Here is a 131,498-nt window from a genome sequence, read left to right on the forward strand (position 1 = left end):
TTTATATAGTTCATTAACTAGCAAAAGTAAGCAATCAATTATGTGTGTGAATGTCTGTCAGTGCTTGTGAGAAAAGTGTATTTTTAAAAATTTAAAGATAATGGCTACCTCTAGTGGGCAAACAGGGATATGGGACAAGGGAGGTAATGATAGGTATTGGTAATGGTCTAGTTCTTGTTTTGTTTTATAGCACAAGGGTTCATTAATATGATTTTTATAACAAATATATTATCAAAAAAGAGAGAAGCTCTAGTTAAACAAAATCAATGAGATAGAGACATAACTGTAAATATGTTGGAGGTCTTAAAAAGAGAAAATAACATTTGTGCCAATAAATTTGAAATCTCAGACAAAATGAAGAATTGCCTAGAAAATAAGAATTATCAAAACTAATTCAAAAAGAAATAGAAAATTTTTAGGAATTTAATGACTATTAAAGAAATGGAATAAGAATAAGTAGTCCTAATCCCATCTGCTCACTCTCCCAAAAGCAATAGGTCTTTATTGTTTGAAGTAAATTGAAATCCTTTTAAACAATAATTTTTGTCTTACACAAATTTATGCAGAAGATAGAGAGAAAAACATTCTTAATTCTTATATGTATATATATTTGTTTGTTTGTTTGTTTTGTTTTTCAGGTACTGAGAATTGAACTCAGGGGCACTTAACCACTGAGTCACATCTTCAACCCTTTTTTGTACTTTATTTAGAGACAGAGTCTCAGTTTCTTAGGTCCTCACTAAGTAGCTGTGGCTGGCTTTGAACTCATGATCCTCCTGCATCAGCTTCCCGAGCCGCTGGGATTACAGACATGCAGCACTGTGCCTGGCTTCCTTATATGAATATTGATACCAAAACAGGACAGGAGGAGTACAAAAAGCAAAAATAAATAGATAAATTTTTTAAAAATTCCAGATACAGCAACATTTAAAGTACACACATATTATAACCAGTTGGGCTTGTCTGACAAAATTTTAAATGTTTAATATTTCAGATATGTTAATATAATTAAATACATAATAGTTTTAAGGAGGAAAACCACATTACAATCTAAAAAATGCAAAAAAATGATAACATTCAACACCTACTCAGGATAAAGAAGAGATTACTAACTATACTATAAAAGAAGTCCTTTAAGTTGCTTATGATTCTTTTTTTTATTTTTTATTTTTTTGGTACTGGGAATTCAACCTAAGGGTGCTTAACCACTAAGCCATATCCCTAGAACTTTTTATTTTTTATTTTGAGACAGGGTCTTGCTAAGTTGCTTAGGGCCTCGCTAAATTGCTGATGCTGGCTTTGAATTTTCAATCCTCCTGCCTCAAGCCTCCCCAGCCCCTGGTATTACAGGTGTGCTCAGATTTCATTCTTTTTTTTTTTTTATTGTAAACAAATGGGATACATGTTTCTGTTTGTACATGGAGTAACAGCATGCCATTTGCATAATCATACATTTACATAGGGTAATGAGGTTTGATTCATTCTGTTATTTTTTTCTCCCCTCCCTCCCACCCCTCTTTTCCCTCTATACAGTCCCTCCTTCCTCCGTTCTTGCCCCCCTTACCCCCATTATGTGTCATCATCCGCTTATCAGTGAGATCATTCATCTTTTGGATTTTTGAGATTGGCTTATCTCACTTAGCATAGTATTCTCCAATTTCATCCATTTGCCTGCAAATGCCATAATTTTATTATTCTTTATGGCTGAGTAATATTCCATTGTATATATATACCACAGTTTCTTTATCCATTCATCAATTGAAGGACATTTAGGTTGGTTCCACAGTCTGGCTATTGTGAATTGAGCAGCTATGAACATTGATGTGGCTGTATCTCTGTAGTATGCTGATTTTAAGTCCTTTGGGTATAGGCCGAGGAGTGGGATAGCTGGGTCCATTCCAAGTTTTCTAAGGAATCTCCACACTGCTTTCAAGGGTGGCTGCACTAATTTGCAGCCCCACCAGCAATGTATGAGTGTACCTTTTTCCCCACATCCTCTCCAACACCTGTTGTTGCTTGTGTTCTTGATAATCGCCATTCTAATTGGGGTGAGATGGAGTCCTAGTGTAGTTTTGATTTGCATTTCTCTTATTACTGAGATGTTGAACATTTTTTCATATGTTTGTTGATTGCTTGTAGATCTTCTGTGAAGCGTATGTTCATATCCTTAGCCCATTTGTTGATTGGATTATTCGTATTCTTGGTGTAGAGTTTTTTGAGTTCTTTATATATTCTGGAAATTAGTGCTCTATCTGAAGTATGATTGGCAAAGATATTCTCCCACTCTGTAGGCTCTCTCTTCACATTGCTGATAGTTTCCTTTGCTGAGAGTCATATTTCATTCTTAAAGAACATTTTTACCTGTAATTCTACCTTTTTATTACTTTAAAAAGATAACCACTGCTACTATTTTTGTTGTTGTCTTCTACCATTTTTATTCAAACATATTTTATATAATTGAAATGAAAATTGCGATGCAGAAAAAAAGGGGGGGAAGGAAATCATGTCACATGCTGCAACATGAATACACCCGGATTATAGGTATGCACCACCTCGCCCGGTTACAGATTTATTATACAATGTGAATGCAGTTAAGACTACTGAATTGTACATGTAAAAACAGTTAAGAGAGTACAAAGAAAGAAAATTAAAACCACTATTGTACAGGACTAGGTTAATGGTACAGCACAAAAATCTCCCAAACGAAACCAATGCAGAAAGGATAAATGATTTAATAAAAAGCACAGAGACCACTGCCTTTTCATATAGGGGGAAATGGAAAAAAGATTAAATCTCTATCACATTCCATACACAGAATTTTTCTCAAGTTGAGTCAAAGACCTAAAATTGAAAAGAAATACACTAAATTTCTTTGAAGACCATTATGAGATGTTGAAGAATATCTTTATGACTTTGGGGTATAAAATTTTTTTTAATAATTTTAAGTATGTTTTTACATCTATAGCAAACACTATGGGTTAAAAGCAAACTTAAAAAGCAATTTGAACCAAGCACCATGGTGCACACCTGTGATCCCAGCATCTGAGGAGGCTGAGGCAGGAAGCAAGGTGTTAAGCAACTCAGTGAGACCCTGTCTCTAAATAAAATACAAAATAGGGCTGGGGATGTGGCTCAGTGGTCCAATGCCCCTAAGTTCAATCCCTAGTAACCCCCGGCCCCCCGCAAAAAAGCAATTTGAATTAAATTCATAAACAAGATAAGACTCACCAATGATGCTTCTAATCAATGTTTTACCAGAATGGCTAGTTATGTAAAAGCAAAGTGAGATTAAAAAAATAAAATAAGAAAAAGAAATAAGAGATGAAAGTATAGGAAAGGATAAGGGTGCAATGATGCATGCCTATAACCCTAGCAACTCAAAAGACTGAGGCAAGGCCAACCTCAGTTCAAGGCCAGTCCAAGGCAACCTCCTAAGAACCTGTCTCAAAATAAAAAGTTAAAAAAGACTTGGGATGTAGCTTAGTGGTAGAGTGCTTACCTAGAATGAGAAAAACCCTGGGTTCATTTTCCAATAATGAAAAAAAAAAAAGGAAAGAAAGAGTCACAACATAAATGTCTACATTTTTTTACATATACATTAAAAAAAGCATCTATAGACAATAAGTAGTGATCAGAAAGGTTATTAGATATTAAGTCAATATAAAACTTAGCTTCCCACATTACCAATCACTACTAAAAACAAACAACAACAACAAAAAATGTTTCAAACACAGAAGATCTTTGTGAAGATTATTAAAGAGCATTATAAGAAGACCTAAGCCAGGAGGGATGGCACAGTCCTGGGACTGAGGCAGGAGGATCACAGGTTCAAAGTCAGCCTCAGCAGCTTAGTGAGGCTGTAAGCAACTTAGTGAGACCCTGTCTAGATTTGTGGCTCACTGGTTAGGTGCCCCTCGGTTCAGTCCTGTTACCAAAAAAAAAGAAATGAACTAAGGAACCAAACACTCCAGGAACAATGTTTACAGACCCCAGGCACACACTTGGAGAAGATACATTTTCTTTGACTATAATTGACAGAGGATTAGCATTTGTTACATAAGAACTGCCTAGAAAATAATCAATAAAATAATTCTAATTGATAAAATAATTCTAAAAACTCAGTAGGAAATGGGCAAAAATACATGAAAATTAATTCATAGGAAGAGGATAACAAAAAAATTTTTAAGAAACTTAACATAAGACCTGACCCCAATAAGAATGGATATTATTAAAAAGACCAAAGATAATGAGTGCCAGCAAGAATGTGGAGAAACAGGAACCCTAGCACATTATTGGTATGAAAGTAAGTTAGTACAGTCATTATGGAAATAGTATGGAGGTTCCTCAAAACACTAAAAAAATAACTGCTATATGACTCAGTCATCCAAAGGAAATGAAATCAGTATGTTGATGAGACATCTGCATTCCCATGTTCACTGCGGCATTATTCACAACCAAGAAGTGGAAACAACCACAGTGTCCATCAACTGATGAATGGATAAAGAAAATGTAGGACATTCACACAACAGAATATTATTCATCCATAAAAAGAAAGAAATCTCATTATTTGAAAAAACACAGTGGGAACTAGAAATTGTTAGGATGGGTGAAATAAGCCAGACACAGAAAGACAGGTACTGCATGATTTGATTCATATTAGGAATCTAACACAGTTGATCTCATAGAAGTTGAGGGCAGAATGCTAGTTACCAAAGGATGGTCAGAGTAGGTGGGAGGTAGGAATGGAGAATTTCTCCCTACTGTACAACAGCACACCAGAATTTCTCACTCTATCAATGGGTACGAAGTTAACATTAGATAGACTGAGAAATTCCAGTGTGCTGTTGTACAGTAGGGAGACTATGGATAATGATAATGTGCTGTGTATTTCAAAAAAGTAGAAGGAAAAAGTTTTGAATGTTTTCACCATAAAGAAATGATAGATGTTTGAGAAGATATATAAATGTTTAACCTGATGTAAACCTATATAAAAAAATCACAATACCCATTAATATGTACAATTCTTGTGTTTTATTTATCAGTTAAAAACTTTAAAAATCTAGCATAAAAATATATTTCAGATGACTGGGAGTATTCTTTTCTTGTGGAAGGAATTTAGGAATTTCTCTGTGAGGTCCCCTCTCCTCTAAGTACATTATCTTCTTCCTGTACTGTCCCTTTTCTCCTCTCTGCTTCCCTTCTCTATACCAATTCTTCCAACCCCTTCCCCTTACCTCTTTTTTTAATACACTTTTTTAGTTGTAGATGGACACAATACCTTTATCTTTTTTATTTGTATGTGGTGCTGAGGACTGAACCCAGTGCCTCACATGTGCTAAGCAAGCACTCTGCCACTGAGCCACAAACCCAGCCTCCCCTTACCTCTCTTCTCTCTCCCATTCTTTTTCCTCTTCCCTACCCTCCCTTCCTCATCTCCCACTTTCTTCCTATTTTCCTCCTTTCCCTAAACCTATTCTGATTGAGTGATGTGAAACTCTTTTACTTACCTGAAGAAATAACACAGTTCTTTCAGAGAGGAGATGACAAGCTAATGCTCACTAGTCAAATTCTGTCTGAGGTTTTTTTTTTTTTAATTGCCCTAGAACTAAGAGTGTTTTGTTGTTGTTTTTACAGTTTTACACGGATTGTTTAAAAAAATAGAATATTCAACAGAGACCATTTTTGGTCCTAAAGTCTTAAAGATTTACTGTCTGACCCTTTACAGAAAAGGTTTGTCCATCTCTGTCCTAGAAGATTAGTACTTAAAAAGACATAAACACACAAACACGGTGTATGACTTACATCATGTATAATACCTTATGTATTGCGTGTTTTTAAAAAATTTTTTTAGATATTGATAGACCTTTATTTTATTCATGTATTTATATGTGGTGCTGAGAATCAAACCTAGTGCCTCACACATGCTAGGCAAGTGCTTTATCACTGAGCCACAATCCCAGCCCCATGTATTGTGTTTTAACTTAAAAACATATATGAACACCTTTAATATTAAACCTTGTCTTTCTCCTTAAGTGGAGAGGGGGGAACTTTCTTTTCTTTTGTTTCTTTTTTTTCTTTTTGGTACTAAGGATTGAACCCAGGGGTGCTTAACCACTGAGCCATATCCCCAACCCTTTTTACTTTTTATTTTGAGACAGGGTCTCACTAAGTTACTTAAGACCTGGCTAAATTGCTAAGACTGGCTTTGAAATTGCGATCCTCCTGTCAAAGCCTCCTAACCCACTGGAATTACCCACTGGCAAGAAGGGGCTTTCTAGTTAGACTTCCATATGTCTTTCTCCAATAAACCACACCATGGTATTCCCTTCTAGTTTGCCTTTTAAGCAGAGCAAAATTTTAAAGACATTTGTTAATTAATCTAAGTAGAGTCCCAGATTTCACACTTCTTTTTCTAAATTAAAATTCTTTCCTACATAGGGTAAGGATGTCTGTCTCAATCCACCATTTTTCATACTCCCCTCCCTCTCATTTCCTAGACATCATTATCCTATGTGCATGTATGATTACACGAATGGTATGAATCTACATTGTGTACAACCATAGAAACAAAACAGTGTACCCTATTTGTGTACAATGAATCAAAATGCAGTTTGTAAAAAATTAAAAGCTAAACAAAAAAATACTTAAAAAAATTCTTTCCTATAATTCATTTAACAGCAATTGTTTTAGCAACTCAACTTTACCCAGCATTAACTTGTTTTCATAAATACAACTTTTTTTCACTTGTGTCATCCAGTTTACACAATAAGAATCACTGAAATGAAGAGATTTAGGAACAAACACTCTAAACCTCTGTGGGCTAATAACTCAAACACTGAGAGCAGAAAAATGAAGAAACATCAGAGATAACCACCTAAGGCAACCCACAAGAAAGAAGCAGGGGGAAAAATATCTTTATATTCCCACCTGTTTAAATTTCCTTTTGATGCCACTGGACAAAGCCAACTAGAAGCCTCAAATAAGAGAACCTATTATTGTAACCAATATAGATTTGCTCAGAGCAGGGTCAAGAAAAGAGCAGATCTGGAAGGAGGAAAATAATAGTTATCCAGCAATATCCAACAAGTATTCATGAATCATATCTAATCAGAAAAATAAAAATGCACTCATTAACTCCAGAGGAAATGGGCTAGGTACAGTGGTGCATGCCTGTAATCCCAGTTATTTGGGAGGCTAAGGCAAAAGAATAACAAGTTTGAGACCAGCCTGGAAAACTTAGTGAAACACTGCCTCAAAATAAAAAATAAAAAAGGGTTGGGAATGTAGCTCAGTGGTATAGAATTTGCCCAGGATGAGTGAAACCCTGGAGTTCAACCAAAAGAAAAGAAAGAAGGGAAGAAAGAAAGAAAGAAAGAAAGAAAGAAAGAAAGAAAGAAAGAAAGAAAGAAAGAAAGAAAGAAAGAAAGAAAGAAAGAAACAGAGAGAGACTTTATCTGAAGTGAATGTATATATTAGGGTTATTTCTCAATTTAAAAAACTTCAATTAGAAAATATGTAAAAGAGATGAAGGAAACATAGATGGCAAACAAGGAGAGGAAAAGATGTTCATTATCACTAGTCATCAGTAAAATGCAAATTAAGACAAGATGAGATACCAATACATTTAACAATTAAAAATAGCCAAAGTACTATATGTTGGTGAGAATGCAGAGAAACTAGAATTCTCATTCATTGCTGTTGGGAATGTAATGGAACAACCACTCTGGAAAATAATTTGGTGTTTTCTTTTAAAACTAAACATACGTGTGCTGTTGTGCCCCTGGGCATTTATCCCAGAGAGAGGAAAGCAGATTCACACAAAATCTGTACTGGTAGTTCATTTGTGGTAATGGAACAGTTCAGTGTTTCAGTTGCAGTGCTTGTTACACAAACCTACAATTGTCACAAAAGGACATTGAGCTAGGAACACACAAGTGTGCTAATGTACTAATGTACTAATGCCAATTTCCTGGTAAGCAGCAAGCCTTTCAATAATTGCTTCCTTTGGTGTTGAAAGTTAAGTTTTAAAGTTATATTAATAAAAATGCAAATATCTAGAGCATGAAGAGGTCATCATCTGTATATTTAAAATGTTCCTATTTTTTATTTTATTTCTATTCATTATATTTTATTTTACTTTTTATTTTTATTGGTTCTTTTGAATTATACATAACAAGAGTCCATTTTGATATAATTATACAAGCATTATATATTCTAGTTGGAGTTCCCATTCTTATGGATGTACATGGTGGTGAGAATTGCTGTGTTGTTTTCATATATGCACATGGGAAAATTAGGTCAGATTCATTCCACTGTCTTTCCTTTGCTTATCCCCTTCCCTTTCCTTCATTCCCCACTGTCTAATCTACTGCACTTCTATTCTTCTCTCCATCCCCTTCACCCTTTATTGTGGGTTAGTTTTCACCTATAAAAGAAAACATTCGACCTTTGGGGCTTTTTTGTTTGTTTGTTTGTTTGTTTTGTTGTTGGGTTTTGGTTGTTTTCTTTTTGTTTTTTTTTTTTTTTTTTTGGTTTTTTTTTGTGTTTTTTGATAGTGGCTTACTTCACTTAGCATGATAGTCTCCAGATCTGTTTGCTGGCAAATGTCATAAAGTCATTCTTCTTTATGGCTGAGTAATATTCCATTGTGTATGTATACCACATTTTCTTTATCCATTCATCTGTTGAAGGGCACCTAGGTTGGTTCCATAGCTTAGCTTTTGTGAATTGAGCTGCTATAAACATTGATGCAGGTGCATCACTGTAGTGTGCTGATTTTAACTCCTTTGAATATATACTGAAGAGTAGGATAGCTAGGTCAAATGGTGGTTCCATTCCAAGTTTTTTTTTTTTTTTCCCTTTTTTTTTTATTTTTTATTATTGTATACAAATGGAATACATGTTGTTTCTCTATTTGTACATAGAGTCAAGGCATACCATTTGTGTAATCATACGTTTACATAGGGCAATGATGTTTGATTATTTTTTTCCCTTCCCCCCCCACCCCTCCATTCCAAGTTTTTTGAGGAATCTCATACTGCTTTCCAGAGTGGTTGCACCAATTTGCAGTCCTACCAGCAATGTGTAAGTGCACTTTTTTCCCCTCATCCTCTCTGACATTTATTGTACTTGTATTCTTTTATTTAAATAATAAAATACTATTATAAAATCAAAATGGGAACAAAAGAGCAAGGATATCAATATCATACAAATAAACATAAAAAAATGAGTCTCTAAGAAAATAAAATATTATTTTAGGCAGTAAACTATTCCTATGTTTACTAGTTGGTTTTAATAGATTGTATACGTGTACGGATATATATGTATGGGGGGATTTTAAAAGAACAATTCTTTGAGGTGCTTTGGATTAGACAGAGGGGAGTGAAGGGGTATAGGGGTGGCAAAGACAGTAGAATGAACCCGACATTATTACCCTATGTATGTATATGATTACATGACCAGTGTAATTCTATATCATGTACAACCAGAAGAATGAGAAGTTCTCCATTTATGTACGATATGTCAAAATGTATTCTACTGTCATGTGTAACTAATTAGAACAAATTTTTAAAAATACCTTACAGTTCCACTAGCAGTTGAGAATATGGCAACAATATTGCCATTTTCAGTGAGAATATTTAAAACTTTTGAATAATTTAATAGTTATAAATTATTATCTCAAGGTTGGCTTTACACTTTTATTAATAGTGAAACTGAATGTTTTTTATATATTTATTAGGACCTTCTTTGTGTGCTATCCATTACCTATTTTATCTATTAGTGTCTTGAGATATTGTCTTATATACCAAAAATTTGCTGAAATAGTTTCTGAATTTGCTTTTTCTTTTTAACCTAAATTCTATTTTTAGTGCAAAAGAATTTTATATTTAGATTGTTTCAAATAGAGGAAGTGATCATTTCTTGAAAGACATGATAAATAAAACTGATTTTTTTCCATTTTCCTACATTAAATTATAATAATTCTTTGATTATATAGTTGATTTTGAAGACTTGGGACTCATATGCATACTCCAAATTGGCAACTTTAATGAAATAATACACTTTTTGATTTCTCTGTGCAAACATGGGGAAAGATGAAATTGATAAACAAACATGAAAAAAATTCCAAAGGCAGAGAGTTATTACACACCGAACAATGAGTAACTCTTTCTAATTTTTTCATGTGGCCATATTGAGAAACCGATGAACATTTGAAAAATCATATTCCATGAAAGTGTTGCCTATTTTTCTATTTTCTGGAAGATTTTGTAAAATTTAGCAATTATGTTTCTTGGGAACTTGGTGAAAATCATTTTCAGTATTACCTAAGCCTGTTGCCTTTTGTTGATGTTATTTGTTTATGTTCATAAAAATGATAGAACTGTTCTATATCTTCTCAAAAACAAACAAACAAAAAACAAGGTTAGTTTACCTCCATCCAACTAACCAATAAAATAATTTCTAGTTTAAAATAGTACCAATTACAAAAAGAAACATAGTATTTATTTTTCTTTTATATATATATATATATATATATTTTTTTTTTTTTAGTTGTAGGGTGGACACAATACCTTTTTTTAATTTTATGTGGTGCTAAGGATCAAACTCAGCTTCATGCGTGCTAGGCGAGTGCTCTACCACTGAGCCACAACCCCAGTCCAGTATTTATTTTTCAAGCACTTGCTTAGCACATACAAGGCCTGGATTCAATCCTTAACATTCAAGGAGGTAGCATTGGGGTGGTGGTGGGGCAGGGGATGAAGAAAAGAAAAAGAAAATGAAGGGAATTTAATCACAGGGAATTTGCTACACAGGTGACCAAACGGTGAAAAAACTAATCAGGGAATGCTAGTGACCCCAAATTAGCAACATCAGGAAGTCATTATCATAGTCAAAATGGAAGGACAAACAAAAGAGGCAGTGACACCAGAGCATAAAGGCTTCTGTTGCTCCATGGAAAACGGAGTCAATGTAGAAATGTGACTAATGAGAAAGATACTACTGCATGGTGAGGGGATTGCAGAAATATCCTTATTTATTTCTTCTCCCATCACTGATCTCCTGCTACTGCCTCACATTGTAAGAACCCTCAATCAGAAGACAGCTGACACAGGACCTGGACAAAGCAGCATAGAGCAGTCAGTGATGCACACTCCTCCTGTACCACCTCCACCTATAATACAGAAAAGGAAAAGGACAAGGACCTGAGGATCCTATTGAAATAAAGATTCTGATTTATTCAGGTATATCAGTCAGGGTTCTCTAGAGAAACAGAACCAACAAAGTAGCCTAACTAGCAAGGTGTAGTGGTATATCCCTGTAATCCCTGCTCTTTAGGAGGTTGAGGCAAGAAGATCTCAAGTTCAAGGCCTGCCTGGGCAATTTAGCAAGACCCTGTCTCAAAAAAAAAAATGTAGCCTAACACTACATCACAATGCTTACATCATTCACTTCCCTGCATCTCGTCACATAGGTATTGTGTCTTCATCATATAATCACAAGAAAACTGAGTTCAGTACAATAGATTTTTTTTTTTTTTTTTTTTTGAGGTGCTGGGGATTGAACCCAGGGCCTTGAACATGCAAGGTAAGCACTCTACAGCTGAGGTATATCCCCAGACCCCTAATAAGATATTTTGAAAGATTACATTCACACGATTTTATTGTACTAGACTGTTCAAATTATTCTAATTTATTAGTTATTATTGTCAATATCTATTGTGCCCAGATTATAAATTAAACTTTACCAAAGGTACACCTATATAAGGGAAAAATACTAATTATAGAGTTTGGTACTATCCATGGTTTCGGGTATCCACTAGGGTCTTGGAATATGTCCCCTGAGAATAATGAGGGACTACTGTACAGAAAATCCTCAGTAGCTTTGAGGAATGAATCTAGAATACCCCCATGGATGCCAAAATCTGTAGATGCTTGCGTCCACCACTAAAATGGTGTAGTATTTGTTTGTTTGTTTGTTTGTTTTTTGCGGTGCTGGGGATCGAACCCAGGGCCTTGTGCTTGCAAGGCAAGCACTCTACCGACTGAGCTATCTCCCCAGCCCTAAAATGATGTAGTATTTGCATTCAGCCTACCCACATTCTTCCATATACTTTGAATCACTTCTAGATTATATAAAATATCTAATACAATGTAAGTGTCATATAAATAGGTGTTATAATGTATTGATTAGGGAATAATGACAAGAAAAAATGCTGCACATGTTCATTACAGACACAATAATTGTAGGCCTAACTACATAGTATGCAAGCTATGATTGGTTGAATCTGCAGACGTGAAACCCATAGAATGGAAGGCTGACTCTTATTTGTATAGACCTACCCATTTGTATCTATAGCAAGACTGTTTTTTAAGGAGTTGGCTCATGTAATCATGAGACTTGATAAGTACAACATTTATAAGGAAGACCAAGGAGAGAGCTACAATTTGAGTCCTCCAAGTGGTCAGTTTTTGTTCTATCAAGGCCTTTATCTGTTTGGAGGAGATCTTCCCACATTATGAGTTTACTCAAAACCTATTAATTCGAATTTTCTTTTGAAAATTCCTTTATGGAAACAGCCATAATAACATTTGACCAAATGTATTGGTAAGGTAGTTCAGGCAAGATGACACATAAAATTAACCATCACAAGACAAGGTCTCCCCTTATCAACTTGGCTCCCATACTCATTGGTCTAGGCAAAACTTAAAATCTGAATAAAGAATATAACAAAGTAATACTGTCACTTAACATGATAAATTGATTCTGTGTTTAACTGAAAATGCATCAATCCTTTCCTCAGAAGAGGATGCAAAGTTCTTGAGTGACTTTTGCTCTTCTTGATATCTTGTCATTTAAATACCATGATGTAAACTTAACAAAACTTAAATACTATAAAATAAAGTCAATGTAGTAGTTTTTGCAAAAGGGAATAAGAGATGGAAGAAAACAAAGATATTTGCATGACACAGACACCATAAACATTCATAACACAATAGGGAAGAAATACTCATTATAATCCAAATGTGTATAACTGGTCATATGGTCATAGCTGGTATTCATAACTACCTTCTTTCACTACACATTTCATGTTCCCTTTGCCCTGAGAAATCACCTCAGTTTGTTGTAGTTTTTTCCTGGCAGTGTGACCCAAACCTTTATTTCTGAATGGTCAGGGTCATTAGTAGTCCTGCCTGAATTGGGTTGATGTAGTTTTCCTTTAATCTTAATCACAAGACAAAGTAACACTAAAAGGTACCCCAAGAGATCACCTGAATTCCAGACATACTCTTCCTTATCTCCTCTGGAATAGTAGTCTAAGTTCTCATTGGTATTCAGGAGTCTGCACAGTAAGTACCCACTTTGCTTATTGATTCAGAGGTATGAGAAGCCCACAGTGGCTGATCAGTAGTCTTAACTTCCAGTTAAATGGCATCATTATGGTGTCTCCTGGGGGAAGCAAAATTCCTCTGGAACCAGGACCTCTAGGTCAGCAGAGCATACGGTCTCAGGAACAAATAGTCAAAAAAATTTTAGTGGGGCTGGGGTTGTGGCTCAGTGGTAGAGCGCTTGCCTAGCATGTGTGAGGCACTGGGTTTGATTCTCAGCACTGCATAAAAATAAATCAATAAATAAAAAAATTTTAGTGGATCACTAGGGGTAATAACAAATTTCATTTCTGCCCCTTGATTCCTGAACCTGTGAATTGGGGCTATAGGAGAAATAACACCATATATTGGATGTTAACTCAGGACATATACAACCCCCTGGAGAATCTTGCCTATTGGGTGGCATTGTAGCTAATACTTTGAAAGGCCATTCCACTGTTCAAGTCAACTGTTTCAGGAAGGTTGGGAACATGGTAAGATCACTGAATTCCATGAGCAGGAGCACATTGTCACACTTCTTTGATGGAAAGGGAGTTTTTTGATCAGAAGAAATGTGTGAAATACCATGATGGTGAATAAGAGATTTTATAGTTTTGGCAGAAGCACTTCATGCAGAGAAAGTAGATCCATATCTTGAGTAAGTACCTATTTCAATAAGAACAAAACACTGATGCTTTTCTAATGGAAGAAATCCAATTTTGTACCTGGCTGATCACCCTGGGGAATGGCACCACACTGGGGGCGCAATACTTGTCTTTGCTGCTGGCAGATTGAGCGCTACTCAGTGGTGGACAGGACAGCCTTGGAGAGTGTAAGACCACAATGCTGAGCTCTTGTGTAATCTCCATCCCTATCACCAAAGATATGAGCACAATGGGCACTAACGGCAGCGACTTGGGAGAGAGACTAACTGGTGTCCACAGAATGGACCATTCTATCCACTTGATTCTAAAAATCCTCCTCTGCTAAGGTTACCTTTTGCTAACAATTCACATATTACACAAATAACTTTACATTCCCATTCAGAGTTCTATCCACATACATTTTTCCTCAGTTTCCATGTGTGATTGGTTCCAGAATCCCCTGAGCATATAAAAACCCTGGATGCCCAGGTCCTTTCTATAAAATGGCATGATGTTTGCACAGAACCTTAGCACATCCTCCTATAAACTTAATCATCTCTAGATGACTTATAATACAATAAAAATAGTTGTTATACTATATTATTTAGAAATAATGACAAGAAAAATAGTCTATACATGTTTAGTATAAACACAGTTTTAAAAATATTTTTTTAACCCTTTGTTGTTTGAATCCACAGATACAGAGGACAGGACTTCTTTCCCCAGACTTCCCAACTTCCCAATTATGTTCCTGCCAAGATCCTGACTGTCCAGCAAAATCATTGGCTGCAACCTATGAATTGGTATATAATTGCACAACCGGTCATTTCTCCTTCTAAGCAAAATGAACAGCCCAATTTACTGCTTAAAGTTCTGTCCACTAGGAGTTCTGCCCACTGGTAGTTCCCACTGTCCTTTAGGGATGTCTCAGAAAGGCACTGTAATGCTGCAGCTGTCTGCTTTTTGGTATTGTCAGCATATTGTGCAGAAGCAGTTGCAAACCAGACCTGAGGCATCTCTATTATAGGAAACTCTCCATTAGGCCATATGTGCAGGCTGAGAGAGAGAAGGTAGTAGGAGGAGGAGTGGATATCATGAGCATCTGGGCTAGGTCTGCATGTAACTTTCTGGTGATCCAGGGTCAACTCAGATGCTATCTAGTATTTCCATATGATGATGGACTCTGCTGTTTATACACAACTTCATGGCTTAGTGGTTCAATAAACATGGTTCAGGATGGGAAACTCAGGTTATAAGGTAACTTGGTAGCCCATGGTTAAGCATTCATTCTCAATTAAAACCCAATAGCAAGACAAAAATCGTTTAGCAAAAGGAGAGTACTTATCTACACAGAAAGTCAGGACTTTGCTTTCAAACACTCCAAGTGCACTCTGTAATTCATATATAGGCATCTGACAAAAGCTCCAAACAACATCCCCATCCACCACTGACACTTCAAATACCGTTGGATCTATTGACTCATATAACCTGGTGGCAAAACTTTTGGCACAGTAACCTGGACCTGTTGGAGAGTCTTCCCTTGCTCTAGTTTCCACTCAAAATTAGAATATTTTTGGTTCACGTGGAAAATGAGCTGGAGTGGCACACCCAAATGAGGAAGGTGCTGCCTCCAACCTCCAGAGATCCACTTGGTGTTGTGTCTCTTTTTTGGTTATAAGAGGGACCAGGTGCAACAACTTACCCTTCACCTTAGAAGAGATATTTCTACATCCTCCACACTACTGGAGTCTGAGGTAAAAGGCCACTGAGTTTTTGTCAGATTTATTTCCCACTTCCTAACATATAAGTGTCTTATCAATAAATCTGAAATAGTTGTTACTTTTACTCCCTAGGTCCAATCAGCATAATATCACTAATGTAATAGGCCAATGTGATATCTTATAGTAAGGAAAGGTAACCAAGGTCTCTGTGAACTAACTTATAGGGTTGAAGAGGGAGTATGCCTCTGAGGTAGAATAGTGAAGCTCTATTGCTGGCCTTCCCATCTGGAATAACACTGCTTCTGATGTGCCTTATAAATAGATATGAAGAAAAAAGACATTTTCCAGATCAATAACTGAATGCTTGGTACCAGTTGTGTTTATTTTATAAAGCAATGAAACCACATCAAATACAGCAGGTGCAATTAGGGTCACCACCTGTTCAATAACCCATGGTAATTGTCTAAGATCTGTCTGTCTTCAGCACAGGTCATAGGGGTAAGGTGAATGGGGATGTGATGGGAATCACCACCCCGACATCTTTCAAGGCCTTGATGATGACACTAATTTCTGAAATCCCTCCAGGAATGTGGTATTGTTTTTGGTTTATGATTTCTCTAGGTCAAAGCAGATCTTATGGCTTTTACTCAGCTTTTCCCACCATAATAACCCTAACTCCACAGATCAGGGAACCAATCTGGGAATTCACTTGATAAATATGTTTATTTGATAATGCATTCTGGAACAGAGGAAATTACCACAGAATGGGTTTGGGCCCACTGTGAGATAGAACTGAGCTAAAGCTCCACTGATCATCTGACCTCCAAAAGTTCCTACTCTGACTGGTGGACCACAGTAACAATTTGGGTGTCTTTTGGAATTAGAATCAATAGAGAGGCAGTGTTCAGTAATCCCCTCAAATTCTGACTATTTTTTTTCTCCAAAATACAGTTACTCTGGTAAAAGGATAATGGTCCCGTAGGGGAAGGCTGGAAGAAAGTTTAACAACTGTATTAAATTTTGCCAGTGTGCCATGGATCTTCCTTGAGGGGACCTGGCCTTCCTTTCATTCATTGCATTCTGATCCATAAACTGACCAAGCCTGGGAATTGATTGAGGGTGCCCTGATTCTGTTTTTATGATTTGAGTTTGAATTTGTTCATTTGACTTAGAACTTTTCTGCCTATACAGATCAAGTTAGATTTTAGTAGGTTTCCTATCTATTTCACCTGTAGGAGTACTGTGATTAGCCAGTCAACACCATGGGTCTCCCCAAATCATACCATTCTGGTTGTTATTTTGACTCTGATATCCATTTTGATAACTATAGCTACCTTGCCTCTATACCCCAGGAGCCAGTATTCATATTGCACTTAGGTTTTCCAATTCTGTGGTAGTAATTTCCCTCTGTAATTTCCATCCAGTACAGAAGAACAATCACAGAGGCTTTCCTTACAAAGTTATTCTCAGAATCATGATGAAAGGCATGCCCTCTGGACCCTTCAGGGGTGAGTGAGCAATTCTTAAGTGACAAATCCACTCTAACATTTCAGTCTTCCTTAATCTTTGCATCTCTTCAGTCAGCGAAGGCCAATCTGGTATTTCAAGTTCTTTACTGTTGGCCACCACTGGGTCCCATGTTTTACCCAATCAATCAAACTGTTAAAGAGTTCTTTCTAATTCTTAGAGCTATAACATTTCATGTATAACCTCTGCTTAGTGGTTTCATACCAATAAATGTGGCCTCATAACAACTTTATGTTCCTTCCATCCTTAGTCCACACCCTGATTCTCATGGAATACATCCACAAGCTGAAGCAGATAAGGCTGGGAGGAAGGCCTTGGTGAACCAGACTGAAGTTGACAGGTGTAAGACCAAGGAAGCCAAGCATAGGAAGAGTACCTCCAGGCCCAAAAGGTAGAGGTCAACAAGACAATATCCAAGGAAGAAGAGGCCAAGAAATAGTTTCTCCTTTTGTGTCTGGATATAGTGGTCTTATGATTATATAGATCAATTACTGAAATAAAACAAGCCTTTATCAAAAAGAAGCAGTACAAGTAGCAGCAGCAGAAATTCAAACTGTGGTGTTAATTACTTTAAAATCTTTCCAGTGATTAGATAAGATCTGCCACTAGAATTCAATGATAATATTTTTTTGGTTTCAATTAAATGTTGGTATTAAAAATACAACCCAGAACTCATGGTTCAGTATGAGTTGTGATACATAGAATCATCTTAAAGTGATGGGATATTGATAACTGAAAAGGCTTCTATCTTCAGAAAAATGATACATTGGGTTTAAGATACATCTTACTGTGTTTGGATCATGCTTGTTCAATTGTCATATTGGCATATCCCACATCTGTACACAGAGTAATTTTCTTGATGATAAGAGAAAGAGATAAATAATCTATCACACCAAGAATAACAAATGGCAAAAAGTGGCAAAAATAAGTGAATGTGATATATGTTCTAAAATAAGCTCTTTAACAGCAAAAAAGGAGAGAATACAAGAAAGAGAAGAAAGATACAATGTAGCAAGAGAATATTTCTGTAGTGGCCCACAGCTGTAATCCCAGCAACAGGAGAGGCTGAGGGAGGAGGATTGCAAGTTTGAGGCTGGCTTCAGCAATTTAGAGAGACCCTATCTCAATTTAAAATAAAAACTGGCTTCAGCAATTTAGAGAGACCCTATCCCAAATTAAAATAAAAAGAGGTAGGGAGTATCTCAGTGGTAGAGTGTCCCAGGTCCTATCCTCAGTACTGGAAAAAAAAAAAAAAGCTAAACAGAGTCCAAGACAGTTCATTTTTTGTCCCAACTTGACTGGGCTCAAGACTACCCGAATAGCTGACAAAACATTGTTTCTTGCCATATGTGGTGATTCATGCCTATAATTCCAAAGACTTGGGAGTCTGAGGCAGGAGGATCTCTCATGTTTGAGGGCAGCCTCTGCAACTTAACAAGATCCTCAGCAATTTAGTGAGACCCTGTTTCAAAATTTAAAATGGGAGCTGAGGTTGTAGCTCAGTGGTAGACAGCTTGCCTCACCTGCGTGAGGCACTGGGTTCAATCCTCAGCACCACATGAATAAATAAAATAAAGGTATTGTGTCCATCTACAACTACAAATAAAAAAAAAATTAAATGGACTGGAGTAGATGTAGCTCAATGGTAAAGTACCCCTAATTTGATCCCCAGTACAAAACAAACAAACAAACATTATTTCCTCATATGTCTGTGAGGGCATTTCTAGATAGATTAGCATTTGAGTTAGCAAACTAAGTAAAAAAGGTTCATCTTCAACAGTATGGGTAAATATTATTTAACCTATTGAGAGCTTGAACACAATAAAAAGATAGAGGAAGGATGAATTCACTCACCCTCTTCTGAATCTGGGACATCTATCTTTTCCTGCCCAAGTACATCAGAGTGCCTGGCCTTTGGGCCTTCACATTCTGGGAAATACACTAGTGGCAACATAGGTTCTTAGGCCTTCAGTCTCAGACTGAGAGATGCACCTTGATTCTTAGGCCTTTCAGACTCATCTGAATTACATTATCACCTTTCCTGTTTCTCCAACTTGGAGTGGTATATTTCGTGACTTTTTACCCTGCATAATTGCATGAGCCAATTCCCATAATAAATCCCCTCTCTTCTACTTTTTTTTTTTTTTTTTTTTGCAGTGCTGGGATTGAACTCAGGGCCTTGTGCTTGCAGGTAAACACTCTACCAACTGAGCTACATCCCCAGCCCCCCTCTCATCTACTTATCTATTATAAATTATTATAAATTAGATAGAGCAATAGATTCAATTGGTTCTTTTGTTCTGGAGAACCCTGACCTAATACAGAATTCTTTGGGCTGAAAAAAAAAGTATCCAGAAATTAACTCAAATCCGTAAGAAGAAATAAAGACCATCAGTAAAGAAAGTTACATAAGTAAATATAAAAGTCATTATAATTAAATTTGTAGTGTGTAATGCCTCTTTGATTTCTTATATTATTTAAAGGTGAAAAGCATAAAAATAAATAGAAATCTGTCATTGGGCACACAATATATAAAGATTTAATTTGTGATGATAACAATATAAAATAGAGTGAACCAGGCATGGTGGTGCATGCCTATAATTCCAGAGACTAGGGAGGCTGAGGCAGGAGGATTGCAAGTTTGAGATCAGCCTCAGCAATGTTGCAAGAGCCAAAGCAACTTAGCAAGACTCTGTCTCAAAATAAAAACATAAAAAGGGCTGGGGATGTTGCTCAGTGGTTAATTGTCCCAGACTCATATATATATATATATATATATATATATATATGAACACACTGTATAGGAACAGAATTTTTGTACATTATTGAATCTAAGTTGGTATTAATTCAAGCTATATCGTTATAAATTAAGGCATTAATTATAATCCCCAGAATAACACTGGAAAATAAAATAAAATATACAGAAAGATAGATGAAAAGATAACAAAATAGTATACTAGAAAATATCAATTAAACACAAAAATGAGACAGTAATAAGGAAACTGAGGGACAAAAATATGTCATATAGAAAAAAATAAAATTGCATAAGTTTATCTTTCCTTATCATAATTATTACAAATGTAAATGGTTTAAACTTTCTAGTTAAAAAGCTGAGATTGGCAAAATGTATTTTTAAAAAACATATACTGCCTATGAGACACTAATTTTAGCTCCAAAGACACAAATGAGTCAAAGGTGAATATATTGAAGAAGATATTCTATGTGATAGAAACCAAAAGAGAACTTGGGTAACTTTCCTCATTATAATTTAATTGTCTCACATATTTGTTACAGAAAACTGACTAACAGAAAATTGATATCAAGAAGAAGGGTTGTTGCTGAGATGATGTGGAGTATCCTTTGGAATTAGTTTACAGGAGAAATTTGGAAATTTTTGGAGAAGACTAGATAAAACCTAGTTTGGTGTAAGTGGAACTCAATAGGTGATTCAAGTGAATTCTTAAAAGACCAGAAAGGTGATAGAAATGCACACAATACAGGTGTTGCTAATGAAATTTGAGATGAAAACAAGTATTCTATTAGAAGTTGGACTAGAGGCCACACATGTTACATTTTGATGAATAACTTAAACTTACTGAGTCCATGTCCTGAGGTCTTATGGGAAAAACGTCAGAGCTGAAAAGTGACAGATGAGTTTATCTGGTGGAGGAAATTTCAAGGCAGCACAACATGGGTATTACTGACTGCTTTGAGCCCAATTTATAGTGAGAATTAGGAGCAAGGAGGAACAGAACAGAAAGATTATAAAACTTATATTTTGTCCAGAAAATAAGCATATGCAAAGTTCTGGCCAAGGAGGATGCTGTTTTGGTAGCTAGTACCATTAAAAAGAAGCCAAGGCCAGGCTCAGTGGTGTGCACTTACAGTAAACAGATACTCAGGAAGCTGAGGCAGGAGGATCATTTGATAGGCTACCCCCTCCCTGCAGTGCTAGGGATTGAACCCAGGGCCTATGTGCTTACAAGGCAAGAACTCTACCAACTGAGCTAAATCTCCAGCCCCAGAAGGATCATTTGAGTCAAGAAGTTTAAGACCAGTCAAGGCAACATAGTGAGACCCCCACCTCAAAACAACAACAGTTGAAAAAGAAGATGTTGTCAAGCATTTTGCACTGTAGCAATATGAAAGACACATGACTGTAGCCGTGATAGGCTCAAATGCAAATTTTCTTGTTTCCAAGGCAGATTTTTGAGATGAGAGCCCCAGGGCACCCTGTTTTGTTTTAGGGCACCTAGAGATTTTGTTTCCCATTGTTTCCAGTGATCATAGACACAGTTCACACTGAAGGCAGACCTTGACATGGTTTATGTGATATTGTTTTATGCAGAATTCAAGAGTTATGGGGTCACATAAGCTTCTATCAGTGTTTCAAAGGAAAGCCTCAGAGGCCAGGGAATTTGTAGCTACATGAGATTCCCTGCAGGCATCCCCTGATTCGGCAATGTATAGGGAAACTGAGAGTGAAGCCAAAGCTGCAGTGGAGACCTCAGAAAGTCAAAGAGGTCAGAAACACAGAACTCCTGCTGAGGGAAGCTGTAGGCAGTGAACAGAGCCAGCCCAAGAGAGTGTCTATTTAGTGATCAGGCTTCCCAAGCCTTTGGTAGTCCATATCTCACTAGTCTGCCCTGAATGCCATACAAGGAGAATTAGGAGTTAATATTTTCCCAAATGGGTTTCAGTCTTTTTTTTTTTAATATATTTTTAGTTGGCAATGGACCTTTATTTAATTTATTTCTTTGCAGTGCTGAGAATTAAACCCAATGTTTTGAACATGCTAGGCAAGAACTCTGCCACTGAACCACAGCCTCAGCCTGGCTGGTTTCAGTCTTAATTTGATCTCATTGCTCTTTATTATTTCTATAGTCCTTCCTTTCAGAATAGGAATGTTTACCCTGTGCCATTGTATCTTGAAAGTATGTAGTTTGTTTGTTTGTTTGGTTTGCAGTACTGGAGATTGAACCCAAGGCCTAGTACCTGCAAGGCAAGTCAAGTGCTCTACCACTGAGCTACATTCCCTGCCTTTTTTATTTTATTTTGAGACAGGGTCTTGCTAAATTGTCCTGGCTGACCTTGAACTTGTGATCCTCCTCCCTCATCATCCTGAGTAACTGAAATTAAAGGTGTGTGTCATCACATCTGGCTTTTTTTTTTTTTTTTTTTTTTTTCCCTTACAGAGGTCACAGTTGAGTTTACCTTGATTCTTAGAGGTGATGGTGAATTTGTACTACTTAGCAATACTTAAACAGTTAAAATTTTAGGGACCCTTAGAGATGGACTAAATGCATTTTGCATCTTGAGGCAGTCATGAGCTTGTGGGTTCCAGGGCCAACATGCTATGGTTTGAGTAAGTGTCCCCCAGAGGGTTGTGGCTTTATGCCCAGTCCATGTTGCTGTTGAGAGGTGGTAGAACCTTTAAGAGGTAAGACCTAGTAGGAGGTCTTCTGGTCACAGGGGAATGCCCTTGAAGTGATTTGTGCGACCCCAGCTCCTTTCTCTTCCATTTCTTCACATCCTGTCCATGAGGTAAACAGAATTCCTCTGCCATGTGTTCCCACCATGATGTACTGCCTTATGACAAGCCCAAAAGCACCAGGACTGAAATTTCCAAAATCTTCACCAAAAAACAAAAAACAACTACAACAAAAACCTGTCCCTTCATAAGTTGACTTTTTCAGATTTTTGTTACAGTAACAGAAAGCTCACATATATTTAATGATGTAGGCCCACAAAAGCAAAAATCAACTGAAATGAATGGAGAAATAGAATTCTACAATAACAATTGGAGACAACAATTCATCACTTTAATTAATATAGAGAATAATTACATAAGGAATTAATAAAGAAATAGAGGGCTTGAATAATACTATAAACCAAGGAGATCTAACAGATATACATAAAGCACTCTACAGGTAAGTATAAAGCACTGTACTCATATATAAAGCACTCTACAATAGCAGAATATATATTCTTCTCAAGTGCATATGAAACATTCTCCAGGATAGACCACGTTGTAGATTGCAAAACCAATCTCAATAAATCTGAGGGGTAAAAATCATAAAATTTTTTTTTCTCTGACAAGATGGATGAAACTAAAAATCAGTAACAGAGGGAAAAGCAGAAACTTCACAAGTCTTTGAAAATTAAACCTCACACTCAAACAACCAGTGAGTCAAAGAAGAAATCACAGGGAAAGAGGAAAAACTTTGAGATGCATGGAAATGAAATGATTAGACTTGTTAGATTTTTATCATCTTTTCACCGTATTCTTTTCTATTTCACATATTTCTTCTCCTAGTCTTATTTTTTCTTTTCTACTACCTAATTTGAAAATAATTTGATAATCTAGTTCTTTCTTATACAAATACTTTAAGTTATAAGTGTTCATCTAAGTACTATTTTGTCCCAAAGATTTTGATATTTTAAGCTTTTATTATCCCTAAGTTCAGAGCACTTTTTACTTAGTTTTCTTGTGCTTTCTTCTATGATCTGTGAGATATTTATTCATAATTGTGCCATTTAATTTTGAAGAAGTTGAGACTTTGGAGAGGGGTTCTATATACCTTAAGGTGAATGATTTCTAATGTAATAAATCATGCAGGAAACACAGTCTGCATGATTTCCCATTTTAAAAAATTCTCAAAGTTTATTTTATGACAATATAGTCTATCCTTATTAATTTTCTACTTGTCATTTTTGTGTATAGTTCTCTATAAATAACAAGTAGGTCAAGGTGACTCATAATGTTGTTAAGCCTTCTATATCATTACTCCTTCCCACAAAGTAAGGGAGCTTAAAATCTCCAAATATGATTGTGAATTTGTCTTTTATTAAGTTTTAAAATTTGGTTCTGGTTTTATTAAGTTTTTAAAATTTATTTTAAAAAATTTTAGTAGTAGATGGACACAATATCCTTATTTATGTATTTATTTTTATGTGGTGCTGAAGGTTGAACCCAGTGCCTTGCATATGCTAGGCAAGTGCTCTGCCACTGAGCTACAGTCCCAGCCCTATTTGCTGATTGTTGAGTTTTCCAGTCTTTGTATATTTTGTAAAAAGCACATGTATTACAAATGTTTTCTCATGGGCTATAGATTGCTCCTTTATAAGTGATTTGTTGATTGAAATTTTTTTAATCATTTTTTAAAATGATTTTAAAAATTGAAAGTTTAGTTTCCAAGTTATATTTGCACACCCATGTTCATAGAAGCATATTAGTGATAGTCAAAAGGTAGAAGCAACTCAAATACCCACTGACAGATGAATGGAAAAATAAAATGTGATATAGACATACAATGGTATATTATTCAGCATTAGAATATAAGATATTCTGACCTGGACTACGACATGAATAAATCTTTAAACATTATGCTAAGTGAAATAAACCAGTCACAAAAAGACAAATACTGCACAATTTCACTTAAGTGAAGTACCTAGAGTAGTCAAAAACAGAGACAGAAAGTAGAATGGTAGTTAACAAAGTCTAGGAGAAGGGAGAGAATGAGAAGTTCTTAGTTAATTCAATTTTGCTAAGTGAAAAGAGTTCTGGAGATTGCATATGACTGTGAATGTATTTAACACTACTTAACTGTCTTTTAAAATTTGGGTAAAATGATAAATTTTATATTATGTATATTTTACCAGATTAAATAGTTAAAAATGAGAAACCTCCTAAAATGGAAAAGTTCAGGACCAGATGGCTTCTGATATGGGCTAAATTATGTACCCTCAAAATTCATAGGTTGTAGCCCTAACTCCTGACACCTCAAAATGTGACTGGTTTTGGAGTTAGGATTTTAAAGAGGTTATTAAGTTGAAATGAGATCAGTAGAGTGAGCTATATGACTTACCATATGACTGGTGTCCTTATAAGAAGAGTTTAGGACTCAGGCATACACAGAGAAAAGACATGAAGACACAAGGAGAGTAACCATCTCCAAGTCAAGAAGAAAGGCCTCAGAAGGAACCAACCGTGCCCACAGCTTGATCTTATACTTTCATCTTCCACAATTGTGAAAATATATTTTTTTGTTGTTTCAGTTCCCAGTCTATGATTCTTTATTATTGCAGCACTAGCAAACTAAACAGCTTCACTATGGATTTTACCAAATATTTAAAGAATTAGAACCAATTCTTCTCAAACTCTTCCCAAACAATTAAGGAAAAGTGAATAGTTACTACCTTTTCTATAAGGCCAGTGTTATTCTAGTACCAATGCCAGTCAAAGACATCACAAGAAAAAAACTACAGGCTAAAATATCCTATGAATATAGGGACAAAAATTTCTCGAAAATGCATTGGCAAACATGCCACATATGCACAGTGGTACACACCTGTAATTCCAGTTAGTTAGGAGACCAAGAAAGGAGGTTTGCAAGTTCAAGGCCAGCCTGGCAAATTATTGAAATCCTTCCTCAAAATTTAAAAGGAGAAAAAAATGGGTATGGAGTGGGGTGCTGAGAAGAAGCTCAGTGATAGAGCTCTTGCCTAGCATGTACAAAGCCTTGGATTCAGTTCCAAATATATTCCTGTGCTGAGATATATATATGGTGGGAGGGGAGAAGAGAGAGAGAAATGGAATCCAGTAGTATATAGAAATGATTATGTATCAGGGCCAAATGAGATTTATTTCAGGAAGACCAAGATGGCTCCTCAATATACAAAAAGAAAATTTTTTTAATTTTTTTAATTAATTTTTTATGTGTTCTAATTGGTAAACTTTTTTTTTAAATCATTCAATGTAATACCCATATAATAGGATGAAAAGGGGGAAAGCAATATAATAATCATCATAAGTGATATTCAAAAACCATTTGGAAAAAATCAATGAAAAGTCTACAATTAACATCATACTCAGTGATGAAAGACTGAGAGATGTTCCCCCCACCCAATCAGGAAGAAGATAAGGATGTCTGCTCTTGATTTGAGAAATAGAAAAACCCATTCTAAAACAGTGTGGCTGAAAAATATAAAGATTGAATTAACATTTGACCCTATCATTCCCTCATGGTAATATATCTAAAATAATTGAAAACAGGTATTCAAACAAACACTTGCACATGAATTTTCATAATAGTACTGTTCACAAATAAAAGATGGAAACAATAAACTGTCCATTGACAGATGAATGAATAAACAAAATGTGACATAGTTACACAGTGGAAAATTGAAGTAGTGATACATGCCACAACTTAAATGAACCTTGAAAACATTACACTAAGTAAAAGAAGTTACAAAAGGTCACTTTTTGTAAGATTTCACCCATAGAAATGTTCAGAATAGGGCAATTTATAGGGCAGAAAGTACATGAGTGGTTGCCAAGGGTTGAGGGGAAAGAGAAACAGGTGTAAGTGCTAACAGGTACAGGGTTTCCTTTGTGAAGGATGAAAATATCTTGGAACTAGATACAAGTGATGCTCTTACACCACTGAGAATGTATTAAATGCCACCAAGTGGGGCTGGGGGTGTAGTTTAGTGGTAGAGCACTGGCCCAGCATGCCTGGGTACAATCCTCAGCACTCCAAAAAAAAGAGTGAACAAAACCTCTACATGCTAATGAACTATACACTTTAAAATGATTAAAATGATGAACTTTATTTTAATAAACGTAACAATTAAAGATCACTAATGCATATTGCCTACTTTCCCCCAATAATTGCATTTTGTAAACGTATAACATAATGTCACAATGAAAATATTGGCATACAATGACTTTTTTAAAGGTGGTTTAAAATTAACATATTTTTTCGTTAACAGTCCTTCAACTCTCTGGAATCTGGACTGTATTAATATGTTTTGTTGGAATCAGAACATCAGTTCTTGGAAGTACTTTAGCAATCACCTTTTGTAAATAGAGAAAATAGATGTTGTATATTGCCAAGTAAGTGTATGAGGATTTCAAATCCAGGTCTTTCTCAGAAGTGGTGGTTCACACCTATAATCCCAGTGACTCAGGAGGCTGAGGCAAGAAGGTAATAAGTTCAAGGCCAGTCTCAGCAACTTAATGAGACCCTATGTCAAAATAAAAAAATAAAAAGGGCTGGAATATAGCTTGGGAGTAAAACTCCCCCAATTCAATCCCCAGTACCAAAACAAAAACAAAAACCATCAAACCCACGTCTCTACTGCTCTTCCCTGTACTCAAATAATACCTCCTACTCAAAAACAGTAGACACAGTGCAGCTAAAAGTCCACAACAGTGTCCTTCTGATCACAGTCCAGTTGTGCGGATACATGAAATAAAGTACAAATTGCTCTGTAGTAAATTTGATGTGCTTAATGAGTGATAGACATTAATTGCTCAACAACATGCAGTGGAAATAGAGATTATTTTATTTTGAATAACATTTTTTCAAACTTGTTTTTTAAAAATAGCTTTCCATATGTAAATTTTAGTATTTTGTATCAGGCAGTGTTTTTCAGAATGGGTACCTAAAGTGGATATATTCTTGGATCTTCAAATCTGGCCCAACCTGCTTTTCTAGCCTCAATTTCTAGTCACGACTGACCCTGAGTTTTAGTCACATGAAATCACTTACTTTCTATCTCTGAACCTATGCTCCTGTTACTCTTTGTCTAACAAAGAGTTCTCTCTCTTGCAGGTTTACAAGTCCTTCATCCATAGTTCCCTCATGTCATCTCTTCTCAGGTTCTACAACCTCCCTGTCTTGGTCCATTTTCTCTTGCTATAACAAGATACCTGCAGCTGAGTATGGTGCCAGCATCTGCTTGACTCTAGAGAGGGCCTCATGAAAGATGGCATTACAATGGCAGGAGCATGTGTGAGTGGCCAGTAATGCATGCAGAACAGGGAAGTGCCAGGCTCTTTGATGACAACCCATTCTCTTGGGAACTAGTCCAGTCCCACAAGACCTACATTAATCCTTTCTAAGGATGGAACCCACATGACCTAATTACTTCACATTAAGGTCCTAACTCTTCAAGGTTCTACCACCTTGACACTGCCACCATGGGGACCAAGCCTCTAGCACATGAAACTTCAGGGGACATGTTCAAACCATATCAATCTCCTTAGCAAAATGAATAAATGTTCCTATAATGCTTCCATAACCCTTAGGTTATGTGATTTATTTATTTTATGTGTTATTTTTGGTGATATTATTTTCTACAATTTGAACTCATTTATATAAAAGGGGAAATGTGTGTGTGTGTGTATAGAAAGAAAGAGAGAGAGATCCAGAGTTGTTTATCAGAATGTTGATAATGTTCATATCTGATTGGATGAATGACAGCTAATTTCTAAAAACTATTTATTTTTTTTAATTTATTTTTATTGTAAACAAATGGGATACATGTTGTTTCTGTTTGTACATGGAGTAACAGCATCCATTTGCATATTCATACATTTACATAGAGTAATGATGTTTGATTCATTCCGTTATTGTTTTCCTTCCCCCCCACCCCTCCCACCTCTCTTTTCACTCTACACAGTCCCTCCTTCCTCCATTCTTGCCCCCCTCCCACCCCCCATTATGTGTCATCATCCGCTTATCAGTGAGATCATTCGTCTTTTGGATTTTTGAGATTGGCTTATCTCACTTAGCATGATATTCTCCAATTTCATCCTTTTGCCTGCAAATGCCATAATTTTATTATTCTTTATAGCTGAGTAATATTCCATTGTATATGTATACCACAGTTTCTTTATCCATTCATCAATTGAAGGGCATCTAGGTTGGTTCCATAGTCTGGCTATTGTGAATTGAGCAGCTATGAACATTGATGTGGCTGTATCTCTGTAGTATGCTGATTTTAAGTCCTTTGGGTATAGGCCGAGGAGAGGGATAGCTGGGTCAAATGGTAGGTCCATTCCAAGTTTTCTAAGGAATCTCCACACTGCTTTCCAGAGTGGTTGCACTAATTTGCAGTCCCACCAACAATGTATGAGTGTACCTTTTTCTCCACATCCTCTCCAACACCTGTTGTTGCTTGTATTCTTGATAATCACCATTCTAATTGGGGTGAGATGGAATCCTAGGGTAGTTTTGATTTGCATTTCTCTTATTACTAAAGATGGTGAACATTTTTTCATATGTTTGTTGATTGCTTGTAGATCTTCTTCTGTGAAGTGTCTGTTCATATCCTTAGCCAATTTGTTGATTGGGTTATTTGTATTCTTGGTGTAGAGTTTTTTGAGTTCTTTATACATTCTGGAAATTAGTGCTCTATCTGAAGTATGATTGGCAAAGATATTCTCCCACTCTGTAGGCTCTCTCTTCGCATTGCTGATAGTTTTCTTTGCTGAGAGAAAACTATTTAGTTTGAATCTATTCCAGTTATTGATTCTTGCTTTTATTGCTTGTGCTATGGGAGTCCTGTTAAGGAAGTCTGATCCTAAGCCAACAAGGTGAAGATTTGGACCTACTTTTTCTTTTATAAGATGCAGGGTCTCTGGTCTGATTTCAAGGTCCTTGATCCATTGTGAGTTGATTTTTGTGCAGGGTGAGAAATAGAGGTTTAATTTCATCTGTTGCATATGGATTTCCAGTTTTCCCAGCACCATTTGTTGAAGAGGCTATCTTTTCTCCATTGCATAGTTTTGGCATCTTTGTCTAGTATGAGAAAATTGTATTTATTTGGGTTTGTGTCCGTGTCCTCTATTCTGTACCATTGATCTACCTGTCTATTTTGGTGCCAATACCATGCTGTTTTTGTTACTATTGCTTTGTAGTATAGTTGAAGTTCTGGTATTGCGATACCCCCTGTTTCATTCTTCCTGCTAAGGATTGCTTTAGCTATTCTGGGTTTCTTATTCTTCCAGATGAATTTCATGATTGTTTGCTCTATTTCTATAAGGTACGTCATTGGGATTTTAATTGGAATTGCATTGAATTTGTATAGCACTTTTGGTAGTATGGCCATTTTGACAATATTAATTCTTCCTATCCAAGAACATGGGAGATCTTTCCATCTTCTAAGGTCTTCCTCAATTTCTTTCTTCAATGTTTTGTAGTTTTCATTGTAGACATCTTTTACCTCTTTGGTTAGATTGATGCCCAAATTTTTTTTTTTTTTTTTGAGGCTATTGCAAATGGAGTTGTTTTCCTCATTTCCCTTTCAGCTGTTTCATCACTTGCGTATAAAAATGCTTTAGATTTATGCGTGTTGATTTTATAACCTGCTATTTTGCTGAATTCATTGATGAGGTCTAGAAGTTTTCTGGAGGAGGTTTTTGGATCCTCTAAATAGAGAATCATGTCATCCGCAAATAGTGACAGCTTCAGTTTCTCTTTTCCTATTCGTATCCCTTTAATTTCTTTGGTCTGCCTAATTGCTCTGGCAAGAGTTTCGAGGACAGTGTTGAATAGAAGTGGTGAAAGAGGACATCCCTGTCTTATTCCCGTTTTTAAAGGGAATGGTTTCAGTTTTTCTCCATTCAGAATGATGTTGGCCATGGGCTTAGCATAAATAACCTTTACAATGTTCAGGTATGTTCCTACTATCCCTATTTTTTCTAGTGTTTTGAGCATGAAGGGGTGTTGTATTTTGGTGAACGCTTTTTCTGCATCAATTGAAATAACCATATGATTCTTATCCTTAAGTCTATTGACATGATGGATTACGTTGATTGATTTACAAATGTTGAACCATCCTTGCATTCCAGGGATGAACCCCACTTGATCGTGGTGCACAATTTTCTTACTATGTTTTTGGATACAGTTTGCCAATATTTTGTTAAGGATCTTTGCATCTATATTCATCAAGGATATTGGTCTAAAATTTTCTTTCCTTGATGTGTCTTTACCTGGTTTGGGTATGAGGGTGATATTAGCTTCACAGAATGAGTTTGGCAGAGTACCCTCCTTTTCTATTTCCTGGAATACTTTGAGAAGTATTGGAATGAGTTCTTTGAAGGTCTTGTAGAACTTGGCTGAGAATCTGTCTGGTCCTGGGTTTTTCTTGGATGGTAGATTTTTAATTGCTACTTCTATTTCATTGCTTGATATTTATCTGTTTAAATCATGTATGTCCTCCTGGTTCAGTTTGGGAGGAGCATATGTCTCTAGAAATTTGTCAATGTCTTCGGTAGTTTCTATTTTGTTGGAATACAGATTTTTATTTATTTATTTATTTATTTATTTATTTATTTATTTATTTTGGTGCCGGGGATTGAACCCAGGGGTACTTAACCACTGAGCCACATTTACAGTCCTTTTAATTTTTTTATTTAGAGGCAGGGTCTCGCTAAGTCACTTAGGCCTCACTAAATTGCTGAGGCTAGCTTTGAACTTTCAATCCTCCCACCACAGTCTCCCGAGCCACAGGGATTAAATGTGTGTGCTACTATGTGTGTCTGGCTCTAAAAAAATATTATAAAAATATAATATATATATGTATATCTATATATCTATATATATATATATATATATATATATATATATATATATATTTTAGTTGTAGGTGGAACCAATACCTTTTTTTTTTTTAATGTGATGCTGAGGATTGTATCCAGGGCCTCATGTGTGTTAGGCGAGTACACTACCACTGAGTCACAACCCCAGCCCTAAAACAATAATATTTTTAAAGGAATCACTGTTATTAAAAAAAAAAAACTACTAGAAAAAAATAATAAAAGTAGCAACCAGAGAATAAATTCATTAGGGACAAAATACACAGAGAAGAACAATTTCTAAATGATTTTGCAGTTAACAGATTTAATTGGTAAAAATTTGATTAAAAAAAAAAAGTTAAGCATATTGGTAGATGCCATAAAGATTCACCAGTCCTAAACTATTTCTCAGTGTCTGTCTGATGCAGGGTAGTAGAACTGGCCAAGGGGTGATTTCCCCATGGATTCCAATAAAACATCAAAATAAATCACTGGTATAGATTTGATATTGACTTGGCAGCAATGTCATAAAGTTGATTCAAATAAAATATGTTGAACTAAACAAATCCATCTCTGAGATAAACTCTTTAGTTCTATAAATCTAATCTATAATGCTCAAATATGAGTTGTGAGAATCATGTATAAATCAGCCTCTTCTATGTTGTGAGTACCCAGTGATCTCTTAAACATGTGTTCTTCTCCATAGCCTATGAGTTCTTCTCTAGGCTTCCAGAACACAGAATGATTTCCCCAATAGGTAAGTCTCATTCAGACAGAGACAAAAGCTCCTGTGGCACTAAAAATTCAAACCCCCAAGGAACCTTACCAAACATTATTCTTTTTTTGTTTTCAGTTGTAGTAAATATATAAAGGGGACTTGGGAGAAGTATATACAAAGCATAAAATTTGCAACTGGAAACTTCTTTCTTTTTTGGTTCATTTTATTGAACCCAGGATCTCATGCATGCAAAGTACACACTCTTACCACTAAGCCACACTCCCAGTCCCTAGAACCTTTTTAAATTGTTCTTTCGGATCTTTATTTTATTATATTTAATTTTTTTAACCGTAGTAATAAGCATACACTACAGAATTTCCTATTTTAACCATTTTAACTGTACAGCTCAGTAGCATTAACTTTATTTACCTTATTTTAAAACAGATCTCTATAACTTTTTTAAAGTCTAGGCAAGCACTTTACCACTGAACCACAACCCCAGCCCGATCTCTAACTTTTTTATTTTATAAAACTATTCCCATTAAACAAAAACTTCTCATTCCCTCTTTGTCTCCACCATCCTATTTTCTATCTCTATGAATTGAACTCCTCTAGACACTTCATATCAGTGATATCTTGTGAATTTGTCTTTTTGTGACTGACTTATTTAACCTATCATAATGTTTTTAAGGTTGATTCATGTTGGAGCATGTTTTTAGTGCTTCTTTCCTTTTATGCCTGAATTAAATTCCATTGCATGTATATATCATATTTTGTATATCTATTCTATTGATGGATACTTTTTTTTTCTACCTTTTGGCTATTTTGAAAAATCTGCTATGAACATGAATGTATCTTTGAATTCTTGCTTTCCATTCATTTGAAGTAGAATTGCTGAATCATAAGGTATTTTATGGATTGAAAGTTTCTATTGTTCTGCCTTGAAATTTATATATTGAAACTCTAGCCCCCTGTATGATGGTAGTTGAAGGTGGAGCCTTTGAGAGTAATTAGGTTTAAATTAGGTCATGAAGGAGGGATCCTCATGATAGCATTGTAAGAAGAGAAAGATTTTTTTCTCTCTCTCACCATGTATGCACACACCAAGGAAAGACCATGTGAAGATGTAATGAGAAGATATGTGCCTGCAAACCAAACCTGATTTGTCTATTTTCTTTTGTTGCCTGTGCCTCTGATGCCACATACCGCTCCAATGTAATAAAACTTTTACCACTTTACCAGGGGCACTTTACCACTGAGCTACACTCCCAGTCCTTTTTATTTTTATTTTGAGACAGGGTCTCACTAAGTTGCTGAGGCTGGTCTCAAACTTGGAATCCTCCTGCGTCAGTCTCCTGAGTCACTGGGATTACAGGCATGCACCACTGCAAGAAGTTTTACAGTTGTAGATCTTACATTTAGGTCTTTAATTCATTTTTTTCTTTCATTCATTTTAATTTTATATGGTATGATGTAAGGATTCAGTTGTATTCTTTAACATGTAAATATCAAGTTTTCTCAACAGTTTCTGTTGTTCCCCATTTAGCCCTTTCCCTCCCAAATGGTCTTGGCACCTTTGTTGAACATTGTTTCACCATATATACACAAGTTTATTTCTGGGATCTCTATTCTATTCCACTGGTCTACATGTCTGTCTTTATGCCAGTACCAAACTATTTTGCATACTGAAGTTTGGAATAAATTTTCAAATCAGCAATTGTGAGACCTCATATTTTTTTCGAGATTTGTGTGTATGTGTGTGACTATTTAGAGTCCATTGACATCCTGTATGAAAAAATTTTCTATTTCTACAAAAACATCATAGGTTTTATTAGGGATTGCATGAAATCTGTAGGTCACTTTGGGTTGTTTTGATATCTTAAAATTCTAAGTTCTCCAATCTATGAATATGGGCTGTGATGTCTTTCCTTTAATTTGTGTTTCTTCTTTAAACTGTTTACCATGTGCCATAAGTTTTGGTATGTTATGCATTTTTTTTTTTTGTATCAAGGACTGAACCCAGAGTGTTTAACCACTGAGCCACATCCCCAGCCCTTATTATTTTTTATTTTTGAGACAGGGCCTCACTAAATTGCTAAGGCTGGTCTCAAATGTGTGATCCTTCTATCTCAATCTTGTGTCACTGGGATTGTAGGCATGTGCCACCAGGATAGGTGGTATATTGTACTTTCATTTCATTTGTGTCAGTATATTTTCTAATATCACTTGTGCTTTCTTCCTTGACTCATGGACCAAAAGTGTGTTATTTAATTCCACATATCTGTGGCATTTCCAATTTTCCTGTTTATTTTTCCATTTCACTGTGATTGGAAAAATACTCTGTATGATTTCAGTCTTTTAAAACATATTGACTTGTGTTTTGAACTAACTTATCTTTTTGGAGAATTTTCCATGTGCCCTTGAGAAAAATGTGTATTCTGTGTTAGATTCAATTGTTCTGTAGCATTGTTCCAGTCTTCTATCTACATTAAAAGTGGAGTGTTGACATTTTCTACTATTATTGAAGAGTTATTTCTCTCTTCAGATCTGTCAAATATACTGTTCAGTGGGTATAGAATTCTTATAATTTCACTAATGAATTGACCATTTATACTGTCAAAGTGTGTGTATAGATAGTTCTTACACCTATACGATCATTATATACATACATAATATTTATTTAGTTACATATAATATCTTTATTTTTTGTGTCTTTTTCTCTACCTTAAGTTTATTTTGTTTGGTATTAGTATAGCCACCCTGGTCTCCTTTGATTATTATTTACATGACTTATCTTTTTCCATCCTTTCATTTTCATCCTATGAAGTCTCAAGAATATATTTGTATCCTTTCAGAAAAAAAAAAAAAACCATTCAGTCATTGATTGGGGACTTAAGTACATTTACTTTTAAATAATCATTGCCATTTTGTTATTTTCAATATATCTTGTATCTTTGTTTTGTCACTCGTTTCTTCCCACTCTTCCTTCCTTTGTGTTTAGTTAATTTTTTCCCTATTTGCTACTCCCCTAACTCCAGGTAACTACCATTTTACTTTCTGTGTCTATAAAGATGACAACTCTGAGTCTCTCATAAGGATGAAATAATACAATATTTGTCCTATCATGTATTTTACTTAATGTAAACATGGTTTACTTAATGAAAACATGGTTTCATCCATGTTGTAACATGGATCAAAATTCCCTTCCCTTTTAAGGGCAAATAACCCTCTATTGCATATACTTACCATATTTTGTTTATTGGCCTATTCACCAATGGATACTTGGGTTGCTTCTGCATTTTAGTTATTGTGAATAACAATGCTACAATAAATGTGAGTGTAAAAATATCTCTTTGTGTCTCTGCTTTTACTTCCCAGAAGTGGAATCGTTGAATCATATGGTAATTTTACTTTTTTATGTGCTGAGGAACAACCATACTGTTTTCCATAGCTGCTGCACCATTTTACATTCTTGTCATCAGTGAATAAGAGTTCCAATTTCTCTATATCTACACCAACACTTGCTATTTTCTGATATATTTATATAAAACAACGTTTTGGTCAATAACAGACTGCATATATAAGGGAGGTCTTCTACAAACATAATGAAACTGAATTTTTTTTTCTGTCAGTGACATCGTAGCTGTCATACATCATAGCACAATGTATTATTCATGGTTTTTTTTTTTTTTTTTTTTTGGGTGCTAGGTATCGAACTCAGGGCCTTGTGCTTACAAGGCAAGCACTCTACCAACTGAGCTATCTCCCCAGCCCCTATTCGTGTATTTTTGATGAGCTGATATAAACAAACCTACTGTGCTGCCAGTCATATAAAAGCCTAATACAAACAATTATGTACAGTACATAACACTTGATAATGGTAATAAATGACTATGTTACTGGTACATGTATTTATTATACCATACTTTTTATTGTTATATTTTCTACTTATAAAAACTTTGCTATAAAATATGTGCCAGGACTAGGGAGATAGCTCAGTTGGTAGAGCGCTTGCCTCGCAAGCACAAGGTCCTGGGTTCAATCCCCAGCACCGCAAAAAAATAAAATAAAATATGTGTCAAATTACACTATCAGCAACCTCATAATCTTGCATTTACTGCATTTCTTGATTACAGCAAGAGTTCACTTTAGTGCTAAGATGTAGCTCATTGGGGAGCACTTGCCTCACATTTGTGAGGCCTTGGGTTCAATCCCCAGCAAAACACACACACACACACACACACACACACACACACACACAAAGTTCACAACAAGTGATTGAACTACACTGTGTAGTATACTCTATGCTTTCCACAATGACAGTATCACCTAAGCATTTTTCAGAATGTATCCCCCATCATTAAACAATGCATATGTATTTTTTCATTTAACATATATAATATTCCACTTAAATATATATTTTTTCATTTAAAATAGTATATTTTCCATTTAAAATTATGTGTGTGTGTGTGTGTGTGTTTAATATCCATCCTAATGAGTGTGAAGTGTATTCCATTGTGGTTTTAATTTGCAACAATCTATTTTATATTGATTGATTGATTGTACCAGGGATTAAACCCAGGGGCATTCAATCACTGAGCCACATCCCTAGCCCATTTTATTTCTTATTTTGAGGCAAGGTTTCACTAAGTTGTTTAGATACTCTCTAAGTTGCTGAGGTTGGCTTTGAACTTACAATCCTCCTGCCTCAGCTTCCCAAGCTGCTGGGATTACAGGTGGAGACCTCCATTATGGGTCCACCTCCCCCAGTTTTATATGAGTAAATTTCAAAATTATGTTGTATATATTGTATATCATTTAGAATAGATTTATAATTATTTTATGCTTTTGTCTTTTAAATACTATAAAAGAATTTAAAATGGAATTGAGTTGTGGACCAAAATTATAATACAAGTTTTTGTATTTGTCCATATTTTTTTTCCAAAGAACTTTATATTTTCATGTCTCTTCGCATTACTTTCTAATGCCTTTTATTTTTAAAATGAGTTCACTATTTTTTTTGTTTTGTTTTGTTTTTGGTACTGGGATTGAACAAGGGGCCTCACACATGCTAGACAAACACCAAGCTAGCCCTTTTTATTTTTATTTTAGACAGGGTCTTCCTACATTGCTTGGGTTGGCCTTGAACTTGTGAACCTCCTGCCTCAACCTTCAAAGTAGCTGGAATTTCAGGTGTGTGTCACCACATCCAGCTAAAACAAATTTTTAATGAGAAAAAAAAGGATAATGGAGCCAGCTTTTAATGACTCTCCCAACTGTAGTAGGCTGAATAATAGCCCCAAAGATATTAGGTCCTAATCCTTAGAATCTATCAATATTTCTTTACAAGGCAAAGATTTGCAATTGTGATTAAATTAAGGATCCTGAGTTAGAGTATAGGATCATCAGAGGGACCTTAAAGGAAATAACATGTGTCCATAAAAGAAAGTAATGTAACTGAAAGTAAGAATCCAGAAATAGATGCAAACCCAGAAGCCAAAAGAGAAAGGAATGGATTTGCCACTACAGCCTCCAGAGGGAGCTCTGTCTTTTAACGTCTTGATTTCAAGTTGGAGAAACTTGTTTTGGATATCTGACCTCCACAGCTGTGAAAAAAAAAAAATTTCCTGTGTGTGTGTGTGTATGTGTGTGTGTGTGTATGTGTGTGTATGTGTGTGTGTGTTAATGCAATTTTCATTTCCTAATTTATTTTTCTTGAGGTTGAGTTACAGAACCAGCTTCTTGCAGGCTATCTAAGATAAGCTGCTAGAAAATTCTGCCCTCAGTTCCTTGCCTCTAGGGCTTCCTTAAAATGCCTGCTTACTTCATCCAGCAGTTAAATCTCTCTCCAGTCCAAGAGGGAGCCTTATGTAATGCTGCCTAATCAAGGGTAACATCCCATTCCCTTTTTCACATGCCACTGGTAAGAATCAAGTCACATGTCCCGCTTCATAGAAGGTCTGTAAGTATTTAATAAATGAATGACTGATTTATGAGGCCATTCAATCTAGCTCGTGAAGAGGAAGAAGATCTTTTAGAGGGCAACTGAACTTCAAAGCTGAAAAAACCCTTAAGTGTCAACTAGTCCCACCCACTCTCTGTTTTCCTACTGAGGTTGATAGATGGGAACCATGATCCTGGAGGCCTTTAGTCATTTCCTATGGCACTCAATGCAAAGGTGAATTGTAACAACCAGGTCTGGCTTTTATTGAGCCCAAACAGGGTGCCAGGCACTGGGCAGTGTGGGGGAGACCCAAATGAGTAAAACGTGTTCTCAGTCATATCTTTCTCTGATAGCAAAAGAACTCAGGGCCCCTCTGTGCCTGGGATAGAAAGGATGACTCAGGCAGAAAGAAGTCTCTGAAGTTATGATCTTAAATTGGAGAGGGCAAGAATTACCAGAGGAACATGTCTAAAACCAGTTCTGTCTGCAAAACCCCTGGTCTGAGTTCTTTAAAACTGTCAGTATCACATAAGACAGAAAGACTGAAAGGCCTTCTAGATCAAAGGCTGAAGAGATATGATTGGTACAAGCACAATTTTGTTCCTGGACAAGATCCTGGATGGAGGATGAGGAAGTGCCAAAATGGAAAATATGGGGACCACTGAAAAAGATTTAACACTAGATACTGTAAAATTTTATACTTGTTTTGTAATTGTGAGAGGGAATGTCCTTTAAAACATGCTGAAAGATTTGAAGGTAAAGAGACATTATGTCTGTAACTATCTCCCATCATTCTGTTTTTGTTTATTTGTTTTTTTTTTTTTTTTTGGGGGGGGGGTTGTGATTTTTTTGTACCAGGGATTGAACCCTGGGGCACTTAACCACTGAGCCACATCCCAGCCCTTTTTATTTTTTATTTTGAGACAGGGTGTTATTAAGTTTCTTAGAGCCTCACTAAGTTACTCAGGCTGGTCTTAAACTTGTGATCCTCCTGCCTCAGCCTCCTGAATCACTGGGATCACAGGTGTGTATCAAAGTGCTGGGTCTTTGTACTAAACTGTAAGTTTGAAATTACTTCAAAATAAAAATGTTATCTTTAAAAAAATCTGGGTGTGTTATTTTCCTGGAGATTGAATTTTGACTAGTTCTTTAATTTCTTTCATAGTTTAAGATATTCATAGTTCCCATTTCTTCTTGGGTTGATTTTGGTAATTATTCTTTCTCTCAGCAAATGTTATTTTGCCTAAGTTTTGAAATTTGTTAACATAAAATTGTTCATAGAGTTTTCTTTATAAAAATCTCTGCTGAAAAAAAAAAAAAAATCTCTGCTGAGCTGGGCACTGTGACACATGCCTGTAATCCCAATGGTTAAAGAGACTAAAGCAGGAGGATTGCAAGTTCAAAGTCAGTCTCAGCAACTTAGTGAGGCTCTAAGTAACTTAGCGAGACCCTGTCTCTAAATAAAATACAAAAAAGGGCTGGGGTTGTGGCTCAATGGTTAAGCGCCCGTGAGTTCAATCCCCAGTACCAAAACAACAACAACAACAACAAAATCTCTGTTGGAACTGATGTTATAGTTTATAGTGCTTAGCATGTGCCAGGCCCTGAGTTCAACCCCCAGTACCAGAAAAAAAAAAAAAAGTATCATGTAGTCTCTATGGTGCTATGACCAATATTGACAGTGACTTGTCTATGTATTAAACTTTTCAAATAATATTTATCATCTCTATATTAAACTTTGAATATATTAATAATCACTCTAAGTTTTTCCTGATTCTTTCAATCTACATTGTCCTTTTTCCAACTGAGTCCAATATTATAACTCATTGATTTTCAGTTTTACATTTCATCCAGAAAAGTGATAGTGTAACACATTTTTTAATATTGATTGCTTTAGCTGCATGCCACAATTTTTCAAATACATTTCTTTGTTTTTGTTCTTTTAAATTTTTATGATTTTCATTATAATTTCTTCTTTGACCATGAATTGTTTTCAAGTTCACTTTACAATTCAAAAACACATGAGAACATTTAAAATGCTCTACACATACTCATTTTTAAAATTCTCCAAATATTACTCCCCGATTATTCATTATTGGCTTTTTAAAAATGTGTGTGTGTGTGTGTGTGTGTGTGTGTGTGTGTGTGCATGTGCGCATTGTAGTCAGGGAATGCAGTCTGTATAATATGCATTCTTTAATATTTGCTGAGAAATCCCTTATTATCCAGTTGGTGGTCAGTTTTTATAAATGTTTCACAGGTTATTGAAAAAAATAGTCATCTTCTTATTACTAGGTACAGATAAAACTTTTATTTTTTTCAATTTTTTAATTTATTCTTTTTAGATATACACAACTATAGGGTGTATTTTGACATATTATAGATACATGGAGTATAACTTATTCTAATTAGGATCCCATTCTTGTGGTTGTACATGATATGGAGTTTCACTGGTTGTATGTTCATTTATGAGCATAGGAAAGTTATGTAGAACTCATTCTACCGTCTTCCTTACTCCCATTCCCCTCCCTTCCCTTCCTTCCCCTTTGTCTAATCCAATGAATTTCTATTCTTCCCTCCCACCCCTCATTGTTTGTTAGTATCAGAACATTCAAACTTGGTTTTAGGCAAATGACTTATTTCACTTGGCATGATTGTTTCTAGTTCCATCCATTTACTGGAAAATGTCATAATTTCATTCTTTATGGCTGAGTAATATTCCATTGTGTAAATATTCCACATTTTCTTTATCCATTCATCTGTTGAAGGGCACTTAGGTTGATTCCATAGCTTAGTTAGCTATTGTGAGTTGAGCTGCTATGAACATTGATGTGGCTGCATCACTGTAGTATGCTGATTTTAAGTCCTTTGTGTTTAAACCAAGGAGTAGGATAACTGGGTCAAATGATGATTCCATTCCAAGTTTTCTGAGGAATATCTATACTGCTTTCCAGAGTGGTTGCACCAATTTGCAGTCCCACCAGCAATATATGAGTGTACCCTTTTCCCCTCATGGTCACCAACATTTATTGTTACTTGTATTCTTAATAATTGCCATTCTGTCTGGAGTGAGATGGAATTTCAGTGTAGTTTTAATTTGCATTTCGCTAATTGCTAGAGATGTTGAACATTTTTTTAATATATTTTTTAGCATTTCATATTTCTTCTGTGAAATGTTTGTTCAGTTCCTTTGCCCATTTATTGATAGGGTTATTTGACTTTTTTGGTGTTAATTTTTTTGAGTTCTTTTTATATCGTGGAGGTTAATGCTCTAACTGAGGTGCAGGTGGCAAAGATTTTCTCCCATTCTATAGGCTCTCTCTTCACATTCTTGATTACTTCCTTTGCTGTGAAGAAGTTTTTTAGTTTGAATCCGTCCTACTTATTGATTTTCATTGTACTTCTTGCACTTTAGGAGTTTTGTTGAGGAAGTCGGCTCCTAATCTGACATGATGGAGAGTAGGGCCGACATTTTCTTCTAGATCAACCTTTTAAATTTGGAACAAATTGAAATCATAAATGTGCTAAACAATTTTTTCTGCTTTATTTTATGAAAGTATGGCATACTTAAAAGTATTTCTCAGTTTTTCCATACAGTTGTGAAATATTTTATATGTAAGAGTCATACAATTTCAGAACTTGGAATTTCTGGTTAATAGTTCCTTTTATCAATAAGTAATGTTCTTGCCTCCTAATATACTTTACAATAATGTCTATTATTATTGTTCCTTCACTAACTTTTGCTTGATATTTGTCTAGTATATACATTTTTTATATCTGTATTTTTATATTATTATACCTTGGCAAAATAAACAACATACTGCTGCCATTTAAAATTTTTCCATTTTTGTTTGTTTGTTTGTTTTTGCAGTGTCGGAAATTGAATCCAGGGTCTCTTGTATGGTCGGCAAATGCTCTACCACTGAGTTATACTCCCAGCCCTAATAATCCAGTCTAAGTATTTCTCTTCCAATAGGCTATCATAATGTCTATTCATATTAAAAATCATTCATATTATGATAAACATTTTGTTTTGTATTTGTTATTTTTTTTCTTTGCTTACATTTTTTCTTCTGTTTGCCTATGACAATTTCAACTTATATCCATAAATCCTAATTCCTGGTATGTAATTCCCCTGTCCTTTATGCAGAATGCAATTAGTGACTTGCTTCTGATCACTGAAAAAATTAACAATGGCAGTCTGTAGCTTTGGAGACAGCTAGTAACAAACTGAAGATTCATGCTAATAGGCACAACAGTGGACTTCTTGGTAGATCCTCGGGCCTTGTCAGATCTTCACATGACTGCAGCACTGGTTTACATGTGGATTACGACCTCATGAGAGATGCTGCATCAGAGACTGGAGTTGAGCTCAGTTGTAGAGTAGTTGCCTAGCATGCTCATGGCACTGGGTTAGATCCGCAGTACTTAAAAACAAACAAAAGAGAGAGATTATGTCAGGTCCACTCAGCTGAAATTCTTCCAAATTTCTGACCTACAGTAACTGAAAAATAATAAACAATTGTTATTTTAAGTCACTAATTTTTTTTCCTACTAGAGATTAAACTCAGGGGCACTTTATCTCTGAGCTACATTCCTACTCCTTTTTATTTTTTTATTTTGAGACAGGGTCTCACTAAGTTGCCAAGTCTGGCCTCAAACTTGTGATCTTCTTCCTGCTGAAACCAGAATTGGGGACAGGCAGTTAGTGTAGAAATAGGAGATTGAGTCAAATCAAGGAAATGGAGGCCATGAAAGCCATCTGCCTCTGGAAGTTGGAGACTGCCCCTGGGAGAATGGAAAGTCCAGGATCTCCAGAGCCCATTGATAACCAAATTTACCTGCCCTTATCAAGGACTGCAGGCAAGGAGCTGCTAATTAATGCCCCCTGGGTCCTTACCTGGCTGAATCACTTTGGCCCTCCCCCTGCCCATTCACTTCTCACTTTATGCATCTCACCAGGCAGGAAGGAGAGATAAGTGGGGAGAGAACTGGAGAACAAAAGAGACCTTGACATATAAAAGATGTAGGGTGTGCTCACTTCTTGGATTCTAGAACATAAGTCATGGCCCCCTTCTCCCTCCCAGGTGAAGTCTGTAATATTACTACCTTTTAATAAAACCTGCTTAATATGCTTGCCTTGGTGTGCTTCGCTAGTGTTCAAACTTCAACATTAGAGGAAGCAGAACTCAACACTGGTCAATAGCAGTATCACTGCCTCAAACCTCCCCAGACTCTGGGAGTATAGGCATGTGCCCCAGTACCTGGCTTAAGTTCCTAAGTTTTGAGGTAATTTACTAGTTAGTAATTTAGTACAACTATTGTACTGCCTTCCATGTTTAAGTTTTCCTTATTCCACTACCTATTTTTGTATTTTTTAGTAGTTATACTTACATTTTTTAACATAAATACTTAATTTAAAAACATCTCAGGCTGGGGAGATAGCTCAGTCAGTAAAGTGCTTGCCTTGCAATCACAAGGCCCTCGGTTGATTCCCAGCACCACAAAAAAAAAAAAAAAAAAAAAAAAAAAAATTCTCAATAAGTTGTATACATGCACTCCTTTTGAAAAACACAAAAACTTCAGAATATCTTAACTCTGATCCTTTTTCCTATATTGCATGTTAATATTTTATGTATTTAGATAATAAAATTAAACTTTAAAAAGCAATCCCTAACAAAAAGAAACTAAAATTAAAAATGAAACGCATGTATTCAGTTGGCAGCACAACCATCTAGCAAGAGATACTATTTGGCTTTATATACAGTAAATTACTGCACATGCTAAGTTGAAATTTCACTAAGAAAAAAGTTACTTTACATTAATTTTAAATTATTTTTACTCTATTCTGTGACTGGTATTATGGTATTGTTATTATGAGATAGTTGCGTCTACGTGTAATATTAGTCAAGTAAGAATTGTTTATATCTTTCAGAACCGGTACTTTTGGAAATACAAATGGAGGATCAATGATTTTAAGTAAAAGTCATCAAATACCCAGCACGGTGGCGCACACCTGTAATCACTACGGCTTGGGAGGCTGAGGCAGGAGCATCAGAGTTCAAAGTCAGCCTCAGCAAAAGCAAAGCGCTAAGCAAGTCAGTGAGACCCTATTTCTAAATAAAACTCAAAATAGGGCTGGGGGTGTGGCTCAGTGATCGAGTGCCCCTGAGTTCAATCCCTGGTAACCACCCACCCCCCAAAAAAAAGTCATCATGTGATTCACCATGAACTCACATTTATATTACTAACATATTTAACATGTTATTACTAACATATTTCTAGCTCTCCTAGTGCCTTGATTATGGCTCCTAACTACTATCTCCCGCTTAAGAAAAAGAAGGAGGAGATCAAACAACATTACCCTAGGTAAATTTATAATTACACAAATGGTATGCCTTTATGCCATGTACAAACAGAGAAACAACATGTATCCCATTTGTTTACAATAAAAATAAATAAATAAATAAAAATATTTTGCATTGGCTTGATATAATTGAGGAGTCAGCATTGATAACAATATTTTTAAATAAAGTTCACAGTGCACATAAACAAAAAAAGAGGAGGAGGAGGAGGAGGCGAGGAGGCAGAGGAGGAGGAGGAGGAGGAGGAGGAAGGAAAAAAGGAAGAAAAGAAAGGGCAAGAAATGTAACGATGATCAAGAAATACGAGAGTGGAGCCCAGCGCGGAGCCGTAGGAACCAGCGCCCGGAGGAACTACTGCAGCTAAACCAGCCCGGGCCGCCGCGCTCTCAGGAGCCGAGAACTACAGCTCGCGGCTGCTGTGAACTGCTTGGCCCAGGCGCCGAGGCGCCGAGGCGCCGAGGCGGGGTCCGCGCTCCTCCCGCCCACCCCGCTTGCCGCACCTGCCCTGGGCACGGAGCAGGGACGCGAGCCAAGGAGATCTGGAGAAGTTGACCCTGGGCATCACCCGCATCCTAGAATCTTCCCCAGGTGTGACAAAAGTGACCATCATAGAAAAGGTACCTGCTGAACGTCATATGATTTCTTCATGGGAACAAAAAAATAATTGTGATGCCTGAGGATCTGAAGAACTTTTACTTGATGACTAATGGCTTCCATATGACATGGAGTGTGAAGCTGGATAAGCACGTCATTCCATTGGGTAGCATGACAACAGTATCTCAAAATTGACTCAGCTCAATTAGTCTTCCATGTGTTCACTTCCTAACACACCAACTCTGGCAGACCTGGAAGATGATATGGGAAGCCAGCGAGGACCATCCAGAGAAGCCTCACTCTGACTCTCGCAGTGATATTTGAGCTGGATTCGTTTAATGGGAACAGAAGGTTTGCCTTGCCTGCAAAAGTGGGAAGCCAGCATCAGCCCAAGACACAGATCTGGTTCCTGGACAGAGCATTATACTGGTTTTCTCGCAGATACCTTTACCACCTATTATCTGTAGCCTTTCATCACCCACCTGGCCTGCCCCAGTGACAGTATGCCTTCACCAGGTTTGGCATTAGCCCACAAACTAAGCAATAGTTCTGCATGTATAAACCTATCACCTACAACACAGTCCTGCTCACGGAAGAAACCGTCTCTTTTATGAACAAACTGGATCCTAGCAAAGTGTTTAAGAACAAGAACAAGCCCTTGATCCCAAAAAGAAAGGGGCTGTGCAGCCTGCAGGTGGCCAGATAGGGCACTCAGGTCCTTCTACCTCTAAACCCTCCTCTGAACCTGGAAACCCTGTCCCCAGTGAGCACTCCCACCCACCGGCTCTCAGCCAGCCCCACAGCAGTGATTTCGATGCACAGATGGCCCCAACCTCAAATTTTGCAGTAACTGTAGGCATCTTCCCAAGTGACCAAAATCCCAGCCACTTTACTCCCACTAATATTAGCCAGGGGTTGGAAGGGCATCCTGAATTTTTTACCCCAAGAGTTCTTCACAGTGGGTTTTGCCAGCCCCTCCCTCCAAAAACTGAATTTCAGATTTTTAAGGGACCAGAGAAATCTATTGAGAGCTTTCCTTTCTTTCTGTACACTACCCTCAACCCCTTAGCTAGAAAAGTTCTCTAAAGAATTCCCTGGTTTTAACCCTTGAAGCATTAGACTGCACTGTTCAATCAGTAGCTACTAGTCACTATGAAAACTTAAATTATAAGAAAAATTCATATCCTCAGTTGCATTAGCCTTATTTCAAGTATTCACATGGCTACTAGATTCAATAATGGACAGTAGGGAGATATGGAACATTGTCTTTGCAGAAAGTTCCTTTGTACAACACTGCAGTAGAATATTTTCATACTCAGATTAGTTCATTTCTATTATTGATACATAAAGCTGATGGGTTGCAATGTTTTATAAAAACTGTTGATACAATCGTATGTTCTTTATGAACACATTTCACTCTGTTCATTTTCCTTTAGTTTCTTAAAGTTTTTGCTTTCCATTTTGTGATGTTTATACATTTGCCAAAATTTGGGAAGAGGGATGTACTCCTGTACTTTAACCTTTTAAAAGCAAAAACTCCAAGGTATCATGTTGGAAAATTCTTCATAGAGTTGTTTTTTGTTTGTTTGTTTGTTTGTTTGTTTTTTAATTCTTTTTAGCTGGATGAACACAATATCTTTATTTATTTTTTTTATATGGTGTTAAGAATAGAACCCAGTGCCTCACACATGCTAGGCAAGTGCTCTAACACTGAGCCACAACCCCAGCCCTTCATAGAGTTTTAATGAAACTAGTTTAATATAAACAGCAGCTTTCTACCTGATGCAACTTGTCTAGTCCCACCCTGGTTGGTCCCTGGTCCCATGAAGACGGGAAGCCCTTTAGAATATGGTGGGGTACCAAGAGTTCCCTTGCAAGTTTCCTCTAATTCATAAATCATTTTCCCATAGACACATAGGGGTATTATACCTCTAGTCAGCTTACATGTGTCTAATTTTTGATACAAGATAAACCTGAATTTACCTTCTATATACATCTAATGGAATTTCTACAGAGTCGTTCAGGTTTTCAATTAAGAACGTTTCCTTGAATCAAACACCATTACCCTATGTAAATGTATGATTACACAAATGGTATGCCTCTACTTCATGTACAAACAGAGAAACAAGTAGTACCCCATTTGTTTACAATAAAAAAATTTTTTTTAAAAAAAGAACGTTTCCTCACTTTGCACTTTGACAGTGGACACAAGTAAACCTTCACTCTACTTCCCAACAGGGAAATCCAGGAGTCACCTACCACCCACCCAGCCTCAGGGTCCATGAGTGACTGCAGTTTTTGCCTTGAAATCCCAGAGGTTGGAGAGTGACGATTCTGAGGAGTGAGGGGCAGACCCTCTACCATCTATAAATTTCAGTCCTTACTGGTGCACTCATTCTTTCCTGACTTTTCTTCGGCAGTGATTGTCTAGACTCCCTTCCTTTGCAAACCTCAACCTGCTAATCAATCCAGGACTTTTCTCTCCCATGGCCCATCAGGGAACTAAAAGAAGTTCCCACAATTAACCACCTGCACTTCTGTTCTGACACCACTTTGAGTATTTATGAAGTTTTTGTATTTTTGTTTTGATTGCTGATTATAGTGATAGACATGAAAAAGAGGTTTTCAGTCCCCATCCATCTACTACTTTGCAGAGCTTGCTGGGAAAACAAGGTGAAGAGTTGGCCTTCAAGCATCATGGCAAACTGGGTGCTTCACCATTTTTGTAATGGTTCAAAGTTTTGAAATACTGGTATTCAGAAGTCTTTGGGAGGTCTAGGGATATGGCTTAGTGGCAGAGCACTTGCATAGCATGCACAGGCCCTAGGTTTCATCCCCAACACTGCCTCCCAAAAAGAAAACAATGTGTTTGGGAGTATACACTGAGCTTCATATTAACAGTATATTCAGTTGCTTTAAATATGCCAGTATGAGAGCTATACTGGTTCACTTCTAATGGAAAATGTTTAAAATAGCAGGACCTCTAGCCTTTGCAGTTCCATAGCTAACCATTTATAATTCATCTGGTCATTTAAATGTTTTTGTGTGTTTTTTAACACTGACATGCCAGTGTAAAATTTTCCCTAATTTAAATGTTTTGCCTCTTTTAAATTAATTAAGTTATTACATTTTGAGCATTTGTAAATGTGCCACAATTCAAGGGAGATCTGATAGCACTAGTCCAGCATTTGATTGTTTCTCCAAGACAAGTCAAGGATAAAAGGGAATTGAGAAGGCATGTCATCCTCCATTGCCACAGATGTCCTTCTTTTTTTTTTTATATGTATATATTTTTTAGTTGTTGATGGACTTTTTTTTTTTTAATTTATTTATACGTGGTGCTCAGAATGAAACCCAGAGCCTCACGCATGCTAGGCAAGTGCTCTACCACTGAGCCACAACCCCAGCCTAAGATGTCCTTCTTATAGTACCTGTGGAGTCCACTGGAGGACCAGTTCAGTTTTGGTCCACTTCTAGATTCCATAAGTGAAGCAACAGAGGAATCAGGAGAGCAATAGTGCTCTTCAAACCAGTGGCAATCAATGGAAATCCTGTAAATACTGTAGAAGGAAGGCAGTTATGATAAAGAAAGGCTCAAGACCTGCCTGAGAAGGAAGAGTGATGAAAAAGCAGGACTGGTTACATAATATGCAGGACCCAGTATAAAATGAAGATGTGGACCTCTTGTTGAAATGTGCTTTTCCTTTCTTCCATGGTCTACAACTTGTTATGATGTTTTCTATTTGCTACTTAATTCTTTTATAAGGAAAATTAAAAATTTTAAATTAGCATGCAAAAATAAGAAATATGAAAAATGACTCCAATCATATCAAAAGGATTGAGGAGCAAACTTAAGACAAGATATTCTGATAATTGATAAGACAATGAGTAGAGTACATTAAAATCTATCATTTATGTTTCAATACTGCACTTATCTGAATAAAATAATTCCTTTGAAAGATAGTTGTGAAACAACTCATTATCATCAAATCTGGTAAATAAAGAGAAATAATCAAGATTTTCATTTTTTTTGTTTTGTTTTGTTTTGTTTTTCTGTATTGGGGATTGAACCACTGAGTTCTACCACTGAGTCACATTCCTGGCTCTTTTATTTTTTTTTCTTTTGAGATAGGGTCTAAGTTACAGGGACTGGCCTAAAATTTGCAATCCTCCTGCTCAGCCTCCCGAGTAGCTGTCAAGATTTGTTCTTCTGTAGAAACTTCATCTTTTGCTGGGCACAGTGGCACAAGCCTGTAATCCCAGAGGCTAGGGAGGGTGAGGCAGGAAGATCGCAAGTTCAAAGCCAGTATCAGCAATTTAGTGAGGCTTGAAGCAGCTTAGCAAGACCCTGTCTCTAAATTTCTAAATAAAATTAAAAAAGGTCTGGGGGTATGACTCAGTGGTTGAGTGCCCCTAGATTGGATCCCCAGTACCAAAAAAAAAAGAAAGAAAGAAAGAAAAAATAAACTCTATTTCAGAAAAACCAAATTACTGATATTATTTTTACATAAATTCCTCTATATAAATATTTTAGCTGGGCTGGAGTTGTGGCTCAGTGGTAGAGCACTTGACTGGCATGTGTGAGGCCCTGGGTTCAGTATTCAACACCACATATAAATTAAAAAAAAAAAAAAGATTCATTGACAACTAAAAATTTTTTTAAATAAAAATAAAAAATTTCAGCTAATAAATTATTATTAAATAAACTATTACAAGTGATAGTGGAGAATTAAACTTACCCAAAGAGAGGTCTGGTCTGCCCTGGAAGATGATCTCTCTCTCTCTCTCTCTCTCTCTCTCTCTCTCTCTCTCTCTCTCTCTTCAGTTCTTTTCAGTACTGGAATTGAGTTCAGGAATATTCTACCACTGAGCTATATTCCCAGCTCTTTTTATTTTTATTTTTTTAATATTTAAAAAAAAATTTTAGTTGTTGTTGGACCTTTATTTTATTCATTTATTTATATGTGGTGCTGAGACTTGAACCCAGTGCCTTAACACATATGAGGCAAGTGCTCTACCACTGAGCCACAACCCCAGCCCTCTTTTATTTGAGACTGTCTCACTAAATTGCTGAGGTTAACCTAGAACTTGCAATCCTCCTGCCTCAGCCTATCCAGTTACTGGGATTACAGGCAGGTGTGGTAGTGCCTGGCTAGAAGAAGATTTCTGAATCTATCAGATACTGAATCTTTGCTTGCCTGAGGCTTTGGTCACAGGAAAGTCTAAAAATAAAATTTGTGATGGGGCTTAGACCTTACCATATCAATTCTAACCTCTGGGAAAATGCAAAATGAAGGTGTTAGCTCCACCTCCACAAATGGCAGTATGTAATTGATCACCAATAACAACTCTGAACACCAAAAGTTTGATGAGTTCTCCTGGTTGGCAACACTTTGGGACATACTGCCATATATTCTGACTAGGATAGAATAGGTAATGCCACCGAGGTCCCTACAGGGAGAGGATACCAGCATCACTACATTTGAACCCTTTCCAAACTTCACAACATGAATCTCTTCCCTTGGTTAATTTTAACCTGTATCCTCTCTCTGTAATAAACCATAAGTATAACTGCTTACAGTGAGTTCTGTGCCTCCTTCAGTAAATTACTGAACCCAAGGGGATTTAAGGGAACCCCAAATTTGCAGTAGGGGTCCGGGTGAAGAAAATTCTTGTGGGGAGTTTCAATTTGACTTACTCCTTGCAAAAGTGTATTTGAGTAATAAGATACCAGCTAGTGAGAGACTGGCTAGTAAGAAGTGCAGACAGCTCTAAAAATTTCAGATGCTTCTTTTATGATGGGATTACATCCCAATAAACCCACTGTAAGAGGAAAATGCATTGAATACACCTAACCTCCTAAACGTCCTGGCTTAGCCACACAGCATACTACACAGTGTTGGTTGTTTTGCCCTCAGATCACAGGGCTGACTGGGAGCTATAGATCATGTCATTGCCTAGCATAAAGAGAAGATCATAATACATATTGCTAGTCAGTGTTACTCACCATCACTGTGACAAAATACCCAAGATAAATAAACTTAAAGGAGAAAAGGTTAATTTTGCTCAGTTTCAGAGGTTGCAGTCCATGGACTATTGGTCCTATTGCTTTGGGTCTGTGGTAACAGTACATCATGGCAGAAGCACATGGCAGAGGAGGTCTGTTTACTCTGTGGTGGTCAAGAGGCAAAGATAGAAAGAAAAGGGACCGGGGTCCAATAGCTTTTTCAAGGGCACACTCCCAATGACCTAACTTCTTCCCACTAGGCCCCACCACATAAAGGTTCCACCATCTCCTCAAAACTCTACAGCCTGGGGATCAAGTCTTCAATACAAAGACCTTTGGGGGACATTCAAGATCCAAATTATAGCACTGGGGAAACATCAAAATTCAAAGTATAGGACTGGACTTGTGGCTCAGTGGTAGAGCACTTGCCTGGCATGTGTGAGACCCTGGGATCAATACTCAGCACCACATTTAAGTAAGTAAAATAAAAGATCCATTGGCAAATAAAAAAAATTTTTTTAAACAAAAATAAAAGTTCAAAGTGTAATTTCTATGGATGTGTATCATTTTCACACCATTGTAAAGCTGAAAAACAGGAAAGCAAAACATCTTAAGTTGGGGATAATTTGTATAGGAATAATAGATATTAAGAGCGGATACTCTTTTTCTTTTCTTTCTCTTTTGGTACCAGGGATTAAACCCAGGGGTGTTTAACCACTGTGCAATATCCCCAGACCTTTTTTATGTTTTATTGAGACAGGGTCTTGCTAAGTTGCTGAAATTGACTTTAAACTTGTGGTCCTTCTGCCTCAGCCTCCTGAATTGCTGGGATTACAGGCCTACATCACCATGCCCAGTCAAAAGTGGACACTTTTTATGAGGACTGAGGTAGAGTGTCCAAGGAAGGCAACCCACTGACAGGTAAAAGAGTCAACTCTTGTTGGATAGGGCATGGTGATAACTCACAGAGTGGCAGAGAACTAATTGTGGTGCTGCAAGAGTAAAACCTTCCAAAAATCCACCCACAGGCCTTACAAGAAACCTTGTGTTGTGCCAGTGGGACTTCCGAAAACCCAGCATCAGGAACTTCTTGGATATTCACTTTGTAGTATGCCTGGGAAAGTTAATGGGGAAGAATCTCACAAGAAGCATTCTATTACAAAATTGCTTGAAGGGATGGATTCTGAAGGAAGCTACTGGCTGCCTGATACTACTGGCTAACCCTCATCGGCAGAAGCTTGCTCCTATACAAACTACAAGCACTGATGGGGGCTCGTAAACAAGCAACTGCACCAGGAAGCAAAACCTTGTTTCAATCTTTTCCTTTTGTGTGTGTGTGTGTGATTCTGGGGATTGAACCCAGGACTTTGTGCAAGAGAGGCAAGCACTGTACCAACTGTGCTATATCCCCATCCCAAAACTTTGCTTTTTGAAATTTTTTTCCCTCTCTTTCTTCCCTTTCCCCCTCTGGACAAAAAACATTGCACAGCAAAGGGAAATATCACTTTCACACAATTGACTAAAAGGGTGAATTTGGAGCCAAGAGGCAATAAATTGATACCAACACAAGTGGTATCAACCCTGTCCATCCTTTATAAACCTTTCCATCAACTTTTTTTTTTTTTTTTTTTTTTTTGCAGTGCTCGGGATCAAACCCAGGGCCTTGAGCACTCTACTGATTGAGCAATCTCCCCAGCCCTCTCCATCAACATTTTAACTAGTGGTTTTAGCACTTATTGATGCTAACCTGCCCATGTCATTGCCAGGATCCTTTATTTATTTATTTATTTATTTATTTTTGCGGTACTGGGGATCGAACTCAGGGCCTTGTGCTTTCGAGGCAAGCACTCTACCAACTGAGCTGTCTCCCCAGCCCAGGATCCTTTATTTTGATAGGGGTTACCATAATTTTAACTTTCCTCAAATTAACTGACTTTTATTGTGCTTTATTTATATAGACATGATGATTTAGATGATCCAATATGTATACTAATGTTTTTATTTACCATGGCTTCCTGAATTCTTACTCTTTGTTCTTCTTAAAAATTCCTAAGTATTAAAATACAGTCTCCTTAGTTCCATATCCATGGATTCAACCAACCCAGGCAGAAAATGTTCAGGGAAAAAAATGGCATCTGTACTAAATTTGTACAGACATTTGTTATATCATTATTTGCTATAATAACACAGTATATGACTATAGTATTTACATTGTATCAAGTGTTATAAGTCATCTATAGAAGATTTAAAGTATATGAGAGGATGTGGAAAATTCAAATACTATGCCACTTTATATAAGGGACTTGAGCATCTGTGAATTTTGATACCCAAAGAGGGTCCTGGAATCATAGATACCAGGGGACAAATGAATCTCATTTCTTTCAGTGAGGGCCTTTGAAAGAGGTAAATCCCTCAGATCTGCTTGTCATAAAAAGTGTTTACTTGCTTCCCCTCTTGAAAGTGTCACTTAACTATGAATAAAATTCAAAGTCAACCATTATTTTCCTTCTGCATATTAAACACACTACTGAATTATATCCAGCTATGTATTGTATCTGGTAATTTTATACCTAATTTAACTTTTTTTGTATAAACACTTAAATTTTCTCTTTAAAAATTTTGCTCTTTAAAATTTTTTCTCAGACTGGGGATGAGAGCCCTGGTCTAGCATATTTGAAGACCTGGGCTTGATCCCCAGCACTGAAAAAAATTATTTGACTTAGATATTCTTCTATTTGGCCATGATTGTTTAAGTGAGGATTTGTTTTTAATTACTCTGTTCAGACCTAAATGTGATTATTTATTTTGGTGATGCATTTCTCTTTTTAAACTGAGGAAAAATTTTTACTATCCTTTTCAATTTGCCTAACTCCAATTCTAATTTTTCCTTCTGGAACTCTTTCTTTGAAATTTGTTCTAATTAGTTATACCTGACAGTAGAATGCATTTGAAATTTGTACATAAATGAAGTATAACTTCTCATTCTTCTGGTTGTACATGATGTAGCATCACACTGGCCATGTAGTCATGTATGCATATAGGGTAATAATGTCCAATTCATTCCACTATCTTTCCTACCCCCATGTTCCCTCCCCTCCCTTCACTTCCCTCTGCCTAATCCAGAGTACCTCTATTCCTCCCTAGCCCCCTGCCCCTTATCGTGAATTAACATCAGGATATCAGAGGAAACGTTCAGCGTTTGGTTTTGGGATTGACTTATTTCACTTAGCGTGATATTCTCTGGCTCCATCCATTTACTGGCACATATCATAAAATCATTGTGTATATATACCACATTTTGTTTTCTTTTCTATTTGTTTTAATTGGTTGTACATGACAGTGGAATGCATTTTGACACATTGTACAAAAATGGAGCATAACTTCTCATTCCTCTGACTGTACATGGTGCTGAGTCGCACCAGTAGTGTAATCATACATGTTTATAGGGTAATAATGTCTGTGTCATTCCACTGTCCTTCCCATTCTCACTTCCCCATCCCTCCTCTTACTCCCCTTTGCATAATCCAAAATTCCTTCATTCTTTCCTACCCACCCACCACTATGCATCAGCATCCTCTTATCAGAAAATGCCTTTGGGTTTTTTGAGATTGGTTTATTTCACTTAGCATGATATTCTCCAGCTCCATTTATTTACCTGCAAATGCCATAATTTCACTCTTCTTTAGGGCCAAGTAATATTCCACTGTGTATATGTACCACATTTTCTTTATCCCTTCAACTGTTGAAGGGCAGTTCCATAGTTTAGCTATTGTGAGTTAAGTTACTATAAACATTGATGTGGCTGTGTCACTCTAGTATGCTGATTTTAAGTCCTTTGGGTATAGGCCAAGGAGTGAGATAACTGGGTCAAATGATGATTCCATTCCATGTTTTCTGAGGAGTCTCCATACTGCTTTCCATAGTGGTTGCACCAATTTGCAGTCCCACCAACTATGTATAAAAGTACCTTTCTCCCCACTTCCTCACCAACATTATGGTTGCTTGTATTCTTGATCCTTGCCATTGAGACTGGAGTGAGATGAAATCTTAAGAGTAGTTTTGATTTGCATTTCTCTAATTGCTAGAGATGTTGAACATTTTTTCATGTTTGTTGATTGATTGTATTTCTTCTTCTGTGAAATGTCTATTCAGTTCCTTAGCCCATTTATCGATTGGTTTGTTTGTTTGTTTTTTTTTTTTGGTGGTAAGTTTTTTAAGTTCTTTATATATTCTGGAGATTAATGCTCTATCTGAGGTGGTAGGCTCTCTTCACATTATTGATTATTTCCTTTGCTGAGAAGAAGCTTTTTAGTTTGAGTTCATCCCATTTATTGATTTTTGATTTTGCTTCTTGTGCTTTAGGAGTCTTGTTAAGGAAATCAGTTCCTAAGTCGACATGGTGAATATTTGGGCCTACTTTTTCTACTATTAGGCACAGGATCTCTGTTCTAGTGCCTACGTCTTTGATCCACTTTGAGTTTTGTGCAGGGTCAGAGGAGGGGGGTTTAATTTCACCTTCTGGAACTTTTAATACACATATCTTTTTTTTTCCTCCAGTACTAAAAATTGAATGCAGGGGTCTTCTATCACTGGGCTCCATTTCCAGCCCTTTTTTTTTTTAGTTGTAGTTGGACACAATAGCTTTATTTTATTTATTTTTATGTAGTGCTGAGGATTAAACCCAGTACCTCATACAGGCTAGGCAAGTGCTCTACCACTGAGCCTCAACCCCAACCCCATTTTCACCCCTTTTGTAAATTTTATTTTGAGACAGGTTTTCACTAAGTTGCCCAGGCTGGTTTGAACTTGCCATCTTCTGCCTCAACTTCCTGAGTCACTGGGATTACAGATACGTGCCACTCTATCTGACTAAATAGATATATCTTTAAATGCTCCATCTGTCTTAACCATCTTTGAAATTTTTAAATTTTGGCCTGGATATGTAACTCTGTGGTAGAGTATGTAATTAACACGCATGAGGCCTTGCGTTTGATTGCCAGCACCACAAAAAAAATTTTAATCTTTATTGTAATATTTTAATATTATATCATGGAAGTTTTAATCACAGAGGCACAGAGATTAGTGTAATGAATCTCTCTACTTGCTACCCTGATTCTAAATTTATCACAATTTGTCTAGTCTTGCTGTATCCATAACTTATTTTTTTTCCTTTTTATCTCTGAAGAATTTTAAAATAAATCTGATTTTAGTATCTGAAATAGAGATATATCAGAATGTATCTCTAAAAAATAATAACTTTTTCTTACACATCTATATTAGTCTCACACAGAATAAAATTAAAAAATAATTCCTTCATATTATGAAATACCCCCATGCTGGTTTTTTTTTTTTTTTTTTTTTTTTCATTTGCTTTGTGGGATCTATAAGGGTCACAGTCTGGTCATTGTATACCTAAGTTCTTTTTAGTCCAGTTCCTATTTAATATCTGTGTATATATATATATATATATATATATATGTATATGTATATGTCTCACTCATTTCTCTTGTGGGTGAGAGAAAGGGTTCCTGTTGGAGAGATGGACTGACTGAGAAATAAAAGCTATGAAATTTATATAACAGAAAATAAGGCAAAAAGGCAAGAATATCTTTAAAGCAGGGGCATCCAGAGGTTGAGGCATCCAGAAGGGTCTGGCTCTAACAAAGGAAGGAGCCGTGCTTGCTTTATTTATAGCAGTACAGATCAAAAGGGATCCGTAGAAGCTTCTTTGAGAAAAACAGGATAGGGTGGGAGTAAGCAGGTTGTTTGACCCTAGGGGATCCCTCCCATTTCCAGTGCTTATGCTTGAACCTTGAGTGGTGAGCTAGAACAGGGTACCATGTGACTCAGGCATTCTGGAACAGTGAATATCTCTGACTGTGAGCTCCTAAGACCAGGTTTCCCTGTCTCATGACTTTAACTTTGCCCGGTTCTTACACCATTCATGGATGGCTTCCTACATAAAAAGATTTTTTTTTTTTTTGGTTCTGGGGATTGAATGAGCCTAGAGGCACTTTACCACTGAGCCACATCCCAGCCCTTTTTAAAATTTTGAGGCAGGGTTTCACTAAGTTTCTGAGGGCCTGGCTAAATTGCTGAGGCTGGCATTGAACTTTCTATCCTCTTGCTTCAGCCTCCAAATTGCTTAGATTACAGGCATGTGCCAACATACCTGGAGAAAGCGTTTATTTAGCTCATGGTTTTGGAGATTCAAAGTGTCAGATTGAGGGTAGACATTGTTTTTACCTCTGGTGAGGTTGTTGAGCGGTGGCACATGGTGGTGGAAGCACGTGAAGGAATAAGCAGTCACACCCCAAACAGGCGCAGAGAAAAAAGGGCAGACAGGGGCAAGGCTTCTCCTTTCATAACAACCCTCTCCCCAAAACTATTTTTTGGGCAATGACCTAAGGAGCTTGCATAAGGAGCTTGCATTAGGACCTGCCTTCCAAAGGTTCTGCCATTTCCAATAGTGTCACCCTCCAATCAAAATGTGCCTTTGGGGAACACTAACCATAGCAACCCATAACAGTCACCACTGGAAATAATTGAGGCAACAACTCCTGACCCTAAAAATTGGCAAGAAAAATTAATTTATCTTGCCAGGTATACTGGTACATGCCTGTAATTCAAGGTACTCAGGAGAATCCCAAGTTCAAGGTCAGCCTAAGCAACATAGACTCTGTCACAAAAATAAAATATAAAGGGCCAGAGATGTAGCTCAGTGGTAAAGTGCTCATCTAGCACATGTGAGGTCCTGGGTTCAGTCCCTATTACCATTAAAAGAAAACTGAATTTATCTTTCTATTTTTAATTAATTATGTTTAAGAGTAACCAAATAACCCTCCCTAGCTAATAATATGGGTACGAAAGTGTGTATTTTTTTATTTGTTAATTATGTAATTATTTACACATCTGAAAAACTCAATTGTTACTCAGATTTTGCCTCATCTTGGTTTTTAAACTACTTAATCTATAAGGAGAGTGTGTTAAAATCTTCAAACAAAACTGTTGGGTGGGCTGGGTATGGTGGTGCGTGCTCGTAATCCCAGCAGTTCAGGAGGTTGAGGCAGGAAGATCGCAGGTTCAAATCCAGCCTTAGCAATTTAGCAAGGCCCTAAGCAACTTGGCGAGAACCTGTCTCAAAATAAATAAATAAATAAACAAACAAATAAATAAATAAATAAAAAGGGCTGAGGATGTGCCTCAGGGATTCAATTCATGGTTAAAAAACAAAAACAATAACAACAACAAGGGCTGGGGATGTAGCTCAGTTGGTAGAGTGCTTGCCTTGCAAGCACAAGGCCCTGGGTTCAATCCCCAGCACCACAAAAAATAAATAAATAACAACAACAAAAACCTGTTGGTTGATTTACCTAGTGTTTTTACTTTCTTTCTTTTGCTGTATAGTTCTACAATAATGTTGTGTGAGTTTTCTAGAGTTGCTGTAGAAAACTATAACAGACTTGGTGGCTTACGTTTATTCTCTCATAATTCTGGAAGCCAGAATCAAGTAATCAACAGGGCCACGCTCCTTCCAGAGGCTCTAGGTGAAAATCATTTCTTGTGTCTTCCAACTTCTGGTGGCTTCAGACATTCCTTGACTTGTGGCAGCATCTTTCTACTCTGCTTTTGTCTTCACACGGCCTTCTCCTTTGTGTTTTCTCTTACGAGGACATTTGTCTTAAGATCCACCCTAATACAAGATGACCTCATCTCAAGATCCTTAATTATATCTGCAAACACTTTCCCCCCCCCCCCCCGCAAAAGATCTCTTTCATTTTTGAGGAGGGCACCCTTCAACTCAGTGTAAGAGGCATATGTTAGGTACATATATGTGATGAGAATCTAATCTTCTTGCTAGTTGATTGTAATATGCCCTTCACAGTCCTTTATTTTATACGTACATATTACCATATATAAATATATGTATGTCTATAAGCATAGGTGTGCACATATGTATATAAATATGTAATGCCAAGGGCAGAGGATGTGGAAGTTGTTAACTAGGAGTTGCATTGTTTGTGGGGAATTTAAAGACCGATAAAATATACTAAGAGTTTGTGAACTTTAATTATCATTGTTAGAAAAATTTTAAACAATGTCAGTGATAAAATATGTGTCCCTTCCACCAAATACCTTTGTTTGTTCTAGGTTCTAGACAATTTTTGCAGCTATTATTGAGTTTTTAAAAAAATTTTTTAGTTGTAGATGAGCACAATACCTTTATTGATTGATTGATTGATTGATATGGTGCCAAGGATCCAACCTAGTGCCTCACACATGGTAAGCAAGTGCTCTACCACTGAGCCACAATCCCAGCACCATATTATCAAGTTTTAATAATAACCTTGTTAGAAGCCTTGAACCATTAAATTTGGAAGGCTCAGAAAGATCACCTAGTACACCCCATGGGGTTATAGAGTTGGAGACAGAGGGCCATAGAAGGGAAAATTATACAGCAGGTTGGGGCAAAACCAGGCATTTCACTGCCAATACCAGGGTAAGGGAGTCCTATTAAACATGGATCATCATCTTACATCTGGCTCCCTAACCAGCAATCACCCTTGGGGGCCACCAAGAGGGAAGAACACTTCTCCTTGAGTCTATTCCTTAGGATGACAACTCGCCTCCCACACAATTTGGACCCAATTCAAGCATGTAGGGGCTCACTTTGGGAAAAGCTACAGAGCATCACCTCTTTCTGATGCTACCCCAAAGGACTGGGGACTGCTAATTACCTCTGTGCCCTCTAGGGGTCTTAGCCCAGGGCTCACACTTTGCAATCCAGATAAACACTAAATAAAGCAATATGTATTTGCCAAATAACAACAATAATAATCTTGTTAACTTCAAATTAACATGGTTTATTATTTATCATTTAATAAACATTATATTTTTCATAGAAATTAATTTGGGAAACTCCCTAGCTGGTAATAAAGTGAAGGTGCAGACCACCTGACTCCAAAGATTGTGGGCTATTGATCACAGTGCTACTCTGCTTCACATTAGCTGGAGTCCTTTTTTTTTTTTTTTTTTTTTTTTAATTAATGTTGGTTTATTTCACTTAGAGTGGTATTCTCCATTTCCATCCATTTATCTGCAAATGCCATAATATTACTCTTTATGGCTGAATAATATTCCATTGTGTATATATACCAGTTTCTTTATCCATTCATCTGTGGTGGAGTCCTTAATTATCAAAAGATTCATAACAAATAATGTTGTGCTATTGTTATTTAACACTGACACAAATATTTCCACAACTTTCCAACATTCTGTATTATTCTATTATAAAATAGAAAGTGAGACTGAGAGACAATAGGAGACTACAGCAGATTGACAACACAGATCAAATAGAATGTAATGCAAACCTTCTCTGGAAAGCAAAATGTAGTTCAAATATATATTGTTTCTTATAAATCTTTTTTTTTTTAAATTTTTTTAGTTGTAGGTGGACACATTTTTATGTGGTGCCAAGGATCAAACCCAGCACCTCACACACGCTAGGTGAACACTCTATGCTGAGCCATAACCCCAGTTCTCTACATATGGTTTCTTTAGTTTGCTCTTATGGTCAGTTCAGGTGCCAGGGTAGAAAATAGTTTTATATGATATTAAATTTATTTATTTAACTTTTGTGGTACTGGGGATGGAACCCAGGGGTACTCTACCACTGAGCTACATCCCCAATTCTTTATATTTTGAGAAAGGATCTCACTAAGTTGCCCAGGCTGGCCTTGAACTTGCAATCCTCCTGCCTCAGTCTCCCAAATCACTGGGATTACAGGCATGGGCCACCATGTCCAGCTGATGTGTGCTCTTGTTCTTGCCCGTTCTCCAGTAGCTGTGACACAGTCACAAAACTCTCACCAGATGTAGCAGTTGGATCTTGGACTTAAGAGCCTCCAAAACTATTACCCAGATAAACTTCTATAGTTTATAACTCACCATCTGAATCTGTGGTATTCTGTTATACCAGCAAAAAAACTAAGGCAACTCCCTGAAAGGGCAGTATGCTGAGGTGACAGTTGTCATTGAGAAATGACAACTCTCATTATCAGAGAAATCAAATATTATCAATTTTTAATCTTTGAACACAGAACTGAGACAAAAATAGGACTTCAGAAAATACATAATTTGTGGCTACTAAGCCTAAGATTATCTCTGGCACACTTCATGGAGTTTTTCTCTGTAAACTCATTGTGCATCTGGCTTTGTACTTACAATTGCTTAATAGAAAAGGATGGTTATAATCTACAGCACTCATTAATATGTTGCCATTACCTTTAATACGCATGTTTAGTACATTCTTTAAACCATTAATTGAAGACAAAAAAATGTTGACATTCTCCCAAGAACGTCCATGAAATACAGCATCAAGCAGTATACGAAGGCTTACCCAGCACCCTTGTTCATTAATCCATGAACAAGCATGTCTTAGATGGTTTGTGTCTGATTGTCATTGAATAAATCTAAGTCTTTATCACACCTTAGAAGAGAAAATAAGAGGGGAAACAATGTGGTTTTTAAAAAAAATTACATTTCCAGACATTACACAGTAACTTGGTGTTTCACCAAATTCAATCCAACCTAACACCATCAGTCGTAGTCCCACCAAGAACCGCTGGGGCGAAAATCATCACTTTCATCTTTACGTGGAGTCTTGGAAATCAACAATATGACATGCATCGAAGAAGTCAGGAGTAGACAAGGAACATTAAACCCTAGTGGACCCGGCCCCTGGGTCCCTCCGCAGGGGTCTCAGCGGGCGGAGAAGCGATGGAGAGGGTGGTTGAGTACGGCTTCCAACAATCCTTGAGGATCAGGAGATCGTGGAGGTGGGGGAGGGTCAACGCACCGGCGGCTGCGCCGGCGGCGGTGATGCAGAAAGACGCCCCAGGACAGCTTGGTCCTTCTGGTGGGCAGAAGCCCCGCTCCAGGGAGCCCTCCATCTTGGCTGATGGAACTGGGCAGCAGCATCTGGCTCTCCCCCTGGTCACGCTGCCCCCCACTGCCCCGCGGACTCCCACTACGAAAGCAGGAGTCGTTTCCTCTGCCGAACCAGAGCCCAGTCGGGGCTGCTCGGGGACAAGTTTCCCAGTCCCATGGGGTTTGGTTCTGAATGGTTCCCAAGTTCCCCCAGCAGTTCCAACAAAATGGAGGACGTCCTCTCCTCCTGCTGCAGCCATGACGGGAGGTGGGGGGACTGTTCCCCACCGGGGCGAAGCGAGGGTGGAGGCGCCTCCACAGCCCTCAGAGGGCCCAGGTACCCACTTCGGCCGCGGCCCCGAACGCCCCTCATTCTCGCTTTAGTCCTCCCCGGCCTGTCCCCTCGCGGGGGCCTTCCAGAGACTGGACAGGGTGGACGTTGGGGCATCCAGGCCGCGTGTCTCCTCGGGCGGAGTTGCTGAGAGCCGAGGCGACGGCCCGGGTTTGGCGGGCAAGACGACTCGGGCTCCTGATCCCAGCGGGCCGGGGGCGGGGCGGGGCGGGGCGGAGTTGGGGGTGGAGGGCTGGAGCAGCTAAGAGAAGCAACACCCCGGCAGCCGCGGAAGACCAGCAGTGAGGGAGTGGAACTGAGGGCAGGGGTGTGGCCCGTGACTGACGGACAGCCGTTCGGAACTCCCTACGAGGGAGGGGCCTGAAAGAAGGCCAACGTAGCCAATGAACGGGCCCGAGGCGCCCCGGCCCGTTCTGGCCCGCCTCTGACCACAGCCAATGAGAGTGCGGAGGGCGGGTCCTTTGGGGGTTCTGTCGCATCGCGGTCTCCACCTTCTCCTTACCAGCAATAAAGCCGGGACTGGACTCCGCGAAGTAGGTGTTGCCTAAGGACGTGGGCCCGGGGAGGGGAGATTTCGTTCCTCAGAGCCGCATCCAGAACCGAGTGAGGCTTATCCCCGCTTTGAGGGCCGCAGAGAGCGGGGGTGGCTAGGAGCAGCGCAGCCTCCTGAGGAAGAGGCGGAGGCAACTGGGGAGGCGGGGATGGGTGAGGGCAGCCTCCAGAGCGTCCCTCGGATTCGGGCTTGATACCCTATGGTGCGACCGCCTTAGACGCTGCGGCGTCGGGGCCTCGGTGGCTGTTTGGGGCTGCGCTTATGTCACAGGCGCCTTCATGTGCTCCCCGAGGGCTGCGAGAGTGCGGGCACAGCGGGGCGAGCCGGGTGAGGCTGCAACCAGGGGCTGGGGTCGCAGGGGGCGGCCGGGAAGTTGCAGGATAATTTTCTTTATTTTCTGCGAGGGCACCCCGGCCGGCTCTCCTGCTCTCGAGGCTGCGCTCCCACTCTGTTGTTGGGAGCCTACGTCCCCAGGTTTTTCGGGACTAGGATTGTTGCTTGTGCCCCACCGGTTCCCTTCCTTAGCTTCTCTCTTTGCCGGCGCTGCGAGGCTTCTAGTTTCACTTGGGCAGTTCCTAATGGCGGACCTGGAGCCAGTCGCCAACCGCCCGCAGACAAACCTCAGGTCCAGGGCCACTACTTGCCACAAATACTGCTCAACGGTGTCGTGAACCTTACCCCACATATTGGTTCGAGTGGCTGGGATGAAGCTGGGTGGGCAAATTTTGGAGGGAATCCGACTCCTTTGCTGGAGCTGAAGCAACCTTTGCCCTGCCCCCTTCCTTCCTAGGAGGAGACCTGGTGCCTTGCTCGGCTCACCCTACCCCACCCCGAGTTCTGTAATTTGAAGAAACAGCTTTGTCTTAATATTGTGGTTTCTGTAGTTTGGGTTGTTTGAGTTTTTTATACCGTGCGGGGCGGGTAGAACAGCGCAGTAACTTCATGACCGATATATCTCATTACTTCCTCTGGTGTTGAGTTGGTGTTGCCATACAGTTTGGTTGTAAATTTTTTTTTTTTTTTTTTTTTTTTTTTTTTTTTTTTTTTTTTTTTTTTTTTTAATCTCCTCTTATAGGGCCAGGAATCACCTTCAGGGCAGTCTGGTGAAGCTTTGGCAGAAATTAATACGGAAAATATCTTCATTGTGAGTCATTTTATCCCATTTTCCTGTTTAATATATTTAGTGCAGTAGTAGGGTGTTCTTCCTGTGAGATTTGCCTCTCTGTTATCTTGAAGGCAAAGAGTAATTACTTGAGTGGCTCTGTCCCCAGAGCCAAGCCAGGATAATCCCCAGGAAAGCACTGGAGTGGGTGCTGGTATTTGCACAACTGCTTCTCTCTCAGAGAGTTCCAAAATAGGACTGTTTGTTCCATTTTATAAAATGCTTTGCATTTAACATTTTTGTCTTCCTCTCCAACAGATAGGTTTTTTTCCTTATGGATATTTCTTTTTTGGGGGCGGGGGCGGGGTACGGGAATTGAACTCGGGAACATTCAACCACTGAGCCACATCCCCAGCCCCATTTTGTATTTTATGTAGAGACAGGGTCTCACTAAATTGCTTAGGGCTTCGCCATCCTCCTGCCTCAGCCTCCCAAACTGCTGGGATTACAGGCCTGCACCACTGTGACTGGCTTATTCTGGATTTTTAAAAAATTATTTAAAATAAAATAATTTAAAAATAAAACATAAAAAAAACTAAATAATCTCTTGTCTTAAGGTTGTGGAAGAAGGGGAATTTTTTGTGTGTGTCTGCTTGCATTATATTTGAGGAATACTGATTTGTGTACTTTTTTTTTCTTTTTCTGGTATGGGCCATTGAACTCATGGGCATTTAATCATTGAACCACATCCACAGCCCTTTTTTGTATTTTTTCATTTAGAGACAGGCTCACTAAGTTGCTGAGGTTGGCTTTGAACTTGGAATCCTTCTGCCTCAGCCTCCCACGCTACTGGGATTATAGGCCTTGACCACTGCACCCGGCTGATTTATATACTCTTGACAATACTCCAGCTGCATCACATCAGGAGATACATAATCTAGTTGTAGTAGTACTCCTCATTCTAACATTGACTACTGAATTGGTAGTGACTGATCCCTTCATTATGGTTAATGAGCTTTTTCTTTGCTATCAGAAAGTATTATGTGTTCCTTGTGGTCCCGTGCAGTTACCAGTTCTCCATCTATTCAGCTAATGATTTTAACACCAATGATAATTAGAAAAAAATCCAGCTTCTACTTTTATTATGGGGGATTCTGTTGTGTCTTAGGTCTGCCCTATTTTATCCTTTCAACATTGATCGGTTTTCTGTTGTTAATCAAAAAAAAGTTTGTGCCAGGCAAGGTGGTACACACCTGTAATTCCAGCAGCTGCAGAGGCTGAGGCAGAGGATCAAGAGTTCAAAACCAACCTTAGCAACTTAGCGAGGCACTTAGCAACTCATGGAGACTCTGTCTCTAAATAATATACAAGAAAGGCCTGGGGATGTGACTCAGTGGTCAAGCACCCCAGGGTTCAATCCCGGGTAAAACCCCTGCCCCCAAAAATAAAAAGAAGTTTGTGATTGACTTATTCCCCATGCTTCCATAGTAGTATTACAGCCTTCCCTTTGCCTGAGTTGCTCCCTGCAAATAAAAATTTTTTTAGTACTGGAGATTTAACCCAGGGGCACTTTACCACTGAGCTACATCCCCAGTCCTTTTGTTTTTTACTTTGAGACAGCATCTCGTTGAGTTGGTTAGGGCCTTGCTAAGTTGTTGAGGTTGGCTTTGAACTTGCAGTCCTCCTGTCTCAGGCTCTCAAGCAGTTGGAGTTGCAGGCATTGCCCCTGGACTCAGCTGCAAATTTAAGCTTAATTGTACTTATTTTATTCTTTCTTTTTATTTCCTTTCATGAAAATTGAGCCCAAGGCTGACCTATACTCACAGCCCTACATTTAACTTCTTATACAATACTTTTAAGCCACACCCCTTTAATCTAAGGATAAAATGACAGAATATAGAGTTGTGTGTCTAGCTCTAAGGATAGAAATTACTTCAATTGGATAATTTTCACAGGATGTCTAGAATAGTAACATTGCACATTCCATAGAAGTTTAGTGAGATGATGGGATGTGGGTGTGGTTCTAGAGCTATGATGGATCTTTTGTAGGAGAAGGCATTTAATGAGAACCAAAAATAAAAAGATTATACAGGTAATATGTCACTGACTTAATTATTACTTACTGTTTTCCTCAACAAAAGTCATGAGGTATTTATACCATACTGTTGTGCAGAGGATTTGCTTTTGGTGCCAGCTATAATAAGGTTCAAATCTCTGCTCTTTTGTTTAGTGTGGCAAGTCACTTATTCTGTGAGACTTTGTTATGTGACATTCTACAAATGAATAAAATAAGTCTGTCTTCCCAAGATTGTTATGAGGATTGTAAATTCCTGGGCCATAAATTATGGAACACATGTAAACACACATGTATTTAGTTAATGGTAATTAATGATATATATTATGTATATATGTATGTGTGTGTGTGTATATATATATATATATATTTTTTTTTTTTTTTTTTTTTTTTGGTTCTAGAGATTGAACCCAGGGTCTTAATATATGCTAGGCAAGCACACTATCATCTAGCTGCATCCCCAGCCCTCTTTATTTATTTATTTATTTTTTAATTTTGACACAGGGTTTTATTAGTTGCCGAGGCTGTCCTTGAACTTGTGCTCTTCATGCCTTAGCCTTAGTACTTGGGATTACAAGCATATACTTGGGGTTACAAGCCTATAACTCTGTGTGCCTGCATGTGTGGGTGGGTGCTAAGCATGTGCTATACTACTGAGCTACTTCCCAACCCTATAAGTATATAGAATTCTTGTCTTCTTTTTTTCTTTATATCCTGAGATTTCCTCAATTTCATCTTTCAATCCTTTTATTGAGTGTTTATTTCCATTACTGTTCAATTTCTACCACCTCTTTTTTGAATTAGAAATGGTAAAAATTTTAATGATTACTCATCCCTTATCCATCTAGAGTTATGTGATTTTTTATTTTATCTTTTTTCTGCATTATCTCATGTTTGTGTTTTTCCTCCTTATTTTTCATGTTAGAGGCTTTCCCCAAATACTTCTAATTCATTTTTTTGGTTCATTTCTGTTTACTTGTTCTTTTTAGTTATACATGACAGTAGAATATATTTTGACATATTATACATACATGAAGTATAACTTCCCATTCGTATGGTTGTACATGATGCAGAGTTATACTAGTTGTATGTTCATATATGAACATAGGAAAATTATGTCTGACTCATTCTACTGGCTTTCCTATTCCCTTCTCTCCATTCATTTTCCTTCGTCTAATCCAATGAACTTTATTCGTCCCTCTCACCCCCTTATCGTGTGTTAGTATCTGCATATCAGAGAGAATATTTGGCCTTTGGTTTTTTGGGGTTGGCTTATTTCACTTCCCATGATAGTCTCCAGTGTCATCCATTTACTGGCAAATGCCATAATTTCATTCTTTATGACTGAAGTACTTCTAATTCTTGACTGGCCTAGTTATGAATAAGAAGTGTGAACTACAAGATGGACATGGTGGTGCATACTTGTAATCCCAGCAACTTGAGATGCTGAAGCAGGAGGATTACAAGTTCAAAGCCAGCCTCAGCAATTTATCAAGGCCCTAAGCAACTTAGCAAGACCCTATCTCAAAAAAAAAAAAAAAAAAAAAAAGGAGGTGGAGATGGGGCTCAGTGGTTAAATGCCCCTGGGTTCAATCCCTGTTTAAAAAAAAAAAAAATTGTGATCTACAAAACAGATTGGAACAATGAGAGATGTGAGCAGGACTTTAAGTTTAGAGTTTTGATATAGAGTGAAATTTTTGCCAGTTGATGGGGAACTCCATGGATCATTATCTTTAGATCTTTCCTTTTTGCTGTTCTTAATTCTGCAGGGAAGTCTGAGAAGTCTTCCAGAGAAGAGCCTACTTCCTGGAATATAGAGGTCTGGATGCAAGTTCTCTCGGAATCAGATGGGAGAGGGAGTATTTCATATGCATTCATTGTGCTTGGTGCACCTTGAATATCTTATGTTCTATCCTCACCAAAGAATTGAATTTGAGAACTGTGATAAGATGGGAAAAAGACCTGTAACTATCAACGTAATAGGAGGGAAGGATCTAGGACTATCTCCCAACTTCCTTATTTTAGCCTTCTACCCACACTTTTCCAGGGAAATCTGATACAACAGGTTTCTAGGACTTTTGATAACTATAATATAAATCAGGATGAATCTTAGCTTTTTCCATCATTATTTAAGGGTTTTTGTCAGATCAGCTTAGTTATTCTTTTCCTCTTCTGCTTATAAGATTTTGTTGCTTTGGTTTCTTGTTCTTCTTTTCCTTGTGGGTAGACCTTTACTGTTTAGGGGAGTTTTGGAAAGAAGTGAAGTTAGTTGTGTTATCATTACACCATCTTAATCCCTATCAGGCTACTTATTTCTAGACAGTAATTTTGTACCTAGGCACTGCAGTAATTTTCTTGCTCTTTGTACTGGTGGTTCATTTGATTCTTCTTTCTCTTACCTTGTTGCATTTGTTAGTACCTTCAGAATCATGCTATTTCTGGTTTTAAATGAGAATGGTTACAGCATATATACTCACTTACATGAATTCAGCTTTGGAGTTGAACTTTTTTATTTTGAAAAAATCCGTTAGGAATTGATAAGTCCACAGAGGTGCTGAAGAAGAACATGTAAATACAACAACCTTCAGGGGAAGAAAACTATAGTTACTACTGAGAATTTGCTTTCTTTTTTATTTTTTTAATGTGCTTCACCTTTAGTATGCTAAGCATGCAGTCTGCCACTGAGCTACACCTACCTACCAAGTCTGGGATTTAAAACTAGATGAATACTTAATTTGTTTTTTCAGGCTATATGACTGTAGCAAACTGAGGGTTAAAGAGTACCCTTTCTAATAGGCAAATGTATAGAGACAGAAAGTAGATTAAGTGATTGGGGCTGGGGGAAAGAGGAGAAAATGGGAATGACTGCTAATGGTTGTAGAGTTTGTTTCTTGTGTGATGAATCTTCTAAAATTGATTGCTGTGATGGTTGCACAACTTTGTGAACATAATAAAAGCTATTAGATTATACACTGTGTGAATTTTAAGATGTTTTGATAGTATCTTAGGAAAGCCATTTGTAAATTAAAAAGAATTCCCTTTCTATTTTTTTTTTCTGTAAGAAGAGGAAAATAGAGCCTAACAACCACAATAAGATACCATGAAGTTGATATAGCCCTTTTCCAGAAATTCCTCGTCTATGTTGTTTATTCAAATATAGAAAGGTTTGAAAGAATTGATGTATTTACCACTTTTTCAAGTTTATATAGTTCATATAATTATAATCTCTTTCCTTGAAAATCAGCCTCCTAATAAGCTTAATGGATGTATATTAACCATGATACCAGTTTTTTGTTTCTTTTATATTATAATCTTTTAAACTGGTTCTTTATATTCTTTTTATTTTATTTTTAATTTTTTAATTTTTTTTTCCATAAAAGTTTTATTTATCCCCACAACAACCCTGTGAGGTAGGGTGATCAGGGCATTTGAAGATGAGAAAACTAAATCTACATTACTTTTTCATACCGCATAGTAATTAGGTAGAAATTAAGATTTTTAAATGTTCATGACTTTATACTGATTTATGTGGAAACAGGTAGAGAGAATATTAACTCCCCCCTACTTTAATGCCAAAAGGACACTGCCTTGAAAAATCCCATTCAAAAGATGAAAGTATTTCATTGCTTATTTCTATAAAGATTTATAAAATTAAAAAAATGAAATATTTTACAGTTTGTGTATATATATATATATAATGGTCTCATTCAGGGACACATCCTTCAGCTGTGTATATGATCAACTATTCCAAGCCCTAGAAATGCAAACTTAAAAAAGTATGAAAGACAAAAATGATAATGAGCAATAGCCTCAATCTTCTTTATTATTCCTCCATGTATCTTGAATAAGTTCTGTGAAATTTCATCCTAGTTTTTAAAAAGGGAAAAATTACAAAAAAAATTTTTTTTAAACTTCCACAGATATTTCTGATAAACTTTCATTTTGTTGCCTACTGTGAAATCACTGTCTCATCACTTAAAACAGGGATTTCCCAAACCTGGCTTTTAGAATCACCAGGAGGAGCTTTAAAAAAAAATGCCAAACTCTCACCAGGTGCAATGGTGCATGCCTGTAATCCCAGCAGCTTGGGAGGCTGAGGCAGGAGGATTGCAAGTTAGAAGCCAGCCTCAGCAACAGTGAGGCACTAAGCAACTCAGACCCTATCTCTAATTAAAATACAAAACAGGGCTGGGGATGTGGCTCAGTGATCAAGTACCCCAGAGTTCAATCCCCAGTACCCCTTACCCCTGCAAAAAAACAAACAAGCAAAAAACCCAAACTCTCCAAACTATAGTTATAGTGTGTACATGTATGAATACGTAACAACAGATCCCATCATTACATACAACTCTACATGGGGGAAAAACCTCTCTGGCCCCATTTTAGACAGTGAGACAGTTTTCTGGAGGTAGGCTTTGGAAATCTATTTGAAAAGCTCCTCAAAACAACTTTGTGGTGGGGCAGGACAGCACAAGAGATTGACCCCAGGGGTACTCTACATTGACCTATATCCCCAGCCTTTTTAATTATTGTTTTTTAAATTTGAGATAAGGTCTTACCATGTTGCCTCAAATGAACTTTGATCTTCCTACCTCAGCCTCCAGAGTTGTGGGATTACAGGACCCAGCTCCTTACTTAGGTTAATTCTAATGAAATGTGAGGTTCTCGAATCACCAATGTATCTTAAAATACTAGTATCTCAAAATCATAAATTTGTATTTTATTTTTTATTTTTATTTTTGGTGCTGCTGGGCATCAAACTCAGGACCCTACATAGGCACTTTACCACTGATCTACACTCGCAGCAGTTATTTGTCTTTTAAACTGCTTTATCTTACTTACTTTTTAGTACCAAGGATTGAACCCAACAGTACTAAGCCATATCCCCTGCCCATTTTTCTAATTATTATTTTGAGGCAGGGTCTTGCCAAATTGCTGAGACTGGCTTTGAACTTGTAATCTTCCTGCCTCAACCTCCCAAGCTGCTGGGATTACAAGCCTGTGCCACCGAACTGCCCCCTGCCCAACTGCTTTGTTTTAATTTTGATTTTTTTTTATTGTAGTGAATTGGCTTATCTTTTGTGTGCACAGGCAGAATAGATACTAGTGTATATTTGGGAGTGCTAGTGCCTGTATGCCTGGGATGGGTTTGGTGCTGGGGATTGAACCCTGGGCCTCAAGCATTAGCTAGGTAAGCGTTCTGCCTTTGAGTTAAATTCCCAGCCTAAATTGGCTCATCTTAAAAAGACAAGTAATATTTAAACATTGTTTTCCCATTAATTGCATATAATATGGTAGCTATGAAGTAGGTTCTAAAGTTCGATTTCTTGGATTTGAATCCTGACTACCTTTTTTAGTCATGAAGACTTAGGCCAGGTGTTCTGATTTTTAGTTTCCTTATTGGTAAAGTAGAAAAAAATAATAGTTCCTACCTCATGTAGGTAAGTGTTAACTGAGATAATATATTTAATGGCATAACACTTATTAAGAATAAACATTACTTATTACATGACTGACTGTAACATCAACTTATCAAATTTTAGAATAAAAATGTTAGCATATTCCAATACAAGGTATTTAAAATGGAATAATGACTGCCTTGTGAAGTGAGTTTTCCTAATCATTGAACACCTATACAGTTCTACCCACTTTCACCCTCTCCAGTTTCTACAATCAAAAAATTGAGGTTAACAATGTATAAGCTGCTGGGTGTGGTGGCGCATGCCTATAATCCCAGCGGTTGGGGAGGCTGAGGCAGGAGGATTGAGAGTTCAAAGCCAGCCTCAGCAAAAAGGAGTTACTAAGCAACTCAGTGAGACCCTGTCTCTAATAAAAAAAAATTTGAAAAAAAAAAAAGGCTGGGGATATGGCTCAGTGGTTGAGTGCCCCTGGGTTCAATCCCCAGTACCCCTCCCCCCGCCAAAAATGTATAAGCTGCCATTTACCATTGATACATACTTATATACATTTCAGTTATACTTATTTTTGCCCCTTATTAAGATGGAAATGATTTTTATCTAGGATTGATTTCACTACCACCTGTGGATGTCTTCTTTTCCTGTCTGCTTAAGAGCTGTGCTTTACTTCAGTTTTCATTTCTATAGATTCTTCAACTGTTGTCTGATGGATCCTTTCCTTCATCATAGCTTTCTATGTAAATAGGTACACAAAAATGTTTGCAGAGTATAACAAGAAGAGTTAAGAATTTGTGACCTAGGGCTAGGGCTGTATTGCTGTGGTAGAGTGCCTGCCTGGTATGCATGAAACCTTGGATTCAATCCCTAGTACCACAAAAAAAAAAAAAAAAAAAAAAAAAAAAAAATTCCTGTGAGCTGTTGTTGGAGTCCTGAGTTTTAGGTTTAGTTCTAGGTTTACCTGAAATAGTCAAGTTAGCTTCTCTGTCATTTTTCTGATCAGTAGACTAGACTATATTATACCTATCATTATGGAGTTGTTCTGAGAATGTACATAAAAAGCACATAACAATGTCTGGCACAAAAGAACTTCACCTCCCTGGACAAACACAAGAAAGATTCAAAAAGATATAATAGTGAAGTAATATCAGAAGCAAAGAATTTGAAAAAATAGTAACAAAAGACTAGGAAAATAGGGATTAGATAATATCAAAGATACTGTGGTAGATTAAAGCATAAATAGCTGGGTACCGTGTGCATGCCTGTAATCCCAGCAAGTGGGGGGGATGAGGCAGAAGTATTATAAGTTCAAGACCAGCCTCAGTAACTTAGTGAGGCCCTAAGCAACTTAGTGAGATCCTGTCTCACAGAAAAAAAAAAAGTGCCAGATATGTAGTTTAGTGCTTAAGTGCCTCTGGGTTCGACTCCCAGCACAAAACATAAATGAGTAAATAACTTATATGGAGTATTATATTAGATCTTTGGGTTATTGGTGCTAAATAGAATTTTGTCGCTAAATTTTCTAACTCATAAGAGTATAAGTATTTTTTCACTATCAATGATGAAATAGCTTTAAGTGAATACTCTAATATTAGAGTAAATTTTTTAAAATTGTAAATGGATACTGTTATGATGTTGTATGTGAGGTGTCCCCCAAAAACTCACATGTGAGACAATGCAAGAAGGTTCACATGGGGTTGGGGTTGTGGCTCAGTGGTAGAGCGCTCTCCTAGCATGCATGAGGCGCTGGGTTCAATCCTCAGCACCACATAAAAATAAAATAAAGGTATCGTGTCTACCTACAACTTAAAAAAAAAATTATAAAAAAAACAGTTCAGAGGAGAAATGATTGACTTGAGAGAGTCTTAACCTAATCGGTTAATTAATCCCTGATGGGATTACCTGAGTAGTCATTGGAGGCAGGTGGGGTGTGGCTACGTGGTATGTATTTTGTATCTGGCGAGTGGAGTCTCTCTCTCTCTCTCTGCTGCTGGATCATGATGTGAGCCACTTCCTTCCATCAATTCCTTCCACCATGATGTTCTGCCTCACTTTGAGCCCTGAGGAATGAAGCCTACTGTGTATGGATTGAGACCTCTGAAACCATGAACCCTCAGATAAACTTTTCTTCCTCTGAAATTTTGCTGGTCAGATCCTTTTAGTCACTGCAGTCAAAAAACTGACTAAAACAGACACAATATATTTTATTTATTTTTTTATTTGGTGCTGAGAATTGAGCCCAATGCCTCACATGTGCTAGGTAAGCGTTCTACCAGTGAGCCACAACCCCAGTCCAAGTAGATGTTTTTTAAAGGACCAAAAATTAAATAATTAATTTACATCAGACTCTAAAAAAATAAACATTAAATGGTTAACAGTAGAGGAAAAAAATGGAATGAGTATTTGCTTTTTCTCTAAAAGTTGAGATGAAAAATCATGTAATATGTTTTAATGCAAAAAACATGATAGAGCTTTTTTTTTTTTTTCCTTTTGTCTGTCTCTTGCAGGTTCCTTGGCATGGATAAATGTTCAGTGAGAGGATTAGAATTGACCAGACAGATTCCTGCTTTGTTAGGGAGTACGGCCATGGCAGCTAGTCTCATGGACATAGAAAATGCATGTGGTGATCCAATTAGTTCTTTAGTCAATAGATCTAGAAACTCATCAATGGAAGATGAGGATGATGTTGTATTTATTGAATCAGTACAACCTCCTTCAATTTCTACAGTAACTGATCAGAGAAATTCTATATTTACGTCATCAGAACATAAACCACAAGGAAATCATCCCATATTTCTGCCTTCCTCAAAAGATTTGGCTTCTCAGAAGGGAAATATATGTGAGACAATTGTTATTGATGATGAAGAGGACATAGAAACAAATGCAGGGGAGGAGAAAAATTCTTCCAATTTTACTGAATGGGGACTCCCTGCAACTAAAAATAATACCAAAGATTTGGATTTCTCCACTTCCAGTCTTTCAAGAAGTAAGGTAAATGCAGGAATGGGTAATAGTGTTATCACTACAGAATTGACTCTGAAATACATATTACTAATATTACAACCTTAGAAACAGGTGTAATGCTGGGCAAGATATGAACTTAATGATTACACATATAACATCACTAGAATACCAACTTGGGAGATGTCGCTAAAGGACTTCAGTCAAGTAATTTTGGTGTTAATATACAAACATACACCCCATCTTTAACTTCACAGACCAAGACTGGAGTAAGACCTTTTAATCCTGGTAGAATGAATGTGGCAGGAGACGTATTTCAGAATGGAGGCTTTGCAACTCATCATAATCCTGGTAAGCAGTAGGCGATATCATTTGCCTTCTCCATCAAGTGAATAAACTTTTAGATGTTGTTGTACTTAATTCTTATTTACATCTATTTACATTCTGTATGAAATAATTCTCTTAGTTTTAATATTAAGACAGTATATTTTACATAATAAAACTGTACAGTCTACTTATTTTATGAAATTTTGGGACGTTAATCTTATTTTATCCAATGTGATTTACATCTAAAGTGTTTTAGTTGAAAACGTTCTTAGCAGGACAGTAGATTGAGACACATTATTACCCTGTACACATGTATGAAAAGAATTTTTGAAAAAAATATATCACTGTCAAAAAAAGCTAATGAAAAAATTATAATGCACCAATAAAAATATGAACAAATAAAAATAAAATCTTAAAATAAAATTAAAATTTTTTTTCCAAATTTGAAAAAAGAAAACCTTCTTAACTACTACCACTACTCTTGTTTATTTTAATATGAAAATTTGTACAGTTGAGGATGTAGATACATGTTGATAAACCATGCACTTAGTATGCCTGAGGCCCTGGGTTCAGTCACTAGCAGCAGAAATAATAAACAAATAAAAAAGTATTATAGGGCTGGGGATACAGCTCAGTTGGTAGAGTGCTTGCCTCGCATGCACAAGGCCCTGGGTTCAATCCCCAGCACCAAAAAAAAAAAAAAGTATTATAGAGTAAAAAGATGGATAGTGAACTGAAAGAACAAAATAATATGTAATAATAAATTTTTAATTTGTAATTGTGTAACTTGACATTTCAGCTTTTGCCTTTTAATTATTTGCTTTTGGGCTGCTTGTCTATGATTTTAGTTTTTTCAAAAATATTTTTTATTTTTACAGACACATTTCAATTCATTGTACACAAATGGGGTACAACTTTTCATTTCTGTGGTTGTACACAATGTGTATTCACGCATTCATGTAATCATACATATATATAGGGTAATACTATCTATTTCATTCTACTGTTTTTCCATCCCCACCCCCTCCCCCCCCTTTTTCCTCTACACCATCCAAAGTTCCTTCATTCTTCTCTTAGCCCCGCCACCCCCCATTGTTATATATTGTCATGTACTTATCAGAGAAAACATTTGGCCTTTCGTTTTTTGGGCTTGGCCTATTTCACTTAGCATGATATTTTCCAGTTGCATCCATTTACCAGCAAATGCCATGATTTTATTCTTCTTTATGGCTGACTAATATTCCATCGTGTATACACCACAGTTTCTTTATCTATTCATCAGTTGAAAGGCATCTAGGTTGATTGACAATCTAGCTATTGTGAATTGAGCTGCTATGAACACTGATGTGGCTGCATCACTGTAGTATGCTGATTTTAAGTCCTTTGGGTATAAGCCGAGGAGTGGGATAGCTGGGTCAAATGATGGGTCCATTTCAGTCTTTTTGAAAAATCTCCATACTGCTTTCCAGAATGGCTGTACCAATTTGCAACTCCACTAGCAATGTATGAGTGTGCCTTTTTTCCAACATTCACACCAAGACTTATTATTGCTTGTGTTCTTGATAATAACCATTCTTTTTTTTTTTTTTGCAATCTGCATGTGTATTTTATTTCCATTGAAAAATATTATCTATATAAAATTTTGGTCCACTTTCTTCTCCTTTACTTCAGCCATTCAAGATTGAGTATTTTACAAGTAAAAGCAGAATCACATATCTAACGAGAACTAAATATTTCACATCATTAAATTAATAGGATTTAACTGAATTAGGCTTGCTCTTTATTATTTTTCAGGAACAATAACTTATCTATCCTGTGTGTTATTTTCCCTGTACTTTAGTTTACTTGAGTGACTATATAATGAGGTCTCTTCTCCTATATTCAGCAATGAGTGTACATAAGTGTAATTTATAACTGGATTCATTATCTATATTTGATTTATGTGAAATCCCTCATGATATGGTATTTCCACGATAAACTGCAGATATTTTAGTCACACATACACTTTCAACATCAATTGCAAAAAATCAAGATGTTAATTTTAGAGACGTGAGGAGAATAACACTGCCCACTTATAGGCTCGCTGTTGTGAGAGGTCCTTGGATAGCTACTGCTTCAGTCTCAATGCGTACTCCTTTGGGTAAAGCAGCAACCTGGTAAGCAGCTCTAGCAGGAAAATTACTCTTGAAATATTATTTGTAGATTTCATTGACAGTATTGAAGTCATTCATGTCAGCCAGCAAAACAGTTGCTTTTACCACATTAGTGAAGTCACAGCCTGCAGCTTTCAGAATTTCACCCATGTTTGTGAGAGCTTGTTTAGTTTCTACTGCTATCCCTCCTGGTACAAGCTCCACTAGAAGGGTCCATGCCTATCTGTCCAGAGATGTAATGATCTTGTCCACTAACACTGCTTGACTGTAGGGACCAATGGCCCCTGGGGCTTTCGCGGTGCTGATCACTTTTCTGATCAGGGACGACATATCTCGTCCTTTTATTCCTCACATCGCTCCAGGAGAAGAAACCCCTTCCCCAGCCCTGCCTGCTTCTTGCCCCACAACTGACCAGCCCTGGGCAGAGTCTCGATAATAGCCATTCTAATTGGAGTTAGATGAAATCTTAGGATGATTTTAATTTGCATTTCTCTAATTACTAGAGATGATGAGCACTTTTTCATATATTTGTTGATCACCTGTATATCTTCTTCTGTGAAGTGTCTGCCCATTTCCTTAGCCCATTTATTGATTGGGTTCTTTGTATTTTGGGCGTAAAGTGTTTTAAGTTCTTTATAAACTTTGGAGATTAGTGCTCTGTGTGTGGAAAAGATTTTCTCCCACTCTGTAGGCTCTCTTTTCACATTGTTGATTATTTCCTGTGCTGAGAAAGAACTTTTTAGTTTGAATCTATCCCAATTATTGATTCTTGCTTTTATTTTTTGTGCTATGGGGGTCTTGTTAAGGAAGTCTGGTCCTAAGCCTACATGATGGAAATTTGGGCCTAATTTTTCTTCTATTTGGTGAAGGGTCTCAGGTCTAATTCCTAGATCCTTGATCAATTTTGAGTTGAGTTTTGTACAGGGTGAGAGATAGGAGTTTCATTTTACTGCATATGGATTTCCAGTTTTCCCAGCACCATTTGTTGAAGAGGCTATCTTTTCTCCATTATAAGTTTTTGGCACCTTTGTCTACTATGAGGTTACTGTACTTATGTGGGTATGTCTTCGTGTCTTCTCTCCTGTACCATTTATCTACCTGTCTATCTTGGTGCCAGTCTATCTTGGTGCCAGTACCATGCTGTTTTTGTTACTATTGCCCTATAGTAGAGTTTAAGATCTCTTATAGTGATACCTCCTGCATCACTCTTCCTGCACAGGTTTGCTTTGGCTATTCTGGGTCTTTTGTTCTTCCAGATGAATTTCATGATTGCCTTTTCTGTTTCTATGAGAAATGTTATAGGGATTTTAATTGGAATTGTGTTAAATCTGTATAGCGCCTTTGGAAGTATGGCCATTTTGATAATATTAATTCTGCCTATCCAAGAACATGGGAGATCTTTCCATCTTCTAAAGTCTTCCTCAATTTCTTTCTTCAATGTTTTGTAGTTTTCATCGTAGAGATCTTTCACCTCTTCGGTTAGATTGATTCCCAAGTATTTTATTTTTTTCAAGGCTATTGAGAATGGAGTTGTTTTCCTCATTTCCTTTTCAGATATTTCATTGCTTATGTATAAAAATGCTTTAGATTTATGTGTGTTGATTTTTATAACCTGCTATTTTGCTGAATTCATTGATGAGGTCTAGAAGTTTTCTGGTGGAGTTTTTTGGATCCTCTAAATAGAAAAACATGTCATCAGCAAATAGTGACAGCTTAAGTTCCTCTTTTCCTATTTGTATCCCTTTAATTTCTTTAGTCTGTCTAATTGCTCTGGCTAGTATTTCAAGTACGATGTTGAATAGAAGTGGTGAAAGACGGCATCCCTGTCTTGTTCCCGTTTTTTTTTTTTTTTTTTTCACACAAGGAACTTTTATTCAAGCGGACAAAACGTGTCCGCTCGGGGGAAAGGGGAAAGGGAAAAGAGAAGGAGAAGATGGCGCGCGGTTCTTTGTATTGGAATTTCGCGGGCTGGGAGGAACCAATCACGGAGGAGGATTATTACAGACTGACTGATGGACCAATGACATATTGGAACGTAATGTGGGAGGCAGAAAGGTTACGGCGATGTAAGCCGGAAATTCCTGTAACGGGAAAGGTGGGCTTAACGGCAGATTGACAGGTGGATTTGGGAAGCTGGATTACCTAACATTCCCCCATTTCCTCTTTTATAAAAAAATAAAATTTTTTGGGTACATGGATGAAGGTCAGTCTTCTGTAATTACTTCCTGCTGGGGTGTGGACGTAGAGCTGGTATCATTGTGACAGGGAGAACTGGAGACTTGATAGTTTCTCTGGAGGCACATCTGCAGCCAGGCTCCAATCCTGGAGGCACATCTGCAGCAGGGCTCCAATTTTTGTGAGATCCTGATATTTCTGCAATACAAGTTGATTAATTGACATGGAAGTAAAAGACAGGGGGTGGAAGAACTGAGAAGTTGTTCCCATAACAAGGCTTAGCAAAGGCTGGAGAAGACAGGCCTCCATTTGAGAGTTTTAACATTGTCTAGGTCATCAGGAATGTAAACACAACTTTTAGTACTAGCAAACATAGATTAAGCCTATTTGTGTCTGTAGGCCTTAAACTGACTAAAAACAGAAATTCTGACTCTAGCAGTTTCTCTTGATAGTTACTATTATTTTAAATGCCCAAGAATACCTATACTTTGGTTTTGACTGATTTGCTAGGTGTTTAAGATCAAACTGGTCAAAGTGACCTGTTCCTGTCTGTTAAAGAGTCAGCTAAGTTTCCACAGGGGTAACTCATAGAGAACTTAAGAGCAGTTTTTTAGCTCCATAGTGCAATTGGTTAGGCAGGGTCTTTTCGATGAGGTGACTTTCCTTGAAAGCACCAGGGATGTCTCCCTTTTCTGTGACCCTCCTCTGCAGCAGATGCACTGAGTCGCTTTTTCTCTAGCAGTCTCATCAATCTCCTTGCTCAGGAGGTTGTGTGACCCAGAGTTGCAAAGCTCTTTGGAGAAGTCCTCTTGTTTCCTGGGTTCAGGCTGACTTTGAGGGCAAGACCCAAATATGGAGTTTTTCTTGGCCTCTGTATTTAATTTCTATCTCTAAGTTTGATCTTAACCATCAAGCAAGTCAGTCTCATCAGTCATAGAGTAAGAGTACTGGGCTTTAGCTTTAATGTCTATAACTTTACAGTTATTTACCCCCTTTTATCTAATTGGGGTTTACATTATCTGTTCTATAGGTGATGGCTTACTATTCCAAGTTAATTTACGGTGTTCGCTCTTGAAGCAGTACTTCTGAAAAATATTGATCAGGCAACAATTAGAGTTTACAAGGAAAATACAAAATAGAATTACCAACAGTAAAACATTCAGTTTGTGCAATAGCTATCTTGAATTTTGGCTGAGTCCCATTTTTGCTATTGCATATTACACTCTCTTAAATGTCATTTTACATATACCCTATTGTTGACAGGTCCTATAACAGAATATTAAATGATAGGGTTACCATTACAGACAAGTTTCATTTGGAGAACAGCAGCTTGATAAATTTTCTGCTTTAAAGGCTTGCATACCTGGAAAATATGAACATATTTAATATACAAAGAATAATCTTTTTAAGTATGTTACTCCATGGAGTAACCTTATAAATTAATCAGATGTCTCTAACAAACACATTTGAGTAATCCCATACATGTTGACTCCAATTCACTCATCTTATTTGTAGAAAAACCAAGATATTAGACAAGTGTACCAATAGTATTTGATGTCTCTTTTCTGTTGAAGAAAATTCCTAGAAAAGTTGATGTTAGACATTTTATAAATATTAATATTTTATTAGTTTGATCACTTAGAGACTTGTGAGTTAATTTTAAGGACATTTTACTTTTATTAGTAAACCAATTTAAATTGAACCTCATTAAATCACGTGACTTAAAAATATTTGGATCCATTTTTAAAAATTTAATTTTTATGCGCGCTTATATTTAACACAAAAGTAAAGGCCTTGTAATATTTATCTCCATTCAATGTAGCAGATGTTCAAAAATAACTCAAGTTGGATAAAAAGAACTCATCAAAAATCATTAACCTAGGTCTGTAGGATCAAAATTGTGAGCTCAAAAATACAGCATTTAAGAAAAACAAAGTCCTGGAAGAAAAATGATAATGGTTATTAATTAAAGCATGAGAAAATAAGAAGGAGAGAAAAGTTGAAAGGGAGAAAAGTATTCTGAGTTGTAGCCCAGGAGAAATTTAAAATGGACACTTTTTTTTCCTTGGGTTTGAAACTGGTCTCCTACTGAGCCTTTCTTCATTTACATTTCAATGTAACCCTTGACTGAGATCTGAATCTGAAAGGGGCTAATATGTTCTAGCAGAAACTTGATGTTTAGGACCTTTTAATTTCTTGAATCTGTAGGGAGAGCTAAGATAAGAAAGTAAAGATTTGAAAATAAGGAATTAGCCAAGAGAATGTGTTCAGGTTTTACTCCCTCCATGTCAGCCTCCTCCAGTAAAGGAGCTAGAATGTGTGTACGAGACCGCATGGTTGGGGAACTTGGAGGGCTGAATGAAGAAGCAGAAGGAGAACCAGAATGAGGTGAAGTCGGAAGGGAAAGAAGGGTTAAGAGGTGGGGGAGAAGCCAAGAGAGGTTTAGCAAGAAAGAAAGGAAAAACAAGAAGGGGAAAAGTTCCTTTCCATTCACCAGGTTGCCCATATATGTACTTAATTATAACTAGCATAATTAGGCATACAATTTTACTTAGTATAAAGCTAGAATTTAGGGTGTCATAAATAGACCATTCTGACTTACTATCTAAAGGACAATTTAGCTCTGATTCAGGGAATAGGTAAAGGGGTTTGAGATGGTTTAATAAACATCTCAGGGGCGAGTTTGCTGGGTTGGATGTTTTGAACTTCATGGTAAGCTGAGACCCACCTGGGTAGTGGATTTGGCGTCCCAGAATCCACGGTACCAGGCAACGAGAGGTTAAAAACAATGATTAGGTCGTCACCCGAAATCACTGTTTAACCGGGCAAAAAGCCGAGAGAGAGTTTGAAGACCTGGCCAGGGTTTCGGGAGGGAGCCGCGAGAGGAGGGGGAGAAAAGCCGCAGAGCGGCGAGAGGGACTAGCAGCGGCAGAAGTGAGTAAACTTCAAACCCGAGAAAGAATCACAGCACCATAAAATTCAGACATCCACCCAACAACTAAGACCAATTATGAGGACCAAGGAGGTACCCCCACACCTCGGCGGTTGAGTGGCAGGAGCCACGAGGGGTGAAGCCGCAGGGCGGCGAGAGATGAAGCCGCTGGGCGGGCAGCGAAAGGCTGCGAGCCGGCGGAAGGAGCTGGGGGCTGGCCGCTTTATAATAAGGAGGGGGCCTGCAGCGGACTGCAGGTGGAGGTGAGGGTAGCCGAGATGTGTTTTAAATGGTCAGGGGCCTGCCTAAGGGGAACTCACCAATTTTGGAGTCCGGTGTTGTATGCAGAAACTGGGCATCCAGGTAAATGGAAGGTGAGCCTGAATCTGCGGGCGCAGGAGAAATCTGATGGGGTTCCGCTTGCTTAGTCAGCGGAAAAAAACACCCATCCCGGGTTTCGGCACCAAATGTTAGTTAGATGTAAAGGGGAGCAGTTTTGGTTCGTCGATAACTCCCAGAAAAGACGCTCCGCAGATCCAGGTCTCACACAAGGAACTTTTATTCAAGCGGACAAAACGTGTCCGCTCGGGGGAAAGGGGAAAGGGAAAAAAGACTTGTTCCCGTTTTTAAAGGGAATGGTTTCAGTTTTTCTCCATTAAGAATGATGTTGGCCATGGGCTTAGCATAAATAGCCTTTACAATGTTCAGGTATGTTCTTAATATCCCTATTTTTTCTAGTGTTTTGAGTGTGAAGTGGTGTTGTATTTTGTCAAATGCTTTTTCCATGTCAAATGAAATAACCATATGATTCTTATCCTTAAGTCTATTGTCATGATGGATTACATTTATTGATTTACGGATGTTAAACTATCCTTGCATTCCAGGGTGAACCCCACTTGATTGTGGTGTACAATTTTCTTAATATGTTTTTGGATACGGTTTGCCAGTATTTTGTTGAGGATCTTTGCATCTATATTCATCAAGGATATTGGTCTAAAATTTTCTTTCCCTGATTTGTCTTTGCCTGGTTTGGGTATGAGGGTGATATTAGCTTCATAGAATGAGTTTGGTAGGGTACCCTTCTTTTCTATTTCCTGAAATACTTTGAGAAGTATTGGAATGAGTTCTTCTTTGAAGGTCTTCTAGAACTTGGCTGAGAATCCATCTGGTTCTGGACTTTCCTTGTGTTAGGCTTTTGATGGCTTCTTCTATTTCATTGCTTGATATTGATCTGTTTAACTTGTGTATGTCCTGGTTCAGTTTCGGAGGAGCATATGTCTCTAGAAATGTGTCAATGTGGACTGGGGATATAGCTCAGTTGATAGAGTGCTTGCCTTGCAAGCACAAGGCCCTGGGTTCAATCCCCAGCACCACCAAAAAAAAAAAAAAGAAAGAAATTTGTCAATGTCTTTGGTAGTTTCTATTTTGTTGGAATACAGATTTTCAAAGTAGTTTCTCATTATGTTATGTATCTCAGTGGTGTCTGTCATGATATTTCCTTTTTCATCACAAATATTAGTAATTTGAGTTTTCTCTCTCCTTTGTTAGTATGGCTAAGGGTTTATTTTGTTTACTTTTTCAAAGAACCAACTTTTAGTTTTGTCAACTTTTTGAATTGTTTCTTTTGTTTCAATTTCATTGATTTCAGCTCTGATTTTAATTATTTCCTGACTTCTGCTACTTTTGCTGTTATTATGTTCTTCTTTTTCTAGGGCTTCGAACTGTAATGTTAAGTCATTTAGTTGTTGACTTTATTCTTTTCTTGAATGCTCTCCAAGCAATGAATTTTCCTCTTAGTACTGCTTTCATAGTGTCCCAGAGATTTTGAAATGTTGTATCATCATTCTCATTTACCTCTAACAATTTATCTACTCCCTGTGTTTTTCTGTTATCCATGTTTCATTCATTAGCACATTATTTAGTCTCCAGGTGTTGGAATTTTTTCTGTTTTTTATTTTGTCATTGATTTCTAATTTAATTCCATTATGATTTGATAGAACACAAGGCAGTATCTCTATTTTTTTGCATTTCCTAAGGGCTGCTTTGTGGCATAACATATGGTCTGTTTTTGAGAAGGTTCCATGTGCTGCTGAGAAGAAAGTGTATTTGTTTGTTGATGGATGGAATATTCTGTATATGTCTGTTAAGTCTAGGTTATTGATTGTGTTATTGAGTTCTATGGTTTCTTTGTTTGATTTTTGTTTGGAAGATCTATCCAGTGGTGGCAGCGGTGTGTTAAAGTCACCCAGAATTATTGTGTTGTGGTCTATGTGATTCCTGGAATTGAGAAGGATTTGTTTGATGTACATGGATACACTGTTGTTTGGAGCTAAATATTTACGATCGTTATGTCTTCCTGATTTATGGTTCCCTTAAGAAGTATGAAATGTCCTTCTTTATCCCTTCTGACTAAATTTGGCTTGAAGTCCACTTTATCTGAGATAAGGATGGAAACCCCCGCTTTTTTACTGAGTCCTTGTGCGTGGTAGGTTTTTTCCCATCCTTTCACCTTCATATATCTTCCCCTCTAGCAGTGCAGATCTGGGGTATTGCAGTTTCCCCCCTATAGGTTTATAATGACCCTATAGGTTTCCAAAACCTTTTCTTTAAGGGGGAGATCAATATCAGCAGTACCCAGTTCAGACAGTATGCAACGTGAAACCAAAATAGCCCCTATGAGGATTTTTTTTTTTTTTTTTTTTTTTTTTTTTTGCGGTGCTGGGGATTGAACCCAGGGCCTCGTGTTTGCAAGGTAAGCACTCTACCGACTGAGCTATCTCCCCAGCCCCCCTATGAGGATGTTAACAATATTGTCATAATATACAGAATGAGTTCAATTATTATCTTTAGTATAACAGTTTCTAATGGAGGACAAAGAGGATGCAGAGGGGTGTAGGATGTAGCTGTTAATGGGATAAGAAAAGAATATATAGAAGTTCTTGATCATAGAAAGAGTGTGATTATAATCAAAAGAAGTTGGTTGTTATCATGGGAAAAGGGAGAAAGAGACTCTGAAGGAACAGGTAAACAAAAGAAAAAGAGTGAGAAAAGTAAAGAAATAAAAACTTAAAATTTTTCAATAAGGAGAAAAAAGAAAATCTACACTGTAACAGTCATTTAGTAATCAAACCTCCCAGTCTTCAGTAGTCTGATGCATGAGAGGTACCTGACAGTGAGCTTCAAGTCTCCAGCAGGAGTCTCAGGGTGGGATTTACCCCACCTAAAGATCGGAGCTATGGCTTCCAGAATTATCCAAGATGGCCTCTCTGGCTTCCAAATGTGTTGACAAATGAGGAGCTGCAGCTCAGGGTGTAGGCGTGGTCGGCTGGAGGTCCTGGAGGTGGGGGTGCGGTTGGTCAGGCAAGGGTCATGGAGGTGGGATGTGGTCAGTCTGGTTGAGGGATCCTGGAGGCCGGGTGCAATCAGTCGGTCTCAGGTCCTGGTGATAGGGTGTAGTCAGTCAGTCTGGGGGTCCTGGTGGCAGGGAGCAATCAGTCTGTGTGAGGGCCCTAGAGGCAGGGAGTGATTGGTCAAGCTGAGGGATCGTGGAGACAGGGCTCAATCAGTCTGACCAGGTGTCCTATGGGGCCTGACTGTTGTCTCAAAATGGCAGCAGCCACGTGTAACCAAACCTGCAGGTACTGTGACAGTGAACTTCCAGGCAACAGCGGGCAGCTGGTGCTTCACTGGCCACCTGCGGTCAGTTTGCTGACTGCTGTTGGAGGATCTGGTGGTGAACCTTGGACAGTGGGTGATGGATGGGTGAAAGGCAGATGGTGGACAGGCAAGAGGCAGGCAAATGGCGGATAGTAGGCGCCTGACAGTGAGCAATCTGCACTCAAAAAGGTGTTCTTATGCTGTCCAACTGCAGGTGCTCGCAGTAGGCAAATGGGTTAACAGCAGGGGATCGATAAGCAGCAAAAACTGCCTCACTAAGAAACAGATATCCTCTGCTTGAAACCAGAGTTATGGAGCCACCATGATTTTAGTTTTTAAATCAGCATTTTATTAGTTGCTTAGTTTTAGAAGTTGGAATGCTTTCTTGTATTGAAATTAGAGAAATATATTTTTAAAACTTTTATGTGGATCATCTTTTTTTTTGATAAGTATAGCAAGTTATTTAAAAACTAACAATTCCTTTTTGTGGCTTTTCTGACTTAGGTAGGATTTTGGGTGTGGGGTGATTGGTAATTAATTTTTTACCGTTTTAATGCTTTTTAGCTTGTTGAATTTTAGGAAATAAGTGAAAAGTAACTAGAACCTAAGAACTAATCCTGTTACTGCTTTAATAGAATGCCATAGTTTTTTCTTTATATTTTTAATCTTTTCCTCTGGTCATGAGACTGTGATTATTACAGAATACTTGGAAAAATCATGGTTAGCAATAAGGAAATATCTATCTTCTTATCCCAACATCTAGAAGTGATCTCTGTTAAGTTCCTGGTTTGTTTGATTTTAGTCTTCTGTCTGTGATTTTTTAATATAACTTAAAGTATATTATGTATAGTTTTGTATCACATCAGTGTACTCAATCTAAATTTTAGTATTTTATGGCCTTTAAAATATATAGCCGGGCAAAGTGGTGCATGCCTGTAATCTCGCCCAGGACTCGGGAGACTAAGGCAGGAGGATCAAGAATTCAAAGCCAGCCTAGCAACTTAGCAGGGCATGTAGCAACTCAGGGAGACCCTGTCTCTAAATGATATACAAAAAAGGGCTTGGGATGTGACCCAGTGGTTAAGTATACATGGGTATACACACACAAGTGTTAGTGGCCACAGACTACTGTTTTATCTGAGGTACCTATCCCCCTACATTTTATTTTTTAAATTTTTTTTAGCATTTATATATAGTTTCCCAGTTTTCACTTTTGAAACAATACACTTGAATAAATCATTGTTTATATATTTTTTATTTCCATACGGTACTTGTTATGGTTTATATATGAGGTGTCCCCCAAAAGCTCATGTGTGAGTGCAAAAAAGTTCGGAGTGGAGTAGTCATGGTATTACATACCCGTAATTCCAGCAACTATGGAGGTTGAGGTATAAGGATCTCAAGTTCAAGATCAGTGTCAGCAACTTAGCAAGATCCTATCTCAAAATAAAAAGGGCTGGGGATGTGGCTCATGGTTAAACCCTGGGGTCTGGTACTTAAAACCACAAAAGAAAACAATCTGGTTGGAGGAAGGACTATTTTTAATCTTTTTAGAGAGTTATACATAGTTTTATTTTGATACAGCACCTATACTTCACAATTATTTGTTTTTAAAGGCTTTTAAAAAGTGGAATCTTGGGACTGGGGATGTCACTCAGTGGTAGAGAACTTGCCTAGCATGCACAAGACTGGTTCCCATCCCCAGCAGTGTAGTTAAAAAAGAAAAAGTGAATCTGAAACTATATAATGGGTTTTTATACTCTATTATCTTAAAACCCACCTTTGTATGATTTAGTGTTATTGTGTTTTGGTTATTTGAAAAATAATGGTTCACTGAGTTACACAAGATCTTCTAAATGTTGCCAGTTTAGAAAGCTTGACGAAATCTCAGTGGTAGAAGTTTTCAAAAATTCTAATATTCACTTTACTCAAATTTTTCTCATCATTAACAAATACTGTCAGTATTCTCAAAGTGATAGACTCATTTCATTCATTTTAAAGAATATATTTCCTGCCAGGCACTGTGGTACACTTATATAATTCCAGCGACTCAGGAGGATCACAAGTTTGAGGCCAACCTCAGCAACTTAGTGAGACCCTGTCTCAAAAAAAGGCAGGGATGGCGCTGGGATGTTGCTGAATAGTAAAGTGCCTGTGAGTTCAATCCCCAGTAGGAAAACAACAAAAACAAACAAAAAGTGTTTCCCAATAGCCATAGTTTATCATTCAAGTAAGTAGTATTTCATGAAAATGGCTTAGTTCACTTTCAGCATACCAACTATGCAACTGCTTTTCTGCTTTTCCTTAAGATAATTTTTGTGCTTAGTATGAAACAGATGCTCTATGCCTGTTTCCCAAATTGTCATACAGAAAATTAAGACAGGGTTTGGTTGTGGCTCAGTGGTGAAGTGCTTGCCTAGCATGTGTGAGGCCCTGGGTTCTATCCTCAACACCACATAAAATTAAATAAAATAAAGGTATTGTGTCCTTTTATAACTAAAAAAATTTAAAAAAAAATTAAGACATAGTTGAAGGCCGAAATTTATAATAACTTTTAGTGTTTGGGGTTAGAGATATAGAGATATAGCTCATTGGAAGAACTGTTGCTTAGCATTTGTGAGATCTTGGATACAATCACCAACACTACAAAAAAAATTTTTTTTAAAGGAAACAAGTAATTTTTACTGTTTCATCAAAGATAACTGTTGTGTAATGGAGAATTTGGGGCTGGGGTTGTACGTAGAGATAGAAAACTTGCTTAACTGTATAAGATGTACAAGGTCCTGGGTTCAATCACCAGCACTGAGGGTTGTGGTGGGTATTTGACCTTTGTCCCTGGTTCCTGATGTGGTGGGGAGAGTCTTAAGTTCTGGGAATTTCCAGGGTATTAAAAATGTGGTTGCTATTCATGAGCCCCTTAGAACATAAAACTTGAATTTATGCTAAGAGATGAGATGATGCAGAATAGCCATGTGATTAATGAGTTTGTTTTTTATATTTGTTTTTGTTTGGGTTTGGGGCAACAGAAATGAGGAATTGGACCCAGGGCATCAGACATGCTAGAAAAGCACTCTACCACTAAGTTATATCTCCAACTCTTGTTTTTTTTTTTTTTTTTTTTTTTTTTTTGTTTTTTTTTTTTGAGACATGTTCTTGCACTAAGTTGTCCAGGCTGGTCTTGTACTTAGAATTACTGACTGGGGATGAAGCTCAGTGGTAAGACAGTTGCCTAGCATGTACAAACAAGCCCTGGGTTCTATCCCTAGTACCATGAATTAATTAATCAGTTAATTAATTAAAATAAAAATCTTGTTCTCAACCTCAGGGAAGCATTGGGCATGTTTCATCATGTTTTTTGATTTTTTTTTTTTTTTTTTTTTTAATTTTTGATTTATTGTAACAAATGGGGTACAATTTTCATTTCATGGTACTTGAAGTAGAGTCACACTGTTTGTGTAATCATACATGTACATATGGTAATGATGTTCATCTCATTCTATTATATTTTCTTCCCCCCACCCCCTTGTTTTTTGATTTTGAGGTATTATCTCACTAAGTTGCTTAGAGCCTCACTAAGTTGATGAGGCTAGCCTCAAACTTATAATCTTCCTGCCTCAGCCTCCAAGTATTTCATCATCACATATCAAATATAATTATCATAAGTTTCAGATTTATTGCTGTTTGAAAACCATTCAAATAGCAATTATTGCTATTTCAATTCTTTGCAATTATAAACCAAATATTTCATGAACATTCTTGTGGGTTTAGCTGTTTTTTTTGTTTGTTTGTTTGTTTGTTTGTTTTTAACTGGTGATTGAACCCCAGGACACTTAACCACTTTTTATAGAAAGCCACATCCCAGCCTTTTCTGATTTTTGAGATAGTATCTCACTAAGTTGCTTAGAGCCTCACTAAGTTGATGAGGCTAGCCTCAAACTTATAATCCTCTTGCTTCAGCCTCCCAAGCCACCATACCCAGTGGCATATTTCTTTTCTTGAAAAATTTCTACAAATACATTTTGAACTCAAAATGTCTTTTTTTTTTTTTTTTTTTTTTGATATTAGAGATCAAACCCAGGGCCTTGAACACATTAGACAAGCACTCTACTACAAGCTATAACCCCAAATTTATTTTTTGTACTTGTCATCCCTTTATCTTATTAATTCATAACCTATATTTTGTATTTCTAATATCTTATCATAGGGGTCAGGGATTTAGCTCAGTGGCAGAGCACTTGCCTTGCACGCACAAGGCCCTGAGTTTGGTCCTTGGCCCGGAAAAAAAAAAAAAAAAAAAAAGGTCTAATATCTTATCATAACACGAAATGTTATTGTTTTTAAAATGTAAAAGACCAAAAGCACTAACTGACTCATTTGCTACCCATAAGTGAAGCAAAAAGTTTCCATAACTACGTTTGAACTATAGTAGTTTGTTTGTGACATACAACTTTGAATTTCTGTTGTTTATGAAGTATGAACTGAACTTACATCATTCCCAACTTCTTTAAAAAAATCTACTTTTGAAGACAAAACTTAGAGAACTATATCCTTGAAATAAGAAGATTTAATATAGAACCAGGGATGTTGACTCACACTTGTAATCCCAGCAGCTTGGGAGGCTGAGGCAGGAGGATCACAAGTTGCAAGCCAGCCTCAGCAATTTAGCAAGGACCTAAGCAATTTAATGAGACCCTGTCTCAAAATTTAAAAATAAAAAATAAAAAGTGCTGGGGCTCAGTGGTTAAGCATCCCTGGTGCCAAAAAAAAAAAAAAAAGAGAGAGAGAGAGTGAGAAAGATTTAATTTAGAATTCTAAAGAGAATGTTCACAAGTTTATCAGGTAAAGATAATGGTTAATAAATATTTGAAGCTTTCTTTGAGATTAAACCACTTCTAAGGCAATGTCAGTATAACTAATAGATAGCAATTTTGCTAAAGAAATGTGATTTAAGTCAATCATAGTTGTGCAGGCCTGTAATTCCGTCTACTTTGGAGGCCGAGGCAGGAGGATCATAATTTGGAAGCCAGTCTTGACAATTTAGTGAGACCCTGTCTAAAAATAAAATAAAAAGGGCTGGAAAGCTCAGTGGTAGAGCCCTCTGAGTTCAAACCCCAGTACTAAAAGAGAAGGAAAGTAGAAAGGTAAGAAAGGAAAGGGGAAAATAAATGTGATTTAGTGAGGCATATGGGGGATGGAGTGAGATAATACATTCAGTTTTAGACACACTGAATGTAAGATGATTTAACACTGTATCCATCCAGTTGATTTTAGATACTGTACATGAGACAGAGTACATCATTAATGTGCATATGCAGTCAAAAGAAGAGAAAGAAATGCACGTGTGATTATGTCTCCTTTTAATTCCAGTTATTTTTCCAAGAGTTGGAAATGCTGACACAAAGAAGTACTCCTAAGTCATGATTTAAGATGTAGGGGTCTCATTTTGTTTCTTAAGAATTGGTTGAGGGGTTGGGATTGTGGCTCAGTGGTAGAGCACCTGCTTAGCATGTGTGAGCCACTGGATTCGATCCTCAGCACCACATAAAAAATAAATTAATAAAATAAAGGTATAAAAATCCTTAAAACAAAACAAAACAAAAATAAATTGGTTGAAAGAAAAGGTCTATTGGGGATATGGGGCAGTGTGGAGGGGAGTTTAGTCCAGGGGCAATGTACCATTGAGCTACATCCTCAGACTTTTAATTTTTTTTATTTTTAGACAGGATCTCCCTAAATTGCTAAGTCTAGTCTTCAAGTTGCAATCCTCCTTTTGCAGCATCCCAAACTTCTGGGATTATAGGTGTGCACCACTGCACCTGGCAAAAGACTTATTTGAAATAAAAAATATTGTCATTTGTTCTATGTCACTGGACTGTCAAGTTAGGCTTATTCAGAAGTCTTTTGGAGTGAATATGAGATTATTTGGGAGCTATTGGCTGTGATATAAACCAGATTACCTACTTGATGACTTTAGATAATAATTTCAGAATTGCAGTATAAACATATAAATGCTGATTCTCTTAAAAAGCGCAGTAGCAATTTTGCTTAGTTTATATTGTTTTTCTTGACATATCCCTAATGCTGGCATCAAAATCTAGAGTATAAATTAAGAGTAGGGCTGGGGATATAGCTCAGTTGGTAGCGTGCTTGCCTTGTAAGCACAAGGTCCTGGGTTCAATCCCCAGTACCACGCCAAAAAAAAAAAAAAAAAAAAAGAGTAAATAGAAGCTGGGCATGGCATGGTGGTGTACTTCTGTAATCCTAGCTACTCAAGAAGCTGAGTCAGGAGAATTGCAAGTTCAGAGCCAGCAGGTGCTACTTAGCAAGACCCTGTCTCAAAATTTTAAAAAGAGGCTGAATGTAGTAGCTCATTGGTAGAACACCAATGGGTCCAGTCCCTAGTACTACCATAAAAAATAATAATAATAATAATAATTAAAATACCTGTAGAAATTGCTTTTGCTATCTATATTGTGTTTTTATTACATTGTAAATATTTCTGTCCATGATATTGATCTAGGGACTTGCACTTCTGATAACTAGGTAATTCTTATTCTTCTTACTGAGAATAATTAGGAGAAAAGATAGATATATAAAATATCTGTTGAAGACCATCATGGAGCTAACAAATACAATGAAAAATGTTGGTGTTCTAAGATCTAAGAGGAGAAATCTCAGAGAAATAATTCTAGTACTTGGGACTCCATTTTTCCTTTATGGATATATGCTCATTAACAGAAGAGACTCTTGAAGAGCTAAGTAGTTTTTGATAGACTTCACTGGAGACTCCCAAAGAGGGGTGCTTGTAGAAACTCCCTCCCAGCTTTTGAATTAGAATGCTGACAATATTCAGAGTGTCAGACTTTTTTTGGTAGTTTTTCATATAAAAATAACACCTGCAAGGTCCTGGGTTTAATCCCCAGCAGCACAAAATTAACAAAAATAATAGCAATAAAAACCAGAGCTGGGTATTGTGGCACATACCTAAATCCCAGTGACTTGGGAACCTGAGGCAGGAGGATTGCTAGTTCAAAGCCAGCCTCAGCAATTTAGTGAAGATCTAAGCAGCTTGGTGAGACCTTGTTTCAAAGTAAAAAGTGCTGGGGATGTAGCTCAGTGGTTGAATGGCCTTGAGTTTAATCCCTGCTACTTTAAAAAAAAAAAAAAAAAAAAAAAAAAAGTAACCAGAAATATGAGGAGGGAAGGCCATATCAAGAGGGGAAAGAAAGAAAAAAAAAAAAAAAGCAGACAATAGAAGTGAACCTGCAAGGTTTCAGGATAATAAGGTTGGGCTGGGGCTGTAGTTGAGTGGTAGAGCACTTGCTAGCGTGCAAAAGCCCTGGGTTCAATTCCCAGCACCTCGCCACACCAAAAAAAAAAAAAAAAAAAAAAAAGAAGAAGAAGAAGATAATAGGGCTATCAGAAACCAGACACAAATTTTAAGAAACTATAGATTGGACACAACTAAAGAGAATATGAACTGTAAGATGTATCAGTGAAGGTTATTGAGACTGAATCATAGAGACCCAGAGGATAGAAAACAATGTAAGAGACTATCACACCTGACTAAAAGTAATTAGTGTCCCAAAAAGAAGAGGATAGGGATCCAAAGAGATACAATTAGGTAATTTTCTAAAATAAAGGAAAAAAAGTTAACTTAAAAATTCAAACACCTGGGGGCTGGGGAGATAGCTCAGTTGGTAGAGTGCTTGCCTTGTAAGCACAAGGCCCTGGGTTCGATCCCCAGCACTCAAAAAAAAAAAAAAAAAAAAAAAAAAATTCAAACACCTTTACACATTCCAGTTAGAATAAACTATTAAAAGGCATGTACACAGCCAGGCATAATGGCACATGCCTATAAATCCCAGTTTTTCTGGAAGTTGAGGCAGGAAGGTCACAAGTTTGAGGTCAGCCTGGGCAACTTAGCAAGTACCTGTCTTAAAAAAGTACTGGTGCTCCACTGTAGAGCATCCCTGGGTTCAATTTCCAGTACTGCCCCCCCCCCCAAAAAAAAAAGGAAAGGAAAAAAGTACCAGATAGTAGCACACACCTGTAATCCAGTGACAGTGTGACTCAGGAGGCTCAGCCAGGAAGATTGCAAATTCAAGGCCAGCCTCAGTAATTTAGCAAGATCCTGTCTCAAAATAAATAATAACAAGGACTAGGAATGTAGTTCAGTGTTAAATGGCCCCTAGGTTCAGTCCAGAGTACCTTAAGTAATAAATGACTAAGTTGAAAAAAAGAAAAAAAAATGTACAGCTATCATAGTGAAACATGGGAAACAATTCAAATGTCCATCAGTAGTAAGAATGAATAATACAGTGATATTGGTCATACAAGGAAATAGTCAACAATAATTAAAAGAATGATCTCAAGGATAAAGATGTAACTCAGTACAAGAGCACTTGCTTAGCATTCATGAAGCATTGTGTTTGATTCCTTAGTATTGCAAAAAGAAGAGGAATATCTTGTACATGCAGAGTGGGTAAGCCTTAACTGACAAAATGTAGAGTTAAGGAAACTAAACATAAAAGAGTACATACTATATGAGTTTGTGTATGTGAAGTTTAAAATAAGACAAAACTAATCTTTGGTGTTGTGGGCATGTAATCCCAGGTACTTGGGAGCCTGAGGCAGGAGTGCAAGTTCAGGAGGGCAACTTAGGCCCTTTCTCAAAAATAAAAATTTTAAAAATATCTGGGGATGTAGCTCAATAGTAGAGCATTTGTGTAGTATGTGTGAAGCCCAGGGTTCAGTCTTCAGCATCACACAAATAAAGAGAAGTTAATCTTTGGCTTATAAAATGGGATGGGAGTAACGGGTAGGCAAGAGGGATAAGGAAAGCCTTGGGGATATTAGAAATATTCTGTGTATTTGTCTAGGTGGTAGTTGTGCAAGTATATACAATTGTAAAAAAATGAATTGACCTCTGCACTTAAGATCCTTTTTCTTAGATTTTAATGAAATATCTTAGGGTTTTTAAAACAATGAAATATTTTAAACCATGCAATCTCTTAAGCATCAATATTACATGACTAAGCAAGTAACATGTCCTATAATAAAACATTAGCATCAGAATAATTCATAAAAAAATTATTTTGTAGCTGGGTGTGGTGACCCACGCCTGTAATCCCAGCAGTTTAGGAGGCTGAAGCAAGAGAATCAAAAGTTCAAAGCCAGCCTCAGAAAAAGAGAGGTACAGGGCTGGGATTGTGTCTCAGTGGTAGAGCACTTGCCGAGCATGTGTGAGGCACTAGGTTCAATTCTCAGCACCACATATAAATAAATGAATAAAATAAAGGTCTAGGGCTGGAGTTGTAGCTCATGGTAGTACGCTTGCCTAGCATGCATGAGGACCTGAACTGCTCAATCCTTGGCACCACATAAAAATAGTTATTGTGTCTACCTACAACTAAAAAAAAAATATATATATATATATATATATGTATATGTATATATATATATAAAGAGATTTAAAATTTTTAAAAAATAATATCTATCAACATCTAAAACATATTAAAAAGAAAAAGCAAGACACTAAGCAACTCAGTGTGACCCTGTCTCTAAATAAAATACAAAAACTTGGGGGCTGGGGATATAGCTCAGTTGGTAGAGTGCTTGCCTTATAAGCACAAGGTCCTGGTTTCAATCCCCAGCACAGGAAAAAAAAAAAAAAAATAGGACTGGGGATGTGACTTAGTGGTCAAGTGCCCCTGAGTTCAATCCCTAGCACCCCACCCCACCTACGTATATACACACACATACATATGTATATATGTATATTTTATATATAATACTTGGTATTTTTTAAAGTTTTAGTTGTAGATGGGCACAATACCTTTATTTTATTTTTTTATTTTTATGTGGTGCTGAGGATCCAATCCAGTGCCTCACATGTGCTAGTCAAGCACTCTACCACTGAGCCCCAGCCCCAGCCCACAGTTTTTTTATTCTTTTTAGTTATACATGATGATAGAATGTATTTTGGCAGATTATACATGCATAGAGTATAAATTATTCTATTTAGGATCCCACTCTTGTGGTTGTACATGATGTAGAGTTACCCTGGTCGTGTATTCAAATACAAGGCTAGGAAAGTTATGACCAATTAATTCTGTCTTTCCCCTCTCCCCTTCCTTCCCTTTGTTTCCCTTTGTCTAATCCAGTGGATTTCTATTATTCCTCTCCCCAACCTCCCTTGTTTTGTGTTAGTATCCACAAATCAGAGAGAACTTTCAAGCTTTTGGTTTTTGCTTATTTCACTTAGCATGATATTCTCCAGTTCCATTCATTTACTGGAAAATGCCATCATTCCATTCTTCTTTATGACTGAGTAATATTCCAGTGTGTCTATCTACCACATTTTCTCTATGCATTCATCTGCTGAAGGATACCTAGGTTGGTTCCATAGCTTAGCTATTATGAATTGAATTGTCTAAACATTGATGTGACTGTGTCACTATGGTATGGTGATTTTAAGTCTTTGGGTATATACCAAGGAGTGGCATAGGTGGGTCAACTGATGGTTTCCATTCCAAATTTTCTAAGGAATCTCCATACTGCTTTCCAGAATGGTTACATGAATTTGCAGACCCACCAACTATATATGAAAGTACCTTTCTCCTCACATCCGCAGCAACATTACTTGTATTCTTTACAATTGCCGTTCTGACTGGAGTGAGATGGAATCTCAGTGTAGTTTTTTTTTTTTTTTTTTTTTTTAATATTTATTTTTTAGTTGTAGGTGAACACAATACCTTTATTTTATTTCTACGTGGTGCTGAGGATGAAGCCTAGGACCTCACATGTACTAGACGAGCACTGTACCACTGAGCCACAATCCTAGCCCCCTCAGTGTAGTTTTTTTTTTTTTAAAGTTGACAGTGGAACTTTATTTAATTTATTTATTTGCTGAGGATTAAACCCAGTGCCTCATACATGCTAGGCAAGCGCTCTGCCCCTGACCTATAACTCCATCCCCTCAAACTGCAATTTCATGATATATTATTTCATCATACTTTTTTCCATATTGTACTTTTATTTATTTATTTTTTTTGAGTGCTGGGGATCAAACCCAGGGCCTTGTGCTTAACAAAGCAAGCACTCTACCGACTGAGCTATCTCCCCAGCCCCTCGTACTTTTATTGAGTTAAATAATTGTATATACTTATGGGATATAGTACAATAAATGTATGTTATTTTTTTTAAAATATTTTTTTAGTTGTAGATGGACACAATACCTTGTTTTATTTATTTTTTTAAATGTGGTGCTGAGGATCAAACCCATTGCCTCACACCTGTCAGGCAAGTGCTCTACCACTGAACTATAACCCCAACCCATATGTTATTCTTTAACAACTGAAAAAATGTTGAGGCATGAGAGTACTCACTAGTAGATTGACACTAAAGATCACTAAAAGGTTTTAGGCATAAGAGTTCAGTTGCAGGAAGCAATGAACAGCCAGAAGTTAAATCTACTACTTCCTGGACTTTTGGATGAATTGCCTAACTTCTAGGTCTTCCTTTCTCTTGCATATAGTGAAGGATTTAGACTAAGTAATCTATAGATCCCTCCTGGTCCTAAAATTTACTGAGTGGGGCATGGAAAATTTTGGTTATGACTCATTCAAGTTTAACATAAAGATAGGAACTAGGGGAAAAAAATTTTTTTTTCAGTACCAGGGATCAAACCAAAGGACACTGTACCACTGAGCCATACCCCCAGCCTTTTTTATTTTTTATTTTGAGACAGGGTCTCACTAAGTTCCTTAGCACCTTGCTAAATTGCTGAGACTGGTCTCGAATTTGCAATTCTCATGCTTCAGCCTCCTGAGCTGCTGGGATTACAGATATGTGCCACCATGCAGCTAAGAGGGTTTTTTGGGTTTTTTTTGTTTTTGTTTTTTTGGGTTTTTTTTTGCGGTGCTGGGGATCGAACCCAGGGCCTTGTGCTTGCAAGGCAAGCACTCTACCGACTGAGCTATCTCCCCAGCCCCCTGTTTTTGTTTTTTTAATAAAAATATAAAAAGGAAAACTTAAATGGTTGCAGTGTAAACAAAAGGAACATTTGCTTTATGTACACACAGAAGCTAAAGTGAAAAAAGTTTTCAGAATTGGATTACTGTCTTAAGCTGTATAGTTGATATCTTTTTCCCTAATTATACATATAAATATATACCCCTTAAGTATGGATAAGTCCACAAAGCAAAACTATTTTTGGATTCAAAGTTTTATTTCTTCCATATGAATGGTAATAATAAATCTTATAATGATTTGCTTGTATTTCTACTATTTATTGAATCTGGTTTGTCATCCAGATGTCACACAGAGAAAGTTTGAGTTCCAGAGTACAATATGTTTATTCTGTTATGAATATGTACTTTTTGTTTTCTCTGGAGTAGTTCAGAATGGTTTTACTTTCTAATGGAGTGATTCAAACCAGGAAAACTTAGCTATAAAGAAGCATCCTTGGACTGGTACCGTAGCTTAGTAGTAGAGCACTTGTCTTGCACATGTGAGGCACTGGGTTCAATCCTCAGCACCACATTAAAAAAAAAAAAAAGAATAAATAAAGATAATATGGGACTGGGGATGTAGCTCAGTTGGTAGAGTACTTGCCTTGCAAGCACAGGCCCTGGATTCAATCCCAAGTGAAGGAAGGAAGGAAGGGAGAGAAGGGAAGGAAGGAAAGAAAAAATTGTGTCCATCTACAACTAAAAAAAATACTAAAAAAAAAAAAAAAAAAAAAAAAGGGTGGGGGGTGTGCTGGAGTTGTGTCTCAGTGGTGTAGAGTGCTTGCCTGGCATATGAGGCCTTGGATACTCAACACCTTATATAAATTAATAAATAAAATAAAAGATCCATTGACAACTAAAAAATTTAAAAAAAGAAGCAGCAGCAGCAGCATCTTGCCAGGCACAGTGATAAATGCCTGTAATCCCAACTGCTCAGGAGACTGAGGCAGGAGTTCAAAGCCAGCCTCAACAACTTAACAAGGCCTTAAGCAACTTATTGAGACCCTGACTCAAAATAAAAAATAAATCAGGCTGAGAATTTGGCTCAGTGAAACTTGAAATGGAACCACCATTTGACCCAGCTATCCCACTCCTTGGCCTATACCCAAAGGACTTAAAATCAGCATATTACAGAGATACAGCCACATCAATGTTCATAGCTGCTCAGTTCACAATAGCCAGATTGTGGAACCAACCTAGATGTCCTTCAATTGATGAATGGATAAAGAAACTGTGGTATATATATACAATGGAATATTACTCAGCCATAAAGAATAATAAAATTATGGCATTTGCAGGCAAATGGATGAAATTGGAGAATATGCTAAGTGAGATAAGCCAATCTCAAAAAACCAAAGGACGAATGATATCGCTAATAAGTGGATGATGACACATAATGGGGGGTGGGAGGGGTTAGTGTTAGGGTTAGAGTTAGGGTTAGGGAGGGGGGCAAGAATGGAGGAAGGAAGGACTGTATAGAGGGAAAAGAGGGGTGGGAAGGGTGGGGGGAAGGGAAAAAATAACAGAATGAATCAAACAACATTACCCTATGTAAATTTATGATTACACAAATGGTATGCCTTTACGCCATGTACAGAGAAACAACATGTATCCCATTTGTTTACAATAAAAAAAAAAAAAAGAATTTGGCTCAGTGATTAAGCATCCCTGAGTTTAATCCCTAATACCAAAAAAAAAGGCAGCATCAGATAATAAAGTTTATTTTTAAATATTTTTTTTTAGTTGTAGATGGACACAGTACCTTTATTTGTTTATTTTTATGTGGTGTTGAGGATTGAACTCAGTGCCTCACATGTGCTAGGCAAGCACTCCACCACTGAGCTACAACCCCAGCCTGAAATAAGTATATTTAAATATGCTCAGAATTTGCCAGCATGTCATCCTGAGAAATAAAAAAAATTTTTTTCTTGCTTGTTCTGGTTTGATTTTATCTGTAAAAGAAAATAATCTGAAAATAAAACAAACTAAGAAAGAGTAGGTAGCAATTTAGGAAAGACTATAGGTATGGTTGTTAGTGCTAGTAATGTTATAAGAGGCCTTTGGAGCAATTGGAGGGAGCCTAATAACAAAAAGCTTTCTTTTTTTTTTTTTTTTTTTTTTTTTTTTGGTACTGGGGATTAAACCCAGGGGTGCTTAACCACTGAGCCTCATCCCCTGCCATTTTTTTTTATTTTGAGACAAGCTCTCACTAAGTTGCTTAGGGCCTTGCTGAAGCTGACTTTGAACTTTTTTTTTTTTTTTTGGCGGTGCTAGGGATGGAACCCAGGGCCTTGTGTTTGCAAGGCAAGCACTCTACCAACTGAGCTATATCCCCAGCCCGACTTTGAACTCTTGATCCTCCGGCCTCAGCCTCCCAAGCCACTGGGATTATAGGCATGCCCCACATCAACCAGCACAAAAGACTGGTGAGCAGAGAGGCAGGAGGATAAGAAGTTCAGCCTCAATAACTAGCAATACCCTGTCTGAAAACTAAAAATTTTACAAAAAAGACTGGGGGTGTAGCTCCCTTGTAAAACACTCCTAGGTAGATGGATGGGTAAACAGATAAACAGATAGATATGAAAAAACATGGGGTCCTGTTTCTTGAAGCTTCATCTGAATTTCATTAGAAATGAAGAATCTCTGGTCCCTCTTCAGACCTACCAAGTTAGAATCTCTGTTAAACAAGATTCCTAAGCTGGGGATTTAATTCAGTGGTAGAGTATTTGCCTAGCATTTTCAGGCCTTGCATTTGATACCCAGTACCACAAAGGAAAAAATAAAAAAGATTAGTGACTTTGCTTTTTTCTATAAATGTATCATTTTTCTCTGAGGGAAGAAAACGTATTTTTTAAAGTCTAGTAGTAGCACTTTACTACTATGTGCATCATCTTATTTATTCCTTATTATACTCTGAGTATAATTATAATTTATATCAGAAAAAACCACAGTATGGTGGGTTGAGGGTATAGCTCAGTGGTAGAGGGTTCACCCAGCACCACTTTAACAAATAAAAGGCAACCATGCCTAGTATTATTCGCCTGTACTCCCAGAAACTCAGGATGCTGAGGAAGGAGGATTATAAATACAAGGTGTTCTTGGCTATTTAGCTACCTTGTGTCAAAAAAAAAAAAAAAAAAAAAAAAGCTGAGGACTTTGCTCAGTGATCTGTTGGCCCTGGGTTTAATCTCCACTGCTGAAATGAACAAACATGAGTTTAATATATTTGCATAATCTTGTTAATTAAGGAGATACGTTTTATTTTGTTTTTTGTCATGTTGGGGTGGAACCTCGGGCCTCACATGTGCTAGGCAAGTGCTCCACTACTGAGCTATATGCCCAGCCCACAGCTTATTTTGAACCTGGGGAGTTTGACTTAATAACTGATGGCTATAGCATTGCACAATTCTAGGATCCATGATTAATTTAATTGTTGGCATAATGAAATATTCCCTTGGAATACAAAGTGGATAGTTACCCTAGATTGTTCATCAAGGCTGTCTATCCTCAACCACAAAACTATATTGCTGCCTCTTAAACTTTTTTTTTTTCATTTTCTTTATATTTATTTATTTATTTTAATTTTTATTTTTACAGACTGCATTTTGAGTCATTGTACACAAATGGGGTACAACTTTTCATTTCTATGGTTGTACACACCTCTTAAACTCTTAAATGAAAATTTAAAATATTTTTTGATGTGAATTTTTATTTATTCCATGACTTTTTCTCGTATTTTTCATTTTAAAGATTCTTGGATCTCCCAGTCAGCATCATTTCCTCGTAATCAGAAACGACCAGGGGTGGATTCTTTATCACCAGTGGCCTTACTTTCTAAACAGAATTTCCAGCCTTCAGTCCAACAGAAACTTAATAAACCAGCTAAAATCACTTGTGCAAACTGCAAAAAACCTTTACAGAAGGGGCAGACAGCTTATCAACGAAAAGGATCCGCTCACCTCTTCTGTTCTACCACCTGCCTTTCCTCCTTCTCTCATAAACGTGCTCGAAAGACAGGAAATGTTACATGTAAAAAGTAAGCATTATCTTTCAACATTTCTCCATATGGTTGAATATGAGCAAAAAAAATAAATGTTCTATATGAAATTGCAGAACTGGAGAAGTTTATGAACCTAGAGTGTGTTAGAGCTGTGAACTCATTTATATTGTGCTTACTCTTAGCAGTAAAGTGAAATATAGGTTTAAAAGTATATCACCCTTTTCTCTGACATTCTCTTTCCCCGTCTTACACCTTATTTATGCCAAGGTAATACCAGTAGTTTTGAATGTTTCTAAAAAACTGAAAAACTGTGGTGAAGTTCTTATGATACAAAAGGTGCTTACCCTTGAACCTTTTCTTTCTGTGTTATTTAGGAACTCATGGTAATGAAGCCAAGATTAGATTTTATTATATAAAAAAGTTATAGCTGATTCCTAGGATTAAATAATAGTAATAAAATGAAAAAATGTCAGTTATTAATCATATATTTGACTTTTTGTTAAAATACAGTGTTCTTGGGCCTGGGGTGTAGCTCAGTGGTAGAATGCTTGTTTAGCATGTGTGAGACCTGAGTTTGATCCCCAGTACAAAAAACAAAAAAGGAAACAGTGTCTTAAATTGTCTATCCTTTGTATTTCAGAGATGCATCTACAAAGAAGGCTACTGTTGTTACTCCACTAGAATCAAGCAAATCCTTCCAAGAATTTTGTAGTACATCTTTGTCTCCCTGTGAAGACAACCAGAATCTTAGAAAAGGATTTTTTAATAAGTCAAGATGTACAATCTGTAGTAAATTAACAGAGGTCTGGATTTTTATACCTAAATTATTAATTTAGGTTAACTGGGATAATTGTAATTTTTAAATGCTCTTATAAACTCTGCCACCTAATGCAGATATCCTGTATATACACCTTGAAGTTAAAAGGTGGAATATGGGGCTGGGGATATAGCTCAGTTGGTAGAGTGCTTGCCTTGCAAGCACAAGGCCCTGGGTTCAATCCCCAGCACCGCAAAAAAAAATAATAATAAAAAAAAAATAAAAGGTGGAATATGGATATACTCGAACTATCATATTAACTAATATCCCATTTGTATAGTATGGAAAGTATACATTTGTTTTTATGGAATTCGTTATAATCAAATAAGTCAACAATTTAATGGTGGATTTCTGTTCATAGTAATAACACTAAAGAAAAGTGTAGTTTCAGAACACGAGGGAAGCAACAGATCCTAGCACAAGAACACATGAAACAATGCATTTGTTCCTTTAGCATTAATTGATATTCCCATCTTTTGAGTTGCTGAAAAGAGGAAAACAAACATGCATTCAAGAAGTCCTTGTTTTATGCTATTTTTGATAACTATATTTGGTGCAGGTGATCTGATAGCTGTGCAGATCAGGATATGATTTTATCCATTACCACGTTGAGAACCACCTTGCTTATGGATACACTGACACCATCCTGAACATGGATAATATTGTTTCCCATATCCCTGCCTATGAAATGTTCTAGGGCAGTAAACTTAACATTAAGAATGGCATTTTCCTGTAATCTAGCAACTCAGGAGGCTGAGGCAGGAGGATCATAAGGTCAAAGCCAGCCTCAGCAACTTAGTGAGACCCTGTCTCAAAAAAAAAAAAATGGCTGGTGATATGACTTGGTGATATAAGCACCCCTGGGTTCAATCCCTGGTAACCACCCCTGCAAAAAAAAAAAAAAAGAGAGAGAGAATTCCCAGTCCCGTTTTGTCACTCTTAGGTCTTCAGGAATTGCTTTTTCTTCTGCGAATCTTGATTTTACAAAGAAAGAAAAAGTGAAAGAATAACAATGCTTTTTTTTTAAAATGTTTCACTGAGATATTATTTGGGGTTCTTTGTTTCTTTTGCAGAAACTAGTTTCATTATCTTTTTTTTTTTTTTTTTTTAACTAATCTAGTTCATATATTTTAGTTAATTTTTGTTTTTTCTTTTAGATTCGCCATGAAGTCAGTGTTAATAATGTAACACACAAGCTATGCAGCAACCATTGCTTTAATAAGTACAGACTGGCCAATGGTCTAATAATGAACTGCTGTGAACAGTGTGGAGAGTACATGCCCAATAAAAATGCTGGAAACAATATCCTCATTGGAGGTCAGCAGAAGCGATTTTGCTCCCAAAGTTGTGTTACTGAATATAAACAGGTAATTCTTTCTAATGATCAAGTATGTAATAACTTAGCCCTGTTAGCTTACATTAACCAAATTTATCTTAACTTCATCTAGTTCCATTTTGTCATTCTGTTATTGAGCTCTGAGCCATCTCAGCTTACTATTGAAATCCCCTATTATTATTTTGCATGAACTCACAAGTGCTAGGCAAGCACTCTACTACTGAGTTGCATCCTCAGTCGTACAATATTGAAATTTATCCATTGTTGTAAGTAAACTGTTTTAAATGTTTTTTCTTCTCTTCATTTTGTACTCCCACTAACAGCTTAATCCAGTAACTCCACAGTCTAACCAAAATTTGGTGTTGTTTGTTTTGATTTAAGCCATTCTAGTGGTAAAATGATGGTTTAATTGTGGTTTTAATTTACATCATTTCCCAGATAACCAATACTTCCTTTTCATCAAAAGATCATTTTATATATTCAAATCTTTGTGTGTGTGTGTGTGTGTGTGTGTGTGTGTGTGCGCGCGTGCACGCGCGCCCGTGCGCCTGTGCTACAAACTGATCCCAGGAGTACTATCACTGAGCCAAATCCCCAGCCTTTATTTTTATTCATTTAATTATTTTGGTACTGGGGATTGAACCCAGGGATGACTTACCACTGAGCTAAATCTTCAACCCTTTTAATTGTTTTTATTGAGACAGAATCTCTCTAAGTTGCTGAGACTGGCCTCCAACTTGTGATCCTTCTGCCTCAGCCTCCCAAGTCTCTGGGATTACAGGAGTGTATCACCATGCCCAGTTTTATTTTATATTATATATTTTATATATTACATATTTTATATTATATATTTTAAAAAATAAAATACTTTTATTTTGAGACAGTCCTGCTTAGTTGTCCAGGCTGGTCTCAAAGTTGTGATCCTTTTGCCTCACATTCCAGAGTTACTGGCATTACAGACATTTACCATAATACCTAGCAGTCTATTCAAATCTTCAGACAATTTTTTAAAAAAGTATTTTTAGCTATAGATGGATATAACATCTTTTTTCTATATTTATTTTCTATTTATTTATTTAAATTATTTTTTAAATTTTTTACAGACTGCATTTTGATTCATTTTACACAAATGGGGTACATCATTCCTTACGTATGGTTGTACATGATATAGAGTCATACCATTTGTGTAATCATACATGTTATGATGTCTCTCTCATGCCCCCATTTTTCATACCCCCCATTTCCTTCTACATAATCTAAAGTTCTTCCTTTCTACTCTCACTCCCCATACCCCCACCCCCATTATATATCATTTGGGTATAATATCTTTATTTTATTTATTTTTTAATGTGATGCTGAGAATCAAACCAGTGCCTTGCACATGCTAGGCAAGTGCTGTACCACTGAGCCACAACTCCAGCCCAGACAATTTTTTAAATTGAGTTGTCTCTTTGAGACCACAACTCAAAGGCTGTCCTGGAACTCCTGCCTCAGCCTCCCCAGTAGCTGGGGCTATAGGTACACACTACCATGCCCAACTTAAATTGGGTTGCCTTTTGTTAAGTTGTTGGAATTCTTTAAATATTATGGATACATATAAAATAAATGTATTCAGCAGATTTTCTTTCAAACTGATTTGTCTTTCATTTCTTAATGTTGCTTCTGAAAAGCACAAGGTTTTACTTTTTATAAAGTTTAATTTATTACTTGCTTTTCTGATTAATGTTTGTACCCTATTAAAGGAATCTTTGCCTACCAATGTTACAAAGATACTTTTCTACATTTTCTTCTGGATGCTTTCTTTTTTTCAGTGCTGGACATTGAACTGAAGGCAGATTCTCTACCATTCCAACCCTAGAAGCCTTGTTTAAGCTTTCATTTTTAAGTCTGTGATTCATCTTGAATTAATTTTGTATGTGGTGTGATGTATGTGTTAAGGAATTAATAAATTATGTGATTTAAAGATACTAAAAGGTTCAATAATCAAGGCAGTATGGTATTGACATATAAGCAAACAGATCAGTGGAATAGAAGGTAGTCTAGAAATAGAACCACATATGAACTCAGTTGGGTATTTATTTATTTATTTATTTATGCCGGGGATTGAACCTAGGGCCTCGTGCACACTTAGGCAACTGCTTTACCACTGAACTACAACACCAGTACCAGTCATTTCACGTTCAAAGGTACCAAATCTTGATGAAAAAAGCAAGGGTATTTTTTTTTTTTTTGAAATGAAAAATGTCTAACTTTCAAAATAAAGATAGGATTTTGAAGGCCATGAGAGAAAAGCATCAGATTACATATAGGGGGAGACCAATACGGATAGCAGCAGACTTCTCAACCCAGACTCTAAAAGCTAGAAGGGCCTGGAACAACATATTTCAAGATCTGAAAAAACATCGTTGCCAACCAAGAATCCTATACCCAGCAAAACTAACCTTCAGATTTGAAGATGAAATAAAATCCTTCCATGATAACAAAAGTTAAGAGAATTTACAAATAGAAAGCCTGCACTACAGAATATTCTCAACAAAATATTCCATGAGGAGGAAATGAAAAACAACAATGGAGGTCAGCAAAGGGAGGAACTACCTTAGAGAAAAACCACTCAAAGGAGAAACCAAGCCAACTTAAAAACTAAAAATAAGCCAAATGAATGGGAATACAAGTCATATCTCAATAATAACCCTGAACGTTAATGGCCTAAACTCATCAATCAAAAGACATAGACTGGCAGAATGGATTAAAAAGAAAGACCCAACAATATGCTGCCTGCGAGAGACTCATCTCATAGAAAAAGACATCCACAGACTAAAGGTGAAAGGATGGGAGAAAACCTACCACGCACATGGACTCAGTAAAAAAGCGGGGGTTTCCATCCTTATTTCAGATAAAGTGGACTTCAAACCAAAGTTAGAAGAAATAAAGAAGGACATTTCATACTGCTTAAGGGAACCATAAATCAGGAAGACATAACGATAGTAAATATTTATGCCCCAAACAATGGTGCATCCCCTTACATCAAACAAATCCTTCTCAATTTCAGGAATCATATAGACCACAACACACTAATTCTGGGTGACTTTAAAACACCGCTGTCACCACTAGATAGATCTTCCAAACAAAAACCAACCAAAGAAACCATAGAACTCAATAACACAATCAATAACCTAGACTTAATAGACATATATAGAATATTCCATTCATCAACGAGCGGATTCACTTTCTTCTCAGCAGCACATGGATCCTTCTCAAAAACAGACCATATGTTATGCCACAAAGCAGCCCTTAGGAAATGCAAAAAAATAGAGATACTGCCTTGTGTTCTATCAGATCATAATGGACTGAGAATAGAAATCAATGACAAAATAAAAAACAGAAATTACTCCAACACCTGGAGACTAAATAATATGCTATTGAATGAAACATGGATAACAGAAAACATCAGGGAGGAGATAAAAAAAATTCTGAGAGGTCAATGAGAACGACGATACAACATATCAAAATCTCTGGGACACTATGAAAGCGGTACTAAGAGGAAAATTAATTGCATGGAGCACATTCCAGAAAAGAACGAAAAGTCAACAACTAAATGACCTAACATTACAGCTCAGAGCCCTAGAAAAAGAAGAATAGAATAACAACAAAAGTAGTAGAAGACAGGAAATAATTAAAATCAGAGATGAAATCAATGAAATTGAAACAAGAGAAACAATTAAAAAAACTGACAAAACAAAAAGTTGGTTCTTGAGAAAGTAAACAAAATAGACAAACCCTTAGCCACACTAACAAAGAGAAGGAGAGAGAAAACTCAAATTACTAATATTTGTGATGAAAAAGGAAATATTACGACAGACACCACTGAGATACAGAACATAATGAGAAGCTACTTTGAAAATCTGTATTCCAACAAAATAGAAACTACCGAAGACATTGACAAATTTCTAGAGACATATGCTCCTCTCAAACTGAACCAGGAGGACATATACAATTTAAACAGATCAATATCAAGCAATGAAATAGAAGAAGCCATTAAAAACCTACCATCGAAGAAAAGCCCAGGACCAGATGGATTCTCAGCCGAGTTCTACAAGACCTTCAAAGAAGAACTCATTCCAATACTTCTCAAAGTATTCCAGGAAATAGAAAAGGAGGGTACCCTACCGAACTCATTCTATGAAGCTAATATCACCCTCATACCCAAACCAGGCAAAGACACATCAAGGAAAGAAAATTTTAGACCAATATCCTTGATGAATATAGATGCAAAGATCCTTAACAAAATATTGGCAAACCGTATTCAAAAACATATTAAGAAAACATGATTCTTAATGGAGAAAAACTGATAGCATTCCCTTTAAAAATGGGAACAAGACAGGGATGTCCTCTTTCACCACTTCTATTCAACATTGTCCTCGAAACTCTTGCCAGAGCAATTAGGCAGACCAAAGAAATTAAAGGGATACGAATAGGAAAAGAGGAACTTAAGCTGTCACTATTTGCAGATGACATGATTCTCTATTTAGAGGATCCAAAAACCTCCTCCAGAAAACTTCTAGACCTCATCAATGAATTCAGCAAAATAGCAGGCTGTAAAACCAAAACGCATAAATCTAAAGCATTTTTATACGCAGGTGACGAAACAGGTGAAAGGGAAATGAGGAAAACAACTCCATTTGCAATAGCCTCAAAAAAAAAAAATACTTGGGAATCAATCTAAGCAAAGAGGTAAAAGATCTCTACAATGAAAACTACAAAACATTGAAGAAAGAAATTGAGGAAGACCTTAGAAGATGGAAAGATCTCCCATGTTCTTGGATAGGCAGAATTAATATTGTCAAAATGGCCATGGTACCAAAAGTGCTATACAAATTCAATGCAATTCCAATTAAAATTCTAATGATGTACCTTACAGAAATAGAACAAGCAATCATGAAATTCATCTGGAAGAATAAGAAACCCAGAATAGCTAACACAATCCTTAGCAGGAAGAATGAAACGGGGTATTGCAATACCAGAACTTCAACTATACTACAAAGAATAGTAACAAAAACAGCATGGTATTGGCACCAAAATAGACAGGTAGATCAATGGTACAGAATAGAGGATGCAGACTCAAACCCAAATAAATACAATTTTCTCATACTAGACAAAGGTGCCAAAAATATGCAATGGAGAAAAGAGCCTCTTCAACAAATGGTGCTGGGGAAACTGGAAATCCATATGCAACAGAGTGAAACTAAACCCCTATTTCTCACCCTGCACAAAACTCAACTCACAATGGATCAAGTATCTTGAAATCAGACCAGAGACCCTGCATCTTATAGAAGAAAAAGTAGGTCCAAATCTTCCACTTGTTGTCTTAGGATCAGACTTCCTCAACAGGACTCACGTAGCACAAGAAATAAAAGCAAGAATTAATAAGTGGGATAGATTCAAACTAAATAGCTTTCTCTCAGCAAAGGAAACTATCAGCAATGCGAAGAGAGAGCCTACACAGTGGGAGAATATCTTTGCCACTGATACTTCAGATAGAGCACTAATTTCCAGAATATATAAAGAACTCAAAAAACTCTACACCAAGAATACAAATAACCCAATCAACAAATGGTCTAAGGATATGAACAGACACTTCACAGAAGATGATCTACAAGCAATCAATAAACATATGAAAAAATGTTGACCATCTTTAGTAATAAGAGAAATGTAAATCAAATCTACACTAAGATTCCATCTCACCCCAATTAGAATGGCGATTATCAAGAATACATGCAACAATAGGTGTTGGAGAGGATGTGGGGAAAAAGGTACACTCATACATTGCTGGTGGGGCTGCAAATTAGTGCAGCCACTCTGGAAAGCAGTGTGGAGATTCCTTAGAAAACTTGGAATGAATTCACCATTTGAGCCAGCTATTCCACTCCTTGGCCTATACCCAAAGGACTTAAAATCAGCATACTACAGAGATACAGCCACATCAATGTTCATAGCTGCTCAGTTCACAATAGCCAGATTGTGGAACCAAACTAGATGTCCTTCAATTGATGAATGGATAAAGAAACTGTGGTGTATATATATATATATATATACAATGAAATATTGCTCAGCTATAAAGAATAATAAAATTATGGCATCTGCAGGCAAATGGATGAAATTGGAGAATATCATGCTAAGTGAGATAAGCCAAACTCAAAAATCCAAAAGACGAATGATCTCACTGATAAGCGGATGATGACACATAATGGGCGGTGGGAGGTGGGCAAGAATGGAGGAAGAAGGAACTGTATAGAGGGAAAAGAGGGGTTGGTGGGGTGGGGTGGGGTGGGAAGGAAAAAATAACGGAATGAATCAAACCTCATTACCCTATGTAAATGTATGATTACGCAAATGGTAATGTGTTACTCCATGTGGAAACAGAAAATATATATCCCATTTGTTTACAATAAAAATGAAAGAATAAAAAAATAAAATAAAAGAAATGATGCTAAGGGGCTGGGGATTTAGCTCAGTTGGTAGAGTGTTCTCCTTGTATGTACGAGGCCCTGAGTTCAATCCCCAGAACCTAAAAAAAAGAAAGAAAGAAAGAAAAGAAATGATGCTGGCTGAATGCAGTGATGCACACCTGTAATCCTAGCAACTCAGGAGGCTGAGGCAGGAAGATCATGAGTTCAAAGTCAGCCTCAGCAATTTAGGGTAGCACTTTGCAACTCAGCAGGACCCTGTCTCTAAATAAAACATAAAAAATGGGCTGGGGATGTGGCTTAGTGGTTAAGCACCTCTGGCTTCAAACCCTGGTACCAAAAAAAAAAAGAGAGAGAGAGAGAGAGATGCTAAAGCATTGTTCTCATTTGTATGGAAATAAATGAAACTTGATCCCATTTTATTCCATACATCAAAAATTAAGTTGAAGTGTAAAGTTCTTAGCATAAAGCTAAGAACATTCTTAATCCCATTTCACTGGTAGGATTTACATAGTTCACTTTGGGGGGAATTAACCCTTAAATTATTAGTAGAACAAACAATAAATACCCATAGTTCACTTTTAAGTTGTTTTTGCAAGGAAGGCTTATGCACTCTATGTATACTGTTCCTAATATTCAACAAAGCTTTTGAAGATGGTTTATAGAAGAGCACAGTGAACAGTTTAAAAATAGATGAAAAATTTTTAAATGTTATCTTTTCAAAAATAGTACATGGCAAAAGTATTGCAGTTTCTAATTTAGTAATAAAAATCTGTTAAATCTTAATATTTACAGTCTTTATTTACTTTAAAAATAGTTTTTAGTTGTCAATGGGCCTTTAATCAAACCCAATGCCTCACACATGCTAGGCAAGTGCTCTCACTGTGCTACAATTCTAGCCCTTTTTTATCTCTTAAATGGATGATTTAGGTATACCTGTGTTTTTTGCTGAGTTAAGGACAGTGAACTTAGAAATGAACGTTTATCCTCTGAAAAGCATAAGGATTACATGTAGAGTACAAATTCTTATTACTAAATTAACATCAGAAGAGGTAAAAATGGGGAAATATACATAGTCCAAATAGACAGCAGCCATATATCTAGATGTTTGATTTTTTTTCTTCTTCTATACTGGAGATTCAACTCAGGGCTTCACACATGCGCTAAGCAAATGCTGTTCAGCTACATTGCTAAACTTTTTCATTTTATTTTGAGACAAGATTTCACTAAATTTAACCAGACTGCCTTCAAATTTGAGATCCTCCTGCCTTAGCCCCCTCAGGTGCTGTAATTACTGGTGTGAGCCATTGCACCTGGCTCAGGCTTTTTTGAGTAACTTTATTACGTACATTCTAATCCCCTTGAAGAAAATCTGAAATACAACATTTCATATTTGAGTAATGAAAACTAACTCAAAAACACAGGCTTCATATTCCTATATACTACAGAAGTTTCATAAACATGCATTTCTCTCACACAGTACATAAATATTTTGAAACGATTAGTAAAAGACCTTCTAAGAAGCCCAACAAAGGAAAAAAAAGACTAAATAGTAATGTTTTTTGACAAAGACATCTGAAAATGTCCCTATGCATTGTGATATACAAAGACCTTAAAACTGAAATCTTGCTAAGCATGGTGGTGCACACCTGTAATCCCAGTGGCTCTGGAGGCTGAGGCTGGAGGATTGCAAGTTCAAAACCATCCTCAGCAACTTAATGAGACCCTGTCTCAAAATTTAAAAAAAAAAAAAAAAAAAAAAAATCAGAAAACCCCAAAATCTTCCAGTTAGTGACTATTTTGGTACCAGGGATTGAACTCAGGGGCACTCAACCACTGAGTCACCTCCCTAGCCCTATTTTGTATTTTATTTAGAGACAGGGTCTCACTGAGTTGCTTAGCACCTTGCTAAATTGCTGAGGCTGGCTTTGAATTTGTGATCCTCCTGCCTCAGCCTCCCAAGCCATAGGGATTATGGGCGTGCACCACTGCATCCAGAGTTAGTTACTTTTTGTTCAATCACATACACAGTCATAAAATGTAAAGACAATTTTGCTCTATCAGGGGTTGATTTTGACTCCTTTGAGAACATTTGGCAACATCTGGACATATTTTTTACAGTTATACCTTGGAGGATGCTGCTGGCATTTAATGGGTAGAAGGCAGGAATGCTGCTGAACTCCTGTAGTGCATATGAATTAGTCCCTCAAAATAAAAGCTATCCTGCCCAAAAGACTTTGTAACCAAAGGATATGTGAGTATCTGGGTACTGTGTGTGGTGAGCCTAGTTAGAGGAAGAACAACTAAATTTCCTTCTTCCCAATTTAGAAATCAATTGATGATATTTAAAACTGGGAGGAAAAATCAGTAAATAGTGATAAAAATGTTACTATAATATGTGGAAATAGGACTGGGGAGATAGCTCAGTTGTTAGAGTGCTTGCCTTGCATGCACAAGGCCCTGGGTTCGATCCCCAGCACCGAAAAAAAAAAAAAAAAAAAAATACAAGGAAATATGTGGAAATAATAAGGGACCGGTGTTGTAGCTGAAATAGAGCACTTGCCTAGCATGAGTAAGGTCTGTGGTCCCCAGCGCCACACATACACACACACACACACACACACACACACTCACACAGTTAAAAAGGTTATATTTTTGGTTAACTTTAACTTTGCAGATAGGGGAAATTAGTATAGGGTTACAGGACTGTTATGCATTTTAGTCAACTTGGTTTAACTAGTTGATGTATATTTAATTTTAATTTTTTAAATATATATTTTCTGAGTTGTCCATGGACCTTTATTAATTTATTTATTTATATATGGTGCTGAGAATTGAACCCAGGGCCTCATACATCCCAGTCAAGTGCTCTACCACTGAGCCACAGCCCCAGCCCCTATATTTAATTTTTAAATGTTCAAAATAATTGAAGTTAAGGGCTGAATATATAGCTCAGTGAGAGAGTGCTAGCTTAGAATGTGCAAGGCCTGGGTTTAATCTCTAGTACTGCCAAACACAGATGCACACCACAAAGGAAGGAAGGAAGGAAGAAAGAAACCAATATTAAGATGATATCTAGCCAGGAATGGTGGCACACACCTATAATCCCAGCAGCTTAGGAGGCTGAGGCAGGAGGATCAATCGTTCAAAGTCAGCCTCAGGAAAAGCAAGATGCTAAACAACTCAGTGATACCCTATCTCTAAATAAAATACAAAATAGAACTGGAGAGGTGGTTCAGTGGTCAAGTGCCACTGAATTCAATCCCCAGTACCAAAAGAAAAAGAAAAAAAAAAAAAAGTAACAATAGAGTCACATTTGAAACCTTGATTAGAGTGTACTGTTGCTTTCAATAGAATATTTAATTATACTCATGTCTTATCCCCAAAAGTCATAAATTTTCAGTTTAGTAATCTTTAGAGTAGCAAATCTAATAGCTTTTTGTTTTTTGAGTGGTGGTTTTAGTGTTGCCCAGGTTGTTCTGTTACTGTTTGGATCTGGAATATCCCCTCAAAAGCTCCTGTGTGTAAAACATGGTCCCCCACTCAGCGAGATTCAGAAGCGGGGATTTGGGGCATTGATTGGATCATGAGGGCTTTAACATCATCAATGGAATAATCTATTTGATGGATTAATAATTTGAATGGTGGTAATCGTAGGCAGGTTGGGCATGACTGGAGAAAGTAGGTTCACTGGGGGCGTGGTCCTACACACTTTTTCTGACCCTGACCTCTTTTCCTCCATTCATCTGCCCTACCCCTCTCCTTCCCAGCTGACATGAGCTGAATGACTTTCCTCTACCACACTCTTCTGCCATGATACTCTGCTTCACCTCTTGCCCAGAGCAGTGGAGTTGGCCAACCATGGACTTAAGAGAGATCTTTTTTGTTTGTGTGTGTGGTGCTGAGGATTAAAACCAGGGCCTTCTGCATGCCCAGTGAGATCTTTGAAATGATGACCCAAAATAAACTTTTCCTCTTCTAAATTGTTCTTATCAGATACTTTGGTCACAATAAAAGCAGACTAGATTATGGCAGTTCCCTTGGCCCTGGTGGTGACTGTGACCGTACAGGTGGCCTTGTTCTGCTCCAGTCTGTCTTGAGTTTATTTGAGTGGGTGAAGGTGATATCCCTTCTGAGGTTTGGGAAGAGAGGTCACAGAATCCCAGTGCAAACTGGCCGGATTGCAATAATAAAGGAATTTATTGGCTTTTATAATTGGACAGTCCAATGATAGACCTGACTCGAGGCCTAACTGGTTCCAGAGACTCATATTCTCATAAGGACTAGTATTTTTCTCTTGGCATTGGCTACATTCCAATGGCTTCTTTCCAGGGGTGGACAAGAGTGACCACTGATTTTATATCCTCTCAATTTCAAGTGGAAAGAGAGTGACTCTTCTTCATTGAACACCACAAAAGCCTTAGAATTGAATCAAATTGAACTGATTTGGGTCGTATACCCATTTTTCAATCAATTGCTGAGGTCAGCCTGATTCATGGAGAGGAAACAGCCTCACCCAAAACAGGATGAGGGAAAACTATGGTGCTGTTTCCAGAAGAGAGGGAAATTGATGCTAGGCAGACAAAAATAAGAGTTATCAATTAAAATATAAAAAATCTTTTCTGTGTTACCTATTTCTACAAACTCATCAATTTGATAGTCTTAACTAAAATAAATAAAATATGTATATATAAAAAAAGAAAAGCTAACACAGTCTCAAACTTGTGGACTCAAGTGATCCTCCTGCTTCAGCCTCCCCCATAGCTGAGACTACAAATGTGTACCATTACTCCCTTATCTAGTAGTTCTTTTCTTGATGTTCCTTTTTAGACACTTTAGTTGGTGCCTTCCTCACCTACCTGTTATTTGCTTCTGTTTTCATCCAGATCATCAGTTAGATGTTCTTTGCGACTGAAGAATGAAGTAGTTACACTAAAGTATTGTTGGAAAAACATTTTTTTTCCCAAAGAATCTCACAGGGTGTTTCTAGAAAAGAGTGCCTGACTGATATAAATGGAGAAGACATGAACAGTTTAACTTCAGAACCTAGAGTATAGGGCAGACCAAACATGGTTGTGCATGCCTGTAATTCCAGTGAGTTAGGAGGCTGAGGCAGGAGAAACACAAGTTTTAAGACCAGCCTCAGCAATTTAGTGAGACCCTGACTCAAAATGAAAAGGGCTGTTAATGTGGCTCAGTAGTAAAGCACCTCTGGGTTCAAACTTCAGTACCTACTTCCCTAAAAAAAAAAAAAAAAAAAAAAAAAAAAATATATATCAAAAGATCTATGAACCTTTGTATCAACAGGTAGCCGAATCATCCAGCCTTGTCTTTATATCATCAGTTCTTTGTTAGTGAACATATTCAGTAATTGTCAAATAATTGAATATCCATGTGTATTTCAGTAATAATAGCTAACTTAAGTTCTCTGTGGTGCCATATGCCTACAGCTTTACATACACTTTCTCATTTATTCATCTAATTAATCTTCACAGTTAAGTATAACTAGTATTCTCAGTTTAAGGAATCTGAAATTTAGGAGATTAACTTGACCAACATCATACATTTGGGAAGTAACCCTTCCATTGAGAACTGTAAAAACTCTCAATTCTTTACCAAGAAATGCAGGAAGGAAAGAGAAAAGGCTTTTGTCTCATATGGTTCTCAGACAGTATTTTGATGATTTCCAAGTACTATTTCCAATTTATATTTATCTCTTTGAGTTTAGGCCAATGTATCCATTTATATTCTCTTTGAATATTCTACAGATACCTTAGATTCACTATCTTAAACCTGGTTTCCTTCTTTCTCATATCATTAAATGACCCCATGATCCAGTCAGATGCTCATTCTTTACTTTTCCTTCTTCCTTGACCCCCAAAGTGCCTTATGCTTGCAAGGCAAGCACTCTACCAACTGAGCTATATCCTCAGCACCCCCACCCCAAAGCCTCTTAATCACTAACTAATCCAGATTCTCCTCCCAGACTTGTTTCAATCAGTCCTCTTTCTTTTGCTATAATCTTAGACATAGTTACCATCATCTTTTGCTAGAATTATCACCACAGCATCCTGACTGACCTCTGTACTTTAATTCTTGCTTATTTACTGTTGAAAATTCATAATACAATCAGAGTAGTCTTTCTAAACTGATATATCACTTCTCTGCTTTTTTTTTTTTTTTTTTTTTTTTTAGTGCTGCCATTTGCTTTCAGAATAAAACAAATGCCCTTATTTTTTTCTGTTCCAGTGCTCATGGTGTTCAATTTGTGCTGTATAGCTAATAGGATGCCATTCACATATCATATATCTTTGTTATTTTGAACCATTTTTGCATTTTATTATAATTTTATTGAAACCAAAATAATGTGTTTTTATTATAGATTTTAGTTGATGGCAATAAAATGCAAAAACAAAATCAAAATTAAATTTTTCTGATAGACATGGCAGTTTGGTGAAAAGATATCAATGTATAACATTCGGCTTTGAATATATAGTGTTAATCTAACATTAAAAAATTGGGTCGGGGTTGTGGCTTAGTGGTGGAGCGCTTACCTTACACATGTGAGGCCCTGGGTTCAGCACCACATAAAAATAAACAAAAATAAAAATAAAGGTATTGTGTCCAACTACAACTAAAAATATTTTAAATAAATAAGTAATCTACTTTTGGGGTAGGGTTGTGGTTCAGTGGTAGAGTGCTTGCCTAGCATGTGTGAGGCACTGGGTTTGATGCTCAGCATCACATAAAAATAAAGGTTTTGTGCCCATCTATGACTAACAAAATATTTTTAAAATATCTGCTTAAGCAAGGAGCTCTTCTTTAGTTGATTAAGATCTTCAAATTAAATTTGTTCTCTTTGTGTTACTATATTAAAAATAGTATACCCAGTTTTCTCTTTAAATCCACAAGTACTTTGATTATAACAAAGTAGTAATTATTTACTATTAATGACAAATTTAGAATTTCTGAAAACTGGGTATGATGGCATGTACCTATAGTCCCAGAATTTAAGGGCTAAGGTAGAAGGATTTCCTTAAGAGTCCAGAAGTTCCAGACTAGCCTGGACAATGTAGAGAGACCCTGTTGCAAAAAAATAATTTCTAAAATTGAGAGCTCTCTCTATGTCATACACGTGCATGCATATATGGTATTGAAGGAATTCTTCATGGCAGTTTCACTGCTCTAAGTAAATGCTGTTTTGTGGGGTGTGGTGGCACACATCTGTAATTCCAGCCACTCAGGAGACTGAGGCAGGAGAATCCTAAGATTATCTCCATGTTGGGCCTCTTAGCAAGACTCTGTCTCATGAAAATGAAAATTGTTGGGGATGTAGCTCAGTGGCAGAGCACCCCTAGGTTCAATCCCCAGTACCACAAAGAATGAATCAATGAATTTTAAATTTTATTGACCTTTACATGAATTTTATGCAAATTTTATTGGGATATGATTAACATGCCCTCCAATTCACCATAGACCACCCCCACTTTTTTTTTCCTTTTTTGTGGTGCTGGGGATTGAACCCAGGGCCTGGTGCATGCAAGGCAAGCACTCTACCAACTGAACTAGATCCCTAGCCCTACCTACCATCAGCAATTTTAGAACATTCTTACTACTAAACCCCATCTGTTAAAAGTCAATCCCCAGGCTGGGGTTGTGGCTCAGTGGTATAGCACTAACCTAGCATGTGTGAGGCACTGGGTTCGATTCTCAGCACCACATATAAAAAAAAATGAATAAAATAAAGGTCTATCAACATCTAAAAAATTAAAAAAAAAGTCAACCCCCATTTTCCCTCCCTCCAAAAATATCCTAGACAACTATAATTTACCTTCTGTCTGTGTAAAATTGCCTGTTCTTGACATTTGACATCAGTGGAGTTATAAAAATATGAGATACTTTCTGACTTCTTTCATGTATTGTTTTCAAGGTTCATCTGTGTTGTAACACCTGTCGGCACTTCATTTTTCTTTATTACCATATTGTCCATTAAATGGATAAAACTGCATTTTCCTACCCATTAGAGTTGTTTCAAATTTTTTCTATTAGGAATACAATTGCTATGAAAATCTGGATGTTTTTGTGCGAACATATGTTTTCATATTTATCTTGGGTGGAATAGCTTGGAATAGAATTGCTGGGTCATGTGATAACTGATAACTGTTTAAACTTCAATGAAACTGCCTCATTTTTTTTGTTTGTTTGACACCAGGAATTGAACCCAGGGGCACTTAACCAATTGCGTAGGGCCTCTCAAAGTTGCTGAGGCTGGCTTTGAACTTGCAATCCTCCTGTCTCAGCCTCCAGAGCCACTGGGATTACAGGCATGGGCCACCATGCCTGGCAAACTACAACAGTTTTTCAAAGCAGATACATCATTTTTTCTTTTTTGGTGCTGGGGATTGAACCTAGGACCTTGTGCATGTGAGGCACGTACCCTACCAACTGAGCTATATCCCCAGTCCCAGATACATCATTTTATATTCCCACCAGCACCTTAGGAAGGTTCTTTTTTTTCCTTTTTTTTTTTTTTTTTTTTTTTTTCAGTGCTGGTGATTTGAACCCAGGGCCTTGTGCTTCCAAGGCAAGCATTCTACCAACTGAGCTATATCCTCAGCCCCTTAGGGAGGTTCCTGTTGGCATTTTCCCCAGTACTGAGGATTGAATGACGGTTAATATAAGGGTTAATATAAGGGTTAATATAAGGGTTCTGCTACTGAGCTATATCCCCTGCCACCCCACCACCCTTTTTTTTTTTTTTTTTTGGGGGGGGGTTAAGGTCTTGCTAAATTGCCCAGGCTGGCCTTGAACTTGTGATCTTCCTATCTCAATCTCTTTAGTATCTGGGATTAAAGACTGGGATTATAGGTATGAGTCACCTCCCCTATCTATTTCTCTACATCCTTATCAACATTTATAATTATCTATTTATTATATTCATCCTAGTAAGTGGGAAGTGGTATGCTTTGTCATTTTGATTTGCATTTCTTTTTTAAAAAAATTTTTTAGATGTTGATAAATGATTATTTTATTCATTTATTTATATGTGGTGCTGAGGATCCAATCCAGTGCCTCACCATGCTAGGCAAGTGCTCTACCTCTGAGTCACAACCCCATCCCCTGATTTGCATTTCTTTTGATTACTAATGATGAGTATCTTCACATGTTTATTGGCTATTCATATATCAGGGAATTTTTAAACTGCTAAGAATTTAAAATAAAGTTGTAATCTCTTATTTCTTCCCAGGTGATGGAAACAAAATCAAAAACATCAGCATTAGAACACAGAAAAAGAAATGCCATCAAAGAAGAAAATGAAAGAAAATTATATGGATCATCAAATACACTTTTGGAAAAATTAGAGAGAGTACCAGAAAAAAAGGAAAAGATTTTGGAACTACAGGTTTCAGCAGAATGTAACCTGGATAATTCACAGAACAAACAGAATGTGAGTTTACCTCCTTCCATATCAACCATAGCCGATAAATTTCAAGAGCAACTGGAAAATAAAAATTCAGAAGATTCCATTATGCCAGTTGTGCTTTCTGCGGATCCAGGTACATGGCCCCGAATTCTGAATATTAAACAAAGGGATACTCTTGTTGAAAATGATCCACCTCAAGTAAGAAATTTTAACTTTCCAAAAGACAATACAGGAAGAAAGTTTTCAGAAACTTATTATACACGAATTCTTCCAAGTGGTGAGAAAACAACTAGATCCTGGTTACTTTATTCTACCTCAAAAGATTCTGTGTTTTGCCTGTATTGCAAACTCTTTGGGGAAGGAAAAAATCAACTGAAAAATGAGAATGGATGCAAAGATTGGCAGCATTTATCCCATATTCTTAGTAAACATGAAGAAAGTGAAATGCACATCAATAATAGTGTTAAGTATTCAAAATTAAAATCTGATTTGAAGAAAAATAAAAATCATGGAGCTGCAGAACATAGATTCTATGAAGATGAGCAAAATGATGGTGTGCAGCTATTGTACACATAATATACCTGATTTGGATTTTGACAATGTCTTTAACATTACTCAGAAAAGATCTGTACCATAAGTCAGTACCATTAAGTTGTGAGTCTCCTATTCAGAGTAACTTACAACAGTTCATTAGCAATAAGTATAATAGCAAATAAATAGTCAAGAATGTTCCTGTTCCATATCTGAAACTAATTGGTTTCAGTAGTCATTATCACAGATTTTAGTGAAGACAGTTTTCAGTTGTCTGTCTGTCAGTTCTCATGTTTTTAAAATTGATGTTTGAGAACTGCCATGTTTAGTGGGGCTTAGTTAATATTCCCAGTTACCATGAAAGAGGAAGGAAAGACTTGAAATTATTAATGCCAATTTGAATAAGATCACTATGTGAACAAGCATTCTCATTTTATTAAAGTAAAAACATTGTTTCAGAATGTTTATTATTAAACTGAAAACATTGTTTAAGAACAAAATGGAATCTGAAACTACAGCTTTTGCTATTAAACCAAATATTTGTGATTTATTTCTTTTGAATGAAACATTTTTCTATTTGAGCAAAACAGCATTATTTCTTATATTAAATAAGATGACTAATTTGCATTTTTGTTTTATATTTTTGTTATTTAATTTGTAAATGTTTAACTTTTGTTGTATGAGAACTATAAGCATAAAGAATATATACCTATTTTTATGTTGGTTCAAATATAAGAAATATTAAAATAAAATATATTAAGTTAACTTATCAGTATTGTGGGTGGTTTGTTTTCCTGTGAAAGATAACTATATATACATTATACATGAAATATGAGTAATAGATTTAAATTTTTTTATTTGGTCAGTCAGTGTCCTCATCACTATGAATTTAGTGATTTTCCTTTTCTTTTTTTGGTACCAGGGATTGAACCTAGGGATACTTAATCACTAACTACATTCTCATTTTTTATTTTTTATTTTTTATTTTGAGACCAGGTCTTGCTAAATCACTTAGGGCCTCACTAAATTGCTGAGGCTGGCTTTGACCTCACAATCCTCCTGCCTTGGCCTCCCAAGCTGCTGGGATTACAGGCATGTGCCACACTGTGCCTGGCAGTAATTCTCTTTTGTTTCTGATCTCTGATGCCAGTTTTATTATATTAAAATCTTACATATACTTGGGCTTATTTGCTTTCAAGACTTTTCCTGTGAAACAATTGCATATGAGCAAGGGGTGGTTAGGAGCAGAAGATGCATTCTTTTTTCCCCTGTGGTGCTGGTCATTGAACTCAGGGGCACTCTAACATTGAATTACATCCCCAGCCATTTTTATTTTGAGACAGGGTCCCCCTTAGTTGCCCAGACTGACCTTGAACTTGTGATCCTCCTATCAGCCCCATCAGAGTAGCTGGGATCCTAGGCAAACACCATTATGCCTGACCCCGATTTGTTTTATAGGGCCAGAAATAGCCAGATGATAAATTCAGATGATAAGAAAGAAAAATCACAGACCATACTCAAGAACAAACTAAAATACTAAACAAAATATCAGTAATTGGTTCTATTGATTAATAAAGGGGATGATATAACATAACCGAGTAAGGTTACTTCAGCAATGAAATAATTAACATTTGAAAATGAACTGATATAATTTAACATAATAAATGGGTAAATGGAGAAAAACAATACTATCTCAATACAGAAATTTGATAAAATTTAAGAGCACTCATAAGAAAAACTCAGCAAACTTAAGAGGGAAACTTTAGGAAAAGGAACTTAAAAACCTATTGCTAGAGACTGTGAAAGTTGTGGTAGAATGCTTGCCTAGTATGCTTGAGACCTTGAGTCCAATCCCCACCCAGCATTGCAAACAACAACAAACCTACGACTAAAATACTTAATACCTCTCTCAGAGCTCAGAAATAAGACCAAGATGATCAACATGATCACTTCTATTTAGCATTACTTGGGATTCTAGAGTCAGTTCCACAGATAAGTGAAAAATTAGAATAAATCTTGCATTGGACATATCCATATACTGAAAACCCAAAAGACTATAGCAAACAAGATTAATAGGGAATTTGAGGGGCTGGGGAGATAGCTCAGTCGGTAGAGTGCTTGCCTTGCAAGCACAAGGCCCTGGGTTCGATCCCCAGCACCGCAAAAAAAAAAAAAAAAAAAAAAAAAGGGGAATTTGACAAGGTAGTTAACCTATAAGGCCAATATATTAAAAACTTGTTTCTCAATTAATAATAGAGGAAATTAAATACTTTTTACAATAGCTTCTAAAATATATATAGAAATGGTCTTGTGAAAGTTGTGCATGATCTCTTTACAGAAGCCTATTAAAACAGATGAAAGAAAACCTGGGATCTGGGGATGTAGCTCAGTGGTAGACCCTTGTATAGCGTGCATGAAACCCTGGGTTCCATTAATAGTACTGCAAGATGCAGGTAGGGGGACAAGTTAAAGAAATAAACTATATTCCTAAGTTGGGAGGTGATATTAATTACATAAATATGTCAGTTCATCACTATTGCAGAAAAATCTCATTGAATTTTGTTTTGGGGTGAAAATTGATCAACTGATTCATAAGTTTATCAGAAATGCAAAACCTTAGAAAACAGAAAGCCCCAAAACAAAACTATACATATATAATGACCTGACTTAACTGCAAAGGCATCACTGTAATTCAGTGATTAAAGGGTGATCTTGTCAATAAATGGTGCTAGGTAAATTGAATATCCATATGAAAAAGTACATGTTAACTCCCATGTTGTACCATACAAAGAAATTTATCTGCGATTGATCACAGATGTAGATATGAAAAGTAAAGTTCTGTAAGAAAAAACCTATTGCAATATAATCTTGGCATCAGCAAGAAAATCTTAAGGGAGACACAAAAAAGCAGTAGGTATTTTTTTAAGAGAATTGACAAACTGACCTTATTTAAAACTTGAGAACGAACGCCATCCTACAATCCCAGTGCATGCCTGTAATCCCAGTGACTCAGGAGGCAGGAGGATCAAGAATTCAAAGCCAGCCTCAGTAAAAGCAAGGTGCTAAGCAACTCAGTGAGACTCTGTCTCTAAATAAAATACAAAATAGGGCTGGAGATGTGGCTCAGAGGTCGAGTGCCCCGAGTTCAATCCCTAGTACCCCAAAACAAAACAACAAAAGCTTGAGAACATCTGGAAGGTGGCAGTGACTGCACAGTTTTGGATATTCTCTAATTGCCAATAAAAAAGCAAGTAGAAGCTGGGCATGGCATGGTGGTGTATGCCTGTAGTCACAACTACTTGTGAGGTTGAGGCAGGAGGGTCCCTTGAGTCGAGGAATTGGAGGTTAGCCTGGACAACATAGACCCCAGCTCAAAAAGAAAAGGGATCGGCAAAAGAGAAAGAGAACAGATAAATATTTCCTAAGTACCAAGATTTCCTCTCAGATCAGGTGTGGTGGCCCACACCTGTAATCCCAGTTACTCCCAATAATTTGGGAGGCTGAGGCAGTAGAACTGCAAGTTCCAGGCCAGTCAAGGCAACTTAGATCCTTTCTCTACATAAATAAATAAATAAAATAAGTAGGACTGTGGATATACCTCACTTGTAGAGCACTTATCTAACATGCATAAGGTTCTGGGTTCGAGCCTCAATACCAGGAAGGGGAAAAAAGATGTGCCCACAAAAGGAGATGGGGACAATCACCAACGACAAATTCTAAGTGCTACCAGTTGTCTCTGTGGGAGAAAACAAAAGCAAAGAGCATTTGATGAATATGAGAATAGAAAAATCCAAAGAGAAACAATAGATGTTCACTGAAAAGTCCAGAAGGTCAGTTTGAGAATAGGTGAAACAAAGATCGTTTCTTAATCCAATAACTGATTAGTATAAGGAACTCAGAAGAAGACCTTAAAAAGTCCTGAAACTGAACAGCGAAGGATTCCAGGATTCCTTCCAGGTCAAGACCTCACTCAGAGCAATCAAGATTGAACAGATTAGAGAACAAAGAGATTCTGGATAAAAACATTATAAGCAGACCGGGGTTGTGACTTAGTGGCAGAGTGCTTGCCTAGCATGTGTGAGGCACTGGGTTTGGATTCTCAGCACTGCACATAAATAAAATAAAGGTCCATTGACAACTAAAAAATATTTTGAAAAAACATTACAAGGGTAGTAGAGGTTTATCTCAGAAAGCAGATTGACAAAAGTATTTTTTAATACTATGGTAGAGTGTTTGCCTCGCATGTGTGAATCATTGGGTTTGATCCTCAGCACCATGTAAAAATAAATAGAAATAAAGGCATTAAAAAAAACCTCAATTCTTAAAAAAAAATAATAGGCAAAAGAGATGGGACTTGGGATATTTTTTTTTTAATTAATTAATTTTCTTTTTTTGCAGTGCTGGGGATATAGAACCCAGGGCCTTGTGCTTGCAAGGCAAGCACTCCACCGACTGAGCTATCTCCCCAGCCCTGGGGTATGTTTTAATCAGCTTTTTCACTGCTGTGATTAAGAGATCCAATGAGAACAATTGTAGAGGAGGAAAAGTTTACTTGAGGGCTCATGGTTTCAGAGTTCTCAATTTATAGACAGCTGTCTCCATTCCTCAGGCTCAAGGTGAGACTGAACATCATGGCGGAAGAGTGTGACAGAGGGAAGCAGCTCACATCATCAGGAAGCAGAAAGAGTCTCCGCTCTCCAGATACAGAATATATACCCCAAAGCCACACCTCCATTCCAATCTCCTCCAGCCACACCCTACCTCAATTACCACTCAGTTAATCTCTATCAGGGGATTAAATCACTGATTGGGTTAAGAGTTTTACAACCAAATTATTTCTCCTCTGAACCTTCTTGCATTGTCTCACACATGAGCTTTTGGGAGACACCTCATATCCAAACCATAACAGGGTATATACCTCAGTGTGAGAGTGCATGCGTAGGATGTACAAGACCTTGGGTTCCATCCAATGGACCACAGAAAAGAGGGAGCTGGGCGATGTGGTGCACGTCTGTAATTCCAGCAATTGGGGAGACTGAGGCAGGAGGATCTCAAGTTCAAAGCCAGTCTCAGCAACTTAGTGAGGCCCTGTCTCCAAAAAAAATATATAAAGGGCTGGAGATGTAGCTCGTGGTCAAGTGCAATCCCTGGTATGTAAAAATAAATTAGCGAGGAGAGAATAAAGAACAGAAAAAGATAATGAAATCACACCAAAAAGGGCTGGAAATGTGGCTCAGTGGTTAAGTGCCCCCTAAATTCAATCCCTGGTATGTATTGTTTAGGTAGATAGATAGATAGAATAAGAGAGAAGAGAATAAAGAACAGAAAGAAATAATGAAATCACACCAAAAAGACATGCTCAGAAAGAATCACAACTGCAACACGTTACTTCAAAACAAGGTACATACTACATACTTTGAAATGCATTAAAAATAAGATGGATTGATGAATAGATGGGTAGATAGCTATGTGATAAAGCAAGAACAGATACATGCTATCAGCAGATATAGGTATGAGTATACAGAGGTTTGTAAAATTCTTTTCAACTGACATATTTTGCCCTTGGATAAATCTGTATATAATCAATGGAAGAGTCCAAGGCAGAGGAGAAACTGAATGACTATAATAATAATATAAATATACCATTGGAAAAGCTTAGAGCCCACAGCCCAATGATTTTTCAAAAAATGAATATTCAAAACTATTGAAAACTAAAAGGATATTGTAGATCTCAAGTTCATGGCCATCTGGGCAACTTAGGGAAATGCTGTCTCAAATTAAAAGGACTGAGGATGTACTTCAGTTGTAGAGCACCTCTGGGTTCCTTCCCCAGCACCACATCCGCAAATAATAAATAAATAAATAAATAGGGCTGAACTGGGCAGATATGTCAGGGTAGAGCACTCTGGGTTCAATCCTCAGTAACATCAGAAAAAAGAAAATCACAGAGGATAGAAGAAACAGAAAAAGAAAAAAAGTATTTGTGATTTTCTAACAAGATTAGGCTCACCTGAATAAAGATCTGTAAAAAACAAGTACGTATTTCTAAAATACGCCAAGAGGATTTTTTTTCCTTTTAGAAACAAGTGTCAACTCTGAGATAGGGACTTATTCAGATGGAAGGGAACTTAATAGGAAACCCCCAATCAAAACTAAGTCTTATGCTAGGCACGGTGGCACATGCCTGTAATCCCAGTGGCTTGGGAGGCTGAGGCAAGAGGATCACAAGTTCAAAGTCAACCTCAGCAATTTAGCGAGGCCCTGAGTAACTTAGTAAGACCCTGTCTCAAAAAATAAAAAGGACTGGGGATGTGACTCAGCGGCAAAGCACCCCTGGGTTCCAATCCCCAGTTCCAAAAAAAATAAAAATAAACTAAGTTTTTGTCACTCTCCATTATTAGAGTAACAACAAATATAAGGAGATTTATGGAAGTCTATAAAAGGAAAAGTGATCCTTAATTCTAAAATCTTCAAATTTTTTACCAAATAAACTTTGTCAGTTATCACTGATTATGGTTTTATACCATCTGGCCGGTGTCTGCAAAAGTCTTGAAAGTAAGCTGGGCACAGTGGTGCTCATCTATAATCCCAGTTTCTCTGGAGCGTGAGGCAGGACTACCAGTTCTAGACCAGTCTTGTCAATTTAGACAGACCCCATCTCAAAATAAAACATTTTAAAAAGGGCTAATAGGGGTAAAGCATTCGGCCTAGCATGTGCAAAGCCCTGGGTTCAATCACCAGTACTGAAAAAGAAAAAAAGGAAGAAAGAAAGAAAAAACCTTGAAGATGTGTGTTAATCATAGACAAGAATACATTGAAGGGCATTACTGAAAGAATCTTCACTTTAATCATGCTAACAGGGCAGTTTCTTCTAATGGTAAAATCTGTTTTGTGCTGGAAGGGGTGATACATGTCTGTAATCCCAGTGGCTTAGGAGGCTGAGGCAGGAGGATTCAAGTGTGAGGCCAGCCTCAGAAATTTAGTGAGATCTTGTCTCAAAAAATAAAAAGGGCTGGGGATGTGACTCAGTGGTTAATTAAGCATCCTTGGGTTCAGTACCCAGTACCCAAACAAACAAACAAACAAACAAAACCCTTCTTGTTTTCTGTTATAATAGCAACACCATTTTATCATGCAGTATATCACAAGTGTCATTTTGGGGGGTGGGGGAAGTACCAGGGTTTGAACCCAGGGACACTTTATCACTGGACCACATACCCAGCCCTTTTTGTTTTTTATTTTGAGACAGTTGCTGAGGCTGGCCTCACACTTGTAATCTTCCTGCCTCAGCCTACTCAGTTGCTTAGATTACAGGGGCATGCGCGCGCACACACACACATACACACACACACACACACACACACACTGTCCTTTTTTTTTTTTTTTTTTTTTTTTTTTCGTACCAGGGTTTGAACCCAGGGGCATTTAACCACTGAGCCACATCCCCAACCCTTTTTATTTTTTATTTTGAGACAGGGTCTTGCTAAGTGACTTAGGGCCTTACTAAATTGCTAAGGCTGGTTTTGAACTTGCAATCCTTCTACCTCAATTTCCCAAACTGTTGGGATTACAGGCATGTGCCACTGTGCCCAGCTTTAAAAACAAACGTATATTGTGTGACTACTCTGAGCCAAGGATTTTCATAATCTAGATTTACCCAAAATCATCCTATGATTTGAGTCATTTCACCTTTCTCTTCACTCTTATATGCCTCAACTGTCTCTATCCTAATTTTGTTTTATTTTATAGTGATGGGACTTGAATTCAGGGCCTTGTGCTTGGTAGGCAAGCACTCTATCACTGATTTGTACCCATATCCAGTGTTCTAATTTTAATCATTTACTTGGAGTATTATTGATAAGCACAGTATGACACCTTGCTTAATTTCTTGGCTACATTTTATATTTATATAAAAGAGAAGATACATATATAAATACACACACACACACACACACACACACACACATATATATATATATATATATATATATATATATATATATATATCTTCCCTCTGCTATGGAGTTTTCTTCCATTTTTTTCTTGAACTCAGCCTTCCTTCTACATTCCCACTATTGCTTTGGTCCAATCTTGCCGTATCTTTTTTACCCTTTTGACTTCATTTCCTGTATCTGCTCTATCTCCCTAATTATTTGTGTCTCTCCATGGCACTCTACCCTTATAGAGTTATTTTCCTAAAAAACGAATACTTTTGTCTGAATACTTCTATTGACTCCTGTATTTGTCTTTTAGGGCTTCCATTATCACGTGTCTGGGTCTTGAGCTAGGTCCTGAGTTCCATTCACAATGACATACACACACCACAAACTGGGTGACTTAAAGAACAAAAATTTATTTCCTCACAGTACTGCAGGCTTGAAGACCAAAACAAGACCAAGATCTCAGCAGGAATTCTCTTGCAAATGTCTGTCTTCTCCTGATGTCTTCACGTGGTCTTCTGTGTGTGTCTCTTTCCTAATCTCCTTTCCTTATAGAGACAGTCATGTCATTGTAGAGTCCACCATTATGGCCTAATTTAATCATAATTACCTCTGTAAAGCCCCTAATCTAAGGTACTGAGGGTTAACGAATTTTGAGTGTATATGTTAATAGAGCAAGAGAAGAATCAGGAATATAATTAAAAGAGTACTTCAGTAGTTATTAGATAATGATTAGTAGCTATTAGATGATAATGGATTGACTTAGAATGTTTGTGTTCAGGATATATACTGAAAATCGAACCAAAAGAATTTGCTGGTTGTGTGTGTGACTAGGGATTTAACCCAGCCTGTTAATTTTTTTTTTTTTTTTTTTTTTTGCGGTGGTGGGGATTTGAACCTAGCACTCTGCCAACTGAGCTATATCCCCAGTCCCTGTCTTTCTTTTTCTTTCTTTCTTTCTTTTTTTTTTTTTTTTGAGAAGTGATCTCACAAAGTTGCTTAGGGCCTTGCTGAGTATCTGAGACTGACCTTGAACTTGTGATCCTCTGGTCTCAATGCCTGCTTCCAAGCAGTCATTGGTATTACAGGTGTATGCTACCATGCCTGGCTCTGATTGGATATTGAGGATGTGGTAAGAAAAGAAGTGAAATATGACTCTTAGATTGATGGTTTGAGAATGTGGATGAAAGATAGTGGCTTTGTGAAATAGATAGGACTGGGAAGGGGATGGTCTTGGTCTAGATGCTTATTTGAAATCCAGATAAAGACCACTCCTGTACAAATCAAGAAAATGATCATTTGGGAAAGTGATATGGTAACTGCTAAAGCCAAGTACTTGACAAGATGTTATCTAGTACCTTGGAGTGCAGCATGCAGTTTGTTCACTGTGACAGGAAGGGAAGACACTGTAGGTGACCTTCTACTCATTTGTAGAGTGGTAGATTTTGTGCTGATAGGAGGAGGCAATTTTATTCTGACCATGTTTTTTTTTCTACAGTGAAGTAAAAGGTGACATTATTGGCTATGATGAGGCAAGGGAGGAGTGTTGATGGGAGCTGAGAAGAAAATAGAGTAAAATGGTTGTTTAGTTGTTCCTAAAACCCAGGGCCTGAGGTCCACCTGATACCTGTGGTAATAAATTCAAAAAAAGTTCACAATGATATTATGACATAGACAGGGAAGGAAGAAGAGAAAAAGAATTTACGTTAGCATGAAGTTTTGGAGTGGGATTTTGGTCAAAGGACAGAGGGAAAATAGCCCTTGAAGTTGCAAGAGATCAAAGAGAAATGTCCTGCATTTTATGTATATATCCTGTGACATAAGAAGTAAGAGAAAAGTAGGTCCACTTTTAGAGAGGGCTTAGGAGAAGCAGCCCTCCATGTTCCAGTTAAAGAAGGAAGGCAAAGGGAAGATCAGATAAAAATCCCTAGCAGATTTTGCTGATAGAGTTTCCAAAAACTCAATAGAAGGTTTTGGAGTAACTGGGAGGTATGTGGGGAATTGGGTCAGATTGAGGACTGTACACAGTATTACAATCTGAGGAATCAGAATTTGTATGGTGATTGAAGTAAATAGGAATTAGCTTCAATCATGTTTTATTTTTTGGGTAGTTTAAAATTTTTTGCTTGTTGTATAAATTCAGTACAGTGACATTTACCATCTTAGTGCACAGTTCTAAGTTTTGACAAGCATACACTTGTGTAGTCATGACCACAATCAAGGTATAGTTCCATCATTCCAAAACTTCCCTGTGACCCTACAGAGTCAACCTCTCCCTAGCCCCCAGCTCCTGGAAACCACTGATCGATATTCCTTAGCTACAGGAATGTCTAGCCTTGTCCAGAATGTCACATATACAATATGTAGCCTTTTGTGTCATGGTGCTACTTGTGTCTGTAGTTTATCCCTTTTATTGCAAAGTAGTATTTTATTATATGAATGTGCTACTGTGCACCATAGCGTTTTATTACGAGACTGTGCTACTTTTTATCCTCTCAACAGTCAAGGATATTTGGGTTGTTTCCAGTTTTCATTGTTTACTAATAAAACCCCTATGAATATTTGCATAACAAGTTTTTGTGTGAACACAATTTTTTCTTTTTCTTGGATAAATACTTAGGAATGGGATGGATACTGTAAAGTAAGCATGTTTAACTTCATGAGAAACTGTTGACCTGTTTTGCTGAGTGCGAGTTCATTTCTTTTTCACAGTATTTAGGTAGGGTTCACTATGGGTAGGAGTGGAATGGAGTAGGGTTGATTAGTTCAGATAGATACAGTAGAGATCACAAATCTTAAATATCTGTTATTACAGAAAAATTTTGTTGGTCCTTGTCATAAGTCTGTGACCCACAGCAATTCATGATCTGGTTGTGTTAATTTTTTAAGCAATTTAAAGGAGTCCTCTGAGGTCAAAAATCAGCAGTACAAGACCGGTTGTTTATTTAGAGATTGTAGTAAAAATTCTGCTCTTGAAATGGAGAGAAATAAAAGTGCTTTTAAGATATTGGAAACAGGTTTTAATGAATATAGTATACAAACATTTAGGTTAGGCTGGGGTTCGTGGCTCAGTGGTAGAGCGCTTGCC

General features: G+C 37.1%; 1 protein-coding gene and 2 pseudogenes across 8 annotated transcripts; 2 read left to right on the forward strand and 1 right to left on the reverse strand.

Moving 5' to 3' along the window:
• The first annotated feature begins 45,199 nt into the window (after positions 1 to 45,199).
• LOC124985631 (tubulin polyglutamylase complex subunit 2-like) lies at positions 45,200 to 46,334 on the forward strand (annotated as a pseudogene).
• A 16,713-nt stretch (positions 46,335 to 63,047) lies between these two features.
• Zmym5 (zinc finger MYM-type containing 5) lies at positions 63,048 to 121,174 on the forward strand. Of its 8 annotated transcripts, none has more exons than XM_047554152.1 (9): positions 63,051 to 63,069; positions 64,165 to 64,233; positions 68,035 to 68,084; positions 74,187 to 74,670; positions 74,898 to 74,991; positions 101,649 to 101,934; positions 102,539 to 102,701; positions 103,873 to 104,082; positions 119,763 to 121,174. In XM_047554152.1, the coding sequence occupies exons 4-9, from the start codon at positions 74,197 to 74,199 to the stop codon at positions 120,513 to 120,515; spliced, it is 1,980 nt and encodes a 659-aa protein (XP_047410108.1). In that variant the 5' UTR covers positions 63,051 to 63,069; positions 64,165 to 64,233; positions 68,035 to 68,084; positions 74,187 to 74,196; the 3' UTR covers positions 120,516 to 121,174. The 8 variants fall into 8 exon arrangements, with proteins under 8 accessions (XP_047410114.1, XP_047410111.1, XP_047410108.1 ...); XM_047554156.1 differs by lacking the exon at positions 119,763 to 121,174 and adding an exon at positions 105,863 to 105,991 and having other exon boundaries at positions 63,051 to 63,139; XM_047554150.1 differs by having other exon boundaries at positions 63,053 to 63,139.
• Positions 77,040 to 77,450, reverse strand: LOC124985447 (2-iminobutanoate/2-iminopropanoate deaminase-like; annotated as a pseudogene).
• Positions 121,175 to 131,498: the final 10,324 nt, after the last annotated feature.

This window comes from Sciurus carolinensis, chromosome 5 (assembly GCF_902686445.1).
Source record: "Sciurus carolinensis chromosome 5, mSciCar1.2, whole genome shotgun sequence".
NCBI lineage: Eukaryota > Metazoa > Chordata > Mammalia > Rodentia > Sciuridae > Sciurus > Sciurus carolinensis.

Bases quoted from the DNA above. Each gene is read 5' to 3' on its own strand.
- Zmym5 (XM_047554155.1), top strand. From the start codon at position 74,197: ATGGATAAATGTTCAGTGAGAGGATTAGAATTGACCAGACAGATTCCT. The intron at 74,671-74,897 runs GTAAATGCAGGA...TTAACTTCACAG, and splicing joins CCAGTCTTTCAAGAAGTAAG to ACCAAGACTGGAGTAAGACC. The intron at 104,083-119,762 runs GTAATTCTTTCT...ATTTCTTCCCAG, and splicing joins GTGTTACTGAATATAAACAG to GTGATGGAAACAAAATCAAA.